The following is a 144,179-nucleotide window of genomic DNA, read 5'->3' on the forward strand; positions in this document are numbered from 1 at the left end:
AGGGACCCAGGGATCTGAATCTTTCAGAGTGAGGTCACTCTAAGGAAGTCTGATCCCACTATCTTGCCACTGTCTGTCTTCACTGACAATGAGGTGGCTAGGTGTCACAGTAGATAGATCACTGGGCCTGGAGTCAGGAAGACATGAGTTCAAATTCAGCCTCGGGCACATACTAGCTATATGACCCAGGCATGTCACTTCATTTCTGTCTGCCTCAGTTTCCTTAACTGTAAAGTGGGGATAATATTAGCATCTACCTCCCAAGGTTGGTTGAGGATAAATGAAATATATATATAAAGCTCTTAGCCCAGTGCCTGATGCTTAATAAATAGTAAATTCATTATTGGCTTAGTCTCAGGCTGAAATCCCTGCTTTGCTACTCTATGACTTTGGTCAGGTCCTTATCTGTAGAGTGATTAGATGGCTTCTGAGGTCCTTTTTAGTGCTAAATCTATGATTCTAAGTTCTTTGCCTGGTGCAGGTTTCCCAAATGGATTGCTGCTGTTCTTCTAAGTGGGATTGCCTGAGGGCACTCTGCTGGACTCCTTCACAGAATCTGAAACATGAAAACTGGAGAATGACCAGAGAGGGTATGGAGCTGTTGGGACTGGGATAAGAGTCACTATAGGCATTACAACTTCTAAAGTGGTTTGCTCAAAACAACCTAGAGATATGTGTCTCTGTTTCCTCATCTATAAAATATGGACAGCAAGACTTGAAGAGCATCTCCCTCACTGGGTGGTGGTGTAGCTCAAATGAAATAATGTCTGTAAAGTGCTTTGTAAACCTCAAAGCACTATGTAAACACCAATTGTTATTGCTATTATTATACTTCTTAATCTTGGAGACAAGGATGAATAGGTTGATGAGAGGACTGGACACTATGCAGTGTGATGATTGTTTTACAAAGCTGCAGGGGTTTAGCCTGCAGAAGACTCTCTTTCTACCCTCCCCATTCCAGATAAGAAAAAAAATGATGTTTGGAAATTTGAAAACTTTCTGCAATCAGAATTATTCATTTTATCTTCTGTTATCCTCTTCATCCCTAGTTTGGTCACAAATGCTTCCCCTGTTTGCAAATTTGAAACTTAAATTCTTCCTTGCTCCTCTAATTTGTTCATGATGTGATCTTTTGTATCTGCCATATATCCATTTGGAACTTATATTGGTTGTTCTATAACAAATGACAAAAGGAACAATTTCCAAGAAAACTGGGAAGATTTGCATGAACTGATGCAGAACAAAGTGGAAAGAACTAAGACGACTATTTTTACAATAATAGCATTTGAGAGGATCAATAGCTTTGAAAGATTTAAGAACTCTGATCGATGCAATGATTAACCAAAATTCCATAATACTCATGATGAAGGATGCTGCCCACCTCCTGACAGAGAGGTGGTGGACTCAAGATATAGAATGAGACATACTCTTTTCGGACATGGCCAAAGGGTAAATTTATTTTGCTTGACTATGCATATTTGTGACAAGGGTTTTGTTTTTCTTCTTTTCCCCTCTCAGTGTGGGGGTGGGGTGGGGAGGAAGGGAGGCAGAGAAGATAAAATGTTCCTCAATTAAAAAACTCTGACATTAAAAATGATATAACTTGTCCAAGTTTATACAACTAAGTGCTGGAGATAGAATCAAACTGCGGCCCTGCCCCATGCTTCATATTCAGATTGTTATTAAAAAATATTTGTTGAGCTCTTGTGTTTGCAGCAGTAGCACCTGATATCATCTGAAAGGTCCAGTTGTCTGGAAGGGGGCAAGCTGGTCTCTCTTGACTTGTCTTTCTAATTTCTCTTAGCCTTGATGACCTGTAAGGAGAAAGAGAAACCCATCCATCTGGTGAGTGTCAAAAGAGCGCCAGATTTTGAAACAGAAGATTGGATTTCTAGTCTGACTCTGCTCCTTTATACCTGAGAGGCCTTCAGCAAGACCTCCAACCTCTCTGGACTTCCATTTCCTTATCTGTAAAACGATGGAGTTGGACTAGTTGACCTCCAAGGTTCCTTCCAAGTCTAAATCTGTAGTCTGAGATACAGTTAGTACTAAGGCCTCCCTTTCCCTTCTCATGTGTTCTTTATAATGTCCCTTCCTTTGCCTGTTTGAGCATCTTACTCTCTTCTGTCGCTCTTCCCTGGTTGGAGGCCTGGCATGATATATTTTGCTATTTAGAATTGATACACATGGAGAGAGGTTTCCTTAAAAGGGATAAGGGGAAGGAGAACAGAGGGAATTGGTACAGCTAATGCTGAGATCTTGAGGGAAGTATTCTTAATTGAATCACTAAAGGTGAGAGGAAGAGAAACAGAGACTCATCCTGTCATAAGCACTGGAGTGGGTCTAGCTGTGCTAGACTCATAGATTTACAGCTGGAATGGATCTTAAATGTCCCATGGAGTAAAGATACAGAAACCTCAGATGCCATCTTGTTTAACTCTCCTGCTTTAGGAGATGAGAAAATTGAGGCCCAAGGAACTTTGGTCTGTTAGTCAGCAAGTGATTATTAGATGTTAGGCACTATGCCAATGAAGAAAGGCAAAAGCATATTCTATCAGGGGAGATGACATGCAAAAAATTGTGCATCTAACATACACAGCATAAATGGAAGGTAATCTCAGAAGGAGGGCCTAGCAGTGTTTTTATGTGTATGGGGGAGGGGAAAGAGTGGAGAGAATGGGAAAAGATTTCTGTGGAAAGTGGGATTTGTGATGAGTTTTGCAAGAAGCCAAGGAAGCCAAGAGGGAGAATATTCCAGGCATGGAGGACAGCCAGTGTAAGGGAACAGAATCAAGAGATGAAATGTTCATGCAAAAAACAGGTCCATGTTGCTGTAGGTGAGAATGTAAGAAAACTGGAAAGGTAGGATGAGCCTAGGTTATAAAGGAATTAAAAACCAAACAGAATTCTGTTGGATCTTAGAGGCAATAGGGAGCCACTGAGGTTTATTGAGTAGGGAGAGCAACAAACTTACATTTTAGGAAAATTGCTTTGCCATTCATGGGACAGATGAATTAGAGCAAGGAGAGACTTGAAGGAGGGAGGCTATTGAAATTATTAGGAGGCTATTGAAGTGGTCCAGGTGAAAGGTGATGAGGGCCTACACCAGGAAGTCAGCTGTGTGAATGGAGAGGAGACATATACTAGAATTGCAGTAAAGCTAGACAAAAACAAGATGTGATAACATATTGGAAATGTAGGCTGAGTGTGAATAAGGAGTCACGTATGACACTGAGGCTGCAAGCCTAGTGCCAGAGAGAATGGTGGTGCCCTCAACAGCAATAGGGAAGATGGGAAGAGGGGAAGGTTTCATGGAAAAGATGATGAGTTCTACTTTGGATATGTTGTTTGAGATGTCTAAGGAATATCCAATTTAAGTTACCAAAGAGGCAATTGGTAAGTTCAAACCTGAGCTCGGGAGAGAGGCTAGGGCTAGATATCTATTTCTACGAATTCTCTGCATAGAGACAAGGCCATTAGATTTGGCAGTCAAGAGGTCATTTTTAACTAGAGAGCCCAATTTCAGTTCTAACTTTTATTGAATGAGCTTATGTTTCTTTCCTGTTTAGAACCATAATAATTTCTAAAAGGATATTATATTAGAGATTTCTGCATAGGGTTATGGGGAATTTTGTTTATTTTTAGTTATAAACTAGAGAGTCAGATTGCAGTATGTTTATCATTGAATGAGAAGAAAGGAAGTGGAGGCAGGGAGTATAGGTGGCTTCCTCAAAGAGTTTAGCTACGAAGAAGAGAGGGGATATAGGACAATAGCTAGTGGAATTAAGTGAACACTTAAAAAAAAAAGATTTGCTTATAGTCACCAGGGAATTGGCTAGGTAGATAGAGATTAAAGACTAGGGACAGAGTAGGAATGATGGAGGGATATTCTTCTCTAGAAGATGAGATGGAATAGCATCATTTGTACAAGTAGAGGTGTTTGCCTTTGGCAAGGAGAAGAGCTACCTCATATGAGACAGGGATGAAAAGGAGATAGTTGAGGTGGGGGGTTGTTTGAGTGATGTGAGATGAAGAGGGGAGAATAGGGAACTTTCAGTGAATGCTCTTAATTTGTTTGGTGAAGTATAAGACAAGGTATTCAGCTGAGAGGGTGTTGTAGCGAAAAATGCCATGGGAGGCTTGAGAAAGGTTGAAAAGTTTTAGCCTAACTGCTGTTGTGAAAAGTACAGTGAAATGATTGGGAAGACTTAAAAAGAATTGCCTTGCTGTAGTGAGGGCCCACTTGAGATTATCTAAAATAAATTTGTAACATGAGTAATTTGTATGCTTTCCTGATTTTCAGCAGCACAGGCAGCAGATGGTGGGTTCCAAGGTTTAGGTCTGGTAAGGCATTAACACTAATAAGGCAAAGGACGATGAACTTACATGTTGACAATAGTGTAGAGTTGGACTGATTCATTAAGGGGTCAAAATAGGAAAGGGAGAAGTACATAGCTAAAGAAGGGATGATGGCTTGGGAAAGAACCGAAGGGTGGAGGGATTGCAGATCATAGAGAGAAAGAAGATCAGGGCTGGGAGTCATAAGGCAGAGGGAGAGATGAAATGAAAAAGATTATGATCAGAAAAAAGGAATTTTGGAGTTCATGAATATGGAAATGGAACATAGCTAGATCGAGAGAATGACCATCTCTGCGTATAATTCAGGTATAGTGGAGAGAAGTCATGGAAATCGATGATATTGATAACTGGAAAGTTAGGGTACTTGATCTATCTATCTATCTATCTATCTATCTATCTATCTATTTATCCCTATCTACCTATCTATCCATCCCCTAGCATGAGGGCAGATGATATAGAGAAATTAACTATGAGCTAGCTAGCTTTCATTAAGGAAAGAAAGACAATATTCTGAGGGTTGGTAGATAACAGTTACTAGAATCATGATCTGGTGATAAATTTGGATTGCAGAGATGGAGAGGTTACTAAATGCTGCTGGTAGGGGAAGAGTCTGGAAGTGGAACTGGGAAGCAAGGAGATTTGTCATTCCTTTCTCATGACCACTGGGTCAGGGGAAATGAGTGAAAGTGCAACCAGTACTGGAAAAGGTAACCAGGGATGTAGCATAAGGGAGGCAGGTGTAAGAAAATGGAAGGAGGGAGAAAGAAAAGTTTAAGATGAAAATTAGTTTCTAATTATGAAACGTACTCCAGAGAGTACAGTGGAAGGAATAGATAGCTCTAGAGTGGGACATAGTGGGGTTAGGTTGAGTGATATGGGAGTCAGGGAGTGGGCAGTTGGGGATAATGAAAGAGGTTTGTACAATGACAGCCAGATATTCTAAATTATTGGAACTGGGAAGAATATGAGGGAGTGGGGGCATATTAGTCATTGAGGAATGAGTCCAGGCACTGTATCACTGACTGGAAAGGGTTCTGTTGAGGGAAGGAGGTGATTATGCTGTTTAATGCCCTCTCTTGAGGTCCAGCTTTGTGGCAGGTCGTGATTTTGTGTTCTGTGAGAGGCCTAGGAGGATGACCTGACAATAGGCAGGAGCGGGAGAAGGTATGGCCTGGGGAGTCTGGTCAGGAGTTAAGAGCTAGCAGCTTAAGGTGGATCTGGTTTTGGAATGTCTTCCTGAGCACTGGAGAAGCCAGAAGTCAGGCTGTGGGTGGTGACTGACGTAGGGCTTGCAGGGAAGTCTCTGGATTGAATAGATGACATGGATAGGGGTTGAAGCAGGCTTCCCTGGGAAAGATCCTGTCAGAGTGATTATCTCAAGGTATTACATAAGTCATAAGTGTCAGAGGCAGGATTTGAACTCAAGTTATCTGTATTGTCAGCATTCTTTCCACTGTAGTATGATGCCTCCCGGCTATCATTCTATAAATGAGGAAACCAAGACCCAGAGAAATCAAATGACTTGCCTGAAGGTCATAACAAGTAGTAAGCAGCACAGCGGGGATTTGAACCCAGGCTTTCGCACTTCAGATCCTATGCTATTTCCGAGTGTCCACAGCATCTATGTGTCTTGTTAGTGTTCCTATTTAATCCCTCTGGGTTCATAGCTCAGTGTCATTGTTAAGTATAGGGATGAAGAACACACAGGAAGAGGTGTGTGTGTGTGGTGTGTGTGTGTGTGTCTGAGAGAGAGAGAGAGAGAGAGAGAGAGAGAGAGAGAGAGAGAGAGAGAGAGAGAGAGAGAGAATGGGGGAGAGAGAGAGAGATTACATCACTGCCCACAACTTTTTGAAAGTGTGAACAAGATTTCACCTACAGTAAATGTCTTACTACAGTAGGATGTGGGACATTCCTAGAATCTGGTGGTGAGGCATTGCTTGGAACAGGACACCACCTGCTGGATAGATTACCTAATAACACCAATTTAGTTTTTCTCCAAAGCAAATACATTTTTTGGCATGTTGGAAAGTGAATGTCCTACCACATAGCTCCTACCTTGATGAAACTATGAGTTACAGATTTCAGTTGCACTTCACCCCAAAAAGAAAACTCAAAGCAGGTGAGCTGAAGTTTGTCTCCTATCTCACAGTTTAGTTTGGCCCATTTGCCAAATGTCACCACTTTGATTTTTCCTGTCTTGTCCTTCACTTCAAAGAATGTACATTTCTCCGACTCGGTTTTCTGCAAAACAAAATCAACATTTCCTCCTGCTTAATACCATCTTTGTGTCATGGCACTGCAGGGTAGGGATGGGAGGGGAAACTTGAATTTGAATATCTATTTACTTGACAGGTACAAACTATGTACAGATTGATAATTTGAGGTATAGAAAGTACGTACAGAATTCAGGTTTGTCCAACTTAAAATACATTTTAGAGATGCTCAGTTCCAAATCCTTCTGCTTATTTAGCCAAATCCACCCCTCAGATCGCTCCACCACTCCCCCCTTCTCTGTCCAGATTTTTTGCCCAGCTACCTAAGTCAACTTTCTCAGGATTTCCTCCAGTTCCCTGACATTTTTCCAAGTCTTCTGGTCACTGAGGCAACAGGTCCCTAATATGTGATATTGTAAACAGTACAGGTCCTATTCTGAGTTAGGCAGAATGTCATTCTAGGTCTAGTTCAAATAAGTCTGTGACTCAGCAACCTATGCTGGTCTTTCTTTCTAACAAGCACTTAATGATGACTTTGTACTATTCTATTCAAACAAACATTTAATGCCTTGTTCAAGTCACTTAACCATTCTGAGCCTGTTTCTTCATCTGGAAAATGATAACAGTCCTAGTTGTTATGAGTTGTTATGAGCATCAAATGAAATAATTTATGTTAGTCAACTCAACTCAATTAGAGGCCTACTATGTGCCAGGCATTATGCTAAGCACTGGGGATATAAAGAAAGGCATTCCAAGCTCTAAAGGAGCTCACAGTCTAATAGGCGAGACAACATGCAAACATTTATGTAGAAAGAAGATGTAGACAAGATAAACTGGAGATAATCAACAGAGCAATGGCACTAGCATTAAGGGGGCTTAGGAAAGGCTTCTTGAAGAAGGGGAGATTTTAGTTGGACATTGAAGGAAGCCAGGGTACCCAGGAGGTAAAGATGAGGGGGGAGAGAATTACAGGCATTGGGGGGCAGCCAGTGAAAATACTCTGAATAGGGAAATGTAGCATGGTGTTGTGTTCAAGAAATAGCATTCGGTATCATTGAATCCCAGAGTATGTGGGTGGGTGGGTGGGTGGTAGAAGGTATTCTAATAAGACTGAAAAGGTGGGAGAGGGCCAGGTTATAAAGGCTTTGAATGCCAAACATAGGATTTTATATCTGATCCTGAAGTTGATAGGAAGCTACTGTGATTTATTGAAAGGGAGGGAGAGGGGGCGACATGGTTGGGCCTGCTTTTTAGGAAGCTCAGTCTGTCACTAGAATGCAGATAGGCTTGAGACAGAGAGACTAACCAGCGGGCTGTTTTAATAATCCAAGTGTGAGGGGATAAGGGCCTGGACCAGGCCAGTGGCAGTGACTGAGGAGAGAAGAGGGAGTATGTGAGAAATGTAGTAAAGGTAGAATTGACAGGACTTAGCAACAGATTGAGTATGGCGAGTAAAGATGGTGGTGCCTTCAAAATGATAGGAAAATTAAGAAGAGAGGAAATAATGAGTTCAGTTTTGGATATGTTGATTTTAAGATGTCTATGGGACATCCATTTTGAGATGTTCAGTAGGCAGTTAGAGGTACAAGACTGGAGGTTGGGAGAGAGTCTATAAAGTGTTTTGTAATCTTTTTAAGCAGAAGTGTCATATATACACAGGGCCCACAAAATGCTCTGTGCAGCCTGAACCAGAATAAATGCCATTGGAAAATATTTAACAAAATATATAAAAATACAATAGAATATAGATAATGTTAACATGTGGTTTTCCAAGTCAGTATGTGGCTGCAGGGATCCTTATGTGTTGTCTAGTGACCCATATTTCTATTTGAGTTTGACACTATTGCCTTAAAACACTGTATAAATGTCAATTAATATTATTATTAGTAATAGTACTTGTAGGTTATTATGCTAAGTGGCAGAAGGAGCTTACAGTCTAGTATGAGGTTGCAACATATACACAGATAACCATAATGCAAAATATGAAATACTTCAAGATTATCCATTAACTCACTTTTTTCCAATCCATAATTCTTTGCCCTTCATTCCTCTTCCTATATTGGAGTTTCTTTGAAGTCTTATTTGTCTGGGCCATGCTTTTTTCAATATAATAACTTTAGTTGCAATCATCAGTACCTAACACTAGCTATGTGGACACGGTTATTTTACACACAGTTATCGGCACTCTGTCTATATCCCAGGAGACAAACAAAATTGAGTATAGGTAGGTGTATTGGGGAAGGGGTACTTTATTGTCTTCCAGCATTTAAGGAAAAACTTTAAAATTAAAACACTTCGAAAGTGAGATGGAATGCCCCTGTAAGTAATGGGTTTAACCTCACTGGAGGTCTTTAAAAAGAAGACCACTTGTTGAGAAAGGAGTGTTTTAGGTAATGGTGGTCTAGACACCCTTTGAGGTCCCTTTTAACTGTAAGATTCTTTGTGACAACTGGAAGTTGTTGGAGATCATAGCAGTATGTAAGAGAATGGAACCTTGGGTGTGAAGACCAACCAACCCAGAAATCAGCCATGTGATTTTTAAAATGTTGCATGCTTTTTATATTTTCCATTTCTATATTTACTGTCTGTAAGATTCAAGGCTTGGATTGCATAATTTCTAAGGTCCTTTTCAGTTCAAAAGTTATCTGGTTCCTAATCATTAAAAAGTCTTCTACTAGCTAGGTCCAAGGAGGTCACTACTTTAAATAGTCCTAGAACCATTGATAATTTGTGCAACTAACTATTGAATCTAGTCTGATTCTGGGATAGAGTCTTTTTATCTGTTTCCTCTTCTAGCTTTTACAGCTAGTGTACACAAAGAGATATTGCCTTAGAGACCACTATTCAAAATGAAATAAAAAAGTCATTTGATATAGATGGGGCTGGGCACACAGATGAAACAATTATCAAAAAAGTGAGAGCTTAGTGAATGAAAGTTGAGTATATTTCCTCCTTTGTCAGCTAGATCACAGTGGGTGGGAATGGTTCTCCTCAGATCACAAAATGATGAGGTTTCCCAATGTATCTCTTTTGTAATAACTTGTACAGAAATTCCTTGGGATAGAAGAGATGCTGAATGTTTGTCTTGCTCATCCCTCTGTACAATCTAGCCAAAGTGGCTTTCTCTTTGTTCTCCTCACATATTGTGCACCCTCTTCCCACCTACCTGCCTTTCTGATGTCTGAATTCCCTCCTCATTTCTGCCTTATAAGACACAACTCAAGTACTACCTTCTACAGGAAACCATTCTTGGTTCCCTGAACTGCCAGTGTCCTTCCTCCCAAACTATCTTGCATTTTATCTACTTTGTAATTTTTTGGTATTCATTCTTTTTATTTTTATTCCCTTTATATGTATACTTGTCTCCCTCAGTGTAAGCTCCTGGTGAAAAGGGATTGTTTCATTTGTTACATTTGTATCCAAGCACCCAGCACAGTACCTGGTACATACCAGGTATTCAATAAATGCTTGCTGATTCATTGATTTAGACCTTTGATCTTAAATCATCTTAAGCAGATGACTAGTCTGTCCTTCAAGGTTTGCTGGGTGTGGGGGCCACACATATACATAGAATATGGGCTCAATGTGTTGGTATACCCAATGCATGCTCTATGTGTACCTATGTTGGGGCACCATGACCTTACCCAAAGTTTACTCAGTTGTCAGTGCCTTGTTTGGGAGTTAAGTATTTTGACTTGAAGTTTTTAGAAAAGCAATTTACCCCCTCTCTATAAAGCAGTGTGAGCTTACCTTATTGATCTCATAGACACCATCCACATAGCTTCCTTGTTTTTGTTTTTTAATCATTTTGATATTTGTCGTTTTACCTGCTCTTCTTTTGATGTTTTTGGGGACTGTGATCTCTTCTTTATTACTCATATCTTGTACTCTGGAGTATCTGTTTATTTCTAGGAAACCTTTGCTCCAAAAACCTTTTGATATCTCAATGACGTTATTTTTGTTGATGTGTTCCTTGACACCCATGTTGAAAACCTTCACCCGGATAAATTCATGCTCATTTGCCACAGTAGCATGAAACATCTCTTTCTTCCCTTCTTTGGTATCGTATTCAAATGTCTCGCCCACTTTGAGCACCTTCACTACGATAGGCGTAGTCTGGGCACAATCTTCTCTTCCAGCTTCTGGTTCTGTTTTCTGAACAGGGTGAAAGACATCAGAGTAAAGACATGAGCTATCAAGTAAGGTTAGAGGGATGGGTCTTACTCACTTTGTTAAATACCAAGAAACCAATGTCCATAGAGTATGAGATAACTGGAATGGGATTAATGTGAAACATGGGAGATTAGGGGATTCTTTACCTTTGGGGAATTCTTTACCTTAGAAGCCAACACTCAGAGGACATTCAGTAAGACGTGTGCATGATAGAGATGACATCATTGTCAGGTAGAGGCTGCAACCAGTTCAAAATATGGACAGAACATGCTATCTAGTTTACTACTCTCTTTCATCCTCTTTTGAGTATGGAGGGCAGAAAAAAGTTTTCTACACTCATCCTCATTCCAGATACTTCCCTTCAATGAGGATTGCCCCTATGTGAATAATGCTCCTTGAAAGAAATAAAGACAAAGCATCAGCCAATGACAGAATTGACATGAGAGGCTGAGGTTGCCTGTTTCTCTCCATCTCATTACAAATGGCAAGACCTTTCAAGTAGGATGGAATGAATTCAGCAATTTAAGTATCTGTGATTTCCTTGGTAAGTATTCCCTTTGCTAACGCAGATCACAATTTCTGTGTCTCAGTAGATAGTCTTAGAAAAGTTCTATGGCAGAAAAATGTTATCACCTGGCACTGAACTTTTCTGAGCTGAATAGTCTGTTCCTTGGATAACAGACACAGACTCCTTTACTGGACCCATACTCCAAGTTTTCCTTCTAGAAAGAACCTGCTAAATTCTGGATTCCCTGATATAGCCTGTGAGAAGCTCCACACCTCACTGAGATGATCTTGAAAGTGAACAGAGTAAGAGATTTGGTATCAGAAGGATGTAGGTTCAAATCCCATCTTTCCAACTATATGGCTATGGGTAACTTAACCTTCTGAGCCTCAGTTTTCTTATCTGTAAAATGGAGTAATAATATTTAAAATCTCCCCTATGGAGTTATGGATTCACTGAGATGAAGTAAATAAATCACTTGAACTTTAAATTGCTATAAATTATAATAATAAATAGAAAATTCCATCATTATTCATGCAGTTCTTCACAATTTGTAAAGGTATTTATGTTCATTATATTGTTTGAAGCACTGGTGTGGTACATTAGTGGATGTTCACAATGTGTACCACGGACAAAACAATTCCTATTGTGTGGCTGATCACTGAACACTTAGAGGGGCATAAGACTACCCTATCTACTATGAGGATCTCATCAAAAACTGAAATAGCTACCTGCTTTTAAAGTGCTTACAAGAAAATAATAGAAATACCTATGTAGAAAATACAATGTATGTAAATCTGCCTTTTCTATTCTTTCTGTAATCAGAGCCACCCCTAGGCCATTGCACTTTGAGACCACTGTCCCAGAAGATTAAGATTGGATCCTCTTCCTTCTTCAGAGATTTGAGCAGTCTTACAAGGGAAGCAATAGGCCAGATAGAAGTGTTATTAATATACTCGTGCTGTCTAGGAATAAATAATACTCATTGGGAAGCCAGGAAGGTTTTAATTATATTTATTCATTCTGAATAAACAGGTACATCCCCTGAATGGAGCATAGGAGAGTACAAGGACTCAGACAAACATCAGTCCTTTTACTGACTCCCAATTCAAATCTCCCACCTGGATCTTCATTGGCCAGATGCAACCCCCTGACTGCCTATGTCATACCCTCCTCAAATGGCTCTTTAAGCATGTGTACAAGCTTCTAAACTTTCACAGGATCAGAGGCAGCCTAGATCACAGCTCTGATTAGAACCAGTCACCTGACTTACATTCTGCTAAAGCTGGGCGCGGGGGTGTGTGGGGCAGGAGATGCTTTCAACTCTGTGGAAGCAAAAACGCTTCCACCATTTCTCACAGAAGGATGACAGTAAGTCCACCCTCTTATGCCAAGGAAAGGCTGAAGCTTCCATAGGTAAAACCATTTCACAAACCTGTCTAACACAAGCCCTAAGACAGCTGTTTCCCTTTCAGAAGACTAGAAGTAAGCTCGCACCCCCTACAGAAGCAGGCCATCAAATAGAGTGGGGAGGTAGGAACAACTCTGGCTCACTCTTTAGAGTAAAAGACACTAGACTCTTCTCCTGAAACTTGCCTTTGATCTGCCTTTTCTCCTAGTGCTCACAATCTGTTTTGACCTAGACCTGAAATAGATCTCTTGTCCTCTAGATAGTTTGCTGACCTGATTCCTTCATCCACTGATCATTTTATAAGAACAAGTCCTTTGTGGAGGGCTGGAGGATGAAGCGCTAAACTCCTAAAGCTTTCCTATAGAGAGGGCTAGACCTGGACTCTCCAGCTAAATCTCCACTTTCCTTCTGCAGCTCAGCTTGCTTTGAACTTCTAAGGACATGAAAGCCCGAAGTCTAGGCTCTCTTGGTTCCTCCACCTCCTTCCAGTGTCCTTTTGCAGTGTTGCCTTCCCCCACTAGATTATAAATTCCTTGAGGGCAGGGTTTGTCTTTCTTTTTATTTGTATTCCCAGCACTTAATATAGTGCCTGGCATTTAATAGGTACTTAATTAAATTGTCTCCAACCTTTCATACTCTTTTAATTCTATTAATTTGGCATTAACCTTTTATCATTCCTCTAGTAGGGTAATGCAATTTTAGTAAAGCATTGAACAAAATCTTTCATGCTGCTCTTATGGAGAAGAGAAAGATAAAGGCAAAAATTTCCTAAGAATAAATGCTATCCCTATGTCAAACCAGCAGTCCCAGTGCTTTCTGTCTCATTAGGGGGCTTTAAACAAAATTTGTGTATACACCAGCACAGGATCACAGACTTAGGTCATTTATACCAACCCATTATTTACAAATAATGAACCTGAGACCCATTTATATGACTTGCCCAAGGTCACACAGACTTGAGGTGTGGATTGGGATAGATCCCAATAGAGAGATAGTGCCAGTAGATGGGGCCTGTAAGATCCCTTTCAAGTCTGAACATCTTGTGATTCTGTGAAGCTAAAATGAACATAGGGGACTGGGCTTGGGGAGGGAAAAAGTATTTATTAAGCGCCTATTATGTGCCAGGCACTGTGCTAAGCACTTTACAAATATCTCATTTGATCCTAACAACAACTCTGGGAGGTAGGTATCATTTTTATCCCCATTTTCATAGTTGAGGAAACTGAGGCAAACAGGTTAAATGACTTGCCCAGAGCCACATAACTCGTAAGTGTCTGAGGCTAGATTTCAACTCAGGTCTTTCTTGACTCCAGGTCCAACATGAAGGGCCCAATATAAGGAGACAATATATCTTGGAGAAAACTTTGACTGGGGTGGGGGGTTACTGTGCTTGGAGAAGTCTGGACCCTCAGGTCTCAGGGTCTTGGAAATCAATGATCTCTCTGTGAATCATGCCCACCAAACATTCCTACTAGGGTAGAAACAGCCAATAGAACCCTAGAGGTTAAAAAGAATCTTCTAGGTTTGCTTTTCCAGTACTTTGTGAGGACCCTCATGGGGTGTGGTGGGGGTGCAGGCGGTGGGGGGTGCTCATTCTGTAGCTCATTCTGTAACTTGAGAACACCCTAAAGCCCTTCTCCTCTTATCTTGAAATACCATAAAAGTATTCCTTAATTTGTACCAAAAGAATTGCTTTTGTTCCCCTTGTCCTTAATCTTTAACCTATGTGCCCCCTGTCCTTAATCTTTAACCACCATAAAAACCTAAAACTACATCATCATTCTGAACATCTACAGCTTTCTATCTAAATAAGCCTAATCTCCCCCAAATATCAGTACCTTTTACTCAGCATTTTTGCTACAGTAAAGGTCCATGTGTTTTCATGTTAATAAAACCCCTGATAACTGAAAGGGAATGCCTAAGTGAATTCTTTCACACTGGAACTACTCTCTCAAATCTGACCTCAACACTACCATTGTCAGGGCAAAGGAAGCAAGATTTCTTACCTTCTACACACATATATGACCAATGTGTTGCTTTGTTTTGCTAGACCATATTTATCTCTTATAAGGGAGGACTCTATTTTGGTGAAGGGGAGAAATGTCAGTGGAAAGAGAGAGTGGTATAAAAAAAGGATGGAAGAGCATTAACAAGACCATTGTTTTAAAAACACAAAGTCAAGCTCCCTGGCCTCTAGTTTGCTGACTCTACTGTTTCCTTAATAATTTGGGGGTATTTACCTCTTCTACTGTTGTAGTAACTTTCCAGTTCTCCTGATAATAGCTTGTTAATCATATCTAGCAGTTCATTCAGTAGCCTGAATACATAGTTCTTTTGAGCCTGGTAAACTATCTGCGGGCTTATTTCGATTTCCTTAAATTTAGAGGTCTTCTCTTCAAAGGAAACCCTTAAGCAAAGACTAGATAAATAACTATTTGTCTTGGGTAGGTTGGAGTGGGGATTGCTTTTCAGGTTGAGGGTGGACCTGCTGGCTGTTAAGGCATTTTCCAACTCTAAAATTCTGTGATTCTGTAATTATTTTCCTTGGCAGAGAAAAGAGGTTAAAGTAAGAATTTAATAGTTTTATCTTCTCTTCTTTGTCAGTTGTCATCATCTCACCTACCCCAAATAGCAGTTATGTCTTTTTTATGAACCTCCTCTTTTCCCCAATATAGCTAAAAAAACAAAAAGCCATTCCTTTTTCTCATCCTTAGGATTCTTCCTGAGTTTTAGCTCATTCTAAATTTTAGTACTCTAGACTCTATTTTCATAAGACTGGGCCATGCTTTTGTAACTTGTGTCTATTACTTGCTTTTGTCATTTCGAACATTTGAAAAAAAATCTGTTCATTAGCGAATTCCCTGCATATTTATATTATTCTCTAGAAAATTTTCCCATTTCATACTCAATTTGATTAAATTCAGTAGATATTTCTTAAGTGGGCAAAGCATTGTGTTATATTTTAAGCCCTGGTCCAAAAATTCAAATAATTTTTCTAATCAAATATCATCACTTTAACCAGTAGTTCATTTCCTAAATTTGCCTTTGTCTTCTGAAGCTCTTGCTCTTGTAGTTGAGTAGAGAGGAATTAATCAGGAGTGCAATGATCAAATTCCTTCCAACTATACCTTCACTTGGCAGCATTGACAAAAGCAACATTTGTGCTGCTAAGGTCTAAAATTTCTTGACCAGACTGAATTTCATCTGGAGATATACAGATTTTTGTAGTTATTTAGTCACTTCAGTCATGTCCGACTCTTCGTGACATAATTTGGGGTTCTCTCAGCAAAGATACCAGAGTGGTTCGCCATTTCCTTCTGTAGCTCATTTTTACAGATGAGGAAACTGATTTGAATTCAGGTCTTCTTGATTTTAGGCCTGGTGCTCTATCCACTGTGCCACCTAGCTGCTGCAGATATACACACACACACACACACTTACATGCACAGATATATTTTTTGTGCACATACATATACACATGTGTGTATGTGAATTTATATTGAATATATACATATGCATGTACATTTGTGTATATGATGTTCATGTGTATTCATGTGTGTCTGTGTTTATCGTGTAGTGGTACACTGTTATTCCTAAGCTTTCCTTGGGCTTCATACTGTCTTTAGGGTTGTTCTAACTGTATTATATTCATAAAATAGGTAAGTTGAAAGGAAGAACTGGCTTACATATGTTGTAGGTAGATTGAAGAGGTCTTCAAAAACAAACATGTTTAGGAATACTGGTCTGGTTTGTCTAAAATCCTTTAGGCAGGACAACGGACGAGGTGATCTCTTGAGTTTCAATAGGGTGTCATAAAAGGGAGGCAGATGCAAAGGGAAAATAGGAAGATCAAGCCTTGGTTAAGGACAGATAGTGTTTGGGATAAGGTGAACATGATGGGAAATGAAGAGTGATGCAATCTTGTATGGACTGTTCTGTGCCCCTAATAGACTCTGAAATGGACTCTCACTAAGAGGGGAAAAACAGCATTAATTATACCTGGGAGGATTCCTGGGATGTCTTAATTTTCTTGCTCTCTGGCATCTTTTCAGTTGTTGCTTTTCTTTTCTAGAAAAAAAAGTTTGTTGTGATTGGGGAGTGATTACCATAAGATCATAGACTTAGACGTGGAAGAGATCTTAGAGGCTGTTGAGTCCAGTTACAGTAATTGAGGAAAGGGAGGTCTCCAGAATGCCACAAAATTATTTCCCATGGACCATCAATTTAAGAGGTCATATGGTTCATCTCTCTGACTTCGGGGGGTTATAGTGTAGGAACTGTTATCATTAGTGAAGAGAAGGAGTTTGGGAACTGATGAGTGATATAGTTGGTCATTACTGTAATATCCTATCATCCCACCCCCTACATCCCTGTCTCCCAATCATTCTTTTGCCTTTAATTTGTAGATTGAGAGCTTACTGAAGAAAAGGCCTCAGTGTGGACTGTGAGAGGAGAATCACAGCAGGGATGACTGCCTTGTCTATTGACTGAAGACCTCCTTATGGTCTGGCTCCTACCTACCCCAGCAATAGGATTCTTCTTTGACTCATTGTTGGGTTTCAGGTCATCTTTCTTCATCACCTGAGGGTTGTCGGCATTTTTGCTATTAGAAGATGTTGTTCTCATTTGAGCCTGTTTGTTTTTTGTCACTGGTTTCTTCTCTTTTTTCTTTTTGTATTTCATCTCAACTGGTTTGAGAACAAGGAAAATGATAAGTTAGCTGGAAGGAGTCCTTCTTGGACAAGTGAATAATTTTCAACATCCTATTCTCTCAAAAGTAATTTTTTTTCTGTGGTGCTTATAGTTACAGAGTAGTCTATAAGCACTATCTCATATTATTCTTATGACACTTTATTAGGCAAGAAAGATATTATTAACCCCATTTTACAGAGGAAGATACCAAGGCTTAAAGAGGCTAACTGACTTGCTTAAGGGTACATAGTAAGTAGCAAAACGGAGTTCCAGGTATTCTGGTGCTCTAGTTCAGTGCTTTTTTTCCATTGCATTATTCTGTCATATGTGTGTATTCATATATATGTATATATTATGTATAAATAGCTAACATTGATAATGCTTCAAGATTTGCAAAGCACTTTACATGTATAATCTCATTTGATCCTGACAACAATCCAGTCAGATTGATGCCATTAACTCCGTTTTACATATAATGAAACAGGCTGAGGGATGTTGAGTGACTTATTCAAGGTCAGAGAGCTAATAAACATCAGACATAGATTTGAACTCAGATCTTTCATGGAAAGTACTCTATCCACTATGCCATTTAGCTCCCTCATGTTCACTGGCCTTCAAATACAGACTCGTCTATAAAACATGCCATATCAATGTGCAACAAGAGCACACAAAAGGGCTGCCAGCAGAACTTCTTTCATCTGCTTTTCTATGGAAAGCAAATTAAAGGGGTTAATGACCTTACTTTAACTAAACAAAGATATTCACTTAGTTCAGGGGGAAAAGTCAGTACCCTGAACTTCAGAGCAAATATAAACAGAAATTACAAACAGAGACAATATAAACATATCAATAGACAGATTTCTGTTTGACAAAATCACAATATACATAGTTACCAGAGAAGCATCAACATCTGGGTTTTTCAAAGCCAGGGAGGCTCTTTCAATCAGCTACCCAGAGTCTCATCACCAATACTCTTTCAATGAGTGTGCCCCCAAAGGCAAAACGCTAACCTCTGAACTTATATACAAGTCTCAGGGTCAAAGGGCATCATAACCATGCCACTCAAAGTGACTCAAATCCACGAGAACCAAGCCTTCCCTAGACGTAAGCAAGTCATCCAAGACTTCTGATTCAGTCAAAGATTCCTTAGTGCTGAGAAGCACTCCAAAATAAAGACAACAAAAAGTCCACTTTGCTTGCCATTCCATTTGAAAGGCAAGATTCGTCAAAGGTACTTGATTACCTCAGTATTCCAAAAGAAAAAACAGTGAAAAGTCCCATTCTGATTACTATCGCACAACCACAACAGCAATAGTTAGTGAAGGAGGTCCTGTGGCAGGGGCTTTGCCTAATGGACCACTCTTTGGATTACCTATTTCCCTCTTGTACCTACATCTCTTACCATATGCATTCAGAGAAGTAGAGGTTTTATTTCTTGGCCCTTGAATTCTCTCCCCTCCGATCCTTTTGCTACCTAGAATGTAAGGACTAGTTCTCCTACCATTTGTCCAGAATTTGCATACATAGGCTAGTTTCTGGTATGGATAATTTCCCAAATTCATAGATCAGAGATAACACTCCTAGAAAGGTCAGCTAGGTGGCACGATGTGTTAGACTTGGAGTCAGGAAGACTTTAACTCAAATCCTGCTCCCGATGTTTCCCATCTGTCTGACCCTTCATAAGTCACTTAACTTCCCCCAGCCTCAGTTTCCTCATCTATAAAAAGGGGATGATTATAATAGCACCTACCTCCTACAGTTGCCGTGAGGATCAGACGAGATCATATATGTAAAGCACTTTGCAAATTTAAAGTGCTATATAGATGCTAGCTATGATAAGATATATTGTCTAATGATACATTATATTAGATTATAACATTATTTGTGATATCTAATATAATAATATATCTATAATTGTATATTATGATATGATTATATAATAAAATATGTAATATAATGCAACAATATAATATAATATAATATAATCCAAGTTCATGTTAATGTCATCATCCTCTTCATCATCATCATGGGACTAGAAGAGAGATGGGGGTTATATGACCCAGGACTATTTGAGGGCTTCATGGAACTTGAGAACAGTAAGAAAAGGAGAGCCAGGGGATGGTCTTATTCAGAGTAAAGATTGCATCAGCTTTTTCTTTCATTCCTAAGTGACTCCCTCCTAAGCTTGCCAATTCTTTCTTTGCCAGCACAGTGTTGTGGAATGAGTCAAAAGACCTGGCTTTGAGTCCACCACAGCTACTTGCTTGCAGTGTGACTTTAAGCAAGTCATTTCCTCCATACAGTCCTGTTTGTTCATCTGAAAAAAAATGATGAAGCTAGACTAAGTAATTTCTAAGATCCAATTCAGATCCCGCACTCTGGAATATTTGGATTTTCTTAGGTTTTGGGAAGAGTGTGCCAGACTCTCAGATGCTCCCATCTCCTGTGTGTAGTTACTGCCATCTTGTGGCCATGTGTGAGAACTTGACACCTTCCTAGTGGCAGCTGCTGAGACTTCAAAAAAGAAATAAAGAATCATAGATGCTGGAGCTAAAAGAGACCTTAAAGAGTCATCAAGCACAGATCTCACGTCTTATAGACAAGGGGGAAATGACTTGATCAAGGTCACAGTAAGTAGCAGAAATGGGACTCAGAAGCAGATCTCCTGACTTTCAGTCCAATTCCACAGGACTATGCTGCCTCTCAGTTTGAAGAGAAGTACAGTCTGAAATGAATCAAGGGCCTACTATCCAATTACCTTCAGCTTTTTGTTTTTGAAGGGTCTGAGCGGCTTCATTAAGGTTCATGTCCTTAAATACTTTAATAATCTTGTTCAGAGCAATCAAAGCACCAAACCTTTCTACCATATAGTCAGATAAGTCAATTAGATCAGCTTGGCTTTCCTTCTTGGTTATCAGATCTCTATTCTTTAGGATGAATTTACATTTTTTAAGCTCTCCAGAATCTAGCTCTTCCAATGCCTTTAGCAATATCTCCCCAAGTGGACTCTTCATTGCATCAGTTGGATTTAGTCTGCAGGAGATAACAAAACATACAAGGTCATATCATCAAGCTATTTCTACTGAAACATCCAACAGGACCCCCTCTTCCACCCTCTCAGATAAAGATAACACCTCATAATTCATGACAAAATTAAGATCATTTGCAGAGACTCCCTCTTCTCTCCTCATCTCATATCACTCAGATACCTTTCCCTCTTTCTTTGCCAAGACCAGTCCCTCTACCTGAACCCTTGTTCCCATCCCCTCTTATCTTCTCCAACAGACTGTCCCTGCTATTATCCATTTTCTTTACCTCTCCTCCCCCTTCTCTCCCCTCCTCTCTTCTGCCCTCCCTCCCCTTCTCCAATTTCTCCCTATCCATAGGCTCCTTCAGAGTGTTTACAAACACAACCATATGTCCTCCAACCTAAAAACAATTTCACTTGATCATATCATCCCTCCTAGCTATCCAATATCCAATATCTTTCCTGTCTTTTTCAACTAAATTTAACAAATCTATCTATACAATGTGCCTTCCCTTCCACTCCCATTATTCTCTCAACAACCCTCTGTTATATGGTTGCTAACTTCATCGGTCAACTGAAAAAAATTCTTTTCAAATTTACCAATGTGCCATTAATCACTAAGTCCAATGGGCTTTTCTTACTCTTTATCATTTTTGACCTCTTTGCAGTATGTGACACTATTGGTCACCTCTCCACTAAGTCCTGATGGCACTGCTCTCTCCTGTCTCTCATCCTATTTATGTGACTGATTCTTCTCAATTTCTTCTTCCAGTTTTTCATCCAAAACACATTCACTAACTGTGGATGTCCTTTAAGGATTTGCTTGTGACCTTTGCTCTTTTAACTCTATATTATCTCATTTGGTGACCTCATCACATCCCATGGGTTCAATTATCATCTCTATGAAGATAATAATGTTTAGGCTTAGATATCCAACCCCAGCCTTTCTCCTCAGTTTCAACCCCATATCACCAACTGCCTTTTGGACATCTGCAACTGCATGTCCCTTAGGAATCTCAGACTCAACATGTCCAACACAGAAATCTTTATTTTTATCTTAAATCCTTCCCTCTGTCAAACTTCCTTATTACCATTGAGGGTATGCAATCTTTCTAGTTACCTAAGCTCTCAAATTCAGTTTTATCCTTAGTACTTGCATCTTACCCCACATACCCAATCTGTTGCCCAATCTTATCCTTTCTACCTTAACATCATGTCTGTATATTTCCTCTTCTCACTCAAATAGTAGGCCTGGTTCAGACCCGTATCACCTATCTCCTGGACCACTGCAATATACTTCTAATTTGTTTCCATATCTCTGTTCTCTCTTCACTTCTTCTTCCACTTAGCTTCCAATATAATTTTACTTAAGCATATATGCCTGTCCATGTCACTCCCTACTCAATAAACTCTGGTGGCTCTTTGATACCCCCAGGATCAAATATTGCCATTTAAAGGTCTTCATAACATGGACCCTTGTCTTCTCATATTTTGGGGCTTTCAACACACTTAATTATTCGGCTTCACTGGCCTACTTATATTGCCTACATATATGTATATTTATGTATATATAATATATTTATCACAAAATTCTGTATCTTATCTCCATGACTTTTCATTGGCTACCCCCTCATACCCAGAATGCTCTCTCTTCTCACTTCTCCCTCTTACTTTCTCTGGCTTCCTTAAAGACTCAGTTCATATCTTGCCTTTTATAGGAAGTTTCTCCTGGTCTCCATAACTGTTAGTCCCTTCTCCTATCTGCCAGCAGCTCTCTACGTACCTTCTATATAATCAGCTATTTTTATATTGTCTTTCTCATTAGAAAATGTGAGGAGCTCCTTGAGGATAGGGACTCTTTTGCCTTACTTTGTTACCCCAACATTTAGCATGAAGCCTGAGGTATGGAAAACACTTGATAAGTGTTTATTGACTAGAAAAAAGAAACACACAGAAATGGAATTTGGAAAGTAAAAAGCATGTATGAAATTCCAGATTTCATTAACAATCAATTGAATGAAAAAGTTAAAAGGTTAAGATATTGCAAGAAGTCAATGCAGCACAAGGAACAAAATAAAAATCCAACATCCATCAAAATCTTTAATATAAAGGGTTAAGAAGCAGGAGAGAGAACTTTAAAAAAGGATGATATAGAAAATATTTGGATATCTATACAACTGCAAGGAGTCCAAAATAACAAAAATGCAAGGTGGATTAAACAAAGAAGACTACATACCATTATTATAATGAATCACAGAATAGTTGTGTCAAGGGAGATGTCCAAGACTCTCACTTCTCAGCAAAATTGAGAGGAAGAGGGGTTGGGGCCTGGTCAATGTTTATAATTATTAGTTCAGAAAGTGGTACATGAATTATTAGTAAAGCATTTTACTAGCTTCTTCTTAGAATTAACACAATCCCATATTTCTTTTTAATTTTATTTTTACTCTAAACTTAATCATCAAAACATTTTCTATACATGAAGAAAAAAACAAAAAGAAAATTCTTTATGAAACCACAAATCTCTGTTTCATACTACTTGATTTATGACAAAGTATATAATAAATCTTGCACTTTATTTTCAAAACTGTCTGGCTTCTTTGTATTCCCTTTTAAATTTCCTTCTTTTGTTATCTGTGCAAAGAAATGTTTCAGTGTCCCTCTTTTTTTGGAGGGGTGGGCACCACAATTTCCCTCTCCCTCATAAAAACTAAGGGAAAGAAATAGAGAGACTTCCTGACTTCCAGGAGCCAAGATAGCAGAGTAAGCAGTAAATCACTCTCACTCTCCCTTATTGACCTCTAAAAACCCCAGAAAATAGTGCCCCAGGAAAAATCCTGGAACAGTGAAGATAACAGAAAGATGGGAAGAAGCAGTCTTTTAGCCTGGGAAACTTGGAAGATCACCAAGAAAGGTCCATTTCATTTGGGTAAAAAGGAGAATACAGCCCAGGACAGGAGGTGTTCTGGCAAGCCAACAACAAGCTATACCTCAGCAAATCAGTGGGAGATCCTGAGCTCCAGGGTGGTGAAGCTGGAAAATGCCAACACCAGGATCCCCAGTGCCTTAGCATAGCCATGGGAACTGGCAGACTCCAGCTCAGAGAATCATCACACACACCTGTGCAGCCCTGGGGCAGGCAGGCTTCTTCCAGTAGCTGAAACCCCTGTGCCTCAGTGCAATGCCAGGCAAGCATCCTTGAGCAGTTAGACCTCCATGTGCTTCAGTGTAGGCCCAGGGAAATGCAGAAGAACCCCACCTGGCACTAGCACATGCCAGACACCACCACTAGGACTCCAGTTCAGCACCAGGTAACCTGCCAGAAACCTACACCACCCAGCTGCCAGAACCTGAGGCCCCAGCACATAAAGCAAGTGACCAGGCCCCTGGTCCCCAGCATAAGAAGCTTGGGACAGTGCTCCCTGTGCTCCAGCAGCAGGGAACGTCAACTTCACAAGCAAGGAAATAGGTAAACAAGACGAGCAAGAGGCAAAAATGAATATTGCCCATTGAGAATTACTATGGCGACAGGGAAGATCAAAACACAAACTGAGAAGTGGACAATGTTGTCTATATACCTACATCTCAAAGGGAAATATGAATTGATCCTAAGCCCAAAAAACCTTCTTGGAAGACCTTGAGAAAGATTTTAAAAGTCAAATGAAAGAGGTAGAAGAAAAATTGGGAAAATAAATGAGAGGTATGCAAGAGAGAGTCAACATCTTGGAAAAGGAAGGACAAAAATTGACTGAAGATAACAACCCCTTAAAAAGTAGAATTGGCCAAATGGAAAAGGAAGTACAAATGCTAACTGAAGAGAACAATTCCTTAAAAATTAGAATTGGTCAAGTGGAAGCTAATGACTTTATGAGACATCAAGAATTAGTTAAACAAAATCAAAAGAATTAAAAAATAGAATACCTCGTTGGAAAAACAACTGACCTGGAAAATAGATCCAGGAGAGATAATTTAAGAATTATTGGTCTACCTGAAAGCTATGATCAAAAAAAGAACCTGGACAGCATCTTTAAAGAAATTATCAGGGAAAACTGTCCTGAGGTCCTAGAACCAAAGGGTTAACTAGTCATTGAAAGAATCCACTGATCACATCCTGAAAGAGATCCCAAAATGAAAACTTCAAGGAATATTGTACCCAAATTCCAGAATTATCAGGTCAAGGAGAAAATATTGCAAGCAGGAAGAAAGAAACAATTTAAAAATAATGGAAACATAGGATTACACGAGATCTATCAGCTTCTAGATTAAAGAATTTGAGGGCTTAGAATATGATATTCCAGAAGGCAAAGGAGCTTGGATTACAACCAAGGATTAACTTCCCAGTAAAACTGAGCATAAACTTTCAAGGGAAGAAATGGACATTCCATAAAAGTAGGGGACTTCCTAACCTTTCTGATGAAATGACCAGAGCTCAACAGAAAATGTGATCTTCAAATCCAAGACTCAAGAGAAGCATAAAAAGGTAAACAAGAAAGGGAAAAAAAAACATATTATTCAATAAGGGAATACTGTTTACATCCCTACATGGGAAGATGATACTTATAACTCTTGAGAACTGTATCTTTATTACAACATCTAGAAGGGAAATATATAGACAGAGAAGGTGGGTTTAAGTTGACTTTGATGTGGTAAAAAATTAAGGGAGTAAAAAAAAAATTGTACTGGGAGAAGAGGAAAGGAAGAGATAGAAAAGGGTGAATTACATCATATGAAGAGGTGCAAAGACCTACTGCAGTAAAAGGAAAGAAAGGAGGGAGGTAAGCATTGTTTGAACCTTACTCATTTACCATATACCAAGGCATAAAACCTCACAATTTAATGAAGAGAGGCAGAAATATCAAATGAATCCTTTTTAGACCATGATGCAATAAAAATTACATGCCATAAAAGGCCATGGGAAGATAAACTAAAAATTAATTGGAAACTAAATAATCTAATCCTAAAGAATGAGTGGGTTAAACAACAAATCATAGAAACAAACAATAACTTCATCCAAGAGAATGACTATGATGAGACAACATACCAACACTTATGGAACACAGCCAAAAGAGTTCTTAGGATAAATTTTATATTTCTCAATGCTTAAATGAATAAAATAGAGAAAGAGGAGATCAGTGAATTGGGCATGCAACTAAAAAAGCTAGAAAATGAACAAATTAAAAATCCCCAATTAAATACCAAATTAGAAAATCTGAAATTCAAAGGAGAGATTAAAAAATTGAAATTATGAAAACTATTGAACTCATAAATAAAATAAGAGGTGTAAAAATGAAAAAATCAATAAAATAAATAAACTTTGGTTAATTTGATTTAAAAAAAGAAAGAAGAAAAAAAAATTACCAGTATCGAAAATGAAAAGAGTGAATTCACCACCAATGAAGAGGAAATTAAAACAATAATTAGGAGCTATTTTCCCAAAATGTATGCCAAAAACATCTGAAAATCTTAGTGAAATGGATGAATATTTACAAAATATAAATTGTCCACATTAACAGAAGAAGAAAAAAATATTTAGGTAACCCCATTTCAGAAAAAAGACACTGAACAAGCTATCAATGAATTCCTTAAGAAAAAATCTCTGGGGCCAGATGGATTTACAAGTGAATTCTGCCAAACATTTAAAAACAATTAATTCCAATACTATAGAAACTATTTGGAGAAATAGGCAAAGAAGGAGTCCTACCAAATTCTTCTGATGATACAAATATGGTACTGATACCTAAACTGGGAAGAGCCAAAACAGAGAAAGAATATTATAGATGAATTTCTCTAATGAATATTGAGGCAAAAATTTTAAATAAAATATCAGTAAAAAGATTACAGCAAATTCTCGTAAGGATAATCTAGTAAGACCAGGTGGGATTTATACCAGGAATGCAGGGTTGGTTCAATATTAGGAAAACTATTAGCATAATTAACTATATCAATCACAATATTAACAGAAATCATGTGATTATCCCAATAGATGCAGGAAAAAGCTTTTGACAAACTACGGCACCCATTTCTATGAAAAAAACACTAGAGAACATAGGAATAAATGGAGTTTTCCTTATAAAGATAAGTAGCATCTACCTAAAACCTTCAGCAAGCATTATATGTAATGGGGATAAGCTAGAAGCATTTCCAATAAGATCAGGGATGAAACAAGGACATCCATTATCACCACTGTTATTCAATACTGTACTAGAAATGTTAGCTTTAGCAATAAGAGAAGAAAAAATTTGAAGGAATTAGAACAGGCAATGAAGAAACAAAGTTATCACTCTTTGCAGATGATATGATGTTATACATAGAGAATCCTAGGGAATCAAATGAAAAACTGCTTGAAATAATAAACAGCTTTAGCAAAGTTGCAGGATATAAGATAAACCCACACAAATCATTGGCGTATCTATATACTACTAACAAAGCCTAACACCAAAAGATAGAAAAGAAATTCTGTTTAAAGTAACTATAGACAATATAAAATATTTGGGAGTCTACCTGCCAAGACAAACCCAGGAACTATATGAACAAAATTACAAAATACCTTTGACACAAATAAATTCAGATCTAAAGAATTGGAAAAATATCAGTTGCTCATGGGTAGGCCAAGCTAATATAATAAAAATGACTTTTCTACCTAAATTAATTTATTATTTCATACCATACCAATCAAACTACCCAAAATTATTTTATAGAACAAGAAAAATAATAACAAAATTCATGTGGAAGAACAAAGGTCCAGAATATCAAGGGAATTAATGAAAGGAAATGCAAAGGAAGTTGGCCCAGTTATACCAGATATAAAACTATATTATAAAGCAGCAATCATCAAAACTAGCTGGTACTGGCTAAGAGAGAGAATGGTGCTTCAGTGGAATAGGTTAGGTACACAACACACAGCAGTCAATGACTATAGTAATCTACTTTTTGAAAAACCCAAAAACTCCAGGTTTTGGGATAAGAATAGACTATTTGACAAAAATTGCTGTGAAAACTGGAAAATAGCATAGCAGAAACTAGGTGTAGACCAACATCTTATACCATATACCAAGATAAAGCAAAAATGGGACATATTTTAGACATAAAGGGGGAATACTATAAACAAATTAGGAGAGAAAGGAATAGTTTACCTGCCAGATCTATGGAGAAGTGAAGAATTTATGACAAAACAAGAGATAGAGAACATGATGAAATGCAAAATGGATAATTTTGATTACATTAAATTAAAAAGTTTTTACACAAGCAAAGCCAATGCAACCAAGATTAGAAGAAAGCAGAAAGCTGGGAAATAATTTTAACAGTCAGTGTCTCTGAAAAGAGCCTCATTTCTACAATATAGAGAGAACTGAGTCAAATTTATAAGAATGCAAGTCATTCCCCAACTGATAAATGCTCAAAGGATATGAACAGGCAGCTTTCAGATGAAGAAATTAAAGCTATCTACAGTCACATGAAAAAATGTTCTAAATCACTATTGATTAGAGAAACATAAATCAAGACACCTCTGAGGTGTCTATTAGAATGGCTAACATGGCAAAACAGGAAAATGATAAATGTTGGAGAGGATGTGGGCAAATTGGAACACTAATGCATTGTTGGTGGAGTTGTGAAGTGATCCAACCATTCTGGAGTGCAACCATTCTGGAGCATAACTTTGAACTATGCCCAAAGGGCTATAAAAGTGTGCATACCCTTTGACCCAGCAATAAAACTTCTAGGTCTGTATCCAAAAGGGATCATAAAAATGGGAAAAGGACCTATATGTATAAAAATATTTATAGCAGCTCTTTCTTTTGTGGCCAAGAATTGGAAATTGAGGGGATGCCCATCAATTGGGGAATGGCTGAACAAGTTGTGGCATATGAATGTAATGGAATACTATTGTTCCATAAGAAACGATGAGCAGGCTGACTTCAGAAAAACCTAGAAAAATTTACATGAACTGATGCTCAGTGAAATGATTAGAACCAGGAGAACACTGCACACAGTAACTGCAACAATGTGTAATGACTAACTTTGATAGACATAACTCTTCTCAACTATGCAATGATCTAAGACAATTCCAAAACACTCATGATGGAAAATGCTATTCACATCCAGAACCTGAATGCAGATTTAAGCATACTATTTTCTCCCCCCACCCATTTATTTTTTGTGGTTTTTCCCTCTAGTTCTAATTCTTCTTTACAACATGACTAATTTGGAAATATGTTTAATATGGTAGTACATGTATAGTCTATATCAGATGCATGCTGTCTTGGGGAGGGGGGAGTGGTAGGGGGAATAGAAAATTTAAAACTCAAAATCTTATGAAAGTGAATGTTGAAAACTAAAAATGAATAAATAAATGTTTAAAAAAGAAGAAAAAGAGAAAAAAAACCTCTTGGTTTTTGAAAGCATCCACACAGCTGTCATGTCCAAAAAAGTATTCCTCTTTCTGCTCTTTGTGTCTGGAACCTGGAGGCTGGTCACATGCTTCATCATAGGTTTATAGAGACATGTTTGGTCATGTGATTGATCAGAGTTTCTAAGTCTTTCAGAGTTGTTTTGTTTATAATGTTTTGTCCTTGTATACATTGTTTTGGTTCTGTTCACTTGATTCTGCATCAGTTCATATTAGCAAGGATTTTCTGAAGAGATTCTCATATCTTTTGTATTTTTTAAGGCACAATACTATTCCAATACATTCATATACCACATTTCGTTCAGGTACTTCCAAATTATCTAAGAAGCAATTTAAATTACTCCCCTTATATTTTAATTCTTTTCTTCTTCTCCCCTAAGGACCAGTAAATTCATTTTTCATACAACTATTGCCTCCCCAGTATAATCCTCCCTCTTAATGACCCACCTTTTACTTTGTTGAGTTTGAAGCATTTCTATACTAACCTATTTGTGTATGTGTATTCAACCCTCTTTTGTTTCAAGATAAGAATGAGTTTCATCTGGTACCCACTCATTCATCTCTTACTCCATAACTGTAAAGTCTTCTCTCACACCCCTACAATGAGAAATAACAAATTCTGCCCCTCCTTTCTTCTTTTTGCACCAATATGTTCTTTTTATCACCCCTTATCTCTCCCCTCTTCAGAACTTTAGAAAAGATCCAACCCACCCCCAGGACTGCCCTTCCCCCTGTTCTTATTTAACTCTCAATAACCATGAACATATTAAGGTTCTGAAGGGACACATTTATTCTCCCTCTGTTAGAATATTTGTACTTAATCATCATACAGCTACTTCCATTTGCTGAAATTTGTCTTTTTAGGCTTCTCTTGACTTTTTAAATTTTTATTTAAAAGTGTCTGCTTAACTTTGATACTTTTATTAGAAAGGCCTGAAAGTCCTCTATTCCATTTAAGATCTATGTTTCTCCCAATAGGCAAAAAACCCTCAGACTTTCAGGCTAAGTTATTTTTAATTATAAGATTGTATTTTCTGCCTTTTAAAATGTGGTATTCCAAGATTTCCTCACATTTATAACAGAAGTTACCAGATCTTGTGTTATCTCAAGTGTGGTTCCTTGATACTTGAGCTGCTTCTTTCTGGATGCTTGCAGAATTTTTCCCCCCACTTTTGGCATAGAAGCTCTAAATTTTGGCTATTACATATTTGGGACTTTTTCCTTTGACCTCTGGTTCTAATAGATCTGGAAAGTTTACACTTATGACTTCTTCAATATAATGTCTATGTTTTTTAAATCATGGTTTTCTGAGAGTCCAATGATTCTTTTTTATGTGTGAAATTATGCAAATATGCATTATTTCCACATTAGCCATATTAAAAGACAGAGCAAAAAATAAAGCAAGAAAATTATACTTCAATTTGTACTCAGAATTCATAATTTCTCTCTGGAGATAAATAGCATTTTTTCATCATGAGTCCCTTGGAATTGTCTGGAATCATTGTATTGATCAGAGTAGTCAAGTCTTTCTCAATTGGCCATCATTACAATTCTTTGCCACCACAAAAAAGAGTTGCTATAAATACTTTTGGAGAAATAATCATTTTCCTTTTCCTTTGATTTCTTTGGGATACAGACCTGGTAGTGGCATTCCTGGATCAAAGAGTATGCACAGTTTTATAGCCCTTTGGACATAGTTCCAGATTGTTCTCCAGAATGTTTGGACAACTTTACCACCAACAGTTAATCAATGTACCAATTTTCCCTTATCCCTCCAGAACTTTTCATTTATATAGGTGTGAAGTACTTCTTCTGAGTTGTTCTACTTTGCATTTCTCTAATCAATAGTGTCTTAAAACATTTTTATATGAATATAGATAGCTTTGATTTCTTCTGCAAACTCCCTGTTCATATCCTTTTTGCATTTATCAATTGGGGAATGACTCTTATTTTTATAATTGGACTTAGTTCCCCATATATTTGAGAAATTAGATCTTTATCAGAGAAACTTGCTGTAAAATTTTTTTATATTACTTCATCATCTATGGTTTTTGTTGTTCTGTCATTTCAGTTGTATCTGATTCTTTGTGACGCTATTTTTGGCATTTTCTTGGCAAAGATACTGGATTGGTTTGTCATGTCCTTCTGAAATTGTCTATGGTACCTTTTATCAAAATGTAGTTTCCCTGATTATCTCTTTTAATTAGGCCTATTTTTGCTTTTGCTTTGTCTGAAAGCATGATTACTATTGCTGCCTTTTTTAATCCAGCTAAAGCCAAATTCATTAAACTCCAGCCCTTTATTTTAACTCTGTGTCTTTCTCTTTCAATTCTGTTGCTCAAATTATATTGTTGGGTTCTGGTTTCAAATACATTTTGCCATCCACTTCCATTTTATGGGTTAGCTCATCCATTCACATTCACAGTTATGATTACAAAATGTATATTTCCTTCCATCCTATTTTGTTCTGTTTATCCTTCTCTCTTCCTATCCAGTTCCTCCTCAAAAGTCTGTTTTGCTTCTGGCCACTACCTCCCTTACTCCACTTTCCCTTTTATCAAGCTTCAGGAATTTTGTGCTACTGTTTTCAGAACTAGTTCTGGTAGTCTGTAAGTTTCTGGTGTTTCCAGGGTTGTTTCATCAAAGGAGAGGAGTGATCACTGCTCTCCTGGCTTGTGTTCTGGTCTTTAACCAATAATAGCCCTTGTTTCCCTATAGCCACAAGTGCTAAAAATCCTCTTGGCCTTGGAACTTTGACTAAGTGGGTCCCTTGCTACTCTAGGGCTGTACATGCTAGTGCTTCTTTTCACTTTTGAACTGCAACCTGGAATTGAATGTGGACAATTCAACAGGGTCTTGTGTCTAGTGCCATCAAAAGGTCTCCTGTAATCTCTGAGCAGTTGTCTTCCTCCTTAATATCTGTGGACTGAGAGCTCCTAAAGATTTTGCTGCCTCTGTTGCAGCTGCCTTGGAGGCTTGCTGCTGGTACTGCTGCAATGCTATTGCTAAGACCTGTGATGCCCTGTGGGCCAAATACCTCTTATTCCCAATGTCATAGACCTCTTCTGCTGACCTAAGTTGTCTTAGGCTGTAAGATTGTCTCACTCCAGCATTTCATGAGCTCTGCCATTTCAGAATTTAATTTGAGGCATTATTTTAAAGTTGTTTGGAGGGGAATGTTGGGAGAGTTTAACTGAGCTGCTGACTTTTCTCTCCTGTCTTGTCTCTGCCCCCTTATACATGGTTTTATAGCCTATTGGGTACAATTCCAAATTGGATTCAGGGAAGATGGTGGAGCAGATGAGAATATTCCAGGCTCTACAAATTTCCTCCAAAGACAGAACATCACTTCAAAGTGATCATGGGGTGGCAAAAATAAAGGAGTAAAGAAGTTGTCCTCCTAAAAGAACTTGAAAGGACCTCAGGAAAGATATAATCTCCAGCAGCTGAGGTTTGGCCTGAGTGAAATGCAAACAACTCCAAGGCTGATACCACTGAATGAATAAACAACAAACCCTGGGGGCAGCTGGGTTGGGAAGCAGCCTAGGCCTTAGGAACTTTCACCTAACAAACTTTTATCTAATGAACAGCATGGGAATCTGATGGCTGAGTATGAGAAGTGGTTTCTGGATGCCAAGCCTAGTGGTGCTGAGCAGACATGATCCCAGCCTGTAACTGTGGGCAAAGAGGAGCAAGCACATGTCTGATGAGTGTGGTACCACAGGAAGCAAGACCATTTTGGGGACAGAGTGGTTGGGGGCCCTATATGTGGCTTAGGAGAGGAGAGGAGTACCCAAGGCCCCCAAACAGAGTTCAGAAAAAAAAAGTAAGAAAGATCTAAGAACTAGAGCACCATTTCCCACAATTCAGGATTAAAACATGATTACAATAATAAGCTGCTAGAATAAAAATAAAAATAAAAATGAGTAAGCAAAAGAGAAAGAACCTAACCATAGATAGCTACTCAGATGTAAAATAAGATCTGGTTTCATATTCAGAGGAAGATAGTGAGGTTGAAAAAAAGGCCACTCCTGCCCTAAAGGACAATGTGAAATGGTAACAAGCCCAAAAAGAGTTCTTGGAAGAACTTAAAAAGACTTTAATAATCAGATAAGAGAAATCAAAGAAAAAATAGGAAAAAATAAAAGCAATCCAAGAAAATCAAGAAAATTTTGAAAAGAAAATCAGTCAATTGGAAAAAGAGATCCAAAATCTTAAGGAAGAAAATGACTCCTTGAAAACTAGAATTGGGCAAAAGGAAGTGAATGACATTGTGAGACACCGAGAAATAATAAAACAAAATCAAAAGGATGAAAAAATATAGAAGAACATATGAAACACCTCATCGGAAAAATTAGATCTGAAAAACAGATTGAGGAGAGACAATGTAAGTATCTTTGGACTATCTGAAAGCTATGATAAAAAAAAAGAATCTTGATATAATATTACAATAAATTGTTAAGGAAAATTATTCTGAAGTTCTAGAATAAGAGGGCAAAGTAGAAGTAGAAAAAAATCCACTGTTCACCACCTGAAAGAGATAGCAGGATAAAAACTTACAGAAGTATCAAAGCCAAATTTCAAAGCTCTCAGGTTAAGGAGAAGCTATTACAAACAACAAGAAAAAAAATACTGTGGTGCTACAATCGGGATTTTACAAGACCTAGCAGCTTCTACTCTAAAAGACCATAGGTCTTGGAACATTATATTTCAAAGAGCTGGGGTTGCAGGCAAAAATAACTTTCCCAGCAAAGTTAAGTATAATCCTGGATGAAAAAAATGGACATTAAATGAACTGAAAGACTTTTAGATATTTGTGACAAAAAAAAACCAGAACTCAATGGAAAATTTGATATATAAAATCCAGAAGAGATACGTGAAAAACATTAAAAACTAGTTATAAGGGACTCATTAATGTCAAAATGTTTACTTCTTGTATGTGAAAATGTTATCAGTATTCTTAAGACTGTCAATATTACCTGGGTAGTTTGAAAGAAAAGTGCTGGACCTGAGCTGAGTATGAAGGGAGTGATTCTAAAAAGCGAATTGGGTAGGAAAAGACAAAAAGAAGCAATTACTTCATACTGATACAGAAGAAGCAGGTGGGGATGGACAGTGGGTAGTGCTGGAACCTTACTCTCATTGGACCTGGGTTATAGAGGGAACTATATATATATATATATATATGTATATATATATATATATATGTGTGTGTGTGTGTGTGTGTGTGTGTGTGTGTGTGTGTATCCAAAAAGTCTTTAAAGGCCTTCTAAACTTAGAAAGACATAAGAGGACAAGGGAACAGGATGAGAGAGTGACTTTTAGAAGGGTCTACAGATTAAGATTTAGGAGGGTAGGGGGAGATATTAAGGGAGGAACTCTTAGAAGGGTGTAGAATAATGAATAGGAGGATAAAGAAAGAATAGAGGAGGTATTCTTTAAAAAGGTGTGGAATAGGGAAGTAGTGGTTAAAAGTAAACTAGATAGGTGGGAAGGGATAGGGCAAAAAGAGAGGCTAAGAAGGACAATAGTGAGGAAAAGTTGCATGGAGGGAAATATACAAATAATAATTATAACTTGTATGTGAATGGGATGAACTCACCCATAAAACTAGAAATGGATAATAAAATCGATTAACAATTAGATTCTAACAATATGCTGCTTGCAAGAAACACATTTAAAAATAAGAGATACGCACAGAGTTAAAATAAAAATCTGAAGTAGAATTTATTATGCTTCAGCAGATGCAAAAATATAAAAACAAAAAACAAAAAAGGAGGAGTGGGAATCATGACCTCAGACAAAATTCAAGCTAAAATAGATTTAATTAAAGGAGATAAACAGGGTAAATACATTTGGATAAAAGGTACCATAGGAAACAAAGCATAATCAATACTAAACCTATATGCACCAAATATTATAGCATCTGAATTTTTAAGAGAAAAATTCAATGAATTATAGGTAGAAATAGATAGTAGTACTATAATAGTAGGGGACTTTCATATTGCACTCTCAGAACTAGATAAATCTAACAAAAAAAATTAGAAAGAAGCAAAGGGAGAGAACAACATTCTAGATAAATTAGATAGGATAGATATCCGGAGAGAACTGAATGGGAATGGAAAGGAATACACCTTGTTCTCAGTGGTTCATGGTGCCTTTACAAAGATTGACCATATATTAAGGCACAAACATTTTATAGTTAGAAGGAGAAAAGCAGAAATATAAAAAAAACATTCTTTTCAGACCACAATATGATAAAATTATATTTAATAAGTGACTATGGGTACAGAGATTAAAAACTAGAGACTAAACAATTTAATATTAAAGAATGAGCGGGTTAAGGAAGAAATTATAAAAAATAATAAATAATTTCATTAAAGAGAATAACAATAATGAGAAAACACATCAAAACCTAAGGGATACAGCAAAAGCAGCAGCAGGAAGAAAATTTATATCTCTAAATGTTTATAAGAATACAATAGAGAAAGAGAAATTAGTTGAAATAATGATTTTATCAAAATAGCAGGATATAAAGAAAATCCACATAAATTACCAGCATTGCTATATATCAGAAACAAAACCCTGCAAGAGGAGATATTAAGAGATATCCCACTTAAAATTACTCTAGACAATATTAAAATACCTAACAAAGCAAACCCATAAACTAGGTGAACAAAATTATATTAAAAATTATGCAAATGAAATCAGATTTCAATAATTATAGAAATATTAAATTATTCATGTGTAGGCAGGTTCAATATAATAAAAATGACAAGTTTACTTAAATTAATCTATATATTCAATGCCATCCCAATTAAATTACTAAAAAATATTTTATTGAGCTAGGAAAAACAATAATGAATTGATTTGGAAGAACAAAAGGTGAAGAATAACAAAGGAACTAATGAAAAACATGTAAAGGAAGGAGGTTTAGGAGTACTATATCTTAAACTACATTGTAAGGCAGTAATTATCAAAACTATCCGGTATTGGCTAAAAAATAGAAATGTAGATCAGTGGAAGAGAGTAGACATACAATTTACAGCAGCAAGTGACAAGAGTAACCTTGTGTATGACAAGTGTAAAGACTTAAGTTTTGCGGATGAGAATTCACTTTTGGGTAAAAAGTATTGGGAAAGAGAAAAGCAGTCTGGCAGAAACTGGACATAGACCAATATATTATGCCATTTACCAAGATAAGGTCAAAATAGATACATGTCCTAGATACAGAGATATTATAAGACAATTTGAAAAACATGGAACATATCACCTATAAGACTTATTGATAGGAAAACACTTTATGAATAAACAAGAGATAGAAAGGGAGGTGAGGAGTAAAATGGATAATTTCAATTACACCAAATTAAAAAACTTTTGTACAAATAAAACAAATGTAGCTAAGATTGTAAAGAAAGCAGAAAATTGGGAGGAAATTTTATAGACAGTTTCTCAGATAAAAGTCATCTCAAATATATAAAGAACTCCATCAAATCTATAAGAATAAGGGTCATTCCGCAATTGGTAAATGGTCAAAGGATATGAACAGTTGTTTTTCAGATGAAGAAATCAAAATAATTTATAGTCACATGAAAAAAATTCTCTACATCATTATTGCTTAGTGAAATACAAGTTAAAACAATCTTGAGATATCACTTTATACCCAACAGATTTGCTAAAATGATAGAAGGGGAAAGTGACAAATGTTGGAGGGGATGTAGAAAAATTGGAACACTAATTCACTGGTGGTGGAGCTGTGAACTGATCTCACCATTTTGTAAAGCAATCTAGATTTATGCCCAAAGAGTTATTAAACCGTCTATACCCTTTGATTCAGCAATTCCACTGCTAGGTCTATTTCCAAAGATTATTAAAGAAAAAGGAAAAAAATAATATATGTTCTAAAATATTTTTAGTAAATTTATTTGTATTAGCAAAGGACTGGAAATTGTGGGGATACTGGTTAATTGGGGAATGAATGAACAAATTGTGGCACATGATCGTGATGGAGTACTATTGTGCTATAAGAAATTATGAACTTGACGATCTTAAAATATGGAAAGACTTGTATGAAATAATTAAAAGCAAAATGAGCATAACCAAGACAATATTATGTACTGTAATAGCAACATTACTTTAAGAACAACTTTCAGAGAACGTCATTCTAATAGTAGCCATCCCTAGGGCAGCAGGGGGAGAGAAGAAAAAAGAGGGAAAAAGTTACACAATAACTTTAATATATATTTAAAAAGTAATAGCAAGTTGTACATAATGGATTTGCATTTTCATGTACCATCATCTTCCCCCCTCCTCAATTCTACTGTCTTATATAAATGCTTGTTGATGTTTCATTTTGCAACTTGAATCCATTATCCCTTTCTCTCTCTTAGGAAATGGGGTAGCATGCTTCATAGCAGTCCCCTGGTATTATGGTTGGTCATTGCACTGATCAGAGCTTCCAAGTCTTGCAAAATTGTCTTTATAATGTTTTAATTGTATAAATTGTTTTCCTTGTTCTTTTCACTTCACTGGGACTTCTCTGGAGCCATGCCTTTGGTCATTTCATATTGTACAACAGTATTCAGTTACCATGAACTGGTAAAAAACTGCTTTAACTGGTACAGCCCAAGCTCCACAGCCTGCATGGAAGCTAAGAATAATAATAATAATAAGAATAATAAATACAAAGACCATGCATTACCACCCTATCCTCTTATGGTTGGCATACTTTAAGTTCTTTATCTCCTTGCCCCTCCCTCCTTACTCCTTATTAGACAATTTGGAGAATACCATCATTTCACTGGTCCCAACTAAATTATCTTCTCCCATGTTTGACGGGATAGTCTTCTATTGGTGTCATACTAGTTGTTTGTCTAAAACTCCAAAAAAACTTGACACTGATGGAAATAAAAAAATTGTTACATTCATTTGCCACCAGCTGCACTCCTTGGATTTGACTCCACCATCATGCTCCCATTCCAGATTTCTTCCCCCCATCTTCCCATTTTCAGCCTCCTTTTTTGTGTTGTCTTCTCCCATTAGATCATACGTTCCTTGAGGGTAGGGACTGTCTTTTTTTTATTTGCATCCCTGGTGCTTAGCACAGTGCCTGATACATAGTAGGCATTTAACATTTATTGTATTTAATTGCAGGGTTCTACATCCAGAATTCTACTATGAGCTGCTCTTGGCTAGGGGCTATTAGGGACATGCACCATGTTCTCTGTTTGGAGGTGTCAAATCTTCCTCTTGTGAATAGTAATAAAGTTTTGTTAATTATTATCTAGGTGTGGTTCTGTTACTCTTCATCCAAATCATCTTGCAGTAAAGTTACATTCACAAACCATTTTCGTAGTCATTCCTCAATTGATGGACACTTCCTTAGTATACAGTTCTTTGTCACTGCAAAACAAGCTGCTATAAATATTTTTGTACACATGGTCCTTTTCCTCTTTACTTGATCCTCTCGGTGTCTTGGTTTGTTCATGTGCTTTAAATATTCAGAGTGCCCAAGCATAGTGAGATTGCTAAAGTAATTGATGTTTATATGGGAACCTGTTCTATTTTGAAAAGTGACACCTCAAAATAATGTCAAGAACAATAGATATAAAATGTGGTATATTTCAGGGAGACAATTTAAATCCTACTGTGGTTCTGTGTACTCTCAAATACATTATTTTCTCTCCTAAATAGAACTAAGTTTGGCTTCTAATTTAAAGAGGGGATCAAACAAAACATTATATTTACTACTTGATGTACATGGATAACATCACCCTACATAGCTCCACCAAAAAGAGAAAAACACATAAAATATCTCCTTCATCTTCTGGGATATTTTCCAAAGGATACCAAAATGTCATTTGAACTCAATTAGTATAGAAATCTTTATTTACGTAAAGGAAGATAGAGATCGAAAGCTTGGACCTTTAATCTTGGGGCCACATTGAACTAATGGAGGAATGTGATACTTACAAACACTTAGGTCTCCTCTAGGCAAGGCCCATCAAGTATAAAGCCAAGAAGTAAGAGAATGTAGCTGAATATGTTAGGTGACTTATTGGGATCCTGACATAAAAACTTTCACAGGATGTTTAATACCTGTACCAAGGGTTCTTGGCCTGGGGTCCATGGACTTTTAAAAATATTTTGATAACTGTGTCTCAATAAAACTTATTTCCTTTATAATCTTATGTATTTTATGTTTTTAAAGTATTATTCTTAGAAGTCCATAGGTTTCATTAGACTATCACAGGGGTTTATGGCACAAAGAATCCTTGACCTAGGCAATACCAATTTTTACGTATACTTTTGGAACTGTAAAAATGGACAATAGGGGGGTGGAGCCAAGATGGCAGCTGGAAAGCAGGGACTAGTGTGAGCTCTGGGCCGAGTCCCTCCAAAAACCTATAAAAAATGGCTCTGAACCAATTCTAGAACTGCGGAATCCACAAAACAGCAGAGGGAAGCAGGGCTCCAGCCCAGGACAGCCTGGATGGACTCTGCGTGAAGTCTATCCCACACGGAGCTGAGAGCTGGGAGCTGGGAGCTGGGAGCGGAGCTGAGCAGAGCCCAGCCTGAGGGGCATGGAACAACCAGACCAGGAGCTGGGCGGAATGTGCCCTACAAACCTGAATCAGTGAGCTGCGGCAGTTACCAGACTTCTCAACCCACAAACACCAAAGACAGCAGAGAAGGTTAGTGGGAAAAGCTGCGTGAGTGGAAGGAGTTCGTGGTTTGGCTTCCAGCCCGGGGGGCAGCGGAGGTGGGGCAGCTACAGCTGTTGTTGCTTCCAGCCCCAGGCCCACCTGGTGGGAGGAATTAAGTGGCGGATCAGAGCAGGAGTGCACAGTCTGCTGAAGATCTAAGCCCAGTCCAGGTTGGGGGATCTTGGGGAAGGAGTAGTGCTGGTGTGATAGAGCTGGCACCTCCCCCCCCAAACGTGGAACATAGAACTCATTAGTCTACAAGCAGTCATACCCCACTGAAAACTCAAGGGTCAAGTTAGTTGGTTGGGAATATGGCCAGGCAGCGAAAACGCACCCAGATTCAGTCTCAGACTTTGCATTCTTTCTTTGCTGACAAAGAAGACCAAAACATACAGCCTAAAGAAGTCAATAAAGTGCAAGAGCCTACACCAAAAGCCTCCAAGAAAAACATGAACTGGTCCCAGGCCATGGATGAGCTCAAAAAGGATTTGGAAAAGCAAGTTAGAGAAGTAGAGGAAAAATTGGGAAGAGAAATAAGAAGGATGCGAGAAAACCATGAAAAACAAGTCAATGACATGCTAAAGAAGACCCCCCAAAATACCGAAAAATACACTGAAGAAAACAACACCTTAAAAAACAGACTAACTCAAATGGCAAAAGAGCTCCAAAAAGCCAATGAGGAGAAGAATGCCTTGAAAGGCAGAATTAGCCAAATGGAAAAGGAGGTCCAAAAGACCACTGAAGAAAATACTACTTTAAAAATTAGATTGGAGCAAGTGGAAGCTAGTGATTTTATGAGAAATCAAGATATTATAAAACAGAACCAAAGGAATAAAAAAATGGAAGACAATGTGAAATATCTCATTGGAAAAACCACTGACCTGGAAAATAGATCCAGGACAGATAATTTAAAAATTATTGGACTACCTGAAAGCCATGATCAAAAAAAGAGCCTAGATATCATCTTTCAAGAAATTATCAAGAAGAACTGGCCTGATATTCTAGAGCCACAGGGTAAAATAGAAATTGAAAGAATCCATCGATCGCCTCCTCAAATAGATCCCAAAATGAAATCTCCTAGGAATATTGTTGCCAAATTCAAGAGCTCCCAGATCAAGAAGAAAATACTGCAAGCAGCCAGAAAGAAACAATTTGAGTATTGTGGAAACCCAATCAGAATAACCCAAGATCTGGCAGTTTCTACATTAAGAGATTGAAGGGCTTGGAATACGATATTCTGCAGGTCAATGGAGCTAGGATTAAAACCAAGAATCACCTACCCAGCAAAACTGAGTATCCTGCTCCAAGGCAAAATATGGATTTTCAATAAAATAGAGGACTTTCTAGCTTTCTCAGTGAAAAGACCAGAGCTGAATAGAAAATTTGACTTTCAAACACAAGAATCAAGAGAAGCATGAAAAGGTAATCAAGAAACAGAAATTGCAAGGGACTTACTAAAGTTGAACTGTTTTGTTTACATTCCTACATGGAAAGATGACATGGATGATTCATGAGACCTCAGTATTAAGGTAGCTGAAGGGAATATGCATATATATATGTTTATGTATATATATATATATATGTGTGAATGTGTATGTATGTATTTATCTATATGTACATATATGTGTTTATATATGTGTGTGTGTATATATATATATATGTAAAAGAGAGAGAGCAGACACAGGGTGAGTTGAAGATGAAGGGAAGATATCTAAAAGAAATAAAATCAAATTAAGGGATGAGAGAGGAACATACTGAGAGAGGGAGATAGGGAGAGATAGAATGGGGTGGATTATCTCGCATAAAGGTGGCAAGAGGAAGCAGTTCTGTGGGAGGAGGGGAGAGGGCAGGTGAGGGAGGAATGAGTGAACCTTGCTCTCATCAGATTTGGCCTGAGGAGGGAGTACCATACATACTCAATTGGGTATCTTACCCCACAGGAAAGAAGAGGGAGGAAGATAAAAAATAGGGGCGGGGGGATGATGGAGGGGAGAGCAGATGGGGGTGGAGGTAATCAAAAACAAACACTTTCGAAAGGGGACAGGGTCAAGGGAGAAAATTCAATAAAGGGGGATGGGTTGGGAAGGAGCAAAATATAGTTAGTCTTTCACAACATGAGTATTGTGGAAGGGTTATACATAATGATACACATGTGGCCTATGTTGAATTGCTTGACTTCCTAGGGAGGGTGGGTGGGAAGGGAAGAGGGGAGACAATTTGGAACTCAAATTTTTAAAACAGATGTTCAAAAATAAAAAAAAAAGTTTTTGCATGCAACTAGAAAATAAGATACACAGGCAATGGGGTGTAGAAATTGATCTTGCTCTACAAGAAAGGAAGGGAAAAGGGGATGGGAGGGGAGTGGGATGATAGAGGGGAGTGCTGAATGGGGAACAGGACAACCAGAATATATGCCATCTTGGAGTGTGGGGGAGCATAGAAATGGGGAGAAAATTTGTAATTCAAACTCTTGTGAAAATCAATGCTGAAAACTAAATATGTTAAATAAATAAATTTTAAAAAATGGACAATAATGTAGTTGGAAAAGTATCAAGAAAAGAGCTGCTTTAAATATTCATGAGACACTGGGCTTATTACTCTAAGGCAACTATAGAAAGGGTAATGCTTCTTCTCTGCACCCCCCCCCCAAAGGAGAAAGAGAATTGATAGAGATGAATAAATGATTAATAGGTCATAAACTTACAGAAATCTTTTGGAATTAGCAGATGTCACTTCAGTGAGTAATAATAAAAGCTAATGATAAGTACATTAACTGGTTTGTTGAATGTAAATGAAAATAGTTTTCCTCCCAAAGGAACCTATGAAAAGGCTAGGATTCAGTAGTGGAATCAAAATGCCCTTCATAGGCAGCATCCACATGAACTCAGTCAACATTATGTCAATCGAAAAGTAGTATGGGGTCGGGGGAGAGCTGAGGGTAGAAAGATTTGTTGGAATGGAGGGATTTATGATGGCAATTTGCCTCCAGAAATTATAGAAGCGTTCAGGAGGCTAGAATGCAGAATATCAGGAATTGGTAGGAATGGTAGGAACCAGTAGAAACTGTAACACATAGGCCACAAAAATTTAACAACTATCAAATACTTAACAGCATATGAACTAGTGGCTCAAATTATACATTAAGAGCTTGATATCTTTGGTGTACTAATATGATAAATTGCCATACTATAAATACAGACTTCAAAATATCCCACTAAACTACATTGGTAATGAAACATCATTCCAAACTAAACTATTGCCCACAATTCCCCAGATGCAACATTGACTCTTAATAGTTACAGAAAAGCATTTTTAATAGTTCTCTATCAAATACTAGATGATCAGGCTACGTGGAATGCAAAGCTTCAAAATATACTGACCTAACTGAGGAAATTCAAATTATGAGGGGATAGCTTAAGGTAAAGGCCATTCTGTCTGTTACTGGAATTGTCCTAAGAATGTTTTCTATACTAGCAAGGAGATTGCAGCTATATATCACAAAGATCATATACTATAACCAGATGGGATTTGTACTAGGAATGCAGGGTTGGTTCAGTATTAGGAAAACTATCAGCATAACTGACTACATCAATAACTAAAGCAACAAAAATCAGATGGTTTTCTCAATAGATGCAAAAAAGCCTCTGACAAAATACAGTGTCCATTTCTACTAAAATAGTAGAAAGCATAGGAATAAAATGGAACTTTTCTTAAAATAATAAATAATATATGTCTAAAACCAAAAAAGCAAGCATTATCTCTAATGGGAATAAATTTGAAGCTTTCCCAGTAAGATCAGGATGGAAGCAAGGATGTCCATTATGAAATCTATTATTCAACATCGTTCTAAGAATACTAACTATAGCAATAAGACAAGAAAAAGAAATTGAAGGAATAAAAATAGGTAATGAGGAAACAAAACTGTCACTCTTTGCAGATGATATAATGGTATATTATAGAGAACCCTAGAAAATCAATTAAAAATATTTGAAACAATTAACAACTTTAGCAAAGTTGCAGGATATAAAATAAACCCATATAAATTATCAGCACTTCTATATATTACCAACAAAACACAACAGGAAGAGATAGAGAAATTCCATTTAAAATAACTGAAGACCATATAAAATTTTTGGGAGTCTACCCGCCAAGACAAACCAAGGGACCATAATGAACACAATTACAAAATACTTTTCACACAAATACAAATCTAAACAACTGTAGAAATATTAATTTCTTGTGGGTAAGCTGGGCCAATATAATAAAAAGTGATAATTCTACCTGAGTTAATTTGCCAATGCAGTGTTGTGCAAATCAAACTATCAAAGGTAGAAAGAATAATAGAACTCATCTGGAAGAACAAAAGGTCAAAAGTGTCAATGGAATCAATGGAAAAAATTGTGGAGGAAAGCAGCCTAACAGTACCAGATTTCAAACTATATTACAAAGTGGTAATCATCAAAACAACTAAGCACAGCCTAAGATATAGAGTGCTAGATCAGTAGAAACACTTAGGTACATATTATACAGTAGTAAATGATCATAGTAATCTAGTATTTGATAAGCTGAAAGATCCAAGCTCTTGGGGCAAGAACTCACTATTTAAAAAAAGAATTGCTGAGAGATGAGGACTTTATCAGAGAAACTTACTGTTATTCCATTCCCTCCTCAGCCTGTTTCCAGCTTTCTAATTTTGGAGGCATTGGTTTTATTTGTGCAAAACCTTTTTAATTTCATGAAATCAAAATAATCTAATTTCACTTTCCATGATCCTCTCTATCTCTTGTCTGGTCATAAGCTCTTATCTTATCCATAGCTCTGCTAGTAAAATTCTCCATCATCCCCTAATATGTTTATGACATCACCCTTTATGTATATATAAATCATGTACCATGATTCATTTATGGTGCGAAATGTCCATCTGTCCCTATTTCTGCCTAACTAGAGGAACAAAAGACCACTAATGTCAAAGGTAAATAATGAAAAACATTGGAAGGAAGAGGACCTAGCAGTACCAGACCTCAAGCTATTCTCTAAAGCAGTAATCAAAATAATTTGATACCAGATAAACAATAGAAAAATAGAAAATGGAACAAATGTAAAGAAATGAAACCTAGAAGCAAGCAAATATAGTAATATGTTGTTTGATAAGCTAACAATCCTAGCTACTGGGGTAAAGACTCCCTATTTGACAAAAACTTCTGGGAAAACTTTAATATAATGAGATCCAAATTAATTTTATACCACCTCTTTACACCACAGAGCACAAAAAGATTCAAGTGTTTATATGACAACTATGAAAAGTCATAAAAAATACAGGACAAAGAAAGGACATAACTTGCACAACTATGGCTAGGAGAAAAATTCTTCCCTAAATAAGGGATAGAGATTATCCTAAAAGGAAAAATAATTTTAATTGAATGAAATTGAAAAGCTTCTGAACAAGAAAAATAAATGCAATTAGAATCAGAAGGGAACAATTAGTTTGGGGAAAATATCTTCACAGCAAATTTCTCTGGTAGAGATTTAATACTTAAGATACAGGCCAATCTGCAATAATAGAACATATATGTTACCCCAAAGCATCATACTATGCAAAATCATGTAATGAAAAACACAGAGCTTAGGTGTAAAATGGGGTTGGGGTAAGAGTACTCAAAATTTTTTTCAGTGACATTTTTAAAAAGCCTAAAAAAACTGATGGCATAATTTTATACAAGTCAAATGTTAAGAAGTACATAAATACTAAAATAAATAGTGGTCATCTACAGCCTTAGGCTTTTTCTTGGCCTGTGTCTAGGACTGGAGGAACAAGTTGGGCAGGTCTGAATTCCTGGCCTCTGCCCTGAGGCCCTAGTGGAAGGAAGTTGTGGTACATTTGGGGGTGGCACAACTATTTCTTCAGTAGTTCTTCTCACAACTACTACTTCAGTAGAAGAGATACAATCAATATGGCCCCTACCTTGACCAAGACCAGATGCTTGCTTGTGGAAATGATTTTCTGACACTCACTTCCACAAGCAGCTTGTAAGTTATTGTGAAGTGGTGCAGTGAAATTTCTGTTATGCTCAAAATGTTCCCTAATATATCAATCACATTGGAATAAATTTGCATTTTCATAACACGTGTTAGAGCCGAACTAATTATATATAAAGAATCTATACAAGTAAATATGTATTTATACAAATATATGAACAAATTTACATATATGTATGTACATATATGCATGCATACATAGACATATAGGCTTCTTCCACCTGTTTGTACCCCCCATGTGCCTCTTGGGGTTGCACTTTAGGTCACCTCAAATTCTGATTCTTCAGAGATCATGGTATTCCATGATTTTTAATTTTGTGGTATCAAGGAGAATATTGGTTTTAAAAAGATGGACTTCTGAAAGATCAATTAGCCTGGTATTACTGAGAGTCGCATAAACTTTTCCAAATGGTTTTAGTCCTGGTCTTCCCCTTCTTTTCTTTCTGAACACAGTTAATTGTCTATCTAGTAGTTCCTTTCTTAGGAAAACACACACACACATTTACCCTATAATTGTAATCAATAAATAAACATTTATTATGCCAGGTACTGTGCCAAGGGATGGGCATATAGCTACGTATTATAAACAGAGTAATATGGTTTTTTAATCAATTTTCCCCAACACATATGGCTACAGTGACCTCTTTTGCGTAACTAAGGAGCTTATCAAGGAGGATCTCTAGTGTTCAGGAGCTCTGAGAGATAAGAACAGTGTCTCATTTGATGGATTATGATGCAAAGAAAAGGTATCAGACATGGGACCCCAATAATCTTTAGTGTCGCCCCAATCAGAATAAGATGTAATTGGGAAATATTTAACAAAATAAATACAAATACAATTCAGCATAGATAACATCACATTTGAAAACTAAGTCAATATGCGGCCCTCAGGAATTTTTATACATTTGTCCCATTGACATACATCAGGGCTTGGGGTAGAGGACCCCCACGAATGTGAAAAATAATGAATAACTCCAGATCCCACCCTAAACCTTTATTTTTAATATCTGATCATATTTATTTAAAACAAAAACAAGTAAAACAACATAGTATACCCTTATTAAAAAAGTTGCAGTTTGTACGTGAAAGAGATTACTATCTTCTATGCTATGTGGAGTCTTTGCAGTCTCCATGAAGTCACTATGAAGCAACTGCTTCATAGATTTCTTTCTCCTATGAAGAGCACAAGATACAGAGATCATTGTGGGAGAAAATTAAGTGACTATGTCCGGATGGCAGAAAGACAAAAAGGCATCTCCAAAGAGAGTGTGTAGCCCATGGTTCTTTAATGCACTGAAACTTCTTTTTAAAAAAATAACTATATTAAATTTATGTATGTATAATTATAGTAGGTAAATTATAAAATAGATTAATAATATGCAGTATTTATGCATTTATAGCTTACTAATTTTTTTCAAGTTTTCTTTACATATGGACTTTGCCTGAGATTCTCCAAGGGATGCTGCAAATCTCCAAAAATTCCCATCTAATTATTGATGATTAACCCCCAAATAACCAAAACCATGAGTATGAAACCCATGAATGTTGAAGAATGACCATATACTGATTAATGATCCCCATTTCTATTTGAGATGGACACTACTGATGAAAAGGATGCTAGATTTGGAATCAGAGGACCCAGGTTAAAATCCTGACTGTCACTTTACTCTCTGTGTGACCATAGGAATGTCATTTGACTTCTCTAGGCCACAGTTTCTTGATATGTAAAATGAGGCAGTTGGATCAGAGGACTTCTAAGGTCACTTGAATCCTATATCTAGTATCCTTTCTTGTAGTTCAGTGGTTTCAATCATGTCTGACTCTTTGTGACCCCATTTGGGATTTCCCTGGCAAAGATGCTGCAGTGGTTTGCCATTTCGTTCTCCAGCTCATTTTACAAATGAGGAAACTGAGGCAAATAGAGTTAAGTGACTTACCCAGGGTCACACAGCTAGTAAGTATCTAAGGACAGATTTGAACTCAGGAAGATGAGTCTTCCTGAGTGCAGGCCCAGCACTCTGTCCACTGCACCACCTGACTGTCCATATTTATGATCCTATAATCTCACAATTAAAAAGTAATGGAACCAAGACTTAAACCCAGGTGTTCTGATCCTCAAACCTGTACTCCTTCCATCATACATCTTGCCTCTTCTTGTCATATCTAGTCCATCATATTGTGGTGAAGAAGATACTTTGTGAATGTAAAGCACTAAACAAATAGGTGATACTGTTATTATTCGACTTTGTATCCCCTTCATTTGAAGGCATCAAGCAAACTATCATTTATTAAATGCCTACTATATGCCAGGCACTGTGTTAAGTGCTGAAGGCATGAAGAAAGGCAAAAATAGTCCCTGTCCTCAAGGAGCTTATAGTATAATAGGGAAGAACACATGCAAACAACTATGTTGTTTGATACAGACAAGATAAATCTGAAAAAACCAACAGAGGGAAAGCACTAAGATTAAGGCAGATTAGGAATTTCTTCTTGCAGAAGGGGGAGTTTTAGTTAGGGTTCAAAGAAAATCTGTAAAGCCACAAGGTGAACATGAATAAAGAGAGAGTTCCAGGAACTGCAGAGAGCCAGTGAAAATGCCCAGAGACAGGAGATGGTATATTGTGTGTAAAGAGCATTAAGGAAGCCAGGGTTAATGGATCTCAGACTACATTTTGGAGGAACAAGGTACAAGAAGACTAGAAAGGTAAGAGGGGGCCAGGTTATAAAGAGTTTTAAACTCCAAACAGAAGCTTTTATATTTCATCCTAGAGGTGATAGGAAACCAATGGAGTTTATTGAATGGGGACAGAGGTGACATGGTTGGACCTATGCTTTAGGAAGATCAATTCCCTAGATGACTGGAGGATAGATTGGAGTGGGGAAAGACTAGTGGCAGAAACACTAGTGAGCAGACTATTACTGTAATAATAGTCCAAGTATGAGGTGATGATGAACTGGACTAGCTTTCCAACTATCAGAGGAAAGAAAGGAGCATAAATATGAGACATTTACAATGGATACCACAGTTTGTATCACATAATAGGTGCTTAATCAATGCTAGTTGACTGATGTAGAAGAGCCATGCCTTGAACAGATTGAAAATGGGGAGGGAGACACACACGCACAAGGTGGGAGGGAGAGAGGGAGAGAGGGAAAGAGGGAGAGAGAGAGGGGTAAAAGTGGCAGGTAAGTTGCATGCTTCCTTGACTGGGAGAATGGTGGTGCCTTGGACAGTAACAGAAAATGGCACACATGGTACTTGATAAATGTTTGTTGAATGAATAAATATGTTAAGGTTGTTAAACACTGAAATTAGTAGTTAAAGGTATGAAATGTCTTTCTCATGAGGTCTTTAAACTTACTGAGTATCTATTATGTACCCTCATGGGGGATAACAAAAAAGTATAAGAAATAGTACTTTCCCTCATAGAGAGGATCTTTTGAGACAAGGATCCCCCATCCTGACAAAAAGCTATTTCTTGGTAGATAGGAGATGGGAAATATGAAATTAGATCCTGGAAACATAAAATTGACTCATCACTGGAAGGGTTTTTGCGAAGTTATTGTCTGCATCCCTTACCCCAAAATAAGGCTGTAATGCCTGAGCTAGGCCAGATCAATAAAGTTCTTTGTTATTATTTTAAGCATCTCCGAAAAGGTGATTGTTCAACTGTACTCCATGACCTTTTACTGATATGTAGAATCAAGAGGATGTGGTCTATGGTGTGTACTAGAAATGTCACCCTAGGCAAGTAATTTACCTTCTCTGGGCATCAGTTTTGTTATCTGTAAAATAGGGTTTATTAAATTTGCACCATCAGCATTACAGGACTATAGTAATGAAGACATGTTATAAACCACAGAAATGAAAATTGTTTTATCATCTTCATCTAGAAACTGTGACAAGTGGGCAGGGCAGACAATATGAAGTGGAAGAAGGTGGCAGCAGGGTTTACTTCACCAGGAATGCAGAAGAGAGGAATTTCTAGCCCACAGTCAGGGTACAAACCCAAACTACTATAGAGTATAGAGTTATTTACTCTAAGCTTCCTAGCCTCAGTTGCTGACCCAATGTCTCCTCTTTCTGAAAGTCATTTAGATAAGGGCTAATTGAGGTAGATTTAGAAATAAAAGACACCTCAGAGGTCATCTAATCCAATCTATTATAGCTGGAGAAACAGAAATCCAGGGAGAATAGGAAGCCCTACATGCTCCCTCACCTAGAGATCTGTTTATTTCATGATTAACATAAGAGAAATGTGAAATGTGAAATTGGAGGCCACAGAGCAGGAATTTCTTCTTTTTTATATGTTTTATTTTATTTTTAAATTAACAAGCCTTTATTTTCTCTCCCCCCATTAAAAAAAAGTAAAACAAAACTCTTATATCAAACAACTATTCATCGCCAGGCAAGGCAAATTCCCACATTGTCTATGTCCAAAAAAAAAAGTATATTTCATTCTGCACCTTGAATCCATTACCTTGCTGTGATGAACTGGGTAGCATGCTTTATTATTAGTTCTCTTAAATCACGGTTGGTCATTGCATTGATCAGAGATATTAATTATTTGAAAGTTTTTGTCCATCAGATTGGCAGAGATTACAAAAAAGAAAAATGACATTTTTGACATGTTGGAGAGGGTGCTGGGAAACTGTGCCCCTAAATCACTGAACTAAACATGGCCTTTGACCCACCAATACATTTACTAGGTTAATACTTCAAAGAGGTGAAAGTAAAAGGACCCATTCGTATGAAAATAGTTTTAACAGTTCTTTTTGTATTGTCAAAAAAGTAGGAGCCAAGAGGTTGCCCATCCATGGGGAATGGTTGAACAGATTATTGTATATGTGTATAATGGAATACTCTTGCTTGCAAGAAATTACAAAAGGGATGGGTTCTGTGAAACCTGGGAAGACTTGTATCAACTGACACAGTGAAATGAGGCAAACCAAGAGAACAATATATAATAACTATGACATTGTAAAGCCAAGTGGGAAAATTTAAGCTGATAGTGCTTTGAAAAAAATATTTATTTTATTTGTAGTTTATGGGATAAAAAAAGCATTTCCATAACATAGCAGAACAACAAAAACAAATGACGATTGTACAAGAAACTGCAAATCCATTGTGTACAACTTGCTACTCCTTTTAAAGATATAATAAAATCATAATGTAAATTTTTTTCCCCTTCTCTCCCTATCCCCTGTCCTAGAGATAGGCACCATTAGATACAAATATGTATATATGTGTACAATCATTATATACATACTTCCATTTATCAGTTCCTTCTCTGGATGAAGATAAAGCCTTCTTTCATATATCCTTTGCTATACATTTTGGTATTTATAATAATAAAAATTAATTAGTCTCTCAAAGTTGTCCTTAAAACAATATTGCTGTTACTGTATACAGTGTTCTTTTGATTCTTCTCATTTTGCTCTTCATTATTTCATGTAATTCTTTCCATACTTTTCTAAGATCACTGAGCCAATCATTTCTTTTTTTAAAATTTTTTTAATTTTTAGTTTACAACATTCAGTTCTACATAATTTTGAGTTCCAGATTTTCTTCCCCCCCTTCCCTCTCCCTCCCCAAGATGGCACGGAATCCCATGTAACTTCCAAGTATAACTTTGCATTGAACTAATTTACACATTAGTCAAGTTATGGAAAAGAATTATGACCAATGGAATGAATCATGAAAAAGAAGAAACAGAACCAAAAAAAAAAACCACAACCCAAAAACAAAAAAAAAAGAGAGAAAAAAAGGGGGTGGGGTGGGGAAAGGCAAGCATGAAGTGTGCCTCAATCTGCATTCATACTTTATAGTTCTTTCTCTGGATGTAGATAGCATTCTTCATCATGAGTCCTTTGGAGTTGTCTTTGCACCTTGTTTTGCTGAGAAGAGCAAAGTCTATCAGGGTTAGTCCTCATAGAATCCATATATCTGTGGTTGTGTATAATGTTCTCCTGGTTCTGCTCCACTCAGCATTATGTCGTGTAGATTTTTCCAGGTTGTTATGAAGTCCATATCATCCCCATTTCTTATAGTACAATAGTATTACATTACCTTCATATACCACAGCTTGTTCAGCCATTCCCCAATTGATGGGCATCCTTTTGATTTCCAATTCTTAGCTACCACAAAAAGAGCTGCTACAAATATTTTTGTACATATGGGTGCTTTTCCCAATTGTGTGATCTTTTTGGGATACAACCCTAGAAGTGGTATTGCTGGGTCAAAGGGTATGAACATTTTTACAGCCCTTTGGGCATAGTTCCAAATTGCTCTCCAAAATGGCTGGATCAGTTCACAACTCCACCAGCAATGTAACAATGTTCCAATTTTCCCACATCCTCTCCAGCATTTATCATTTTCCTGTTTTATTATTTTAGCCAATCTGACAGGAGAGATGTGATATCTAAGAGTTGTTTTGATTTGCATTTCTCTAATCAGTAGTGATTTCGAGCATTTTTTCATATGCCTAGAGATATCTTTAATTTCTTCCTCTGAAAACTGCCTGTTTGACCATTTCTCAATTGGGGAATGACTTGTATTCCCATATATTTGGCTCAGTTCCCAGTATATTTTAGAAATGAGGCCTTTATCAGCAACACTAGTTGTAAAGATTTTCTCCCAATTTTCTGCATCCCTCCTAATTTTTGTTGCATTGGCTTTTTTTTGTACAAAAACATTTCAATTTAACATAATCAAAATCATCCATTTCGCATTTTGTAATGCTCGCTATCTCTTGTTGGGTCATGAATTCTTTTCTTTCCCATAAATCTGATAGGTAAACTATTCCTTGTTCTCCCAAATTGCTTATCGTATCAGCCTTTATTCCTAAATCATGAACCCATTTTGACTTTATTTTGGTATATGGTGTAAGATATGGTTCTATGCCCAGTTTCTGCCCTACCATTTTCCAATTTTCCCAGCAGTTTTTGTGAAATAGTGAATTCTTAGCCCAGAAGCTGACCTCTTCGGGTTTATCAAAGAGTAGATTGCTATAGTCGTTGACTTCTCCATCTTGTGTACCTATCCTATTCCACTGATCCACAACTCTGTTTCTTAGCCAGTACCAGGTAGTTTTGATGACTGCTGCTCTATAGTACATTTTCATATCTGGTATGGCTAGGCCACCTTCTCCAGCATTTCTTTTCATTAATACCCTAGATATCCTAGACTCTTGTTGTTCCAGATGAATTTTGTTATTATTTTATCCAGCTCTTTAAAATAATTTTTGGTAGTTCAATTGGTATGGCACTGAATAGATAGATTAATTTAGGTAAAATTGTCATTTTTATTATATTGGCTTGGCCTAACCATGAGCAACTGATATTTTTCCATTTATTTAGATCTGACTTTATTCGCATGAAAAGGGTTTCATAATTATGTTCATATTGGCCCTGGGTTTGTCTTGGCAGATAGACTCCCAAATATTTTATAGTGTTTACAGTAACTTTGAATAGAATTTCTCTTTCTATCTCTTGCTGTTGGGCTTTGTTACTAATGTATAGGAATGCTAAGTATTTATTTGGGTTCATTTTATATCCTGCAACTTTGCTAAAGTTGTTTATTATTTCAAGTAGTTTTTTATGCCCTAGTATATGGTCAATTTTTGAGTATGTGGCATATACCACTGAGAAGAAAGTATATTCCTTTTTATCCCCATTCAGTTTTCTCCAGAGGCCTATCATATTTGCCTTTTCTAAAATTCTGTTTACCTCCTTAACTTCTTTCTTATTTATTTTGAGGTTAGATTTATCAAGTTCAGAAAGGGGGAGGTTGAGGTCTCCCAATATTATAGTTTTGCTGTCTATTTCTTCCTGTAACTCCCTTAACCTCTCCTCTAAGAATTTGTATGCCATACCGCTTGGTGCATATATGTTAAACAATGATATCGCTTCATTGTTTATGGTGCCTTTTAGCGATTTGTAGTGTCCTTCCTTATCTCTTTTAATTAAATCTATCTTTACTTTTGCTTCGTCTGAGATTAGGATTGCTACACCTGCTTTTTTTACTTTAGCTGAGGCACAATATATTTTACTCCAGCCTTTTACCTTTACCCTGTGTGTATCCCCCTGTTTCAAATGTGTTTCTTGTAAACAGCATATTGTAGGATTATGGTTTTTAATCCATTTTGCTATCTGCTTCTGTTTTATGGGAGAGCTCATCCAATTCACATTCACGGTTACGATTTCTATCTGTGTCTTTTTCTCCATCCTATTTCCCCCTATCTATGCTTTTATTTCTCCCTTTTCTCTTCCATTCCTCAACAAAGTTTTGCTTTTGACTGCCGCCTTCCTCAGTTTACCCTCCGTCTTTATTCCCCTCCCTTATCTTACCGTTTCCTACTTTCCCCTCCTACTTCCTGCAGGACAAGTTAGATTTCTGTACTTATCAGGGTATGTTTTTCCCTTCTTGAACCAGATCAGATGACAGTAAAGCTCAAATACTGCTCTACTCCCTCCCTGCTTTCCCTCTACTGAAATGTGTTTTTGTGTCTCTTCATTTGGTGTAATTGACCCTTTTCTACTACCTCCTTACCTCTTCTCTCATAGCCCTCCATTTACATCTCTTAATTATGTTTTTTATCCTTATATCAGTTATTTTATACAGGCATTCACAGTGTATGTGTATCCCTTTCAATTGTCATAATAGCTGTACTATTCTCAAGATTGACATATATATGCATATATAAAACATACATAAGAAGATATAATCCTATATAAAGATGCAAATAATTTGCCCTTATCAATTAATAAGGTTTGTGGGGGTTTTTCCCCCTATTTACCTTTTTATGTCTTTCTTGAGTCTTTTATTTGGAGATCAAATTTTCCACTGAATTCTGGCCTTTTCATCAGGAAGGTCTGGAATTCCCTTATTTTGTTGAATGTCCATCTCCTTGCCTGAAAAACTATGCTTAGTTTTGCTGGGTAGTTGATCCTTGGTTGTAGTCCCAGCTCCTTTGCCCTTCAGAATATCATATTCCAATTTCTCCTGTCTTTTAGTGTAGAAGCTGAGAGATCCTGCGTGATCCTGACTGTAGTTCCACAATATTTGAATTGTTTCTTTTTGGCTGCTTGCAGTGTTTTCTCCTTGACTTTGTAATTCTGAAATTTGGCTATAATATTTCTTGGTGTTTTCAGTTTGGGATCTCTTTCAGGGGGTGATCGGTGAATTCTTTCAATGACTATTTTGCACTCTAGTTCTAGGACCTCTGGGCAGTTATCTTTGATAATTTCTTCGAAGATACTGTCAAGGCTCTTTTTTCATTGTGGATTTCTGGTAGACCAATAACTCTTAAATTGTCTCTCCTGGATCTATTTTCCATGTCAGTTGTTTTGCCAATCAGATATTTCACATTTTTTCTATTTTTTCATTCTTCACATTTTGTTTTACTACTTCTTGATGCCTCATTGATTCATTAGCTTCCACTTGCTCAACTCTAACTTTTAATAAGTTACTGTCTTCATTTTGCTTTTGAGTCTCCTTTTCCAATTGGCTGATTTTACCTCTCAGGGTGTCATTTGCTCTCTTTAGATTCTGAATCTCTGTAGCCATTTCACCAATCTTATTCTTTAGGGACCTGATTTCATCAGTGGATTTTTTCCCATATTTTCTTTTACCTCCCTAATTTGATTTTTAAAATCCTCCTTTAGCTCTTCCAGCAGTGCTTTTTGGGCTGGAGACCAGTTCACATTACCTTTTGAGGTATCAGATATATCTATAGTGTCATTGCTGTCCTCTTTCAAATTGGTATTTTGATCATGCCTGTCTCCATAAAAAGAATCAATGGTCCTCGGTTTTTTTGTGTTCTTCATGTTGGTTAGCCTTTTCCTGGCTTCACAATAAATTTCTGCTTTTGGGGCTCAGGGCTCTCTGTCCCAGCTTTCTTTTTCTGGGGATTGTGAGTCTAGTTGTTGGCTTTGTGAATTATAGCCTTCAGTTTCCTGAGGTGTGGGGCAGGGGTCTGACTGCCTGATGTCTCTTCCCCTAGGGTTGCTTCCCAGCACTGTTGCTCTTCAGCAATAGCCTTAGCTCTTTGTTGTTTGAGCTGGTGTCTGGCACTTCCCCTGGGAGAGCAAGAGTACATCTGGGCTCCTGGTGTTGACCCCTGCTGGCTCTGCCCCTCTGGGACTCTGGAAGTCCTACTACTTGGCCACTGAAGCCCCACTTCCATCTCCTCTATTCCAGCGTTCTTTTTTCCGAGAAGTTCTCTGGGTGAGGGGGGAGGGATTAGAGCTATTTACCTGGCCATTATGTCTCCCGGAAGTTCAAGAAGACCCATTTCATACCTTTGGGCTGCAAGCCTCAGGAGCTGATATCTCACAGCTGGTGGCGTTGCGCTGCCTCTCGTTGCTTCCACAGACTGCTGTCCTGTGTTGGGAGGCCTGGGGATCTCCATCAGTTTCGGGAGCCCAGCTGTCTCCCAGCCTGTCTCCCACATGGGTTTCCCAGGCGGCCGCTTCCGCTTTGGTGCTGTCTGGAGCAGCTCCGCACAGCGAGTGCTCTCCAAGCCTACAGATTCGTTCCTTCTGCCTTTCAGACTCTCCTGGCTTGGAAATTTGCTCCACTCAGACTGCTCACGGTTTCCAACTCTCTCAAAACTGCTCAAATTCACTTTTTCATAGGAATCTGACAGAACTTGTGAGAAAGCTCTGGTAAGATGCTGTTTTCATGTGGCCATCTTGGCTCCACCTCCCCCCATTATTTCTTATAGCAAAATAGTATTCCACCACAATCATATACCAAAACTTTTTTAGCCATTCCCCAATTGATGGGCTTGAAATTTCCTGTTCTTTGTCACCACAAAGACAGCTTATATAAATATTTTAGAATGTATAGGCTCTTTTTCTTTTTCTTTAATCATCTTTGGAAATAGACATAGTAGTGGTATTGCTGGATTGAAGGGTATATACAGTTTAATAACTCTTTGGGCATAATTCCAGATTGCTCTCCAAAATGGCTGGATCAATGAATTAGTGTCCCAGTTTTTCCACATCACCTCCAACATTTGTCACTTTCCCCTTCAATCATTTTAGCCAGTCTTATAGGTATAAAATTATTATCGTCAAGGTTGTTAAAATTTGTATTTCACTAATCAATAATGACATAGAACATTTTTATAAGACTAAAAGTTGTTTTGATTTATTCATCTGAAAACTGCCTGTTCATATCCTTTGACCATTTATCAATTGGGGAATGACTTGTATTCTTATAGATTTGATAGAATTCTTTATGTATGTGAGATATGAGACCTTCGTCTGAGAAATTGTCTATAAAATCCCACCCCCCCCCCAATTTTCTGCTTTCCTTGTGATCCTGGCCAATTTTGTTTTATTTGTACAAAACCTTTTTAATTTAATGTAATTGAAATTATCCATTTTACACCTCACACTCCTCTCTATTTCTTGTTTATTCATAAATTGTTCACTTCTTCATAAGTCTGATAGGTAATATGTTCCATGTTCTTGACATTTTCTTGTAATATCTCTCTTTATATGTAGGTTGTGGATCTATTTTGATCTTATCTTGGTAAATGGCGCAAGATACTGGGCTCTTTTTAGCTTTCCCAACAATTTTTACCCAAAAAAGAATTCTCGTCCCCAAAACTTAAATGTTTATGCTTGTCAAACACAAGTTTACTTTGCTGCCCCACTGATCTACCTTTCTATTTCTTAACCAGTACCAGACAGTTTTGATAATTACTCACATAATGTAGTTTAAGATCTGGTCTGGCTAAATGTCCTTCCTTTGCATTTTTTTCATTAATTCCTTTGTTATTCTTTACCTCTTGTTCTTCCAAATGAATTCACTATTATTTTTTCCTAGCTCAATAAAATATTTTTTGGTAATCTAATCAGAATGGCATTTAATATGTAGATTAATTTAGGTAAAATTGTCATTTTTATTGTATTGGCCCTGCCTACCATGAACAATTAATATTTCTCCAATTATTTAAATCTGATTTTATTTATTTAAATTTTAATATAGTTTTGTTCATATAGTTTCTAGGTTTGCTTTGATAGGTATTTTAATACTGTCTAGAATTATTTTAAATGGATTATCTCTTATTGTCTCTTCTTACAGGGCTTTGTTTCTGATGTATAGGAATACTGGTGATTTATGTGGATTTACTTTATATACTGCTATTTTGTTAAAATCATCAATTGTTTCAACTAACTTTTTAGTTGAGTCTTTGGGATTTTTCAAGTATATTATAACATCATCTACAAAAAGAGATAGTTTGATTACTTCATTCCCTATTCTGATTCCTTCTGTTTCTTTTTCTTCTCTTATTGCTATTGCTAGGATTTCTAAAACAGTATTGAATAATATTGGTGACAGTGGGCATCTTTTTTCATAACTGACCTTTTATGAAGGCTTCTAACTTATCTCTATTACAAATAATGCTTGCTGATGATTTTAGTAAATTTTTTTTATCAATTTAAAAAAATCTATTCTTATATTTTCAAATATTTTTAATAGAAATGAGTGTTGTATTTTATCAAAAGCTTTTTCTGTATCTATTGATAGAATCATGATTTTTGTTACTTTTATTATTGATATAATAAATTATATTGATAGTTTTCTTATGTTAATCATCCCTGCATACCCGGTATAAAATTCACTTGGTCATAATGTATAATCTTCATAACACTGATAATGCTTCTAGGAAAAAACCAGGAGACAGAAAAAGTTCAAATAGTGCCAAGTTCAGTCAGGCTCAGCGATGAAGGAGAAGTTTCCAGAGGAAAAAAGTCAAAGGCAAAACAAAGAATACCAAAGTTATATACATCCTGTCACATTGAGTGACTAGTCACTTTTGTTTGAACTCTAGGTGATCTGGTTCATCCTCAGATGTCTCTTTTCCGGATAAAACCCTTTCTTTGTATCCCAGCCGTTCCCAAGCTTCTACACACCCTTTCTTGGAGACTGTTATCAAGAATGGAAAATGTTGCCCTTACCTTGATGACATCTCTGTAGATTCAGGCTATGAGCAGAATGTATGCCTGTATTTTTACTTCTATTGTAAACAGTGCGACAGCTTGGTGAATGATACAGCCGTAGATACTCAACCCAAGGCGCCAAATGATGTTATCAGAAGCTGGGCGGGAAAGAGAAAATATTACAAGGGGGAGGAGGCACCCAGGCAGCAAGTGAAAACATATCGGGAGCTGAGAAAGCCTGAAACTAGGTGTTGAGGAAGACGCCTTGTGGGAAGAGACCTGAGTGGGAGGAAGAGACTTGGGAGGAAGTGGGAAACGTGTGTGTGTGTGTGTGTGTGTGTGTGTGTGTGTGTGTGTGTGTGTGTGTTGCAGGAGAGGAATGGCAGAACAAACCCTGACAAGAGCAGAAAGTCCCAAACCTAAACAGATACCTGGCCAGGAAGAGAGAGATAGATAAACTAGAAGAGTTAACGACTGAGCAAGATCGGGGCTGGGAGTGGTAAAGAACAGAATAAAAGGAACCAATACCTGTAACTGACTTCCCCTCCGCTCCTCCTTGTTTCAGTCAGATGCAACCTCTGGGCAGAGCTCTGCTAGGCTCTGGATCTAAGGCGGGAGCTAGAAGAAGCTGTCCTTCCTGTGTAAATGCAACGCTTTCAGTTTCATTTCTTTCGTGACCCTCTCTCCCGTTCCTTCCTGTGAAAGATGAGACTACTGCACTGTTCTCCCCACTGTAGTGTCTGAGCTCTCCTTAGACCTTGGCTAAGATTTGAAGTAATAAGTAGGAGCCACGTTTAAGACTCCGAGCTAAGTCAGTTGCCTAACCCTTCAGAAGATGTGCAGAGAGAACGGCAGTGATTTTTGCTACTTACTCATTGTGGTAACAGGATTCCTGATCCTGAGGTGACTTGGCTACCATGTAGCCCATGGGTCTGGAGAGTGCTTTGGGATAGGGGCTTCTTTTCCTTTAAAAGAAAGGCAAAAGGTGGGTGAGAATTAGGGGCTAATCTGGGTAGGGACTGATCATGGAATCATACAATGTTAGACCTTAGAAGTCATCAATTAATGTGACTTACCCAAAGTTACATAGTCAATTTGTGGCAGAGCCAGAATTAAACTAATTTTTCTAACTCCTAGTGCTATGTTTTATTTTTTTCTTCATTGAAGTTATGTGCCTGACAGTTTTACATGTAATATTTACATATAAAATAACTTTAAGTGCTTTTCTCCAATTTAAAAATCCAAATAGCTTTAACAAGCACTCAATATTTGAAAAAAAATTACAGATTTACAAAGGGTATATAGTAAATCTCCATTCTAATGTCACACACTTGAAACATTTAAAGAGGATAAAATAATAATACCAACACATTCATATAGCTCCATATGATTTAAGTCTTCCAACAAACAAGGGAAGTCTGTGCTATTGTTATCTCCAGTTTATAGATGAGGAAATTGAGGTAGAGAGAAGCTAAGTCACTTGCCCAGAATCACATAGTTAGGTGTCTGAGGCCAGATTTGAACTTGGGCCTTAGTGACTCCAGGTCCAATACAATTTGTAGCAGCTCTTTTCCCCGAGTAACTACACGGGGATATATTAGGGGCAACATGTACTTGTAGTCAGGTGGGTTGAGCTGATAAGGAAGGAAAAGGGAGCAAGCCAAGCTTCACAGTGAGAATATACTGCAAGAACTTAAGAAGCTGGGAAAAAAATGACCTAGAGTGCTGTAGAAGATGGCTTGTTTAAGGGGAAAATGGGAATGATGGGATCCAGCAGAAGCTTGTTTCTGTGGCAGGATATGCCCTTGAGCTGAGCTCTGCCACTTCCCAAATGATGAAGAAGCAATAAGGAGTGATCACCTTCTGTACAGCCCAACTGATGAGCTAGCCTCTCTGGGAAGCAGTCAAAAGGCCAGGATTAGAGGATGTTTGCTGGCTGAGGAATACAACAAAACGGTTTTCCAAATGATTTGGTACTTGCTAAAAAATAGATTGTTTAGTGGAAAAGATTAGGTACACAATGTCACAGAAACAAAGGAACCTAGTAATTCCAGTATTCAATAAATACAAAGACCCCAGCTACTGGGATAAAAACTCATTGATTAAAAACTACTTGGGAAATTGGACAACAATATAGAAGAAATTAAGCCAACATCTCACACCTCATGCTAAAATTAGTTCCAATTGGATATGTACTGTAGATACAAAAGGTCCTATTATAAATTAGAGAAACAAAGAAGAAATTCCTTCCTTCCTTCCTTCCTTCCTCCCTCCTTCTCTTTCTGTCTCTGTCTCTCTGTGTCTCTGTGTCTCTGTCTGTCTGTCTGTCTGTCTCTCTCTCTCTCTCTCTCTCTCTCTCTCTCTCTCTCTTTCTCTCTCTGTCTGTCTCTCCTGATGGGTGAGAAGAGGCAAGAAGAAAAAAATGCTTGATAATTAAAAAATTTTTTTTAAAGAATATCAGTCAGGGAGCCAAGATGGTGGATGGAGGGCAGGGACTCTCTTGGGTTTTCCCACAAATTCATCCAAACTCTTATAGAAAATGCCTCTGAACAAGTTCTGGAGCTGCAGAACCCATGAGGTGGCAGAGGGAGACAAATCTTCAGCCCAAGAGTCTATAGCACCACGCTGGGAGTGGAGCACAACCTGGTGTGGGAGGTGCCAGGACCAACTAGATCTGGAGTGGGTGGAGCAGGCCCTAGGGCCCTGAATTCCTGAGCTGTGGTGGTTATCTTTGGATGTGAATAGTGTGGGAATTTGTTTGCTTTGACTATGGATATTCGTTGCAAAGGTTTTGGTTGTTTTATTTCCAGTGGAATGAGTGGGGGATGGGGGGAAAATTACAGGACAGAAGAAAAATAAATGCTTGTTAATTTAAAGAAATAATATAAATAACACAAAGTTAAAACAAAAAAGAAGCAGATGGTCACATTCATGTTGTAATGTCTTAGGAAGATCTCCATCATGTTCTAGATATATGCTTTAGGACAAAGCAGATTCATACATATGCCAGCTTACGTACACACCTGACACCAGTTGTTTTGCTAGCCTATGCTAGTGCTGATTAAGTCTCTTGTTGCCCTGTTCCCACAAGCACAGTTGTCAGATTAATCCACAGACCTTAAAGACAATGAAAGTATGTTTTCCTTGGGCCTATGTTCCAATGACCCATTAAAAACTATCTCAGCCACAAAAAAGTGGTAGCTGAATGTGATTCTCACCCAAGGGTTGGGTAGGGAGGGATGGGGAAGTTGGACTAAGGTGTGACTATGAGAAATGTATTTGAAATCCTATTCAGGACAAGAATATATTCTACCAGGTTTTTAGTTATTGCTCCTAATAGCAACTAACAGTAGTCCTTTTAAGACCTGGAAGGGATTTTAGAGATCACCTAGTCCAATTCCTTCATTTTGTATGAGGTAATTGACAAGTAAACAAGCTTCAGTTTAGGTCACAGAACTTTGCCACTATGTACATATAGTAACTGAGACTTGGCAGGACACTGCCACACATGACCAGGATTATGAACAAGACGGAGTAAAATTGAACTCTGGTTGTTGTTCAGTCCTTTCAGTTGTTTCTGACTCCTTGTGATCCCACTTTGGGGTTTTCTTTGCAAGGATACTGGAGTGGTTTACCATTTCCATGAGGAAACTGAACAGGATTAAGTGACTTGTCCAGGATCACACAGCTAGTAAGTGTCTGAGGCCAGATTTGAACTCAGTGCTCTATGCACTGTGCCACCTACCTGCCCCCCAATAGAACTAGATACATGTAATAACTATGATAGCATGGCATAATGAATAGAGAGCTGGACCTGGAGTTAGGAAAAAAAGAGCAGCTGAAGTCCTTCCTATGCACATATTGACTGTGGGATCCTGGGAAAATGACAACCTTTTAGTGCCTCAGAGAGTACCCTCAAACTAAGCTACAGAGCAGGTGCCAATATGCATTAGTAGAGAAGGTTTCCTCATCTGCAAGCTCCCTATGTCAACAAAATGAGGAAAATGAATGATTTCAAAGAGATGTGGAAAGATTGGTATGAACCGATGCATAGCCAATTAAGTAGAACCAGAAGAACTGTAATACCAGTGGTATAAAAAGGAACAATTTAAAACTTTTATAAACTTTTATAAACTAATGAAACCAGTAAAACACTTTATACAGTGACAATAACAGTCTGAAGACAAAAAACTTTGAAAGCAGTAAGAACTTGATAAACACAATGACTACTCATAATTCCAGATAACCAGTAATGAAGAATATCATCCATCTCCTGACAAAGAGGTGATGGAATTAGGGTGCAGGATGAGACATGTATGTGTATATGAGATACATATACATATGTGTATATCATATATGATATATGTATGTATATACATGTATATGCATACACACATACATGCATGCATATATATGTACACATGATGAGGGGAATTAATTTTGCTTGACTGAATATTTGTTAGGTTTTTGAATCAATTTTTATTTTATTTTCATTTCCAAATTGTCTCCCTCCCATTTCCCCTCCCCCAACCATTGAGAATGCAAGAAAAACAAAATTCCTTACAAATATAGTCAAGAAAAAAAATTGTGTATTAGTCACACCACCTCCTCTTGCCCAAAGCTTCAATATCACCCCTGAGTCCATCAGTGTGAATTCAGTCTATATTTCTATCTGGAAATGGATAGTATGCTCCTTCACAAGTCTTTTGCAATTGTGGTTGGCCATTATGTTGATCCAAGTTCCTAAGTCTTTTAAATTTGTTTGCCATTACAGCATTGTTTTAATTACTAAAAAAAAAAATTATTCTCATGGTTTTGTCCATGTCACTTTTCATAGTCTTCCCAGATTGCTCTGAAACTATCCTTTCATTATTTCTTGCTGCACAATAAATAGTATTCTGTCACTCTCATACACTGTACTTTATTCAGCCATTGTCAATTAATGGGTACCTCCTCAGTTTCCGTTTCTTTGCCACCACAAAAAGAGTTATTATAAATACTTTTGTACATATAAGTCTTTCCTTTTTTCTTTGATCTCTTTGTGATATATATCTAAGAATTTTTCTGGGTCAAAGGGTATGCACAGTTCATTAGCTTTTTGGGCATGGTTCCAAATTGCTACTAGAATGGCTGGACTAGTTCACAGCTCCACCAAGAATACATTAATTTATCTATTTTTCGACAGCTGCACCAGCTTTTGTTATTTTCTCTTTTTTTTTGACAACTTTGCCAATCTGATCTGTGAGGTGGTATCTTAGAATTATTTTAATTTACAATTCTCTAATTAGTGATTTAGAGCATTTTTATGTAACTATTGATAGCTTGTATTTCTTCCTCTGCAAACTGCCTATTCACATCCTTTGTCCATTTATCAACTGAGGAATAGCTCTTATTCTTATAAATTTGACTCACAGTTCTCTACATATCTAAGAAATGAGATTTAGCCTTCAAACTAACTGCAAAGATTCCCCCTTTCTTCTCTCCCCCCATTTTATGACTATGCTTATTTGTTACAAGGAATTTCTTTATCTTTTCTCTCTCCTCCCATTCCCCCACTGAGGAGTGGGGTGGATGGGATAGAAAAAAGAAGGAATTTGTTAGTTAAAAATACTTGAAAAAAACTGAGAGGTTGGGAGATGGCTATTGGTGTGGAAATTTGCAAGCACTTTCAGATAAGGTCACTGTCTTATTAATTTTGCTTAATTATTTTACTTTATTGCAAGAGAACTCTTCATAAGGTGGGAGTAACCTAGAAATGTTTGTAATGTAAAAATAAAATGCCAGTGAAATTTAAATTAAAAAGAAGAAACCATAGGTCCAGTCCCTATACTCTATCATATTATATTTGTCACATATTTCTAGAGAGACAGGGGTAGATATAGATTGTGGCCCAGGGCTTTAGAGAAGGGTGTAAAGAGCCAGAGAGTTTGAGAAAAAAGAACCCCACCTATCTTTTCAGGGCTAAGCTCCCCCAATATTGGTTGTGTGGGTCCAAAGCTGAAAAGGACTGATTAGTGGAAGAGTGAGAGATTGAGTGCCCCCCAGACCACCTGAGCTCAGTGACAATTCTATGTTGGCCCATTTTTTTGAGAGGCGGTTGTTAAATATTTACCAGTATATAATTGGTGTTCTGTATGAAATTAATTTCAAAGATTATTGTCTTATTACACCCCCTTCACCCTAGATTATAACTTTAATAAGAAAAATTTAGAAAATTATTTCTCTGCAGTGGGCTATGAATGATAGACCACCATATTGCATGAATAACAAACTAGGAAGCCTGAACATAGATGAACAATTTAGTACTATAGTCAAATTAAACTCCCAACAAAGTTAATCTGGCATATATTTGATGATATGCCTAATTGCTATTGTTCTACATGGTAATTAGGTATAAATGAGAAGCAGTTCATGTAAATGACTGTAATTAGAAGAACTTTTATGCAGCCAAAGCAAATGGTTACATTTTTTCTCTTCAGTTTTCCAGTGTCTAAAAATGGCAACGATGCAGATTGTTTTCTTTGATACCATGTGGTTTATTTCTCATCTGCATTATATGGACACTATAATCAGTAAACGATAAAACTATTGGATTCTACCCTCTCCCCGAACACTTACTCTCCTTCCTTTCCTTATAATCACAAGTATCTTTTAGAGAATTTATTGCATATCTTTTCTACCCATCCCTCATATAGAAGAACCAGCCCGTTATGACTTGTTGCTTTAGGTGTGACTGTAACACTAGCATCCTCTTAGTTCTGGTCTGTTGTTGGTATGAGATAAGGCACTCACAAGTCACTGAACACTTAACAAAGGAGGATGCTTATTTTGCCCTAATAGTAAGAACATACAGCAAAGATGCAGTCATACTTAGCTTCTCTGGAGTGCCCTCACCTCCATATCTCTATTGTGAAATGTATCTGGTCAATATCATGTGGTCCCAAGAACTCACCAAGTCTGAGAGTCCTCCTACTATGGCAGGTCCTTTTGCATGGGGGAGAAAACTGCATCAGGAATGTCAGGGAATCTGCATAAGGAGAATTGTAAGATCTGGGGTGTGTGGACCACTCTGATGGTAGGAGTTGGAGTGAGGTCCTCACAAAAGGAAGATGGAATGTGGAGGAGTAAAACATGGGGGACCAACCAAGGATATAGGTCTGTGATATGGTAGGGTGGGCTCCAAGTTCCAGAATTGTGGCTGGGAGAATCTGGTTACATTCAAACTCCCAACAAAGTTAATCTGGCATATTCACTTCAATGCAACTCTATTTGACAAACTTATAAGTGCACAAAATATTATGGCTATAAAAATTAAAAGTGGAAGTTTCTTCTTCCCAGGAGTTTAATGTTAAATAAAAGATTAAGATACCTCACTAATACTTCCCCCCTACCATATCCTGGTTATAGACCAGGGGAACTTCGTAGATAATTGGGTCAAGTAACCCTAAAATTGCAGTCCTTCTTAGTTCTCTTGACCTTGAAGTGCCTCAGTAACTGCAATCTAGGAGCAAATGCTAGATAGGTAAGAAAACTCATGTAGCTATATCTCAAAATATAAATATGGTCATTGTGTGAGTCTCCCATTGGAGGAGCATACCATGACAATCTACCACATCTTAAAACTAGGTCCTCAGTTGCAATAACATAGTCTCACGGTCTTAAGTGTAAACGGCATGTCCATAATACTTCTGAACATTACCCCTATTCTACTCACATGTATTCTTCCCTAGTCCTGTGCCAGTGCAGTTTACCCACTGCTTACCCCTGTTGAAAAATTTCTCAGTATGGCTTCTTTGATGGCCCAGGTTGAATCTCACCTACCATCAGGACCACATGAGTGGAGGTCAAATAAACCTTTGACTGAATGGTCAAAGAGGTGGCACAGTGGATAGAGTGCCAGCCTTTGAGTCAGGAGAACCTGAGTTCAAATCCTGCCTCATACACTCACTAGCTGTGTAACCCTGGACAAGTCACTTAATCTTGCTTGCCTCAGTTTTCTCATCTCTAAAATGAGCTGGAGAAGGAAATGGCAAACCACTCCAGTATCTTTGCCAAGAAAACCACAAAATGGGCTCATAAAGACTTGGACATGACTGAATAACAACAACAGATGTTACACATAAGCTATCATCTTTCTTCTTTCAGGGCAGCTAGGTGGCGCATTGGATAGAGTCCCAGTCCTGAAGTCAGGAAGATAGTTCAAATCTGATTTCAGACACTTACTGCTGTGTGACCCTGGGCAAGTCACTTAACCCTGTTTACCCCAGTTTCCTCATCCATAACATGAACTGGAGAAGAAAATGCCAAGCCACTCCATTATATTTGCCAAGAAAACTCCAAATGTGGTCACAAAGGGTCAGATAGAACTGAGACTACTGAACAACAATAACAACAGCAAGGAAGACTGGTTGGTGGTAGCAGCTTCAGCTTCTTAGGGTGCAGATTAGATATTTATAACTCAGGATCATTTAGAATACACAGTCAATCAATGACATTTCATAGAAGAAAGGAAATGCGGGGTGGGGTGGGGTTGTTCAAGCCTTAGGTTTATAGGAGTTCAAAAATTTACATTAAAAATTCAGGTTTGTTCCAGAAAATATATTGCTCCATGGTCAATCTTGATACAATTTCCTACGTTGGCAGCAAATCTCTAAGAGGGTGGAGATTAGTTTCTTTCAGGAAATATTTTTTTTTTCTGTTCTTAGTCACATCAGAACATCCCATGTTGGCAGGAAGTCTCTGAGATGGCAAAGGTGTTTTTAAAATAGATTTCATCTTGCTTATCATCCTCCTCCACAGCCCATTCTACTCTCTCCTTTGTCACCCCACCTCTATTGTCAGTAAACTCCTTTACAACCTCAAAACTTTTCAGCCTTCATTTTGACAACTTCCTTGACAATGCAAACTTATTTAATGAAAGTTTAGATTTTCTCCATGGACAAGATATTCCTTTACAGATTTCTCCATTAGTAGCCTCTTTTCCTACTCCCCTAACTCCCTGGGTTGTCAAGGGAGGAGAGCATCTTGCTTCTCAACTTCCAAGCCATCTTGTTCTACCACCCCTCATTTACTTTTCTCCTTTTGAAGTTCATTTATTCCATTTATACCACTCTCTTCACACCCTTTCACCATCACTACTGATGTCCAAAGCTGTTTCTCTATTTTTTTCAATGGATTTGGTTCCTAGTTTACGGTATTCCCTTCTAAGCCATTCCATAATCACCTTCAGAGACATCAGTATTCATGTTGACAAACCTTTTGACAACCTGGCTATACAATTCATCAGTAGTCTCAACTCTAATGATCTCATTTTCTACTCCATATCAGTCATGCACTGATGCAGTTATACTTCAGATCATGCTATTATTTCTCTAACTGCCTCTAGGATCTGGAATTTCCAAATTCTACTCTCAGACCACAACCATCTATCTTTCTGCCTCCCCCTGTCTCTCACTTACACTGAATGTACTCTTAAGTTTTTTCAATGTACCTTGACCTTTGGTCCTTTGACCTAGCCATATTTTCCTGATTCATCTCCTTCACATTGGCTTCATTTCCCTTTCTCTTTTCTACCATTGCTGCCATAACCCTCACCCTTAACAATATGTGACCTAGCTTCACATCTCCCTGAAAAAACTGAAGTCATTTGGCATGAATTGTCTAAGTTCCCCTCTTCTATTCCTTAAAACCTTTTCAGTATCACTAACCTAGCTCCCCACCTACCCTTCAGTCAAGAAGAGATCTTTATTCATCATAAAAGCTAATCCTTCAGCCTTTACCCTTATCCCATTCCTTATGGCCTACTTCAGGATCTTATTTGAGCAATCATTCCTTTTTTCTAATGCATCTGCAAACTCTCTGTCACTGTTGGCTCCTTCTCTGCCTACAAAAAAAGTTCACAAAAACAAAAGAAAGTAAACTTTCCCTTAACTCTTCCAACTTATCTAGCCACCATCCCATTTCTCTCCTTAATAAGTTTGACTTCAATTTTTGGAAATATTATAGAACAGATCATTAAAGAGATGTGTAGTGAATTCCCTAAAAGGAAAATAGTAATTACAGAGAACCAGATTGGCTTCGTCAAAATTAGGTCACAAAAGACGCACAACATTTCCTTTTTTGGAAAGATTATTAACCTTGTAGATGTGGTGTGACAAATTCAGACTATATCATCTCCCTATCACAGGAAATTATACCTCTCTTAATGCAGCCCAGGATTCAATCAGTGTTTTTGGCTACCATATCACACTGAGTATGTAGCCTATCAAAACCCTCACAACTTTTTTTTTTCAGAACATCTCCTCATCCCTGCCTCCTACGTATTATATTGTGAGGCTGATTTTTTGAGCCCGAGTGTAAAACTTTACTTTTGTCTGTATTGAATTTGGTCTAATTAGATTTAGTCAATGCTCTAGCCCAGGGTTTGCATGTGTGAGTGTGTGCATGTGTGTGTGTGTATAATGGACACTTTTAGCTGTCTCATGAAGCTTATGGATCCTTTCTCAAAATAATGATTTTAAATGCATAAAATAAAATGCACAGAATTACAAAGGAAAGCAGTTATATTGAAATACAGTTGTAAAAAAAATCATGAATCCCTAGGTAAGAATTCATGAAAGTCTATCAAAGGGTAGCTAGGTAGCATGTGAATTGAGCATAGAAGGAGAGGAGATCTGGAGAGAGGAAAATCTGAGTTCAGATTTGGTCTCACATACTAGCTGTGTTACCTTGGGGAAGTCACAATCTGTTTGCCTCAGTTTCCTCATTTGTAAATTGGGGATAATAATAGTACTTACCTTACAGGGATGTTGTGAGGATCAAATGAGATAATAATTTTGAAGCAGGTTAGCACAGAACCTGACCAGAGTAGGTGCTATATAAATGTTGTTATAATAATAATAATAATAATTCTTATTATCCTTCTGGATCCTGACTCCTTTATCTGCTATGTTAGCTATTCCTCCCAGCTTGATGTCACTTGCAAATCTGATGAACTATCATCTCTGCCTTTATCCAAGTCATTGATTACAATGTTAAGAATCAGAGAGCTAAGCACAGATCCCTGGGGGCACCCTGCTGAAGACATCCCACCATGCTGAAATTGAACCATTAAGTTCATTTTGAGTCCTGACATCCAACCAGTTCTGAATCTATCTAATTATATTATTGTCTGATCCATATTGCTCAGCAAGAAGAGCACAAAATACTTTTATCAAAAGCTTTGCTAAAAATCAAGGGAAAACTCTATCCTCTCATCTATGTGTTTAATAATCCTGTCAAAAAAGGAAATTAGGTTAGTCTGGCATGACCTGTTCTTGATTAATCCATGCTGGTTCTCTGCAATTACAACATCCTCTTTAAAATGTTCACCAAATGTCATTTAATGGCAGCTGAGGCCTGGTGGTAAAGACCAGAAAGTCAGAAGCAAAATTGATGGAGGAGGGGGAGATAATATGTACATATGTAAATAAAAATAGAATAATACAAAATGAATATAAGGTAGTTTGGGGAGAGTGTATTATCCCCATCCATTGGGAAATTTAATTTTTTAACAGTATATTTGGATCAGTAATTGTGTAGTGGAAAAGGGAAGGAGGGGAAGAGGACTAGAAGTTAGAAGACATAGATTCTTCTTCTAACTTTGCCAGTAGTTAGCTGAATGGCTTTGGGTGAATCATTAAACCCACATCTTAGAGCCTTGGTTTCCTCCTCTGTAAAGTGAGATGTTTAGATTAGATGACTTATAATTCAATAAGCACTCTAAGGTTCCTTTCATCTCTAACTATCGTGTTCTAAAATTTGATGAATCTATGAACTATATGTCTTATCACTTTTCAGACTGGTAGCACCCTGAAATCAAACATGACATCACCTCCCTCAGGATTTCCCTCCAATACCCAGAACAAGCTTTATTTTCTATATCCATGAGGACTTCAAGGACAAGCTTTTTTCTTCTATATCTATGAGGACTTAAAGAGTCATAAAAATCATACAATGAATACAGAATGTTCCAGCTGGGATGGCCTTTGGACACCATCTAGTCTTGGCTCCATATGGTTATCAGTACATATGCGCCTTTCCTTCTATTCTACTTCCTTTTTGATAAATTGGTTGTCCCAAAGTACTAAATGTTACTTACTGAGTATTTGCTCTTCCTCCCTTTCCCCCCAGTGCTTGGCTTAAGAAGACCTGAGTTCAAATCCAACCTCAAACACTGGCTGTGTGACCCCAGGCAAATCACTTAATATCTGCATGCATCAATTTCTTCATCTGTAAAATGGGAATAATAATAGCCCCTACCTCCTAAGGTTGCAGGGAGGATCACATGAGATAATATTCATAGAGTGATTAGCGCAGTACCTGGTACATGGTAGGCACTTAAATGTTTGTTTCCTTCCTCCCCTCTTCTCCATATAGTCATCCCCATCCTCATAGTAAGCATAACCAAGTAGAATGGGTATCGGAAGAATGAGGACAGACAAATCCAAGGTATCCTGAAAGTCTGAGCCTTGGCTGGTTTCTGAAATAACTATTCCAGAATGCTCAACCTTCAATTTTTTTTTCTTTTCTTAATCTTTTGAGTGACAGACAGGCACATGAGGACAAGTCACTCAATCTCTCTATGTCTTAGCTTCTCCATCTATAAAATAAAGAGTTGAACTAGATTGCCAATATAAAAGCCCCTTTTGTTCTGAAGTGTGATGGCACAATCTAAATCTTTGATCCTTGATACTAATGGCTTAGGCCAATGCCTGAAGGTTTTTTTTAAAGGTGGGGGTGAGGATATTTTGTGAGCTTTAAACTATATGGATTAAAGTGTGTGTGTGTGTGTGTGTGTGTGTGTGTGTGTGTTTACTTTAAAAAGAAACACTCAGACATAGCAAACAAGCAACAATATATCTTAATCTTCCTTCCTTCCTTTCCTCTTTTCTTATCTTTTTTCTTTTTCTTTCTTTCTTTCTTCCCTTCCTTCTATTCCTTATTCTTCTATATTATTTTTAGTCAATGTCTATAAAATTCTTACAGCTGCATTCATGAATATAAGTCCTCCCTTATTTCTTTGTATACTGAGTATTTATCATTTTTATAGCAACAGAGTATTCCACTATATGGATATACTATAATCTATTGAGTCATTCTCTAACTTGTGGGACACATGGATTTTTTCTTTTGCAAATAGAACAGTTATGGATATTTTTATGCTGATTAGTTTTTCCACTTTTACCACATTTTTTGGTGTGGAATTCTACGTTGGAATCACTGGGTAAAAAGGCGTGAATTTATAAATCATTTCATATTGTATTTTTTATCTTTTTGAAATTCCATACTTTATTATTTAATATTTTTTAGTTTTCAGCATTGATTTCCACAAGATTTGAGTTACAAATTTTCTCCCCATTTCTACCCTCCACCTACTCCAAGATGGCATATATTCTGATTGCCCCTTTTCCCAGTCAGCCCTCCCTTCTTTCACCCCTCCCTTCTGTCACCCCCCCCCATCCATTTTCCCCTTACTTTCTTGTAGGGGAAGATGGATTTCTATGCCCCATTGCCTGTATATCTCATTTCCCAGTAGCATGCAAAAACAACATTTTTTTGAGCATCTTCTTTTAAAACTTTGAGTTCCAAATTTGCTCCCCTCTTCCCTCCCCACTCATTCTCCCTAAGAAGGCAAGCAACTCAACATAGGCGACACTTGTGTCATTATGCAAAACACTCCAATAAATACTCATGTTGTGAAAGACTAACTATATTTCCCTCCATCCTATCCTGTCCCCCTTTATTCAATTTTCTCCCTCGACCCTGTCCCTTTTCAAAAGTGTTTGTTTTTGGTTACTTCTTCCCCCATCTGCCCTCCCTTCTATCATCCTCCTTTCTTATCCCCTTCCCCCTACTTTCATGTTAGGTAAGATAGCCAATTGACTGTTTATGTTATTCCCTTCGCAAGTCAAATCCAATGAGAGCAAGATTCACTTATTCCCCCTAACCTGCCCCTCTTCCCTTCCAATGAGCAGCTTTTTATTGCCACTTTTATGTGAGAAAATTTACCCCATTCTATCTCTCCCTTTCTCTTTTTCCCAATATATTCCTCTCTCATCTCCTAATTTTATTTTATTTTTTTAGATATCATCCCTTCATATTGAACTCACCCTGTGACTTCTGCCTACATATATGTATATCCCCTTAAACTATCCAAATACTGAGAAAGGTCTCATGAATTACACATATATTTCCATCTATGAATGTAAATAAAAGAGTTCCACTTCAGTGAGTCCCTTATGATTTCTCTTTCTTGTTTACCTTTTCATGCTTCTCTGGATTGTTGTGTTTGAAAGTCAAATTTTCAATTCAGCTCTGGTCTTTTCACTGAGAAAGCTTGAAAGTCCTCTATTTTATTGAAAATCCATATTTTGCCTTGGAGCATGATAATCAGTTTTGCTGGGTAGCTGATTCTTGGTTTTAATTCTAGCTCCTTTGACCTCTGGAATATCATATTCCAAGCCCTTTGATCCCTTAATGTAGAAGCTGCTAGATCTTGTATTATCCTGATTGTGTTTCTACAATACTCAAATTGTTTCTTTCTGGCTGCTTGCAGTATTTTCTCCTTGATCTGGGAGCTTTGGAATTTGGCAACAATATTCCTAGGAGTTTTCTTTTTGGGATCTTTTTTCAGGAGGCAATCGGTAGATTCTTCCAATTTCTATTTTACCCCCTGGTTCTAGAATATCAGGGCAATTTTCCTTGATAATTTCCTTAAAGATGGTATCTAGGCTCTTTTTTTGACCATGGCTTTCAGGTAGTCCAATAATTTCTAAATTATCTCTTCTGGATCTATTTTCCAGGTCAGTGGTTTTTCCAATGAGATATTTCACACTGTCTTCCATTTTTCCCATTCCTTTGGTTCTGTTTTATAGTATCTTGATTTCTTATAAAGTCACTAGCTTCCACTTGCTCCAATCTAATTTTGAAGGTAGAGTTTTCTTCAGTGGTCTTTTGGACCTCCTTTTCCATTTGGTGAATTCTGCCTTTCAAGGCATTCTTCTCCTCATTGGCTTTTTGGAGCTCTTTTGCCATTTGAATTAGCCTTTTTTAAGGTGTTATTTTCTTCATTATTTTTTGGGTCTCTTTTAGCTAGTTATTGACTTGTTTTTCATGGTTTTCTTGCATCACTCTCATTTCTATTCCCAATTTTTCCTCTACTTCTCTAACTTGCTTTTCTAAATCCTTTTTGAGCTCTTGCATGGCCTGAGACCAGTTCATGTTTTTCTTGGAGGCTTTTGGTGTAGGCTCTTTGACTTTGTTGACTTCTTCTCGCTGTATGTTTTGGTCTTCTTTGTCACCAAAAAAAGATTCACAAGTTTGAGTTTGAATCTGAGACCATTTTTGCTGCCTTTTCATGTTCCTAGCCAACTACTTGACCTGTGAGCTTTTTGTCAGGGTATGACTGCTTGTAGAGTAGAGAGTACTTTGTTCCAAGCTTGAGGGGCTGCACTGTTGTTTTCAGAGCTATTTCTACACAGCAAACTGCCACACCAGAGCTCCTCCTCCCCCAAGAACTGCTAGACTGGACCGCGACTGAGATCCAAGCAGACCCTGCAATCCCACTCTGATCCGCAGCTTAATTCTTCCCACCAAGTGGGCCTGGGGCCAGAAGCAACTGCAGGTGGACTCTTGGTGCATCCCCAGTGCTTCACCACTTCCATGCTCTCAGTTCTAGGGCCAATGGTGCACTCCTTTCATTCCAATCTAGAAGTTTTTCCACTAACCTTCTCTGTTGTCTTTGGTGTTAGTGGGTTGAGAAGTCTGGTAGCTGCCACAGTTCAATGATTCAGGCCCCTACAGCCTGTTCTGCCTGACTGCCAGGTTGGTTGGTCCTGGCATGACCCATGCTGGGCTGTGCTCTGATCTGCTCCCAGCTCTGTATGATAGACCCTTCCCAGTGATCATCCAGGCTTTCCTGGGCTGGAGCTCTGCTTCCCTCTGCTATTTTGTGGGTTCTGCAGCTCTAGAATTTGTTCAGAGACAGTTTTTACAGGTGTTTAGAGGGACCTGGGGGAGAGCTTAAGCAAGTCCCTGCTTTCCAGTCACCATCTTGGCTCTGCCCATATTGTATTATTGCTTTTCAAAATGTTTACATTGGTCTGCAGACCCTCCAAAATCTGTCAGGGTGCTTCTTTCTTCATAGCCCTTCAATACTATAGTTTATTACTTTGCCAGTTGTTTTTGCTATTCCAGTATATATGTGGTGATATCTTAAGATTATTTTAATTTGCATTTCTCTGATTATTGGGAAGTTTGAGATATTTTCCTGTCTTTTAACAGCCAATATTCTTTTCTTTATGAATTGTTTATGCCCTTTGACTACTGATCCACTGGAGACTATATCATTAATTTTACATATGTCATTCCCTTATACATTCTGATTGACTTTCAAGAAAGAAGAGACAAGAAAGAGAAAACAGAAACAAAAAAAAAGAAAGAGAGAGTGAGAAAAAATAGTATGCTTCAGTCTGTATTCAGACTCCATAATTCTTTCTCTGGAAGTGGATAAAATTTCCATCATGAGTCTTTTGGAATTGGCTTGGATTTTTGTATTACCAAGAAGAGTTAAGTCTATCAAAGTTGGTCATCGCGCAATGTTGTTGTTACTGTGTATAATGTTCTCTAGGTTCTGCTCATTTCATTCAGCATAAGTTCATGTAAATCTTTCCAGGTTTTTCTGAAGTCTGCCTTCTCATCATTTCTTATGGAACAATAATATTCCATTTCGTTCATATAACACAACTTGTTCAGCCCTTCTCCATTTGTTGGGCATTCCCTCAATTTCCAATTCTTAGATACCAAAAACAGCTACTATAAATATTTTTGTACATGTGAGTCCTTTCCCCATTTTTATGACATCTTTAGGATACAGATCTAAAAATGGTATTGCTGGGTTAAAGGATTTGCACAGTTTTATAGCCCTTTGGACATAGTTCAAAGTTGCTTTCCAGAATGGTTGGATCAGTTCACAACTCCACCAATGCAGTGTTATAATTTTCCCACATCTTCTCAAACATTTATCATTTTCCTGTTTTGTCATGTTAGCCAATCTGATAGGTGTGAGGTGATACCTCAGAGTTGTCTTAGTTTGCATTTCTCTAATCTATAGTGATTTAGAGCATTTTTTCATGTGACCATAGATAGCTTTGATTTCTTTATATGAAAACTGCCTACTCATATTGACTTGTATCCTTATAAATTTGAGTCAATTCTGTCTATATTTTAGAAATGAGATCTTTATCAGAGACACTGGCTGTGAAAGCTTTCTGCTTCCCTTGTAATCTTGGTTGCATTGGCTTTGTTTGTTAAAAAAACTTTTTAATTTAATGTAATCAAAATTATTCATTTTGCTTTTCATAATGTTCTCTATGTCTTGTTTCATCATAAATTCTTCTATTCTCCATAGATCTGATAGGTAAACTATTCTTTACTCTCCCAATTTGCTTATAGTCTTACCCTTTCTGTCTAAATCATGTAGAATCATTTTGACCTTATCTTGTTATATGGTGTAAGATGTTGGTCTATGCCCAGTTTCTTCCATACCATTTTCCAGTTTTCCCAACAGTTTTTATTAAATATTAAGTTCTTATCTCAGAAGTTGGAGTCTTTGAGTTCATCAAACAGTAGATTACTATAGTCATTGACGACTATGTCTTATGCACCTGACTTATTCTACTGAACCACCACTCTTTTTCTTAGCCAATATCAAGTAGTTTTGATGATTGCTGCTTTATAATATATTTCAAATCTGGTACATCTAGTCCACCTTCCCTGGCATTTATTTTCATTATTTCCTTAGATATTCTGAACCTTTTCTTCTTCCAGATGATTTTTTTAAATTGTTTCTAACTTTATAAAATAATTTTTGGTAGTTTGATTGGAATGACACTAAATAAGTAAATTAATTTAGGTAGAATTGTCATTTTTTATTATATTAGCTCAGCCTACCCATAGGCAATAGATAAGGGAACCTTCAATATAATTCCTCAGTCAGTACTCTTGAGAAATTAATACCATGAGCCAATATGTTTCAATTTCATTTAGCCTAAGGCTTTTCTAGAGACCTCCCCTCTCCCCCAAGTCTGTCAGGAATTTGTTGCTTGGAAGTTCTGTGGTCTGGGGCAGCTAGGTGGTGCAGTGAGTAGAGCAGGGGCCCTGGAGTCAGGAGGACCTGAGTTCAGGTTCTGCCTCAGACACTTGACAAGCTTACTAGCTGTGTGACCCTGGGAAAGTCACTTAACCCCAGTTGCTCCACCTTCCCTGCTCCAAAAAAAGTTCTATGGTCCCAAGTCTGATTTTAATCCTAAGATCAAAAAGGAAAAGGTCAGACACTAGTTGGATGTGTAGCAGAGGTCATAATTTTAATGAGTTCCTCATTTTTCATGAGAATACAGGGTATGGACCTTTATCAAAAGGATACACCTTCCATGGAGATAATCCCTCATTGAGAGATACATACCCATAATTTTTTGCTTCACGGACACTCATCTGATTGAACCCCAGGTACTGGAGCTGCTTTTTAATGATCAGATTGGAGTACCAAGATAACAGATTCTTGTCAGAGGAGGCATCCCTATAAGAGAGATCTATGTACCAACCCATCCTGGAGTGGGGCAGACAAAGGGGACCCATTTCATATGCTTTCTCTCTCTTGGACTTCGAGAACAAAGTGCATCCTCCCTCCCTGCAACCACCAGAAGGAGCAAATCATTGCTCCTATAAGATGTAAGAGAAGTACATGGCAATGAGAGATCTGTGGTTGCTCTGAGAGGGAAGTCTGGTCCTGAACCAAAAGTTTCTATGTGAATGAGGAGGGAGAAGAGTTGACTCATGGGTAACCTCAAATACAAGAATCCCTGAGTTCAAGTGCAGCACCAGCCAGGGATGTGAAGAAGAAAAGCAGCTGTTAAATTTTCAGTGTGAGCATTTACAATTCAGAAATTAGCAAAAACCTAAAAATCATTGATTGTATAGACTTAAGAAAGTGGTGGGGACAATTATAATAGTTCAGATTAAACTTAAAAGTGTGACCAGTCTCTCTGTTTCTATCTATTATCTCTCTCTCTCTCTCTCTCTCTCTCTCTCTCTCTCTCTCTCTGTCTCTCTCTCTCTCTCTCTCTCTGTCTCTGTCTCTCTCTGTCTCTCCCTCTCTCTCTGTGTATATATATATGTATGTATATGTATACACACACACACACACACACACACACACACATACTTTCCTGGAGAATTGGTTGTTTACACTTACCAGCATATCCCTAGCACCAGCTTCCTAGAGGAAATTTTCCTTAACACCATATTTCTCAAGGGGACAGAGTATGGCCAACAGGAGGATCCTGCAGCTAGACCACTATGGTTATGCCACGAGGGGTCAGCAGAGCTGAGCATTGCCATTCATCCGTGATACTGCTGAGTTGCTCTGATGATACATGTCCAAGGTGAATAGAAAAATGTTGCGCAGTCTTTAACCTTCCTGGGAGTCTAAACAATGGGCTCTTTGATCATGTTATGTTCCCTGGATTTGTTCATATGCAACCGTGATTTGCAATTTATGAATCTTCTGTGATAGAAGTGATAAAAAGCTCCCCCTTACCTGATAACCATGTTATCTACTCTGTACCTTTGTGAAAGGAGACACTGTTACCCATATATAGGGAAATCCTAGACATTCTTCAGCTTTGTAATATATATTTTACTGAAATTTTACTCTGGGGGTGAAAGCATAAAGAAAGAAAAGTGCTGACTATTCTGAGATTAGATCCCTAGGATTGAACCCAGTTCATGTGATCCAAGGACCTTGTTTCAAGCTGGTGTTGGGGGATGAGTTCCTACAACAGTCTTGAGAGTTCCGTTAAGGTCATAAAATTTACAGTGGGCCATTGTGCATAGTTTAGAGAGCTGGAAGCAAAGTACCTTGATAGACAGAAGGAGATGAAAGGAATTTTCTGCTAAAGCTTCTCTAAATTTCCCAAGCAGAGCCCCACCCTGAGGTGTGGGGGAAGATAGTAATGGGCAAAACCTGTTCTTAGAGATTCCCAAAGGCCTAAGCCATGCCAATTCAACACTTTTTTTTTAACAATAATAATTTAAATTTTTAATGAGAATAATTTTTAACTATGCTTTAGAAATATTTCACTAAAATACCTTTACTGAATTATATTTCAAGGACTACATTCTGTTCTAATGCTTTACTTTTGTAAAATTGAGAAGGTTAAGAGCAAAATGAAGTTAAGTAATGATGTTATCCAATTTAATTTAATTCATTTTTCACAGTTTGGATTTATTGAATATTTACAAATTAAGGTTTATACAGAATGCAAAATGTCTTTTGACCATTTGCCATTAAAAATACTTAATTCTTTTTTCATACTCATTATTTATTTATTTATTTAATATTTAGTTTTCAGCATTGATTTTCACAAGAGTTTGAATTACAAATTTTCTCCCCATTTCTACCCTCCCCCCCACTCAAAGAAGCATATATTCTGATTGCCCTGCTCCCCAGTCAGCCCTCCCTTCTGTCACCCCACTGCCCCCATTCACTTTTCCCTTACTTTCTTGTAGGGCAAGATAGATTTCTATGCCCCATTGCCTGTATATCTTATTTCCTATTTGCATGAAAAACCTTTTTTTTTGGAACATCTGCTTTTAAAACTTTGAGTTCCAAATTCTCTTCCCTCTTCCCTCCCCACCCACACTCCTTGAGAGGGCAAGCAATTCAACAAAAGCCACACTTGTATCATTATGCAAAACCCTTCCACAATACTCATTTTGTGAAAGACTAACTGTATTTTGCTCCTTCCTATCCCCCTTTATTCGATTTTCTCCCTTGACACTGTCCCTTTTCAAAAGTATTTGCTTTTGGTTACCTCCTTCCCCTATCTGCCCTCCCTCCTATCGTCCCTCCTTTTTTATCTCCTTCCTCCTTCTTTCCTGTGGGGTAAGATACCCAACCGAGTGTGTATATTATTCCCTCCTCAGGTCAAATCCGATGAGAGCAAGATTCACTCATTCCCCCTCACCTGCCCCCTCTTCCCTTCCAATGAACTGCTTTTTATTGCCACGTTTATGTGAGATAATTTACCGCATTCTATCTCTCCCTTTCTCCCTCTCTCAATATATTACTCTCTCATCCGTTAACTTGATTTTATTTTTTTAGATATCATCCCTTCATATTCAACTCACCCTGTGCCATCTGTCTACATATATATATATATATATATATATACATATATATATACATATATGTATGTATATATGTATGTATGTATGTATGTATATTCCCTTCAGCTACCCTAATACTGAGGTCTCATGAATTATATACATAATCTTTCTTTGTAGGAATGTAAACAAAACAGTTCAACTTTAGTAAATCCCTTATGATTTCTCTTTCTTGTTTGCTTTTTCATGCTCCTCTTGATTCTCGTGTTTGAAAAGTCAGATTTTCTATTCAGCTCTGGTCTTTTCACTGAGAAAGCTTGAAAGTCCTCTATTTTATTAAAAATCCATATTTTGCCTTGGAGCATGATACTCAGTTTTGCTGAGTAGCTGATTCCTGGTTTTAATCCTAGCTCCATTGACCTTCAGAATATCATATTCCAAGCCCTTCTATCCTTTAAAGTAGAAGCTGCTAGATCTTGTATTATCCTGATTGTGTTTCCACAATACTCAATTCTTTTTCTTTCTGGCTGCTTGCAGTATTTTCTTCTTGATCTGGGAGCTCTGGAATTTGGCAACAATATTCCTAGGAGTTTTCTTTTTGGGATATTTTTCAGGAGGTGATTGGTGGATTCTTTCAATTTCTATTTTACCCTCTGGCTCTAGAACATCAGGGCAGTTCTCCTTGATAATTTCTTGAAAGATGATATCCAGGCTCTTTTTTTTGATCAAGGCTTTCAGGTAGTCCAATAATTTTTAAATTATCTCTCCTGGATCTATTTTCCAGGTCAGTGGTTTTTCCAATGAGATATTTCACACTGTCTTCCATTTTTTTCTTTCCTTTGGTTCCGTTTTATAGTATCTTGATTTCTCATAAAGTCACTAGCTCCACTTGCTCCAATCTAATTTTTAAGGTTGTATTTTCTTCAATGGTCTTTTGGACCACCTTTTCCATTTGGTTAATTCTGTCTTTCAAGGCATTCTTTTCCTCATTGGCTTTTTGGAGCTCTTTTGCCATTTGAGTTAGTCTATTTTTGAACATGTTATTTTCTTCTGTATCTTCTGGCTGTATGTTTTGGTCTTCTTTGTCACCAAAGAAAGATTCCAAAGTCTGAGTCTGAATCTGAGTCCATTTTTGCTGCCTGTTCATGTTACCAGCCGACTACTTGACCCTTGAGCTTTTTGTCAGGGTATGACTGCTTGTAGAGTAGAGAGTATTTTGTCCCAAGCTTGAGGGGCTGAGCTGTTGTTTTCAGAGTTATTTCTATACAGCAAGCTCTGCCACACCAGTGTTCCTCCTCTCCCAAGAACCACCAACCCTGACTGGACTCAGATATGGGTATGCTCTGCACTCTCACTTGGATCTGCCACTTAATTCCTCCTGCCAGGTGGGCCTAGTCCAGAAGCAACTGCAGCTGTAGTTCTGTCCTCAGAGCTGGACCACCTCAGATGTCCCCAGGGTGGTGGCCAAACTCCTTTCACTCTGTTCCCACAGTTTCTCCCACTAACCTTCTCTGTCATCTTTGGTGTTAGTGGGTTGAGAAATCTGGTAACTGCCACAGCTCACTGATTCAGGGCACTAGGGCCTGTTCCGCCTGGCTCCCAGTCTGGTTGGTCGGGGCGTGTCCTATGCTGGGCTCTGCTCCACTCAGCTCCCAGCTCCATGTGATAGACCTTACCCAGTGACCATCCAGGTTGTCCTGGCCTGGACCCCTGCTTCCCTCAGCTATTTTGTGGGTTCTGCAGTTCTAGAATTTGTTCTGAGCCATTTTTATAGGTGTTTGGAGGGTCCTGGGGGAGAGCTTTAGGCACATCCCTGCTTTCTAGCTGCCATCTTGGCTCTGCCTCCCAAAATAGTTAATTCCTTCACTATTACTATTTGGGGTCATAGAAATATGCTGGAGTGCTACAAATAGAATGTTTCTAGACACTGTGATTTGTATCAAGATACGGTACTTGTCTATTAGGAATTAAATGAAATAAGAAAGAAAACTGCATCCTGCTAAAAGGTACAACAGACATTTTAAAAATACGTTTTAAAGATGCTGTGTTATGTGTTGGGGTGAAAAGACAAAAAGGAGAGTCCTTACTCTCAAAAAAATTACATTATTCTTAATAGGAGAGAGCACGTACAAATGTAAAATTTAAGCAATTTTATTTTATTTTTTTTTCTGGAATAAATGCATAACAAAATAAACAATGTAGAACACAATAAAAGAACTAGAACAGAAATCAGCTCCTACTGGACCTTTTGGTCTTACCCTAAATTTGATTTATGTGGCACTCAAAGAGTTGAAAAGAGTCTTGTCACCACAGTTCCACATAGCTCTTCGGTAGTTTAATTTGAACTAATATGGCCTCTGGTTGGCTGACCTTTGGTTTTTCATTAATGTTAGTGCACAGTCATAAAATAATCTGCCTCTAACTTGAGGTAACATTGCCGGGGTGGGGGTGGCATTTTGAGAATGTGATGCTGTCAGCCCTACACAAAGAGGAGGAAATCCAAGGTAATTTGAGGAAAAGAAAGAGCATTAACAGTTGGGAAAGTCAAAGAGGGCCATGTGCAGATGCAGAAAGATGAGAGATGTGGTATCAAGTTCAAGGAACCACTGGTATCCTAGACTAATGTCATAATATGTATTAGTAGTGATAATACAAAACAAGGTTTCAAAGAAAATTGGATCTAGATGGTGGAAAGCCTTGAATGCCAAGCTAAAAAGTTTGATTTTTGTTTGTTTGCTTGTTTGTTTTTCCTAAAGAGTCACTGAGCCTTGACCAGACCTGTGCCTTAGGAGGGTTATTTTAGCAACTGTTAGGCGGTTGTTTTAGAGGAGAAAGACACAAATAAAATAATAGAATAAGTGTTAGAAGAAAACTCAGTGCTCATTTAGCTCAACTTCTTTTAGTTGTTTTTCAGTCCTGTCTGACTCTTCCTGATTCCATATGGGGTTTCCTTGGAAAATGTACTGGAGTGGTTTGCCATTTCCTTCTGTGATAGATGATTTATTAGATCTCTATTTTATTGGACTCCTATTTCATTCCAATCAGTATTAGTCAGTTAGATATAATTCCATAGAGGTACAGGAGTGGGGAACCCTGTGGCCTGGAGGTCACATATGGACTCAAGCGTGCCCTCTGACTGAATCCAAACTTTGCAGAACATGTGGCCCTCTAAATCTAAACTTGACAGAGCAAATCCTTTTTTTGTTTGTTGCATTTTGTTTTGTGAAGTTTGGGTTCAGTCAAAAGGATCCACTTGAGGACCTTGAGGGCCACATGTGGCCTCCAGGCTGCAGGTTCCCCACCCCTGAGGTAACCGTTACAAATTCTGATAGTAGACCTCAGAGTGTGAATTATAGATTGTACCTTCACTTGATTAATCATAGTAAACTAACTAAAGGGCCTCTACGCTTATTTTTCCTTTTTATGGTGACCAAGCTCAGCATGGTGGAGGTGACTCAATTACATGGAAAGCCTCCCCAGGTATTTTTGTTGACCCTCTGTCCCTTCTCATCCCTCTGTTGCCCAACATGGGAAGATGATCATGACCACATTTTCAATCAGTGACCCTGGTTGCTGGCCTGTGTCCTGCCTTTCTATTAACCCATGGGTGTGATCATCAGCTCAGTATGTCTTCCTGAAAGGTCAAGATAGGTCTGTTAAGGTCTGCTTACTAGCCTATTTGTCAACCAATGTGATTCTATATTTTATGTAGACCCTCTTATAAGGTCAAGGGCAAAGTCTATCAACTAATGATATCTGCATTTTTGGTTTGCTTCATTTGTATTGTCCAGGTATCAAGCATTATAAAACTAGGCCTTGAAGGAAGGGGACATCTCAGAGGATAATCTGAGGTTCACTTCATTAGAGGAGGCCATGGACATTTTAATAAAGTGCCATTGGCTCAAAGCTCTGCTTCAGTGGTTCAGTGGTTGTTTTGCTTTGCTTTTTTTTTTCTTGCAGATTGAACAATTTTGAAAATCCCCACACTTCTGCAGTGGATCCATTTTGTCAGGCAATCAAGGGTTAAGTGGCTAGCCCGAGGTCACATAGCTAGGAAGTGTCTGAGGCTGGATTTGAACTTATTTGAGCTTCCTGACCCTTGGTCTTTCCACTGAGCCACTAGCTGTCTCTACAATCCAACTTCTACCTGCAGCATAAATTCTCTCTGCATTCCCAACAAGTGATCATCCCATCTCTGCTTAAGTACCTTCAGTAACAGTAACAAACCTAAATTTGTACTCTCACAACCTACCCACCCCCTATAACTGCAGTAAGAAGAGAATAATAAGAAGTTGGAAATGAAAGAGGTTATCTCAACCATCTTCACCACTGCCATTATCACCATTAAGACTTTACTAAGCATCTACACACATATTTGAATTTGTACTCTTTGAAGTTATAATTATGTAAAATATGTTCATTGGTTCTAACCCAATGGAAATATGGAGTATGATTTAGAATGATGCTACCACTTCAGGGGAGTCATTACTCATACTAATTAGGACCTGGTTGTCCAGAGCTCCATAGACCCAGTTCCTTTCCCCAGGGAAGTTGAAGGTCTCAGTCTGAAATATTTACCCTGACCCAGACAGACACAGGCTGACAACAGAATGAAAACAGTACTGCGAGGAAGTCAAAATTTAGAGTCAAATAATTGTGTCATGAACATGTTAAGGATGGACTCATCATAAAGGAGGATATCAAAGGTAATATGTGGCCAGAGGGCCACGAGCAAGACAGATCATTGGATCAAAAGAGATTTGACTTACTGTGTTTTGCTCCAGAAGGCAACATTATTGGAAATGGATAAAATTTGTAAAGAAACAAGTTTTAGCTTAATGTAAGGAGAACTTCTTACCATTGGAATTATCCAAACACACAACACACACACACACACACACACACACACACACACACACACACAACACCATGCCTTGGAAAGTAATGAGCTCATTATCATGTTGTATTGGTAATTAACACTTATTCAATTAAGTGCCCTTGAAGAGTTTGGCCTTTGTTTCATTGATTAAATTAGGAGTACTTGATGACCTCCTTGCCTCAAGGAAAAGCCTAATTTACATGGGTTTGAGTGACATGTTTGTGACATCAGAGGCTTTTAGACTACATGGATTTAAGTTGCATTTTTGTGATGCTTTTAGGTCATGTGGGTGAGTCGCATGTGTGACTCATGTTTGACCCTGAACAAGATATATAAACCCAGAGGTTGGCATTCTCCCTTGGGGCTCTGAGCCATAGGAGGAGTGGGGCTCTGGGCCAGCCATTGTTATGAGCTCCCCAGCTCCTGAACTGAGATGTTGATGGTTTCTTGGTAACTATGAATTGTATTTGGTCTGTTTATAATACACGTTTGTAATTTGTTGGTATTTGCTCTGAAGTTCAGGGTGCTGACTTTTCTCCCTGAGCTAAGTGAATTATATTTGTACGTTGGTTTGAAATAAGATTGTTAACCCCATAATGCTACTTTCCTTAGTAAAGCAGATCAAAAGAACTTGTGCTGGCAGCACCTTTGTTGCTGGGCTTGTGTTGGTCTTTCACCCCCACAGCAGCTGTTAGCTGAATTGTTGCAACACATGGAAGGTGTTCAAGGAGAGGCTGAATGACCACTTCCCAGTAAACAGTGGCTCAAACTTTTTGATCTTAGGAACCTTTTGCATGCTTAAACATTACTGAGGACTCCAAAGAGAATCTGTGTATGTTGATTATGTCTATTGGTATTTAACATATTAGAAATTAGAGTATCTTAGTATAATTATGAAAACATTTTTGATCTCATAGATTTCCTGGAAAAAGTCCAAGGAATGTCCAATGATCCCTGGACTTTATTTTTGATGTTGTAGAGTGATATGTTCAGGTACAAGTTGGATCAGATGGCTTCAGGGGACCCTTTTGCCTCTGAAATTCTGACATTTATTATGCAAGGTACTGAGCAGAGTATGGGGCAACTAGGTTGCACAATGGATAGCACAAGGCCTAGAGTCAGGAGGACTCCTCATCCTGAGCTCAAATCTGGCCTGAGACACTGACTAGTTATGTGACCCTGAAGCTTTTTGCTTCAGTTTCCTCATCTGTGAAATGAACTGAAGAAGGAGATGTCAAAACTATTCCAGTATCTTTGCCAAGAAAACTCCAAATGGGGTTATGAAGAGTCAGACACAACTGAACAACAAGAAAAGCAGGGGATACAAATTCAATATGTTGTCTTCTAGTCACAGATGATCAGGGAGTAGGGGTTTCTATGATCACATTTGCACAAAGATTTTTTAAATGACAGCTCATACCCTCAGCACATTCTTGGCACATAGTAAGCACTTAATAAATGCTTTGTGACTTGACTCAAAGAGCTTTCATTCTACTAGAAAGGAGGGAGGGAGAGGTATAATTTAAACAGATAAATACAGGGTTTCCCAAAAGCGTTAATCTAACTTTAAGCTTTACTAAGACTTTCTAGACATTCTATACAATAAAAGTTAGGGTGTAATGAGGGCAGAGCAGAAATCTCAACATAGTGACCAAGTGAAATAGACAGGAGACAGATAAGTCTGGGAACAGCTTAGCTACAACTGTGTTTTGAATTGAATTGCACTGAACCGAATTGAGTTGAAAAGACTCAGAGGAAAGTGTCTAGTACATTGGTCATATCTCCTGGGAAAAAACTCATATGAAAGGATATGAGCAAGCTCATTGAGCACAAGGGCTGTTTGATTGTATTTCTTCGTATCCCCCCCACCCCACGCCCCAGTGCCTAGCACTGTGCCTTTGTTGAAACTAATGGAGTCAAACTAAGCTGAATTGATTTGGGGCAAGACATCCTGAGACTTGTTTTTCTAGGCTCCTTATCTCACAGAAAGGTTATGATAGTAATAATGATAGCTAATAATATGGCAGCTAGATGGCTGAATGGATAGAGCATTGGGCCTGGAGTCAGGGAGACCTGAGCTCAAATACGGCCTCAGACAGTTACTAGCTGTGTGACCGTCAGCAAGTCACTTAACCTGTGTCTGCTTTAATCCACTGGAGAAAGAAACGGTGCACCACTCCAGTATCTTTTCCAAGAAAAGTCCATAGACAGTATGGTACATAGGGTCACAAAGAATCAGACGTAACTAAACAACAAGCCCATAGCACTTACTGCATGTCAGGGACCGTGCTAAGTATTTTATAATTATTATCTATTTGATCCTCACTACAATCCAGGGAATTAGGTGCTATTATTATCCCAGTTTTATAAATGCCACAACTGAGACAAACAGGGATTAAGTGACTCAGCCAGGGTCACACAGCTATTACATTTCTGATGCCGGGTTTGAACTCAGATCTTCCTGACTCCAGGAACTCTAATAGTGCAAGTAAAGACTTTGATCATTGTAAGGCACAAAGTCATATAAATATAAGATCTCTCAGTGGGGGTGGGAGGAGGGGAGGGGAGGGAGAGAAACTAGATTTCATATTCATTAAAAAAAACAAAACTAAATTTAAAATAAATAAGTGCAAATTGTCACTGTTCATCTGTGTAGATAGACAGTGTTCTCTAGAAGGGTTCTTTTAGGGTCAGAGTGTATCATGACTCTTCGAGAGCCCCACTCCCCCCCATTTAGTCAACTCTTTTTTTTTTTTCTAATCTCCTTAGAGTGCCTAACATAGGACACAACCAGTGTAAGATAAGATAAGTAAAGGAGTTAATGAGACAATAACAGTAAAGTGCTTAACCCAGTTCCTGGTACATAGTAAGTGTGATATACATACACTTTATAATTATTATCATATCTGTATGTATATAATATTATATTATATTCTCAACCCTTGTGACCTCGTAAAAGTCAGTTCTGGGACTCAGTTTCTTCATCTGTAAAATAAGGGGGTTGGACATAATGATCTCTAAGGTGCCATCCATCTCTAAAATCCTAGGGTCTTCATTACAATATGATCCCTCCCAATCCTCCCAGGGCTGCCCACTAGAGCTAACTCAGGCTATGCAAGGTTGATACAATTTCCTCATGAGGCTACCCAAAGGAGAAAGAGAGTGGGACAAAGAGTCTGAAGATTTAAGTTCCAGTCACAGCTTTGCCATTCAATAGCTATGAGACATTAGGCAAGTTACTTCCTGTCTCTGGGTAGAAGTTTCTTCTTCTGTAAAATGATGCGATAATGCCTAGAATGCATTAACTCCCAGTGTTGTAACAGGCTTGAAGGAGACGATGCATGTGAGAGCGCTTTGGAAACAATAAAAAGCTTTACAAATGTAGTTTACTGTCATGGCTCTTGTTGTGGTTCTTATATCTGGAGCCTGCCTCTGTCAGCAGGCTGGACACTTCCCAAGGTCCAGGACTATGACTCCTCTGCATCTCCAAACACAAGGGGTATAAACATAGCCGGTGGGTAATAGATTAATTTCTTGACTGGCTGACTCTTACAAGTCAATGACTCTATCCAGGCAATCCTATGACAAGCCAATTGAATAAATATTCCCAACAATTCCCCTAGGTTAGGTTAGCACCTGAAGAACATTCAGCACCCCTTAAGCACTGTCCAAAGCCTATGGGTGACCCTCTTCACAGCCTCCTTTACTTCCTTGTTGCGCAGGGTATAGATGATGGGGTTGAGGAATGGGGTGAACAAAGTATATATCAGGGCAATGAGCTTGTCTGAGCCTTCTGCCCGGCCCCCAGGGGGCACTACATAAACAGCAAAGGCTGAGCCATAGAATAAGGCCACCACCGTTATGTGGGAGGAACAGGTAGAGAAAGCCTTAGCCCTGCTGGCAGCTGTTGGCAACCTCAACACAGTCCTCAGGATGCCCCCATACAGCAGTAGGATCAAGATAAAGTTACACCCATTAGCCACGCCAATCACAGCCCCCTGGACACGTGAATGCCAGGCAGTGTCCACATATGCCAACCTCATGAGCGGTGCAAGGTCACAGAAGTAATGAGCAATCTCCATCCAGCAGAAGGGCAGGGAGGCAGTGAAGCAGGTGAGCACCAGTGCCACAGAAAAGCCAGCTACCCAAGAGGCAGCAGCTAGCCAGACACGCACTCGACCACCCATGAGACTGTGGTAGTGGAGAGGGCGACAAATGGCAAAGTAGCGATCAAGGGCCATGACACCCAGAAGGTAGCACTCCGTCAGACCCAGTGAGTGGAAGATGTACAACTGAGTGAAGCAGACAGTAGGAAAGATAGGTGAGGGCCCATGAAGCACAGTACACAAGAGTGTGGGCACTGTGGTGCTGATGTACCAGACTTCTAGGAAGGACAGAGTGCTGATAAAGAAATACATGGGAGTGCCCAGCACAGAGTCAGCCTGGACTAGGATGATGATGAACAGGTTACCTGCCAAGGTGAGGAGGTAGATGGACAGGACACCCAGCAAAACAAGAGGTTGCAGGGACTGAGCTGGAGTGAAGCCAACCAGGACAAAATTCTGGACCCAGGTTTGGTTAGCACAATTCATGGTTTCCAGGGCTGGGGTTAAGAGGAGGGGGAAGGGGAGGTCACAAAGTTAAGTGGTTTAGTGGAAAGGGCACTGGGTTTGAGGTGAAAGACTCTCAGACCCAGACTTGCTATTTACAAACTATGGGACCATGGCCAAGTCACTTCATTTCTTTGAGGTTCATTTCCCCTTTTTCTGTTTCAATATATCTAATCAAAAGATCAGTTATTTCATCAGGTATTTTTTCCCCACCAATGCACATTTTGGCTCTTCTATGCCTTAAGAAATAGTATGATGAATTTCTACAGCAAAAATAAACAAATAAAAAAGTGTAAATAAATGAATGGGTAGATAAATGAATTTCTACTGCTCTTTCCTCTGGTGATGAAGACACAAACTTAGTCTGGGCATTTTGTAGTTAAAAGACACAATCTGTCCATACTCTAATCCTTTAGCACTTGTTAAAACTTTCCAGGCTTTGTGCTCTACTGATACGGACTTCTGGAACTGAGTCATCCTACACTCTGAGGAGTAGGACTTTTACAGTAGTTTATAAAAATCCTAATCTTAAGTATGCTAAGTGTTCTTTAAACCAGTTAGAAATAGGAAGAGCTTTTGTTTTATGCAGTCCTTGACAAAGTACTTTCTGGGAAACAGCCTTGAAGATCATAGGGAAATTATTCCTATCTCCATTTGGTGAAGAAGGAAATTAAGGCTCATGGATTCTGGGAAGTGACTTGTCCAAAGTCACAGAGCTAGTAAGTGTTAAGAGTCAGAACTTGAAACCACACTTTCTGGTACCAAGTCCAATGAGTTTTCCACTTCATGACAGCTGTCTCCCTAGGTCATCCAGGTGGGATTCCAGGCTCTTGGGCCAAAGTCCCTGCCCAACCCATTCCTTACCACTAAAAGGTATTCAAAACTCATCAGCTTCACACATGCACACACACACACACACAGACACACACAATACACACATAACCACATAAACACATGCTTGCACGTAAACACACACACAGGTACCCACACATGTATGCAAGCACACACTATCCCTGATCCCTGGATCCCCTAAGTTCTTACAAAAAATATCCTGTTGTTTTCTGAGAGGAGTACCTTCCTCACTGTCAGGACTCCCTTGTCCATCACCTTTTCACAGACAGGAAGGCTCTATCATGAAGCTGCCCTTTGGGACTCAGTGACTGAATTGAAAGATCTTTGAGAAAAAAGAGATGTGAAGGGAGAGGGAGATGGGGACCCTAAGAGTCATATACCTCCAAACCCAGGATGTGGAACCATAATAGGGGACTAAAAGGGAAGGTGACAGAGAGATGGATACTCACTAATTAAGGAGTTAAAAAAAAAGAAATCTATAGAAGGAAAATTTGTGAAGGCTTGCTAGAGGGATAGCACAATTTAATAAAATTTGTATTGTCTTGTATCCTGGTCTTGCTTCTGTAATTAATTAGCTATGTGATCTTGGGCAAATCATTTCCTCTTGGTGGACTTCAGCTTCTTTGTCAGAAAAATGATATTTGACTCTGATGCTCTTTAAGGACCCTTCCAAAACAAATTGATGAGCTCTAACATCCTGTCCAGTTCAAACATGCTACATTTTCAGGAGGGAAGAGTTACTGATGAAGAGGATGATTGGGGGTGGGGGGTTTTAGAACTGGCACCTTTACAATTCTAGTTTCATCTCCTTAGACTTGGAATCTGTGAATAATGATAGTTGACATTTATGTCACAATGTGTAAAGCACTTTACTTAAGTTATCTTATATAATCTTCTCTCACCATGATTCCACCAGTTATGTAGGACAGGTATTATCAATCCCATTGTACAGGTGAGGAAACTTAAGTTCCAATAGTTTAAATAATTTGCCCAGGGTCACACAGCACTGGTGGGATTCTAGCCAGCATTTGTTCCACTATATTGTTGTTATCTGATCAAACAAGAAATTCCCCACCACTGTTGCCAGTCTTTACTACCACCATTACCCTTCCCATATGTCTTCCTGTCTTTCTTCCTCTCCCATATCTGAAGATCTGAAGACACTATGTAAGAGATCTCCCACATCTGGGACATTCTACACTCACCTCCAGCCTCCCAGTAGCTCCAGTTTCAGCACTCCCTATGTGTCTTGGACATTCCAAGAATCACAAAGCTTCTTCTCACTCCCAGGACCTCCCTCCTTCTCAATGATACCAACCCTATAGAAGCCACTGTGTATGTTGTTTCTCAAGGGTAGGGATCTCACCCCTTGGGAGATGGAAAAACTTTGCTGATCTCACTCTCCAGCTGATTCATCAGCTTTGGGACATTTGATCAAGGCCCTTAGGTACCAATTCTAGATATGCTCCTCTATATCCTAAGGCTGTAGAATCCATTGACTTAATTTAGTTGAGACGCTAGCCCTGGTCCCATGTTCTGAGTGTCAAATCGTATTTCAGAGAAGGGAGAATCCAAATTATTACACCTACAACATCAGAAATGGGGGAGGTTTGTCTTACCTCCTTTCCTATTGCTACATCTTCTCTTCGCTGTTCAAGAGTCCTTTTCTATGTCTAACTTAAATCTCAACTGTACAGAAAGCCCTAATTTCTCTTGTGCTATCTTCAAGCAAAGATCTTTTCTCCCCTCTAATTAATAAAGGTATCATTATAATTTAGGTATCATTATAATTTTAAAGCACTTCATATTCATTATCTAATCCTCTCAGCTGCTTGGAACTCCACCCTCTGCCTCAAAGGCTTTGCTCTAAGTCTGTTTCATACTGACATAATATCTCTTACTTTTTATCAAGACAAATCAAGAAGCATTTAAGATGCCACTATATAGTAGGCACTGTGCTCAATGCTAGGAATACAAATTAAGGTAAAAAATAGTCCCTACTCTCAAGGGCAGCTATATGGTACAGTGGATAGAGTGTTGGGCCTGGAGTAAGGAAGATGTAAATTCAAATCCAGCCTCAGGCACTTAGTAGCTTTGTGACTCTGGGCAAGTCACTTAACCCCATTTGCCTCAGTTTCCTCATTTGTTAAATGAGCTGGAGAAGGAAATGTCAAACCATTCCAGTATCTAAGTTAAGACAACCCCCAAAGGGGTCATGAAGTGTCAGACATGACTGAAAATGACTAAACAACAACTCTCAAGGAACTCACAGTCTAATGGGAGTAAAAAAATGCAAACAATAATGTAAAAACATACACAGAATAGATTGGAGATTATCGCAGAGGGAAGACATTAAGATTGTGGAGGCCTGAAAAGAGCTTTTGGTATCTCTGCATGTATCCTTTGCACCTCTCAGACCTCTCTCCTCTATTTCTAGACATTCTAAATTAATCAGCCAATGATTTATTTGCTACTACTCAAAAGATTCCTAGACACCTCTCTTCTCCAGGAAACCTTTCCAGATGTTTCCAAAAGAAAGTAGCATTTCTAACCCTAGCCTGTGGCATCAGGCATGTCCTGCCTCGAGCTTCCCATCCTACCCTAACTATATATTATGCTATATTCATGCTATATACCTATTGGTCATGATTAATTCTCTCAGAAACATGTAATATAGATTATTAAATCTTTTTTATTTCAATAAAACTCTACAAATTGCTTGAAGCACTATGTTTAGAACTGACACGCTCCATTTCACTTGTATCTCATAATCTTCATCATGATTCCTAAGATTTTTAGACATTTCTATTACCCTAAGGAAATTTGAGGAATACAATTTGATAATCTTTAATATTCTGTTTCTTTGAAATAAATGCTGAAATTAGTTTTAATTATGAAATTAACATGTTTCTCTCTTTGAAGCATGCAAAGAGCAATTAAATTCAATTTATCAAAATTTAAAAATCTATTGTATGCATATAGCAAGAACTAGATATTTTTATAACTTTCAAATTGCAGTATAATTTACTGCCTTGGTCACCCTATGCACTATATATAATTTTGCCAGTCAGTCAACAAGCATTTATTAGGTACCTTGTGTATGCCAGGCACTTGCTAAGTGCTAGGGATACAAAGAGAGATAAAAGACAATCCATAGTCTCAAGAAAGTCACAATCTAATTGGCACGATGTCATGCAAACAAGTATCTACAAACAAGATACATGCAGAGTATGTGAGAATTAATCACCAGAGCTAAGGAATCAGAATTAAGGTGTTAAGAAAATGCTTCCTGTAGAAGATGACATTTTAGCTGGGAGTTGAAGGAGGCCAGGGAAACCAGGAGGGGGAGAAGGAGAGAGAGAGCATTTCACACATGGCAGATAGCAAGGGCAAATGCTCAGAGTGAGGAAATGAGTTTCTTATTCAAGTAATAACAAGGAGGCTATTTTCACTGGGTCACAGAGCACATGTGTGCAGAGGAAGGAAGTGGAATGTTAGGCATAAGAAGCCTGGAAAAGTTACTAAATTGATGATTTTTTCTTTGATCCTGAAAGTAACAGTGAGTAGAATGGATGGTTTGGGGTAGAGAGAGACTTGAGTCAGGGAGACCAACCAGGAGGCTATTATAATAGTCTAGGCACGAGGTGATGGGGGCTTACACCAGAGTCATACAAAGAAGAGATGTTACAAAGATCCAAAGGACAGAATTTGACAACCAATTGGATAAAGAGGATGAGAGAAACTGAAGAGTAAAAGGTGATATCAGCATTGGGAGGCTGGACGACTTAGATGATGGTGGTACCCTCAATAGCAACAGGGAAATTGGGAAGAGAGGAGGGTTTAGGTGAAAAGTTAAGTCCTGAACTTAAGATTTCTACAAAACAATCCATTTGAGATGTCTATTGAGCAATTGGAGATGTGACACTGGAAGTAAACAGAGAGGTTGGGACAGTTTAAGTAGATTTGAGATTCATTGGCATAGAACTGAAAATTGAATCCTTGTGAGCTGAAGAGGTCACCAAATGAAATCCTATAGAGAGAGAAGAGAAGAGGTCCAGTTCAGAGCCCCGTGGGGCACTTACAGGTATTGCCTATGATCTTGTGAAAATGGAACACAATTTCAAAGAATAATTTATCCCCATGAAAGAAGTATTGCCATTGTATTGAAGTACTGTGTGCAAACCCCAGAGAAGGGAGAAAGAGGAACATAAGAGCTGATCTTGATCATCTCCTCCCTTTTCAAGCATTTGCAAGGATGTATTTGATTTGGAATCTGAAAGTCAGGGGAGGTTGCAATTAACAGAAATAGAGATAATAATATTCTATTTGTCAAGGGCATAGGTAGAAGCAAAACTGTTTAGCTGGAGCATAGAGGAAATGAAGAGGAGTAGAAGGCTGAAAAAGTAGGTGAGAACCACATTTCAGAGGAGTTTGAGTTTCAAGGCTACAGTAAGAATTAGAATCAGAGAAGGAAATTAGACTATTCAGCAGCCAATGTGTTTAAGTAAAAAAGTGTGGTGATTTATGGAGATTAATTCTGGAAATGGTGTAAAAGAGGAAATGAATGGAAAATAGACTAGAGGTAGACAACACATAGTAATACACTACAAGAATCGTGATTAATGGATCAAGACAAACTTAGAAAGAGCTTTCAAGTGTTGAATCCCAGTGTTTGGGTCTTGATCCCATGCATTTAACATTTTTATCAATCACATGAATGGCAAATGTGCAGATGACATAAAACTGGGCAGAAAAGCTTACACATTATATGACAGTGTCACTTTTCAAAATGGATCTTGACAGTCTCAAATAAAATTTGTCAATGACATAAACCTGAAAGAGTTTGCTAACACTGGATGAAAAAATATCAGGACCAAGCAAGATGGCAATCTGCTAGAACATTGGGCTATATTTAATAAGATGAAATTTAATATAGAGCAATGTAAAGTTTATAATGAGGTTAAATAATTGCTTTATATGTACAATGTGAGAGAGGCAGGTTTACGTACCAGTTCATCTGACAAAAAGTCTGGTTGTTTTGGTGAACCATAAGTTCAATATGAGCCTCCATTAGATGGGTAACTTCTATTGGCAGGGACTGTCTCTTGACTTTCTTTGTATCACCAGAGGTTAGCACAGTACCTGGTACATAGGAGGTGTATTATATATGCTTATTGATCGATATGGCAACTAAAAACATCTTTAGCTGGATTAAGAGCTAGAGGCACAGCTTCGAGACAATAAGGAGGTGATAGGTCTTCATGCATACATTGTTTTGCAGCATTGTGTTCCATTATAAGCATCACAGCTTTAGAAGGATATTAATAAGCTATAGAGAGTCCAAAGGAATATAACCAGAAAGGCCCCAAGTCCAAGTTATGTGATAATAAGATAAAAAAAATGAGGATGATTAGCCTGAAGAATAGAAGACTCCGGGGGTACATAATAGCTGTCTTTACATACTTAAAGAAATATCATGTCCTAGAGGGTTTAGACTTTTTCTATTTGGATTCTGCAGGCAGAATCACTTATTGATTGAGGAAAAAATTCCCAAAAGCTAGAGCTGTCCAAACATAAAATGGACTGACTTAGTAGGTGGTGGGTTGTCTTTGATTGGATGGCAGAGACTGGATGGTCACATGTAAAGCATTGTTTTAATGGGGATTTTTTTTCAGAAATGGATTGGACTAGATGGCCTTTCAGATTTTTTCGAACTTTAAAGTTCAGTGATTAGGTGAGTGTTGGGATCTAGTATAATAAAATTAAATTTCATGGGAATAAATGTAAAGTCCTAACTCATTTAAATTATCACTCATCACCGCCCTCCACAGGGGGTGGGAATGGAAAAGAGGATAGAGACAGCCTTATGGTAGAAGAATTTCTGGCTCAAGCCTCTTGCTGCCACTGTGATAAATGAAATACTGAGATTGGAATAACAAAAACAAAAGACCAAAAAGCCAAAAAAACCCCCTTAAATTCTGCTTCAAACTTCTTGCCACTACTGCGATAAGAAGAGAACACTGTCCCACTGTCCCCCTCTATTTTGAGCTTCCAGACATTGCTTTGTAAAACAAAGTTCACAATACCTGCAGAATCAAGGCTGGAAAAGAAGTCACCCCTTCTGTTTTGACAAGCTGGAAGGTGTCCTTATTTTCCCTCTTCTCCTTTTGCTTTCTATAAAATTATATTTTTCTTTGCTGCTTATGCATTCATTCACATTCTACATGACATTGCTAGAGCTGATGCCCTGAGCTCTCTGGCTCTATTTTTGTATTTGGAGATCAAATTTTCCATTGAGTTCTGGCCTTTTCATCAGGAAGGTCTGGAATTCCCTTATTTCATTGAATGTCCATCGCCTTGCCTGGAAAATTATGCTTAGTTTTGCTGGGTAGTTGATCCTTGGTTGTAGTCCCAGCTCCTTTGCCCTTCGGAATATCACATTCCAATTTCTCCTGTCTTTTAATGTGGAAGCTGCGAGATCCTGCGTAATCCTGACTGTAGTTCCACGATATTTGAATTGCTTCTTTTTGGCTGCTTGCAGTATTTTCTCCTTGAGTTTATTGCTCTGAAATTTGGCTATAATATTTCTTGGTGTTTTCAGTTTGGGATCTCTTTCAGGGAGTGATCGGTGAATTCTTTCAATGACTGTTTTGCCCTCTGGTTCTAGGACCTCTGGGCAGTTGTCTTTGATAATTTCTTCGAAGATACTGTCAAGGCTCTTTTTTTCATCGTGGATTTCCGGTAGAGCAATAACTCTCAAATTGTCTCTCCTGGATCTATTTTCCAGGTCAGTTGTTTTGCCAATCAGATATTTCACATTTTTTTTCTATTTTTTCATTCTTTAAGTTTTGTTTTATTACTTCTTGATGCCTCATAGATTCATTAGCTTCCACTTGCTCAAGTCTAATTTTGAATGAGTTAGTGTTTACATTTTGCTTTTGAGTCTCCATTTCCAATTGGTTGATTTTGCCTCTCAGGGTGTCCTTTTCTCTCTCTAGATTTTCAATCTTCGTATCCTTTTCTCCAATCTTATTCTTTAGGGACTTGATTTCATCAGTAAATTTTTTTTCCATTTTTTCCATATTTTCTTTTAGCTCCCTAATTTGGTTTTTAAAATCCTCCTTTAGCTCTTCCAGCAGTGCTTTTTGGGCTGGAGACCAGTTCATATTAGCTTTTGAGATATCTGATGTATCTACCGTGTCATTGCTATCCTCTTCTATGTTGATATTTTGATCCTGCCTGTCTCCATAAAAAGAATCTATTGTCCTCGATTTTTTTGTGTTCTTCTTCATGTTGGTTTGCCTTTTGCTGGCTCTACAACTAATTTCTATCTGTGGGTCTCAGGGCTTTCTGTCCCAGCTTTCTAATTCTGGTGGTTGTGAGTCTAGAATTATAACCTTCAGTTTCCTGAGGTGTGGGGAAGGGGTCTGGCTCCCTGGCGTCTCACTCCCTGTGGGTGCTCTCCAGCACTTGCTTTTCAGCAATGGTCTCAGGTGTTTGTTGTTTGAGCTGATGTCTGGCACTTCCCCTGGGGGAGCAAGGTTAGGTCTGGGCTCCTGGCGTTGACCCCTGCTGACTCTGCCCCTCTGGGACTAATGAGCTTCTAGTATTTGTCCTGTGAGGCCCCACTACTTTCTCCTCTGTTTCAGTTCTCTTTTTTTTTTTCCCCGAGGAATTCTCTGGGTGAGGGGGGGAGGGATTAGAGAGCCTTTTACCTGGCCATTGAGTTTTCCGGAAGTTCAAGAAGCCGAGTTCCTGGGTTTTGCAAGTGTCAGGAGTGGGTGTTTTCACGGCCGGTGGCGTTGCGCTGCCTCTCATCGCTTCCACAGACTGCCGTCCTGTGTTGGGAGTCCTGGGGATCTCTGCCGGTTTCGGGCGCCCAGCTTTCTCCCATCCTGTCTCCCACGTGGATTTCTCGGCCAGCCGCTTCCGCCTTGGTCTGGAGCAGCTCTGAACCGAGCACTCTCCGAGCCTGCAGGTTCGTTCCTCCGGCCTTTCAGACTCTCCCGGCTCGGAAATTTGCCCCACGCAGACTGCTCGCGGTTTCTGACTCTCTCAACTCTGCTCAAATTCACTTTTTTATAGGAATCTGACAGACCTTGTGAGAGAGCTCCAGTAAGACGCTGCCTTCACGCAGCCATCTTGGCTCCGCCCCCCGGCTCTATTTTTGTTACATAGGTGAACCTGCAGTCTGAACAAAATAAAACCCTTGAGCTCACTATCACTACTCATTGTTTTGGTTATTGTCAGAAGCACCTAATCAATATTGGATATTCCTTTTCCCCTCAACTTCTTATTTCATGTGCAAAACTGGATCAAGATCCAAGGCCACTATAGTAATTTAGGAAGGGAAGAGAATTAGAGAATTCTAGAAAAAACATAAGGAAAAAGCCCTCTTCTTTAGGGCTAGTTATTTAATTGTACAATTGTCTTATGACACAGACATTGAAAGAAATGTTTTTTCCCATTTTGCAGATAAGGAAAATGAGGTTTGTATGGTGGGGGAGGAGCCACCAAACACTAAATTTAGAACAACATGCTGGGGTGGGAGTTGAAAGGTATCTATCTCAGTGGCCATCTGGTTCGATCCATCAGTGAAAGAAATCATCACAATAACATACCAAACAAGTAGTCATCTAGAGTCTGCGTGAAGACAGAAAGGAAATCAACCACTCTGAAGGAACAACCAAAATTGTTGGGAAGTTTTGTTTTTTTTCCCCGACATCAATCATAAACTGATCTCTTTGTGACTCCCACAGCTTGCTTCTGCTTCTGCTTTTATACATCAGAAAGAAAGTCTAACCTCAAACTACATGATAGCTTTCCAAATGCTTGAAGATAGCCATTATATCATGTGATCCCAAAGCCTTCTCCAGGCTAACCCTTTCCAATTTCTTCAAATGAGCCTCACATGACATAAACTCTGAACACTCCCTATCTTTGCCATCTTCTGAACACTCACTTCTACCGTATCAATATCCTTCTTAAGCCTTGGGTCATAAAACTGAACATAATATTTCAAATGATATCTAATGAGGACAGGAGTACATTGGAATTATCACCTCACTAGGGGCTAGGCTTTTCAGTGCAGCCAAGGAAGCTGCATGGAGTTCAACTAATTGACTGGAAAAGCAGTTTCTTCATTGGCAAAGACAACAAGAAGGATGACTAGGAGTTGTTTGGACACTGAAGAAATGAAATGAGGTTCATGCCTGTGTGGCAGTCACACGTAATACATTATGTTCTGATGAGGCTTGAGTAACAACCCCAGAAGAGATTATAACAGTAACTGTGTTTTGAATCCTGTTTTAAGTCCCTTTCAATGTACACAGTGAATCTTTTGTGCCCCTTACCATTTTTTTGAATATAAGGAATATCAGTACTTTACCCAATTCATAAATACCTTTCTTTTCCCTCCTTTTGTGGGAAGCTCTAGAAATGAGTCAAGGTCTAACTCATATTTTTCCCCCTGAGACACCATGTTTCATGAGCCAGAGAATATGAAAAAAGGAAGTCTGGCCTCCCTCTCATTAGAGGACTTTGCAGGACTGAAACAGGTCCAGACCATACGGCAGGGTCCTGGTGGAAAAGGATGTTAAGTATGGCACCCTTGGTTGGTTGTTGTCTTTCATCTTCAAAGAGGACCAAAATGACATCACTATCTCGGGGTCAAGGTACAGTGTCTCTGACTGTGGTTGATTAGATCAATATGAGCTCAGAAGACTTTACCACACCTAGCCCATATGAACATTTGGAGTGAGGATGTCTCTAGATTTGTACTTCTTATGTTTCTTTTGAGCTACTGCAATTCTGCTTTGCTCATAGAGCACAGCACCCTCTTTGATGTGGACATGCCATGTCTCACAATCAATTCCAAAGGTCTTCAAACATACCTTGAGAGTGTCCTTGTATTGCTTCTTCTGACCTCCATGTGAGTGCTTGCCTTGTGTGAGTTCTCTGTAAAAATATTCTTTTAGGCAAACATGTTTAACATTTGAAAAAAGTGGCCAGTCCTTTGGAGTTTTGCTCTTTGCAGTAGAGTTTGAATTTAGGCAGTTCAGCTTGACAAAGTATCTCAATGTCCAATGCCTTGTCTTGCCAGGTAATCTTAAGGATCTTCCTAATACAATTGAAATGGAAGTGGTTCAGTTTCCTGGCATGGCGCTGGTAGACTCTCCAAGTTTCACAGGAATACAACAATGAGGTCAACCCAATGGCGCTGTTGACCTTCAGTTTGGTAGGTGCCTAATACCTCTTCTCTCCCACATTTTTCTTGGGAGCCTCCCAAACACTGATCTCTGGCAATAGGAGCATCAACCTCATCGTGTGTACATCCCCAGAAAGTATACTGCCAAGGGAAGTGAATTTATTCACAGCATTCAAAATTTTTCCATTTGCTATAACCTATGATTCCATGTATGGACAGTGCCAAGCTGGTGAAGAACCTCTGTTTTTTTGGTGTTAATTGTCAGGCCAAAATTAGCACAAGTGGTGGAGAATCAGTACATACTCTCTTGCATCTCAGCCTTGGGGGCTGCATTGAATGCACAATAATCTGAGAAGAAAAAGTGGTCCACCAACTCTCTCTCTACTTTAGTCCTGGTTTGTAGCCTTTTCAAGTTAAATCGTTTATCATCAGTGAGGTAGCTGACCTTGATGCCATTTTCATCCTCACTGAAAGCATATCTGACAACATTGATGAAAACATTATGGTAAAAAATATGGGAACATACACAAAGCCCTGCACTCCATCCGTGACTGGAAAGTCCAAAAGCATCGTCCATTTTTCAGAACCCATGCAAGGATACTGTTGTGGAACCACAATACAGTAGTAATGAACTTCTCTGTGCAACCAAATTTTGCCATGATCTGCCACAAGCCCTCATGACTGACAGTATCAAAGACCTCAGTCAGTCTGATGAATGTTGTATATATACCTCTGTTCTGCTACTGGCATTCCTCCTGGAGGACCATATCAATCATTCTTCAGCCATACTAGCTCTCAGGTACATGGCCATCTTCCAGGTGAAGAATCAACCTATTAAGGAGAACTCTGGTAAGAACCTTGACAGCAATGACTAAGAGGGAGAGATCCCTCCTTCCCTGTGATTGTCACAGAACAACCTATTTTCTTTTCCTTTATAGAGATGTAGAGTGGAAGCATTCTTTTCTTTTTAATTTATCAATTTATTTTTAGTTTTCAACATTAACTTACATAAGATTTTGAGTTCCAAATTTTCTCCCCATTTCTCCCCTACCCCTACCCCAAGACAGTGTGCATTTGATTACCCTTTCTCCTAATCTGCTTTCCCTTCTATCACCCCACCCCCTTCTCTTATCCCTTTCCCTTCTGTTTTCCTGTGGGAAAAGATAGATTTCTATACACCAATGCCTGTACATCTTATTTCCCAGCTGCATGTAAAAACAATTTTTAACATTCATTTTTAAAACTTTTAGTTCCACATTCTCTCCCTCCCTCCCCACCCACATTCACTGAGAAGGCAAACAATTTGATAGAGGTTATACATGTGTATTCATGCAAAACACTTCCATAACAGTTATGTTGTGAAAGACTAACTATATTTCCCTCCATCCTATCCCACTTCCCATTTATTCTATTCTCTCCTTTGACTCTGTCCCTCTTCAAAAGTGTTTGCTTCTAATTAACCCCTCCTTCCATTTGCCCTCAATTCTGTCATCTTCATCCCCCTCCATTATCCCCTTCCCTCCAACTTTCCTGTAGGGTAAGATAGATTTATATACTCAATTGAATGTGGATACTATTCCCTCCTTAAACCAAATCCAATGAGAGTAAGGTTCACTCATTCCTTCACACCTTCCCTCTCTTCCCTTCCATTGTAAAACCTTTTTCTCACCTCTTTTATGTGAGATAATTTACCCAATTCTCCCTTTCTCCCTTTCCAAGTACATTCCTCTCTCATCCCTTAATATGTATTATTCCTTCATATTCAACTCACACTATTCTCTCTCTCTCTCTCTCTCTCTCTCTCTCTCTCTCTCTGTGTATACACACACACACACACATATACATATATACATACACACACACATATATACATATGTGTGTGTATATTCCCTCCAACTACCCTAATACTGAGAAAGGTCTCATGACTTACAAATATTATCTTTTCATGTAGGAATGTCAACAGTTCAACTTTAATAAGTCCATTATGATTTCTCTTTCCTGTTTACCTTTTCATGCTTCTTTTGAATCTTGTATTTGAAAGTCAAATTTTCTGTTCAGCCCTGGTCTTTTCATTAAGAATGCTTGAAAGTCCTCTATTTCTTTGAATATCCATTTTTTCCCTGAAGGATTATTCTCAGTTTTTGCTGGGTAGGTGATTCTTTGTTTTAATCCTAGCTCCTTTGACTTCCAGAATATTGTATCCCAAGCCCTCAGATCCCTTAATGTAGAAGGTGCTAAATTTTGCGTTATCCTGATTGTGTTTCCACAATATTTGAATTGTTTTTGGCTATTTGCAATATTTTCTCCTTGACCTGGGAACTCTGGAATTTGACTACAATATTCCTAAGAGTTTTCCTTTTGGAATCTCTTTCAGGAGGTGTTTGGTGGATTCTTTCACAATCTATTTTCTCCTCTGGTTCCAGAATATCAGGGAAGTTTCCATTGATAATTTCTTGAAAGATGATGTCTAGGTTCTTTTCTTGATTATGGATTTCAGATAGCCCTATAATTTTAAAATTCTCTCTCTTGGATCTGTTTTCCAGGTAAGTTGTTTTTCCAATGGGATGTTTCACATTGTCTTATATTTGGTCATTCTTTTGGTTTTGTTTTATAACTTCTTGATTTCTCATAGTCATTAGCTTCCATTTGCTCCATTCTAATTTTTAAGGAACTATTTTTTTTTCAGTGAGCTTTTGGACTTCCTTTTGCATTTGGCTAATTCTGCTTTTTAAGCCATTCTTCTCATTGGCTTTTTGGAATTTTTTTGCCATTTGGGTTAGTCCATTTTTAAGGTGTTATTTTCTTCAGAATTTTTTTAGTCTCTTTTAGCAAGCTGTTTTCATGATTTTTCTTGCATCACTCTCATTTCTATTCCCAATTTTTCCTCTACTTCTCTTACTTGATTTGCAAAATCCTTTTTGAGCTCTTCCATGACCTGCAACCAATTAATATTTTTCTTGGAGGCTTTGGATGTAGGTGCTTTGACTTTGTTGTCTTTTTCTGATTGTAAGTTTAGATCTTCCTTGTCACCAAAGTAAGATTCTTTAGTCTGATTTTTTCTGCTATATGTTTATTTTCCCAGCCAATTACTTGACTTTTTAGCTTTTTGTTAAGGTAGGTCTCTCCTTCCAGTAGAGGGTATAATGTACCAAGCTTCAAGGGTTTTGTGCAGTTGTTTTCAGAAGTATTTCTAGGGGCCCCTAAATTTTCCATTCTTCCAAGGTTGTGTGATGAAAGGAGAGGTGTTTACTACTCTCCTGGTCTGTACTATGGTCTGTGAGTGACCACAAGCACTCTTTTCTCCCTTGGAACTGTGAGAAAGATTCCCTCTCCACCTCCACCACAAGCTCCACTATGCCAACACTCCTCTTCACCCCAGGACCACCACCCAGGACTGTGGCCCAGATTGAAGCATGAGAAAAGCAAGAGAATCCTACCTCAATGCCAGCAAAGAGATCCTTGAAATCCACCTCAGATAAGCCACTGGATCCTCCCACCATCTGTGGGCCAAAAGCTCTGAAAGCAGCCACTGCCACTGCTGCCACCACCTTGGTGCCAGGGCCGGACCTTGCTCTTATCTCATCTGGGTCCAACAGACCTTCCCTACTGACCTTTTAAGTTGTCTTTGGTGTTTGTGGGTTGAAAAGTCTTGAAACCACCACAGCTGCCAGTGACACAGTCCCCTGAGACCTGCTCTGGCCCATCTGTATAGGTGCAGCTCATGCTGGACTACTTTCTTCTCTCAGACTGGTGGAACAGATCTTTCCTGTCAACCTTCCAGGTTGTCTTGGGCTGGAAATTAGTTTCACTCTGTCATTTTGTGGGTTCTGCTGCTCTAGAATTTGTTTAGAACCATTTTTACAGGTACTTGAGGGGTTTGGGGGGAAAGCTCAAGCAAGTTACTGCTTTTACTCTGCCATCTTGTCTCCACTCCTCCAGTAGAAGCATTCTTGAACTCCTGCAGGATAACTATTTCTCACCATATTAGCCAGAAGATTTCATTCAGTTTATATGAGCAATGGACCCCCTGCCTTGTAAATCTCAGCTGAAATAGAGTCAATACCAGGCACTTTGCCAAATAAGAGGAGCCTAATGACATTCAAAACCTCCTCTTCAGATTGAAGTTCAGCTAGAGAGGGATTGACATCATTGTGAGGCATATAGTCAATGGCTTCAGCATTGCCTGATGATGGTCTGTAAAGAGCACTATGTGCAACCAAGACTAGAAAGGAAGCAGAAAGCTGGAAAACAATTTTTACAGCCAGTGTCTCTAATAAAGGCCTCATCTCTAAAATATATGGAGAACTGAGTTGAATTTATAAGAATACAACTCATTCCCCAACTAATAATAGGCAGTTTTCAGAGGAAGAAATTAAAGTTACCTATAGTCATAGGAAAAAATGCTCCAAATCACTATTAATTAGAGAAATGCAAATCAAATGTCACCTAGAATTACAAGCTTGATCTCTTTTGGCACATTGATGATGAATGTCTCCAGGTCTTCATAAATGTTTTCTTTGACCTCGTCAAGATTTGTCATGGTGGGAGGATATGCACTGATGATGGTGGTATGGTGCTTTCCTGAAAGTGGCAATCACTCTGTTATGAACCTGTCATTTACTCCTTCCAGGAGGTATACAAACTTATTGACTAGATTAGTTTTAATTGAAAAACCTATGGCAGCTTCACAGTGTTCTCCATCATTGTAGCCACTCCAGAAAAATGTGTATCCAGCTCCAACTTTGGTAAGCTGGCCTTTATTTGCCAGTCTTGTTTGATTCAGGGCAACTAATTTAATGCCATACATGTTGAGTTCTCTCACAAAAGAGCTGTTCATCTTTCAAGTCTCCTGAATTTCTTGTGCATGCACAAATTCCATGTGCTAGTGGTGAATGGAATTGTTTTCACTAGCCCCTAGCCCCTTGGGTCCAGCTGTGCTTCCTTCAGTGTCAGACCTATATGCAGTATTGTATAGCATCCCCCACCCTTTCTCCAAGGGCTACTTGCTTCAACTTATAGATTTGTAGCTTTGATCACTGAGGGGATGACTACTCTCATAAGTTCCAGGTGTGTAGTATGTGGGTCTGTACTCCTAATACTACTGTATATGAGTTTCCACTGATGAGCTCCCCTTAACACTCAGTCAATAGACACAATTACCTCAAAACAAAGCCATCTATTGTCATAGCAACCAGTAGATATATAGAGATTGAAGTTGAGGGAGAGTGTCGGGGACAGAATCGAAGTTGTTCTGTACTGGAGAATATGAGAGATTGTGGAATCAATGACACATATAGAGAGGTTGGCCTTGTCAGGAAGGGGCCAACTCATTGTCAGAGACCAGAAAAAAGAAATGAATGAGGATGATGTAAAAGAAATTTGAGATAAAGGGAAGGAAACAAGGAGTTTACATTGAATAAACTCATTTTTCTCTGTAAAGTAAAAATAAATTTTTTCAGTTGAGAGAGCGGGAAAGGAGGAAGTGTGAGAGACTTAAGGAGAGAAGAGAAGGTTTGTGGGAAAAAAATTTTTTGTAGGGAGTGAGAAAGGGAATCAGTTGGGGAGGAATAAAGGCATCATCTTGTTACCAGTGAGGGTTCAGTTGAAGTTGCATAATCTGAATTTATAAGATACTCTGTCAGGACAGTTGAATGACTTTTTTCTTCTTTTTTCTACAATGGGGATGGCAGGAGTAGTCCAGGTTAAGGATTTCCATGGGATGAATGGGGATAAGCTAAAAAAATCAAGGGGTTAGGGAGTAGAGGTTAGGGTAGGGAGGGAAGTGAAATCAGGACAGAGTACTGAGTGAGCTAGATTTGTTTTGGGGGACTGTGTAAGGCATATGGAAAGACTGAATTACAACAGGTTATGGTCTGATAGAGGAGTGATATGGTCTCATAGAGGTCATAGTTTTTAATTAAGGAAAGGGAGTATTTGTCAGTAATCATGAGATCCAGTGTGTAACCATTCTTATGTATGGTCATGGTAGAGTAGAGGAGTAGGCCATATGATTTAAAAAGAATAAAAAGAAGATAGAATTGTAAAAAAAGTAGCTGTATAATATTCCTTCCATATAGCTTGGGGGCACTCTCCCACAAATATTGACAGCATCTGTAGGAAGAGAGTGAGCAAAAAACTGAGGTTGATGGTAATGAGTCATATATGTAGAGAACGCATCTGGCTAAGACAAATGACAACTTCAGTACTAGAGGAACTCAATATCCTATCTCTTTCTAAGGACTTCTCTCTCTGAAGCTCAACTTCCCATTGTTAGGGTTGTTCTCTGCTGAATACAGGTTGGCTCCCCTCCCTACAGTAAGAGGTAATGATCCTTAGCACTGCTTCCTCCCACAAGTAACCACCTTTCAGTGTCCATGTCTGGCTGGGGAGTTTCTGTCTCTGCCCTTTGCTAGATGCTTAGTAACTCTGACACAAATTATCTCTGATTAACTAAGGACAGTAGCTCTACTGCCAAGAGCCATGGCCAATGAAAATGGAGATTAGGGGAAGACAAGTGAAGCTATGGGACTGATGGAACTATTTTGGGTGTGAATGGATAGATACTGTTCCGTGCAATGGCATGATCATGGTTTGAGAGCTCCTCACAAGAATCAGCCTTTTTAATGATACCCATTTTGTCTGATCCCATTTCCAGGCACTGGTTCCTAGGAGTATGAGGGGAGGAAGTAAGCTCAGCCAGTACAATAAATTGGATAAATATAGTCTGAACTTTAAAGACAGTTCTGTCATTTCTCAGTTTCTCTTGCTCTCATGTATATTGAGTTTAGACTCTAAAGCAGCACAAACCTGAATCCTAGGTCCATATGGACACTTGGGAACACACTATACTCATCACAACAAAGCCACAGTGGAAGAAAATCCAATGGTAATAACACTGTACACATGATTTTTTAGCTGCCATGGGTTTAAATATTACTCTTTTTGAATTATGCCCAAATCTATATATCCAGCCCTAATCTTTCACATAAATTTTATTTTTATCACTGCTGGCTAGATATCTCAATATTTGGTCAAAACAGACCTTATTATATTTGCCTCCAAACCTATCACTCCTTTGAACTTCCCCATCTCTACCAATGAAATTACCATTCATCCTGGACTCCTCTCTCCCCCAACCCTATAAGCATAAGCACTCAGTTGCCAAGTCTTTTCAATCCTATTTACTAGACAACTTTCCCATTCCTCCCCTCCTCTCCATTCACAATCTCTGCCTTTGTTTAGGCCCTCATCATCATCACCTACAGAATTTCATCATTCTCCTTAATAGTCTTTTTCCATTTAGTTTCTTCCCTCTCCAAGCCATCCTTTACACACTGCTGAATTATTATTTTTTGAACACAGATCTGACTATGTCCCTAAAAAATTTAGTGGATCCCTCTTGCCTTTAAGATAAAATACAAACTCCTCAGCTTAACATTTAAAGCTTTCCATGATCTGGTCCCAACCGACCACTCCTTACTCATTTGATACTACTCATTGGTTTGTAGATTAAGACTTGGAATAGATCATCAAGGCCAACTCCCTTATTTTAAATATGAGGAAACTCAGGCCCAGAAGTTCAACTATTTGTCCAAGTACTACGTAGGTAGTACTTGGCAGATCTAGTATTCTAACCCTGGTCCTTTGACTACAAATGACCTACCATCTCCACTGTACCACATTGTATCTTTCACACATTCTCCATTCTAGTCAAACTGGCCTGCTAGCATTTCCCTGTACATAATATTCTATCTTCTACGTCTGGGCCATTCCTTAAATGATGTCTCATGTCTGGAATAAATTCTCTCATTAATACCGCTTAAAACCCCTAGTTTCCTTCAAAATTTAGCTCAGACACCAGTTCCTATGGAAAGTTTTTCTTAATTTTCTCAATTATTTGCACTTTATTCTCCCTTGACATTATTTTGTATTACTTTGTATGCCTTTATATTGTAAGTACAATGCATATAATAAGGTTACTCCCTCCACCCCCATTGGCTCAACCTCATGATTTGACATATTCCAGAAGTCTAACCAGTAGGTATCACCTGTGGAGGGCAAAGTTTGACTGAAAAGGACTTTCTCTCCTCCCTTCTGGAAAATGAGGTAATTGATTCCTCCCAGACTATGTCTATCTCCTTCAATGGAGTTCAGCTTTAAGTATTGCCTTCCCTCTGATCATGCTCCTTTCCTCCCCATTCCTCTCTCTGGAGACTCTTTCCTCAAGCACTAATATTCTTTTCTGCCATCCTCGATTTCTAGGATGAACTCCTTTAGCCCAAGGCAAAGGAAAACTAGACCTTTACAAAGTTCATATGATTACTCAACTACAGCTTTTAAGCCTCCAATCTAACATGAAACTTTGGCTATATGGATAGAGAAGAACTTCTTAAGTCCTGAATATGATGCTGTATATTTTTAGTTAATCACTGGCTACCACTATTTCCCTCTTGGAAACAACTTAAGTATAGAAAATGAAGTATATGACATTCATGAAGATCATAGGCTTTATGTAAGGAAAAAGAAAAGCAAGACAAAGAAAATTTTAAATAGATAGCAAGAATATATCATACATGCATACATACACATACGTGACTTGTTAGAATACACAGGCAAAGTGAGAGGGGGAAAGCTGAAGAAAGAAAAACCTTTCAGGGTTCTTAAACAGATGATCATTTGATAGAATCAGCCTGAATTCTTCATTTCCTAAAGTACAACATTGGCTATGAGATAAAACTTCCATGTTCATTCTAAAGTCTCAGGACACCCACAATCAAGATTCTGAAGAGATCCAATGGCTATCCTTGCTTCTTCGGCCATCTGCCTCTTTCTTTCTGTCTATATCTCTGTCTGTCTTTTTCCCTTGCTTTCTCTATCTTTTGCTCTCTTCCTCTTTTCCTTACCCTTTTTCTCCCTAAGCTTCTCCTCCTCCATCTCTCTCTCTCTCTCTCTCTCTCTCTCTCTCTCTCTCTCTCTCTCTCTCTCTCTCCCTCTCTCTCTCTCATTCCATTTGTCCCAATGGGAGGGCATATGTATTTCTTGCATCCTTTTTGTGTGTACTACCAATGTTTTATATTTCTACATGATTAAACACCTTTATAGAATTTGTTTAAAGAGTGTGGTGTTATATTTCTCTTGCTTGAGATCTAGACCTGCCCTAATTGTTTTGGTGATAAAAGAGATGATTTCAGGGAAGACGTTCACTTGCCTCACCACTTAGATGTTCTTCTAAGGGTGAGAAATATGTTGGCGAGTCACAGATATTCTAGATTGGGGCAATTCTTCTTCTGGGTTCTCTATGACCAAGCAACTCTTGAAGCAGGAGGACTACTGTGGGGGGTGAGCTGGTAGATACTACACTTGAAAGAGGGAAAACATAGGGATTAGAAATAGAGAATTTTACTTTAAATGACAGCAGAAGAATTTTCAGCCCAGCTCAGCTTGGCTTCTGAGATGCAAAGGGAATTTAAAGAAATTAACAGTCTCCTACAAGAGGCATTCCAATTTAGAGTTGATTAGGCTTAGATAAAAGTCCAAGTTGTGATACTTCAGATTGTTGACCCAAATAAGACAATCAACTATGCAAAGAGACAGCTGGTGAGAAAAAATTAATGATTCCCACCCCCTCCTTTCACCCCGACAACCTTCTGGAGAAAGCACCAGGGCCAGCAAAACTGAACCCAGGCAGAGTTAGCTGAATTACTTCTTGGCTCATAAAATTTCTGAGCAATCTCCCCTGAAGCAAAGAATGCTTTAAATTTTTTTCTGGAGCAAGGTTTAATCTATATGTATGTTTGTGGAACTGTCTGTACGATTTCTCTTTTTAAATAGATGCCTTCAGTTAATGGTCTGAGAAAGGTCCTTTGTCTTCTTAGGTGAAAAGTAGCACATACATGTTAACATATATATGCATATCTGTATGTGTATATGTACATATATGTATTAAACAAAAAGGTGGTTCCATTAAAAAAATCTACTTCGAATTTGTTCTTTCTTCCAGACAAGTATTTCCTTATGAGCAGCCTGACTACCTAATAAATTTTACCATGAAGTATATTCCTGTAACTCCTAAAGATTTAGAACTAACCTTTGGCTAACAGCCTGAACCTTTCTGGAGTTCTAACTGTAACTAGTGTCATTCAATTGCAAGGAATACAAAGGGAACTCTCTGACCCCCAAGAGTGGATCTCTTTAAGGTAATTTTTAGTTTTAGGATCTAAAAGTAAAGATTCTAATTTTCACATTGACTTCAGGGACTAAGAAGGGACTTTTTTGCTGCTGGAATGAACCAATATGGAAACTCCAAGTAGGTAGATGGCTTTCCAATTCTTTTTTGTAGAGTTTCCCAATGTTATACCAAAATGTATGGGACTGAAGCTACAGCAGTCATAGAAGGAAAGTGTATATTTCTAAATACTTATATTAACAACGTAGAAAAAGAACATATCGATGAAATGAGCATACGATTGAAAAGACTAGAAAATAAACAATTGTAATGATAACTGCTGCAGAGACTGGAGTATTGTATCCTCTCCTTCTCCACTAAAGAGTCCATTTGTTCTGGACCCATGTATATGGTCTAGAGTAGGTTTATTCCTAGGGGAGCCTGACCATTTTGAAGAAGGGATAGACTCTTTTTCTCACACTCTTTGATTTACTATATACCCCCCACCTCAGTGTTTCAGGGAAAATGAAAAGCTTAGGTTTGGGATCATGTCAAGAGTCTCTCTAAAGGGTGGAGGGAGAGAGAGGAGGAGAGAGAGAGAGAGGGGGAGAGAGAGAGAGAAATACATTGAAAATCAGGGATAGGTATGTATTTCCTACACACACAAGAAATGCTAAACAAGAAAGATTCTCACATGCTAATGCCAACAGAAAGACTTAAGACAGAGTTCAGTAAATTATAAATATGTTTATAATCAGTGTACATTGACAGAAACTTAGACAAGCTGTAGTATACAATGAGATTGAGACAAGCATGGAACATGAAGTTTGTAGGACTGCTGAATAGCTACTGCTATATTTCACCTCAGCTCTGAGTTGTCCAAACAATACCCTCTAGGTAAATGTCTTTAGCAATCAAGGCCAGGGCTTAAGCTCATCCTGTTTTTGGTGGTCATGTTCTGTAATTCAGAAACTTCCCTTGCTAAGTCAACCATGACCACTAGACTCAGACTCTACTGCCCACTTGAACTCACAAGGCTGCCTGCAAGGCTGGAAACACACATCTTAGGACCACTGTTCAGTCCCCTGCCTTCTTTCAAGTCAGCTAAAATCTCATCTTCTGTGAGAAACTTTTTATTGTCTTCCCTAATGCTACTACCTTCCCTTTATTGCTTATCTCCATTTTATCCTGTGTAACATTTACTGTTTGTACATAGATGATTTCAGATTCTCTCCCATTAAACTGTGAACTCCTTGACAGCAGGTGCTTAATAAGTGCTGATTGACTGACTGACTCATCAGCCAGAAAGACACATGGTAGAGAGGCAGTCCCAAGCTCAAGCTCACCTAGCTGCACCCCTACTTTAGGTACCACATGGCCAATATCCACTATTCTGCTGTGGTGAGGGGGAAAGGGTGTCAATCCCACCTCCCACTCTTTACAAGAGAAACTAGGGTAGCCCTAATATGATCTGCAACCAGAAGAGAAGAGAATCCCTAAGGACCATCAAGTTGGCAGGGAGGGAGGGAGGAGGAGGAGGAGGAGGAGGAGGAGGAGGAGGAGGAGGAGAGAGAGAGAGAGAGAGAGAGAGAGAGAGAGAGAGAGAGAGAGAGAGAGAGAGAGAGAGAGAGAGAGAGAGAATAGTTTTGCTTCTTTAAAAAAGTGACTAGAAATGATTCCCCTTCAGAGCACAAGGGAGACATTTAATGATTCTCAAGCTCTATCTGACAGATGATGGACTCCTGAAGTGAAGTTGGGAAGTTAGCAGGGTTCATGCTGGGACTCCAAAATTGTATATATTTGTATAAAGAATTTGATACCAACCACTAGAATTTTGTGCTATAGTAATTTGGTATTATATTTGACATTTCAGGTTCAATTAATTTAAAATAATAGACTATATGTAATTGAGGAATATCAAAATTGTAATTAGATAGAAATTGGGTTTAATAATTAGAAATACTATATTATATCCCAATGTGTTCATTTGGTAATATTAGTAGTATTATTGATTCTGGGAGTAGATGATAATTCATGAATAATGGTATCCCAGGTTGAAGCTAAGTCATTAGTAATAATTATTGTATTTTGTGTTTTTTTGTGTGTAATATAACTAATATAGTATGCATAACTGGAAGATATATGCATGGGGGTATTTTATCAATGTAGATAATTTGGATATGCATTCAGCTAGACAACTTTTATAGAATTTTAATGGTATTAGTGATAACTGGAATGTTATTTATAAGGATATGTTGGGATCCTCTTTGAGAAACTGTGTGCTATGTGATAGGTTGATTAATTGAGGCAATATTGGAGGTTTGAAGTAACTGACTTTAATTGATACACACCCTAGATAAACTACTGGCTCTTCCTATTACAGTCTTGGAAAAATCGGACTTTTGGTTAATAAGGATAGATTGTAAATGAAAAGAAGTATAAGAAGTGGGTTTGGGCATGTATTAAGACCATGGAAGGGGATGGACCCACTTTATTGTTTTAGTAGTTGAGCAATAACACTGCATCTTACAATGCTATTGTTTTATTCTTGGTTGATATAAATTTGTTCCATAGAATATTAATGTAGAGAAATAAATAATTAATGCCATAAAAAGAAAGAGTATAATAGTATAATATTCATGCAGATAGTTTGTATGTCTCACAGTAATTATAAATAGCAGAAGTTATTGTGTAGGGGGAACCTAATGGAACTTATTAGAAATCTGAAGGTGTTTGTAGTCAGTGATATAAATACTCCTTTCAACCTAATTATGACTGCACATCTTAATGTGACTACTGTCCTTGGCTGCCTAGGGAGTCCATCCAACACACTGGGTGTTTTTCAAGATTTCTTGATATTATGTGTATAACAATGGATCACTCAGGGTATTCATAAGTTTTCCCTTGGTCTTGCTACATTACAAGCTCATTTTTTTCCTTTTCTCATACGTTTTTTTCCCCGTTTGTTTATAATAGTGTTTTCCCCTTGTTTCTATATATTCCCTAAAAGACAAAATTTTTCCTATTCATGTAGTGGGCATTTGATGAAATAGCAGTCTCACAACACCAAAGAATTGTCAACAGGCTACTTCTTGATTGCACATATATGATGTACTGGAGCCATAACAATGGTTCTGAGTAATGTATCCAACACAGGTGAATTAAAAGTGCAATGGAAACATTACTCTAGTATCTTCAGGAAGGTAATACCTGGCCTTTTCTGAAGATTTTCATTATTGTCCTCCCTGAAAAGGCAGCAGCCCCTAATTAGCTAACCACAAGCTTGTCTACTATATATAACGGATAGAATGAAGATCTAGTGAGTTCATGAACTGACAGTTCTAGGTTCCAACTTTAACTTTAATAATTGAATCATAATTAAAGGAAATGAGAATCACAAGTAAATCCCACAACTGAACTTAGAATAATAATAGGTGGGTGTGGAGCCAAGATGGCAGCTGAAAAGCAGGGATGTGCCTAAAGCTCTCCCCAAGGACCCTCCAAATGCCTATAAAAATGGCTCTGAATGAATTCTTGAACTGCAGAACCCACAAAATAGCAGAGGGAAGCAGGGATCCAGCCCAGGACAGCCTGGATGGTCACTGCGTAAGGTCTATCACATGGAGCTGGGAGCTGAGTGGAGCAGACCCCAGCGTGGGCCACACCCAGACCAACCAGAATGGGAGCCAGGCAGAACAGGCCCTAGTGTTCTGAATCAGTGAGCTGTGGCAGTTACCAGACTTCTCAACCGACAAGCACCAAAGACAACAGAGAGGGTTAGTGGGAAAAAACTGTGGGGACAGAGTGAAATGAGTTCATGGTTTGGTCACCACCCTGGAGGCAGTGGAGGTGGTGCAGCTCTGAGGACAGAACTACAGCTGCAGTTGCTTCCAGTCCCAGGCCCACCTGGTAGGAGGAATTAAGTGGTGGATCTGAGTGGGAGTGCAGAGCCTGCTCAGATCTGAATGTCTGGGTTGGCAGTTCTTGGGGGAGGAGGAACACTGGTGTGGCAGAGCTTGCTGTGTGGAAAAAGCTCTGAAAACAACAGCACAGGCCCTCAAGCTTGGGACAAGGTACTCTATACTCTACAAGCAGTCATACCCTGATGAAAAACTCAAGGGTCAAGTAGTTGACTGGGAACATGAATAGGCAGCAAAAACAGAATCAGATTCAGACTCAGACTTTGGAATCTTTCTTTGGTGACAAAGAAGACCAAAATGTACAGCCAGAAGAAGTCAACAAAGTCAAAGAGCCTACATCAAAAGCCTCCAAGAAAAACATGAACTGATCTCAGGACATGGAAGAGCTCAAAAAGGATTTGGAAAAGCAAGTTAGAGAAGTAGAGGAAAAATTGGGGAGAGAAATGAGAGTGATGTGGGAAAACCATGAAAAACATATATACAGACAGAGGGCACAGGGTGAGTTGAATATGAAGGGATGGTATCTAAAAAAATAAAATAAAATTAAGAGATGAGAGAGGAATATATTGAGAGAGGGAGAAAGGGAGAGACAGAATGGGGTAAATTTTCTCTAATAAAAGTGGCAAGAAAAAGCAGTTCTATATGAAGGGAAGAGGGGGCAGGTGAGGGGGAATGAGTGAATCTTGCTCTCATCGGATTTGACCTGAGGAGGGAATAACATACACATTCAACATACAGGAAAGAAGGAGGAAGGAGACAAAAAAGGGGGGACAATGGAAGGGAAAACAGATAGGGGGAGGAGGCAATCAAAAACAAACACTTTTGAAAGGGGACAGGGTCAAGGGAGAAAATTGAATAAAGGGGGATAGGATAGGAAGGAGCAAAATATAGTTAATCTTTCACAACATGAGTATTGTGGAAGAGTTTTACATAATGATACACATGTGGCCTATGTTGAATTGCTTGCCTTCTTAGGGAGGGTGGGTGGGGAGGGAAGAGGGGAGAGAATTTAGAACTCAAATTTTTAAAAGCAGATGTTAAAAAAAGTTTTTGCATGCAACTAGGAAATAAGATATGCAGGCAATGGGGCATAGAAATCTATCTTGCCCTACAGGAAAGTAAGGGAAAAGGGGATGGGTGGGAGTGGGGGACTGAAGGGAGGGCTTACTGGGGAACGGGGCAATCAGAATATATGCCATCTTGGAGTGGGGGGGAGGGTAGAAATGGGGAGAAAATTTGTAATTCAAACTCTTGTGAAAATCAATGCTGAAAACTAAAAACATTAAATAAATAAATAATCTTTTTTTAAAAAAAGATTTACATGAACTGATGCAAAGTGAACTGAGCAGAACCAGGAGGATGTTGTATACAGTAACAGCAATATTGTATGATGATGAATTGTAAATGCTTTAGCTATTCTCAGCATTACAATGATCCAAGGAAATTCTGAAGGACTTATGATGAAAAATGGTATCCATCTCCAGAGACAGAACTGACAGAATCTAAATGCAGATTGAAACAAACTTTTTCTTTACTTTCCTTATTTTTCTTGTTTTTTTCCCCCTGTTTCCTGTCACAACATGACTAACATGGAAATATGTTTTGTATGACTGCACATATATAACCCAAGTCAAGTTGCTTGCCTTCTCAATGAGGGGGTCAGGGGAAAGAGGGTAAGTATTTGGAACTCAAAAAATTTTAAAAATGAATGTTTAAAATTGTTTTTACATGGAATTGGGGAATAAGAGGCATTCTCCTCTTGATAAATGGTAAAAGGATAGGAATAAGCAGTTTTCAGAGGAAGAAATCAAAGCTATCAAGAATCATGTGAAAAATGCTTCATATCACTAAGGATCAGAGAAATGCAAAATAAAACAACTCTTCAGTACCACCTCAAAAAAAAGAATAATAATAGGTAACCTATATATAGTACTTACTGTGTGTTAGGCTCTGTGCTAAGCACTTTGAAATTTCTATTTCATTGATTTTTCCAATAACTCTGAGAGATATTTTTATCCCCATGTTACAATTGAGAAAACTGAGGCAAACAAAGATTAAGTAACTTGCCCAGGATCATACAGCTAGTAGGTATCTAAGGTCACATTTGAACTCAAGACTTCCTCCTGACTCTAGGCCCAGCACTCTACTCATTGCACCACCTAGTTGTTCCCAAAGAAGACAAGCCATGTAACAATGGCCCCTCAGTTGAAAAACTGCCCCCTTTATGGCTTTGGCCCATCAGCCTGCTCCCAGTGAAAGACAATAGATGAGAAGCATGTCAAGGAAAGAATGGAGAAAATTTAAATAATAATTCACTCATTTTCCTTATCTATTTCTTCAAGCCAAAGGAAGAAATACCCCTTTTGAAATTTGTGTCTCTTCTAGAGACTTATGGAGCAAAAAGAAATACCCCCTGGCTAACAAAAACATAGCCCTAAGGATAAAGAGATGCTCCTGACTAGGCACAATTAAAAAAACTGCCATCCTAACTAGCCATCACCTTCATATTGTGGATATTCCAGACCTAGAAACTCAAGAGATCATTCACATTTGGAGGGGATTATTGATGCCAGCTATGAGGGAGAGATTAATGTGATTCTTTAAGATATGGGATATCTCCATCTGAGTGTTAGGGAGTAGGAAGATTCTCTAAAATGACACCCTGAGATAGGGCTGAAGGGTGAGTGAGGATGTGGAGGTATGTGAGATAGATACTTTTAATAACCCAGATGACTAATGTGACATTTGGATAAGTATTGAAAATTCTTGCTTTGATCCACTCACCAGGTTATACCCAATGGATTTTGGAGATAGCCAGCAGATAAACATCACAATTGAGTATGTGACTTGAAAGATGGCCACTCTCAACATAAAGAATGATAATCTTTGGGAGACTGATTGGGCAACCCAGGCTGAACAGCCAGATGCCAGAAGGTTTGGGTTATCTGGAAATTCAATTATTTCATGGCTACCACATTCTAACCAAGCTTTTCATAGTCAGCTGGATAGGCTGTGCAAAGGAAAGGAGTCTTTCAAGATAATATAAGCATAACTTGGCAGTGGGGATGGGGCATTGATGCTAGTTTGGGTGTCTATCCCCAAGCAGAGTGCTGTTTGGTTAAGAATGGGGGGAGGAAGTAAAGGGATGTATAGCAAGGTCCTACTAAACTGGGTCAAGTACTTGGGACAGCATCTCTCACAAGAAGACTGGGCCTCTTAGTGCCAGAACACCCAGGTATACCTCCAGGAATTTACCTCTATCCAGTAAAAAGACCAAATGTAACACAGACTCCCCATTTCCTCTAGGATCTAGATAATTTTTGGTTTGTTGTAATTCAGTCATTTTAGTTTCATCTGACTCTTCCTGACCCCATTTGGGTTTTTCTTGGTAAAGATACTGGAGGGATTTGCCATGTCCTTTTCCAACTCATTTTACAGATCAGGAAACTGAGGCAAACTGGGTTAAGTGACTTGCTCAGGGTCACACAGTTAGGAAACATGAGTCCAGATTTGAACTCAGGAAGATGAGTCTTCCTGTCTCAAGGTGTAGCACTCTCTCCACTGTGTCATCTACCATTTTGGTACTAGACACAATTTTATAGAAACATTGGTTGTAAAAATAAATACCTAACCATCCTCCAGATGCCTTAGAGGTAGAAAAGAGATCACTATGATTTCCATATTGGAGGGCAAGAATGAGACCTGAAGCATAGTTCTGTATTAGCCATCTACTTGCTATGTATCTTGTATATATCTGCTTCTATGCATATTGTCTCCACCATTCAAATGTAAGCTTCTTGAGGCCAAGGATTGTTTTTGCCTTTCTTGGTATCCCTAGTTAAACTTAGCACAATCTGGCACATAATAAGTACTTAATAAGTGGTTTTTTAAAATTATATATATATTTTTAGTTTACAACAGACAGTTCTACACAATTTTGAGTTCCAGATTTTCTCCACTCCCTCCTCCCCTCCCCAAGATGGCATGGAATCTCATATAACTACCATGTATAACTTCCCATTGAATTAATTTATACACTAGTCAAGTTGTGGAGAAGAATTATGACCAATGGAATGAATTATGAGAAAGAAGAAACAGAACCAAAAAAAAAACAAACCCAAAAACAAAAGAGAAGAAAAAAGGGGAGCATGTAGTATGCCTCAATCTGCATTCAAACTTCACAGTTCTTTCTCTGGATGTAGACAGCATTCTCCATCGTGAGTCCCTTGGAGTTGTCCTTGCACCTTGTGTTGCTGAGAAGAGCGAAGTCTGTCAGGGTTGGTCCTCACGGAATCTATATATCTGTGGTTCTGTACAATGTTCTCCTGGCTCTGCTCTGCTCACTCAGCATTATGCCGTGTAGGTTTTTCCAGGTTGTTACGAAGTCCAGATCATCCCCATTTCTTATGGCACAATAGTATTCCATTACCTTCATATACGACAGCTTGTTCAGCCATTCCCCAATTGATGGGCATCCCTTTGATTTCCAATTCTTGACTACCACAAAAAGAGCCTCTATAAATATCTTTGTACATATGGGTCCCTTTCCCTCTTGTGTGATTTCTTTGGGACACAACCCTAGAAGTGGTATTGCTGAGTCAAAGGGTATGAACATTCCTATGGCTCTTTGGGCATAGTTCCAAATTACTCTCCAAAATGGCTGGATCAGCTCACAACTCCACCAGCAATGTAACAATGTTCCAATTTTCCCACATCCTCTCCAGCATTTATCATCCCCCTGCTTTGTTATTATAGCCAATCTTACAGGAGAGATGTGGTATCTAAGAGTTGTTTTGATTTGCATTTCTCTAATCAGTAGTGATTCAGAGCATTTTTTCATATGCCTATAGATAGCTTTAATTTCTTCCTCTGAAACTGCCTGTTCATATCCTTCTACCATTTCTCAATTGGGGAATGGCTTGTATTCCTATATATTTGGCTCAGTTCCCTGTATATTTTAGAAATGAGGCCTTTATGAGAGATACTAGTTGCAAAGATTTTCTCCCAATTTTCTGCTTCCCTCCTAATTTTTATTGCATTGGCTTTTTTTTGTACAAAAACATTTCAATTTAACATAATCAAAATTATCCATTTTGCATTTTGTCATGCTCTCTATCTCTTGTTGGGTCATGAATTCTTTTCTTTTCCATAAATCTGATAGGTAAACTATTCCTTCCTCTCCCAAATTACTTATAGTATCAGCTTTTACTCCTAAATCATGAGCCCATTTTGACTTTATTCTGGTATATGGTGTAAGATATTGGTCTACGCCCAGTTTCTGTCCTACCATTTTCCAATTTTCCCAACAGTTTTTGTGAAATAGTGAATTCTTAGCCCAGAAGCAGGCCTCTTTGGGTTTCTCAAAGACTAGATTGCTATAGTCGTTGACTTCTCCATCTTGTGTGCCTATCCTATTCCACTGATCCACACCACTGTTTCTTAGCCAGTACCAAGTAGATTGATGACTGCTGCTCTGTAGTACAGTTTAACATCTGGTATGGCTAGGTCACCTTCTCTAGCATTTCTTTTCATTAATACCTTAGATATTCTAGACCTCTTGTTTTTCCAGATGAATTTTGTTATTATTTTGTCTAGCTCAGTAAAATAATTTTTTGGTAGTTCGATTGGTATGGCACTGAGTAGATAGATTAATTTAGGTAAAATTGTCATTTTTATTATATTAGCTCGGCCTAACCATGAGCAACTGATATTTTTCCACTTATTTAGATCTGACTTTATTCGCATGAAAAGTGTGTCGTAGTTATGTTCATATAGGTCCTGGGTTTGTCTTGGCAAATAGAGTCCCAAATATTTTATAGTGTCTACAGTAACTTTGAATGGAATTTCTCTTTCTATCTCTTGCTGTTGGGCTTTGCCAGTAATGTATAGGAATGCTGAGGATTTATGTGGGTTTATTTCATATCCTGCAACTTTGCTAAAGTTGTTTATTATTTCAAGTAGTTTTTTACTTGATTCACTAGGATTCACTAAATAAATCATCATATCATCTGCAAAAAGTGATAATTTAGTTTCTTCTTTTCCTATTCTAATTCCTTCAATTTCTTTTTCTTCTCTTATTGCTACAACTAACGTTTCTAGTACCAAATTGAATAATAGGGGTGATAATGGACATCCTTGTTTCACCCCTGATCTTATTGGGAATGCATCTAGCTTATCCCCATTACAAATAATGTTTGTTCATGGTTTTAGGTAGAAGCTATTTATATTTTTAAGGAAGTTTCCATTTATTCCTATGCTTTCTAGTGTTTTTAATAGGAATGGGTCTTGTACTTTGTCAAAGGCTTTTTCTGCATCTATTGAGATGATCATATGGTTTCTGCTAGTTTTGTTGTTGATATGGTCAGTTACGCTAATAATTTTCCCAATATTGAACCAGCCTTGCATTCCTGGAATAAATCCTACCTGGTCATAGTGTATTATTCTCATGATGAGTTGCTGCAATCTTTTTGCTAATATTTCATTTAAAATTTTTGCTTCAATATTCATTAGAGAAATTGGTCTATAATTTTCTTTCTCTGTTTTGACTCTACCTGGTTTGGGTATTAGTACCATATTTGTGTCATAAAAAGAATTTGGTAGGACTCATTCTTCACCTATTTTCCCAAATAGTCTACAAAGTATTGGAATTAGTTGTTCTTTAAATGTTTGATAGAATTCACATGTAAAGCCATCTGGCCCTGCAGATTTTTTCCTAGGGAGTTCATTGATGGCATGCTCAATTTCTTTTTCTGAGATGGGGTTAGTTAGATATTTTACTTCCTTTTCTGTTAGTCTGGGCAGTTTATGTTTTTGTAGATATTCATCCATATCTCTAAGGTTGTCAAATTTATGGGCATACAGTTGGGCAAAATAATTCCTAATTATTGTTTTGATTTCTTCTTCATTAGAGGTGACCTCACCCTTTTCATTTTTGATACTGGTAATTTGATTTTCTTCTTTCTCTTTTTTCATCAAATTGGCCAAAGGTTTATCAATTTTATTGGTTTTTTCGTAACACCACCTCTTTATTTTGTTTATTAATTCAATAGTTTTCTTGGTTTCAATTTTATTAATCTCTCCTTTGATTTTCAGTATTTCTAATTTGGTATTTAATTGGGGGTTTTCAATTTGCTCTTTTTCTAGCTTTTTCAGCTGTATGCCCATATCATTGATCTCCTTTGTTTTTATTTTATTCATGTAAGCATTTAGGGATATAAAACTTCCCCTAAGAACTGCTTTTGCTGCATCCCATAAGTTTTGGTATGTTGTTTCATTATTGTCATTCTCTTGAATGAAGTTATTAATTGTTTCTCTGATTTGTTCTTTGGCCCACTCATTCTTTAGAATTAGATTATTTAGTTTCCAATTCATTTTTTAGCTTATTTTTCCATGTTTCTTTGTTACAAATAATTCTTATTGCATCATGATCTGAAAAGTGTGCTGTGAATACTTCTGCCTTTCTGCACTGGATTGTGAGGTTTTTATGCCCTAGTACATGGTCGATTTTTGAGTATGTGCCATGTACCGCTGAGAAGAAAGTATATTCCTTTTTTTATCCCCATTCAGTTTTCTCCAGAGGTCTATCATACCTGCCTTTTCTAAAATTCTGTTTACCTCCTTAACTTTTTTGTAATTTATTTTGAGGTTAGATTTATCAAGTTCAGAAAAGGGGAGGTTGAGGTCTCCCAATATTGTAGTTTTGCTGTCTATTTCTTCCAGTAACTCCCTTAACCTCTCCTCTAAGAATTTGTATGCCTTACCACTTGGTGCATATATGTTAAGCAATGATATTGCTTCATTGTTTATGGTGCCATTTAGCAGGATATAATGTCCTTCCTAATCGCTTTTAATTAAATCTATCTTTACTTTTGCTTCGTCTGAGATTAGGATTGCTACACCTGCTTTTTTTTTTTTTTACTTTAGCTGAGGCACAATATATTTTACTCCAGCCTTTTACCTTTACGCTGTGTGTATCCCCCTGTTTCAAATGTGTTTCTTGTAAACAGCATATTGTAGGATTATGGTTTTTAATCCGTTCTGCTGTCTGCTTCTGTTTTATGAGAGTGTTCATCCCCTTCACGTTGAGAGTTATGAGTTCTATCTGTGTCTTTTTCTCCATCCTATTTCCCCCTGTTTATGCTTTTATTTCTCCCTTTCCCCTTCTCCTCCTCAACAAAGTTTTGCTTTTGACCTCTGCCTTCCTCAGTTTACCCTCCCTCTTTATTCCCCTCCCTTATCTTACCATTTCCCACTTGCTACTTCTCCCCTCCCTTCTGATCACCCCCCTTCCTTTTTCCCCCCTTCCCCTCCTACTTCCTGTAGGACAAGTTAGATTTCTAAACTTATCGGGGTATGTTATTCCCTTCTTGAAACAGATGAGATGACAGTAAAGCTCAAATACTGCTTTTCTCCCTCCCTTCTTTCCCTCTACTATAATATGTTTTTGTGCCACTTCATTTGGTGTAATTTACCCTTTTCTACTACCCCCTTACCTCTTCTCTCATAGCCCTCCCTTTATATCTCTTACTTATATTTTTTATCTTTGCATCAGTTAATTTATACAGGCATTCACAATCTATGTATATCCCTTTCAATTGTCATAATAGCTGTACCATTCTCAAGACTGACATATATATGTACATGTATAAAACATAAATAATATGATATAATCCCACATAGAGATGCAAACAACCTGCCCTTATTGGTTAATAAGGTTTGTGGGGTTTTTCCCCCTGGTTACCTTTTTATGTCTCTCTTGAGTTTTGTATTTGGAGATCAGATTTCCCATTGAGTTCTGGCCTTTTCATCGGGAAGGTCTGGAATTCCCTTATTTCATTGAATGTCCATCACCTTCCCTGAAAAATTATGCTTAGTTTTGCTGGGTAGTTGATCCTTGGTTGTAGTCCCAGCTCCTTTGCCTTTCAGAATATCATATTCCAATTTCTCTTGTCTTTTAATGTGGAAGCTGAGAGATCCTGTGTGATCCTGACTGTGGTTCCACGATATGTGAATTTCTTCTTTTTGGCTGCTTGCAGTATTTTCTCCTTGAGTTTATAGTTCTGAAATTTGGCTATAATATTTCTTGGTGTTTTCAGTTTGGGATCTCTTTCAGTGGGTGATCGGTGACTTCTTTCAATGACTATTTTGCCCTCTGTTTCTAGGACCTCTGGGCAGTTGTCTTTGATAATTTCTTCGAAGATACTGTTAAGGATCCTTTTTTTATCGTGGATTTCCGGTAGACCAATAACTCTTAAATTGTCTCTCCTGGATCTATTTTCCATGTCAGTTGTTTTCCCAATCATATATTTCACATTTTTTTTTCTATTTTTTCATTCTTAAGGTTTTGCTTTACTACTTCTTGATGCCTCAGAAATTCATTAACTTCCACTTGCTCAACTCTAATTTTTAATGAGTTAGTGTTTTCATTTTGCTTTTGAGTCTCCTTTTCCAACTGGTTGATTTTACCTCTCAAGGTGTCATTTTCTCTCTTTAGATTCTCTATCTCCATAGTCATTTCACCAATCTTATTCTTTAGGGACTTGATTTCATCTTCTTTTAGCTCCCTAATTTGGTTTTTAACATCTTCCTTTAGCTCTTTTAGCAATGCTTTTAGGGCTGGAGACCAGTTCACATTACCTTTTCAGGTATCAGACATGTCTATAGTGTCATTGCTGTCCTCTTCCATATTGGTATTTTGATCCTGCCTGTCTCCATAAAAAGAATCTATTGTCCTCGGTTTTTTTGTGTTCTTCTTCATATTTGTTGGTTTGCCTTTTCCTGGCTTTATAACAAATATCTGCCTTTGGGGCTCAGGGCTCTCTGTCCCAGCTTTCTTACTCTGGGAGTTGTGAGTCTAGAATTACAGCCTTCAGTTTCCTGAGGTGTGGGGGAGGGGTCTAGCTCCCTGACTTCTCACTCCCTATGGGTGTTCACCAGCACTGTTGCTTTTCAGCAATGGTCCCAGCTGTTTGAGCTGTTGTCTGGCACTTCCCCTGGGGGAGCACGATTACGTCTGGGCTCCTGGTGTTGACCCCTGCCAGCTCTGCCCTTCTGGGACTAATGAACTTCTACTATTTGACCACTGAAGCCCCACTTCTTTCTCCTCTGTTGCAGCTTTCATTTTTCTTTTTCCTTTTTTTTTCCCTGAGGAATTCTCTGGGTGAGGGGGGGAGGGATTAGAGCCGTTTACCTGGCCATTATGTCTCCCGGAAGCCGCGTTTCATTTCCTTCCTTCCTGTAAGCCTCAGGAGTAGGTGTTTTCCTGGCTGGTGGCATTGCGCTGCCTCTCCTCGCTTCCACAGACTGCCGTCCTGGGTTGGGAGGCCTGGGGATCTCCGCTGGTTTCCGGCGCCCAGCTTTCTCCCAACCTGTCTCTCACGTGGATTTCCCGGCCGGCTGCTTCCGCTTTGGTCTGGAGCAGCTCCACAGCTGAGCACTCTTTGAGTCTACAGATTCCTGCCTTCGGCCTTTCAGACTCTCCCAGCTCGGAAATTTGCCCCACGCAGACTGCTTGTGGTTTCTGACTCTCTCAAATCTGCTCAAATTCACTTTTTTATAGGAATCTGACAAAACTTGTGAGAGATCTCCGGTAAGGTGCTGCCTTCAGGTGGCCATCTTGGCTCCGCCTCCTTAATAAGTGTTTTGTGATTGATTTACTCACCCAGAAGGAAACTGGGTAGCATGATGAATTGTGTCTCAATATATATGACAGGTTGCTCCTTCTGAGCAGTACATTGGAGGTGGGTGCCCCAAAAAGTGACCTCCATCAGGTTGGCAGGAAGGTAAAGAAAGATTTGGTACCTCTGTTGGAATCTCCTAAGTGAAGAGATAGGAATCCATTTTATCTCTGGTTCCCTATGTCTTTGGCTCGTACTCCTCACTCCACCTCTACATCCCTTTGAAAGAATCTCATTTGAGTTCACAACCCAGGTTGTCTATATGACTGGGTGTCTTGGCATCATTTGACCCTTCTCTGTATCATATTACATGGATCCCTTTTCCCAGGATTACATCATCACTTACCTACAGACCAAGTGAAACAGATCCTCTAGCTGGTGGCAGAAACGGAGGATCTTGACTAAAGAAATTGGACTTCTATTATAACATTTCTCGGAATTCTTGGTCCTATTGGGGATACTTCCTGGGCTGTGCCCAAAACAGTGATTTTGCTTATGCCCCATGTGCTCATGCCATGTGCCTTTGTTCCAGATCTTGTTAGGTATCCCTCTATTAATGTGGTTCTATGTTTTTTTGTGAGAGGGTGCTGCTTTTTTATGAACCAATGCATTATACCTGAAAGAAGACTCAGTGCTGTACCTATGTATACCATCAGTAATGGAGTGACACGATGCAGTTGAAACAGACTGTATCCGCTCCCCTATGGGGGGATAGGTGGACAGGTAGACAAAAAAGTTAGAATCCTGATAGTTCCATGAGTACAATAATACTTCTCTATCACATATACCCCAACTTAAAAGGAGTTCTACCATCTCCTTTTGGTATTCTTATCTAGTTTACCCTGACTGGTCTATATCTACATCTACATCTACATCTATATCTATATCTATATCTATATCTATATCTATATCTATATCTATATCTATATCTATATCTATCTATCTATGTGTGTGTATGTATGTGTGTATATATGTATGTGTGTGTGTATATGTATATGTATGTATATATAAGTATACGTATACATACATATATACATACTTACATATATACATACATACATACATACATACATACATACATACATATATATATATATATATATATATATATATATATATACACGTATATATATATATATATATTCAGGAGGGACCTAGGATCTGTTGCTTTTGAAAAATGTTCCAGCTCACTTTGTCCTCCTAAACTTAAAACTCTTAGCCTCTGCCACCACCAAAACCTAATCTACACCTGAATAAAATGCTATTTCCTACAAAAAGCATAGTAGCTCCCCTTTATATTATGAAATATACAACTAGTAAGTGTCCTATAGTGCTACAGTGTTTTGTTTTTGAAATATCCACACAGCAAAAAGTGTTTACTTTGTTGGATGAACCAAATCAATTCTCTCAAAAATAACAGATGCTTTAAAAAAGCTATTCTTCAAGAAATTTAGAGCAAGCCACCTGGAACCATCTGAATGCATATGACCAGAGTGGAAACCAGCTTGTATCTAATACTTATGTGTGACACCAGTTCACATATTGGTGACCTCTGTGAAAACTGGTGCAGAATTTCAGAAAATTCTTTATTGGTTTTGAAACCTATTTTTTTTGTAAAAATGAGGTTGTTTTGAAAATAACTTGTCATTGTTGAATTAAAAAAAGAAAGTTATTGACAGAAATAGCTTTTATGAGACAGCAAAATAATAGGATGGACAATGATGTTAATTGATTCATGTATTCTTTGTATATTTTTTGTGTGTATATGAATGGTTTGTATGTTAATAACCCCCTCAGCTGATATTAAGGAGTATGAGGTTGTGCTTCTAATCCTTGAGATCTAAAATTGAAGTTTATATAATTGAATTTATTTAATCAGAGAACAGCTTCTGAGGATTTTTGAACTTCATTCTTGGATGCTAAAACCCAGAGAACCACAAACCATGGAGTTGGAAGGGATCTCCAGAAAAATCTGTGTATGAACAGGAATAACTGTAGCACCTCCGCTATCAAATGAACATACGATTTCTGTCTGAAAGCCCTCTGAGAGCCATGGAATCTTAGGACTGAAAGGGACCTCAAAGGTCCTCTTGTACAGGCTCACACCCAATGTGGAATATTCTTTACAGCATTTCAGAGTCCATATAGTTTACTTCAAGTATGATATGGATTATTTATCCCTAACATGCTTTTCTATTACAATTTATTTTTTCTACCAAATTAACCTCCACACAGGTTGCTGTATATGCCTGTAAAACAATCTCCATTGAGTCATAGAACAAAAGAATTTTAGAGTTGGAAGATACTTCAGCAATTATCTAGTTAAACCTCATTTGGCCAAGAATTTCATCTAATAATAATAGCTAACATTTATATAATGTTTACTATGTTACTTTATAATTACTATCTCATTTGATACCAAATGTGGAGATTTGGTACTATTATAATTCCCATTTTACAAGTAAATAAAACCAGAGTAAGTGATTTGCCTATAATCACAATCTGGATTTGAACTCAGGTCTACCTGAATCCAGGTCCAGACCGCTATCACCTGTGCCACCTAGCAGTCCCAACACTCCCTCTAGTAGGTTAGCCTCTACTTAAAAACTTCCAGTTTCAGGAAACTCACCATCTTATAAAGTACTCCATTCTATGGCTGGATAGCTCTTCCCTCTACTGAACCAAGCTCTTCTTCCAATGGCTCTAGTTCTCCTCTATGAGTTGTATAAAATAGACTTTCTATATGATAACCCCTAAAATATTTGAAAATAGTCATGCTCCTTCTCACATACACACAGGTTAAACATCCCCAGGTCCTTCAACTGTTAATTTTCTGTCATCGTTACAAGTGACCTCATTCCCCTATACTTGTCCAAATAAATTTTAGAACCCAAGTTCAGGACAGCATTCTCTCTGACGAGGCTCATCCCTTTCCTCCTTTCTAACCCTATTCCATGCATTAACAAACCTTTCCAGGCACTCCTTCCATCAGCCAATCAATAAAACATTCATCAAGCACCTACTATGTGCCAAATACTGAGCTAAGTGCTGGGGATATGCATACTAATTAAAAAAAAGACAATATTTGTCTTCTAAGAGGACAGCACATGAAAAGAGGTCAAAGAATGGTAGAAGGAGATTCTGGAGTTCATAGCTTAGTTCTCCAATCAACTTGTTTGATTGAGGTTTATCAAGAGATGTTACGGTCTTCCATTTGTCTGAGTGAGCAGAGGAGAAATAATGCAAACTCCCATCCCAGAGATCCATAATTGACAACACTGAATTTAACAATGATCACAGTAAGGCCCGGAACTTACAGGATCTTAAAAAAAACAAATAAAATAAAAGAAACTTAACAAGTACAATGGAGAGAAATAACTGACTTGGCAACCATTCCAGTGAAAAACCTTGGGGAAGGAACTTAACTATAAACTCAATCAGAAACAATAGGGTAACAAGGCCTCCAAGAAAGTTAATAACATTTTCTATGTACAAGACTTTACGGTAGGCCCTGGAGACATTCAAAGATAACTACGAAGTGTTCCTTGCCCTAGACTTATGGCTTATAAAGAGAAATAACACACACACAAATATAATACAAAGTAGCTAATATACATGTATATTTATATATATATGATATATATCTTTAGCTATTTTTCTATATCTGCTATACATTATACACATACAATGCATATATATACACATATGTATCATATATAATTTGTGGATAGATACACACATGTGCATATATGTATATGTGTATATATATCCATCCATCCATCTATCCATCCATCCATACATACATGCATATAACCAAAACAAGGAGATGCAATGAGAGTTCAAAGGAACAAGAGAATTTCCATCTCATAGGGAAATCAAAGGAAGGCTTTGTGGAGGAAATGGCATAATGTCATTTGAGCTGCATTTTGAAAGTAAAGATGACTAGGCAGAGGGACTTCTAGGCACATATAATTTTGGGAGTCATATTTTCCCTCTCTGCATTACTTACTATAGGAAATTACTCAGTGCCTCTAGCCTACTTTCTCTATATTTCTATTTTCTGAACTCCTCCTCTTACTTCAAGGTTCTGCTCAGTAGCTACTTCCTCTCGAAACCTTCCCCAATTCCTCCAGCGGAAAGTAAGTTCTCCTGCCTCAACCCTGACATAGCCCTGGGCCTGAATCTCTCCTTTGACAATATAATAGTCTGTCTTTATCAAGTTATTTGTGAAATGTCATTATACTGTAAGTTTCTCTGAAGGGACTGTTAACTTTTCATTGTAATCTCAGCACCCAACACAAGTTCTTGTATGCAGCTAGTTAAAGTTTACTGAATTGAATGAGATTTAATTGAACAGAAGTGGGAAAGCTTAGATTTTTTAGGGATGGTCAGACTGGCTAGGGCATAGACCAACACTATGTGAGGAAGGATGAGTGTGAAACAACCCTGGAGAGGTAGTCAGGAGCTAAACTGTGAATGGTCTTGAATGTTGGGCAAAGGACTTTGGAATTTATTTCATATGCAATAATGAATCATCTCTAGAGGTTTTGAGTAGAGCAATGATCAAGGCAGATAGGAATGGGCAAAGACTGGAGTCACAAAGAATTGTTAAGAAGCAGTTGTAATTATGTAGATAAGATTTGAGAAGGGTTTGAACTACAGAGGCTATAGTGGGAATGAATACAAGCAATCTTCAAGGAGAGGCTAGGTTATCACCTCTCAGGGGTGTTGTAGTGAGTATTAGATGAAATGGCCTCTGAGGTTCCTTCAAGGCTATGATTCTAGAATTCTAGGATCCAGGGAAAACTGAGGCCTGAGCTAGAGCTGCAGACAAAGCAGGAGCCTAGGGCTTCTGTCTGCTGCTTCAGCCAGTAGCAAATCAGCAGCTGAAGGACCAGCATAAGAATGATTTTGGCTAACACCTATCTCTGTCACCCACAGTCAGCCCAGGGATGTGAAGGCCAGGTCCCCATAGAGTCACAGTAAACCCTGCTCAGTCAGGAAAGCCCTCCTGGCAACCTCTCTGCAAACTTTCCTCTGTGGCTGCCTCCAGAGAAGTAGAGAAAGTTGCTAATGAGCCTGCTAACGAGCATCAAAACATACTCAGTAATTGGAGTTGGTAGGGGAGTGGGGAGAGGGAAGCCTGGGAAAAGTCTCAGGAGGAGGTCTTTGCCTTCATAATGAAGCATGAACTCAACTCTGTTAATTGCCAACAATGTCTCTGCAGGGACCTTCTTGAGCAGGGGGCTGAGGGAGGGAACTTTGGGGAGGCTCTGATCTCCTCCAAGATGCCTCCCCCAATTAGTACTAATTGGCAAGGCAAACCTGGAGGCAATAGAAGTTGATGGGAGATGTGGAGGGTGGAGACCCTCTGGTCTCGTCTCCCCGGGGTGCCTCATGCACTCAGCCTCTTCCTAGTGTCCATGTTGAATAGGGAGTCTAGGAGAGGCACAAATGTGAATTTTTAATCCAGGGTTCATTAATTGAGTATGGTGTGGTGTAAAGAGCTCTGAACTTAGAGCCAGATGATGTGGTACCAACTCCAGCTATGCTCCACTATTTGGCCAAGCCTTGGTTAAAGGCAGGCTGGTGATTGACACATTTGATTCTTGCACTAAGTTTTATAAAACCCTCCCAGGGAAAGCATCATAAAAGGTCACTCAGGAAAGCCAGTTGTAAAGTATCCTTGAATTATTATTACTTTTTAAAATTTAGTTAAGTGGGAAGGGAGACAAAGAGCCCAGGGCACTGGCCTCCAGGACCCACTTCACCACAGGATGAGGGGTGGGAACCGAAAGCCTGGGGTGTAGCAAGGAGCCAGGAAGAAGCACACCAGCTCTAGGTTCCTGTTTTAACTAATTACTCTTCATTGTTAGGCGTGAAGTTCAGTTGTCCCTATGCCTGCTAAAGGAACATAAGCACAGTTAGAGGCTCTAAATTCCAACACCCTAGACAAAGCTCAAGTTGTCCTGCCTTAGTTATGGCTCTGAAGTAAGGGTTTCCACAGGCATGGCATTGCACCTAGGTCAGAGCTTTGCAGATGGTGGGGAGTTTTTAAAAAAGTGATCCATCATTCCCCCAAACAGAGAAAGAAGAAAGCCTTTCCTGGTGCCCCTGAGTGCTATTGCCCTCCCTTGGTAAACTGCTTTCATTTTTTTTTTGCTTCATATACACGTATATATACGTACACATATATTTATGTGTGTGTGTGTGTGTGTGTTGTATAAATATGTTAAATTCTTGAGAGACGGAACTCACCTTTACCTTTGTGTCTCCATGACCTAGCCTTGTTCCTGGCATATAATAGACCTGTAATAGATGTTTATTGATCGACTAATTATCATTTTCTATTTCTGAGGGAATCTGGAATTCAATAAGCGTGGAGATGCCAGAATAAGCAAGGGGAGTTTAGTAAGGTAGAGTGAACTGAGGGCTGGAGTTGGAATCAGACTAGGGTTTGAATTCTACCTCTACCACTTAGTGGCTAGTTACTATTGTCCCATCTCTTCCAAGCAGTAGTCTTCTCTCACAAAGGTAGCTAGGTTGTACAGTTGATAGAGTGCAGGAAAACATGAGTCCAAATCCATCTTCAGACACTTAATCACTGTGTGACCCTTGGCAAGTCAGTTAACCTCTGCTTACCTAAGTTTCTTCAACTGCAAAATGGGGATGATAATAATATATAACTTGAGGGGTTGTTGTGATGATCAAATGAGATATTATTTGCAAAAATTGCTAGCTGAGCATAGTGCCTAGCACATAGTAGGCATTGTATAAATGCTTATTCCCTTTCCGTCATCACTCTTATTATTTCATTGGTCATTTTCTTTCTCTCAATATAGCTTTTTAAAAATTTTCTTTTGTTAGGCTGGACTTTCCTTATCAAACTCAGCTCATACTAATCTGCAGCACTCTTGACATTTTTATATAGTACCCTGCCATGCTTTAGCATGTTAACTGTCCTTGTTTCCATCTTCTGTACATATTTTGTAATCTAAGCAGGTCAGTGAGTTCCTTGTCTCGCCACAATAATCTCAAACAATCATTATTTCTCCTCTTCATTGAAGTTATTTCCCTTTGTATTTTTAGAATTTCACTTGTGAGGACTTCCCAGCCCTCCTTACTGTCTACCCCTATGGAATGCTTATCTGTGGGATCTTATATAACCTTCCTCTGCACCTTCAGAAATCTGCTGTGCAAAAATCTAGGGTGTGTGTCAGTCTATGTCCAGATTTCCTTTCCTCCTCAATTATGTTCAGGGAAGAAGTAATCATTTCATTCTAAAGATTGTCATCACTTCTAATCTAACAAATAGTTCCTTCTTATTAATATAAATCACATGCCGGATAGAATTCTCCTTTCTTGCCTTCTCCACATTTTGAAGGAAGAAATCCTTAAGGTGAACCAATTAGTTATTAACCTCTCTGCTTTTGGCAGAGTTCCAGCAGAAATCTGTATATCCAGGGGCAGCTACATGGCATGGTGAATAGAGCACTGCCCTGGAGTCAGGAGGACCTGAGTTCAAATTTTGTCTCAGACACTTGATATTCTTACTACCTTGGACAAGTCACTTAACCCCAATTGCCTTGCCTTCCCCCCTCAAGAAAAGAAATCTGTATATCCAATCCATGCCTCTGTGTCAAGATAGTGATTTCTTTCTTGAACTCCTCATCTATTTCTTCTTTCTGCCTAAGTGGTCTGTAGTATAGTCCAATAACAAAAGCACTTTGGTTCCTCCCTACATTGATCTTCAGCCAAATGTTCTCTGTCCTGCTTTCTACTCTTAAAAATTTACCTCCTGGGGTTAAGAAACATAGATTAAGGGACAGTGAAGCATTATGTAGTGTCATGGAAAGAAAGTGGCTTTGTTTTTTTGAAAGACAATGCAGTATATTAACAAGAAGGCTAGATCTGAAATTTAGAGAGACCTGTGATTAAATCCTGCCACCAACCCCAGCCGTGTGAGTATAGAGAAGTCTTTCAGCCTTTTTGATCCTCATCGGAAAAATTGATATAATAATATTGGTAGTCCTTACATTACTGGGTTGTTGTATCAAAGAATATGATGTGGGTGAAATATTTTGCCAATCTTAAAATGCTATGTAATAATGATGACAATGATAATGATATGAGGACCTGGACAAAAGCAGTGACACAAGAAATAGGAGAGGTAGATGTGAGAGACATTATGAAGGAAGAAGGGACAAGAAGGGTGTAAGGAAGACAGCAACATGGATATGGCTGCAAGAATCAAAGCAAAGGTGGCTATTGCTGAAGTTTCAAAGAGAAAAACCTTGTGTGTTGCTGGACAAGGTGTGACTGTGATCTTGGACGACACCAGAGCTAAAAATATGAGAAGTATCCCTTAGATGTATTTTGGCTCAAAAACAAGTGATAACACTCCATGTCAGGAAGAGAAGCTCTGGCAGACAAACACAACTCCAGGAGAGAACTCAGCAGCAGCAATTCTGCAGAGAAGCAGCAGCCAGGAATTGCAATTGTGAAGTGGAGATATCCATGAAGTATTGTAGATTATTGAGAGAATGAGCAATGAATCCATGAAATAACGAAAGGATTATCTTTTGTCTAGGGAGTGTTCTCCCTCCCAACAGGAACATAAGAATCTATGGGAGATTGGGACATTTTGCGTCTACTGCTCGTCACTCAAGGAAGATAATTTGACCTTATGAGTATCTCTGAGATTTGGTAGATGAAGCTGTGGCTACAATTTTGGATCAGTATAACTGCTTTTTTTTCCTTTGCATTTATACTTTATTGACAAGGGACCTGAGAAGTAAACAAAAATAGAGATATAAGACAAAAGGGACATAAAAATGATGCTTTGCACAAGCATGGACACAAATTGGAACATATAAAATTTTCAAATATAACATTAAAAAGAAGTAGAATATGTAAAAGGTGGAGGTAGAATTATATATGAAGAAATCAAGAAAACAGAGGGGAAAGCAGGATGGAGAGCATGTGGGTAAACATCAATAGAGGAAGGAAACAGTAGTTTTGCCATTGGATTATACTACAGACTACATTTTGGGTAGGGGAAATTTTTCTTGTTTTTGTATTGCTATTCTGTCTTAATTACCTGACTTTTAGTCGAATTCATGTCCCATTTAATCTGCTCTGGTATAGAGATATGTTTTTCTGTTTTTTTTCCTGCTTTAATTATATTACTTTTTTAAAAAGAAAAATGTTTCTTTTATTTGAATTAATGTGTCATTTAGGTTGCTCTGGCACAACAATATATTGTTAGGAGGGTGGCTGTGAATTTGAACAGATGTTTATTTAAAAGAATACATTGAACTTGGGAAGTAGTGAGGATCCTCTAGCCATGTGGGGTCCTGTAGAAAATGCATGCTAGACCAAGCAGGGAAAAGAAGTCAGGTTTAAATCCAAAGTCCTGAGCATAAATAAGTGGAAAAATATTAGCAAAAATTGGGAGGGAGAGGAGAGAAGGGAAGGATTGGTTATAGAGGAAATATGAATGATTCACCTAGCCGTATTGAATGTTTCTAAAACTGTTAGAGGTACAATCAGTACCTTTACTATCGCCCTCTCCTCCTTTCCCTTTTACCCTTTGCTCTCCCTGTGTGATAGCAAATATCCAAGTGGGATACTGAGTGGGAGAAAATTACAATTGTGGAACTGAAGATCAGGACAGAAATCAAGGATGTAAAAGGTTGATTTGAGAGTAAATTTATGCAAAAGGAATAGTTAAAGATAGATGAGGTGACCAAAGAAGAGAGGTTATGTAACGGAGAACACGAAAGTATGGGGTGGTCCTATAAATAGAGTGTCAGAAGTATTGAAGTTCAGAATAAGCCAATGTTGACAAGGAAAGCCAATGACAAAAAAGATTTTGGTTTATTTGTTTTAGGTTTATATTGGAAAGGAGACAACTATCAAATAAGAGAAAGGACTTCTGCTCAAGGTGGCTTGGACAATAACTGCTTCCGAAGAGGAAGTAGATCTACTAAGCTTATGTTTGTCTCTTCCAAGAAGAGACAGCTGAAGACCTAGAGGGCCACATGTGACCTCAAGGCCACAGGTTTCCTGCCCCTGTGATGGGCTAATCTCATTTCCTTTTTTACTGGGTTAGGAGGTTTGAAATTGAGAGGATGCTTTCAATTTAGTTCACCTCAATTTGATAAAATCTCTCACCCTCTCTTGAGGAAAGAATAGAAATATGTGGGCTAGGCAATGGTACTGTCCTGCTGCTATCTTATCCTGGAACTTTTTGCAGCCTCCTAACCCTGGAATATCCATCTACTCTGAAGCCTTCTCACTTTGATTCATCCTTCTCTCAAGCTGAACTTGTTCCCCACCCCCACCCCTCACATCCACCCCAAGAGACAGCTATGTGGCATAGAAGTGAGAAGGCAGGGTCTACTACAGCCTTAGGCACTAACTAGCTGTGTAATTCTGGGCAAGTCACAACTTGTGTCTGCTTCGGTTTCCTCACTTACAAAATGCGGTTAGTAACAGCACTCACCTCCCATGTATTTTATGAGAATCAAATGAGATAATTTTTGAAATGCTTGTTTCTGTCCTTCCTAAACTGGAAAATATGGGACATAAATGGTAATAGATCATAATATAAGTGAGAGAGTTCCTAGGTTCCTTTGATGAATTCAAGTTTTTGGGCCAAGACCTACTGCCCAACAACCGAAACAGCTGTAGTAGATGAGAGAGTTGAGGTGCTCTGAGACCTTTGAAGGACTGTGAAAAGTGGGAGAATCTCTGTAGAGCTAAAGAAATGCAAATATTTCAGTTTTTTAAAAGAGAAAAGAGAACGGGGTCTAGAGGCTATAAACCAATGAGCTCGGCTTTGATATAGACAAAATTATAGAATATATTATTAAAGGCATGGTTAATGAAAACATAGAAAAGGAAATAGTTATCCCAAAGAGTCAGCACAATTTCATCAGAAACGTAATATGCCCTTAATAAAAGGATTTCTTCTGTGAAGTCTAGATTCAGTCAAAAGACTGCAGTTGAGGACCTAGAGGGCCACATGTGGCCTCAAGGCTGCAGGTTTCCCACCCCTGTGCCAGACTAACCTCACTTCCTTTTTGACTGGGTGACAAGGTTTGAGATTGGAGGAATGCTTTCCATTTAGCTCATCTCGATTTGATAAAATCTTTCATACTACTCTTGAGGAAGGGATAGAAATATGTGGGCTAGACAATGATACCATCATGCTTCTGCTGCCATTTTATCCTGGAACTTTTTGCAGCATCCTAACCCTGGAATATCCATCTACCTTGAAGCCTTCTCATCCTGAAATATCCTTCTCTGAAGCCAGCCCTTACCCCCTCCCCTCCAATCTCCCATTGGTGAACTCTTTTCGAGACCTCCATTTTTGGAAGGGTCTCAGGCCAGCCAGACTTGATTTTTCTCCCAGTTTTCCTTCTTACTTTCTGAACTTCTACAGCGTGTGCTTTGGTACCCACCCCACCCCAACTTTTCAGCTCCCTTTTGTGTATTGTCTTTCTTAATTAGAGTGTAAGCTCCTTGAGGGCAGGGACCATATTTCTTTTTGCTTGTATTGATTGTACTCCCAGCACTTAGCATTATGCCTGGCACACAGTAAGCACTTAATGAATGCTTATTGCCTTGCCAATAGTCATCCAGATTTGGAACTAGTTGAATAGTCCAAGTGAAAGAATTGTTGTTGATGTTTCACTTGTGACTAAATTATCTCAAAGGGTTCATTGTGCTCTAAATCTATAGTACTATGATCCTACTATTGATTTGAATATTGTTCTGAGAGCAAAAGCATGAGACAGGGTAGGGGCATAAGACTGGTGGCAAAGCAGATGGCAATATGGCTCTGAATCAGAAGGCCCTGGTTTGCAGTGCTTGGAGTTGGCAAGATATCTGGAGTTTTCTGAATTTTCATTAGACACCAATTGGATTAGATCAGCCCCAGGGTAGACGATTGACTTTGAAGCAGAATACATTAATTCCTCACACACAGGCCCTACCTTGGGGAGGAGAGATGATCTTGGAAGGTATGGTTTTTCACAGTCTCTATTCCTGGTGAAGAGACAGAGGCTGGGGCAGAATCTGTCACTCAGTCAACAAGCTTTTATTCAGTGCATACTATGCTGTGCGTAAAACTATGGAGATGCAAAGAAAAATAAAAAAAAAATCTCTGCCCTCAAGGAGTTTCTCTTCTAATAAGAAAGAGCAGATATATAAATCAGAATATACAAGATAAATACAGAGTAGATGGAAGATAACTTGAGAGGATGGCATTAGCCTTACATATAAGCCTTTAATAAATAATTGCTAAGTTTAATTTAATTAATCCTCACACAACATTTTTGGTTAACTAGATAATGCAAGTATCTTCTATTACACTTACCTGTGTCTCCTCTGATTAGACTGAAAGCTTTATGAGATCAAGGACCTCATAGCTATTTCAGCACTTAGCACAGTGCACAGCACACAGTAGGTAATTAATGCTTATTGAACTGAATTAAACTGAGTATAATATTACTACTACTACTACCACCACCACCACCACCACTACCACCACCACCACCACCGCTACTACTACTATTACTACTACTACTACTACTACTACTAGTAGCTATAATGGATAGTGAGGGGGAACAGTGATTTACAAACCTGAACTTGGAGTTAGAAAGACCTGAGTTTGAATCTTGTCTCAGACATTTACTAACTGTGTAATATTAAGGAAGTCACTTAGATTTTCTCAGCCTGCAATGTCTTCATCTGTAAAATGGAGATAATAGTAGCACCCACTTCACAGAGTTGTTGTGAATATCAAATGAGATTGTTTATGTAAAGTGCTTTATAAACCTTAAAGCCTATATAAGTGCTAGTTATCATTAGCTGGCTATTATAAATGTGTGTTGTAATTATTCTTTACCTATCTCCTATCATTGAACTTCCCTGTTCAGGGGAAACTGGGGCAGGAGGAGTGTTGTCAGGTTGAAGGGCAGAAGTGACCCAGGCTCCAGCAGGAGCAGATGTGAAGGTCAGAAAATGGGCTTTGAGAGAAGTTTGCTTTCTAGGGGTTGAAGAAAGAGGTTGGTGAAAGATTTTGGATGTGAATGAGGAAGAAAACTGAAGTCAAGGACTAGAGGACTTGGCCCCCATATGACAATAGCAGCAGTAGCAGCAGTGCTGTTGTTCAGTAGTGGCCAACTTTTTGTGACCTTATTTGGGGTATTCTTGGCAAAGATACTGGACTGTTTGCCATTTCCTTTTTACAGGACATTATACAGGTGAGGAAATTGAGGCAGATTAAGTGACTTACCTAGGGTCACACAGCCATTGAGTGTCTGAGGCCAGATTTGAACTCAGGAATTGAGTCTTCCTGACTCCAAGTCCAACACTCTATCCAAAGCACCACTTAGCTGCCCAGTAGCAGCAGTATTGATAAGAAATAGCCCTTCTATCAAAGCTGTTGTCAATGACATGCAGGAGGACTATTGGCTATGGTATGAATGGAATACATGAGACAACCTCAAGTTCTTTCACTTCCTATTGACCTTGGAAGAGACTTCCTAAAAGAGGAGAAGCCACATATCCCAGATGAAGGAAAAGAATGAGAAAGGGTTACACTCAGAACCCAGTTCATCTCTTTTCCATAAATAACAGGGGAAAGGAATGGTGTGTGGCTCCCCTGCCACAGAAACCAAGAGGTAGCACAGGAAGCCAGATAGACAGTAGAAACAAAGTGTTGATTAGATAAGAGAAGATTTAGTAAGGCAGACCAGAAATAAGTAGGACAAGTAAAAAGAAGATAGCTACCTTGGGCAGTGTCCTACAGGGAGAAAGAAAATAGAAAGATTCTATGAAGTGGACTATGGAAGTTTAATCAATATCCATCAACAAGTCTCACCTGATCTCTCTCCTGCTCCATTTCTTTCCTGCTGAACCATAGGATTACATTCCTTTTTCTTTAGTCAGTCTTCTACATATGTTCCTAGCTTTGCTTCCACAGTGACATTCCCCTAGCAGGAGGATGGGCATACCCATCCAAAATCTGTGCTTGACTTGGTAGGAGCATGGGCAAAGCTAGGCCAACATGCTTATTCCATTCCATTCCTATGGATTTGAAGATATGCTGACCCAATAGGGTCCATTGAGTTTAAAAAGTACGGAGGGGTACTCCAGCTTTGTGATGACCTGTAGAGGCTCTGTGTAATACTTAGTAAATGATTGAATCGGTATATGAGGGCAAACATGGGGACAGAGTCAAATTGAGATAATGTGGTACAGTAGATAGAAAGCTAACCTCAGAGCCAGGAAAATCTGGGTTCTAGTTCTGCTTCAGACACATATTGACAGTTTGACTCAAGGAAATTGACTTAATCTCTTAGGTAACTTGCTATGGCTACATTACTGAGAAAATGCTGATGGTGCATTGGTAGAGGGAATTTTCTCACCAAGGAATTACCTATACCAGTGAAATCAGAGGTCCAGTCCCTGTTCCACAGGAATTACTGAATTGTAAGAAATGATGAATATGAATAACACAGAGAAACATGCAAAGACATAGTAACTAACATGAACTGAAGTAAACAGAAATGGGAAAATAATATACATAATGACTATAACATCATGAATGTCAAGAACAATAGCAACAAAAAATTGAAAGTGAATATTGTGCAATTGAAGAAGAGACATACGAATACATCTCCCTTCCTTTTTTTTGCAGAAGAGAGGATTCTAGGTGTGTAACTAGGTGTGGGCTTGCAAGATATTAGTTTTGCTGCCATTTTTTTCCTCTTTTAAAAAAATCTTTTTTTTAAAGAATAGTTCCTTAAGAGAGTAAGTAGGAAGAGATATAATGAGAAATATGTGATATAAAAATAAAAGATAGCAATGCAATTTAAAAAAATAGGCTTTTGGGCTTGAGAGCAGTTCATATTCTCTCTTGAGGTTTCAGATGTGGGTATATTAACAATGTTGCCCTCTTCTCAATTTGTGGTTTTATCTTTCCTGTCACCCTAGTAAGAATCTATGGTCATTCTCCACTTCTGCCTTTTGCTTTTGATGTTTGCCTATTTCCTGGCTTTTAGTGTTAAACTCTCCTGCTGGAGCCCAGGGGGCACTGACCCAAGCTTCTTGATCCAGGGACTAGGGACCTGGTCACTGGTTTTGTGTTCTGGGGATTCAGGTGCTGGCAGCTAGATGCTGTAGCGGTCTGGCAGCTTACCTAATGCTAAGCTGGGGTCAATAACACTGAAGCTCTCTGGGTAGAAGTGGGTCTGGTCCTTGGAGGACAGCTGTTTTGAAGCACCAGAAGGTTTGACTTCTGGAGGAAGCCTGCCTGTCTGGAATTGTGCTTCCTGGAGTTGTTCTGAAGCTCTGGGGGGTTTGGTTGCTGGAATATACTGGTTCCCCTGCCTGTGCCAAGGCACTGAGGGGTCCTGGTGTTGTCACTTGCCAGCTCTACCACCCTGAGGCTCAGGATCTTCCACTGGATTCCTGGGGTGGGACTTACTGCTGGCTTGCTGGAATGTCTCTTTGTCCTGTACTGCTCCCCTTCCACCAAAGTAAGAGAGACCTTTCCTGTTAACCCCCAAACTTCCCTGGGTTAAAAGACCGTTGCAACACATCTTTCTGCTGAGTCAGCTGTTCTAGGGTCTTTTCCTGGGGTGATATTTTATGGGTTTTTAGAGGTCAATAAGGGATAATCAGAGCTACTTACTTCTTGCTCTGCCATCTTTCTCCCAGAAGTTCTCCTTCTTCATTCTTAAAGAGCTCTTGCTAATTTTTTAACATTCCATTGCTATAAAAAAGAGCTTTGATAACATCTTTCAAGAAATCATCAGGGGGCAGAGCCAAGATGGTGGCTGGAAAGCAGAGACTTGCTTGAGCTCTCCCCCAGGTCCCTCCAAACACCTATAAAAATGGCTCTGAACAAATTCTAGAACTGCAGAACCCACAAAACAGAAGAGGGAAGCAGGGTTCCAGCCCAGGACAGCCTGGATGGTCACAGGGTAAGGTCTATCTCATGGAGCTGGGAGTGGAGCGGAGCAGAGCCCAGCATGAGCCGCGCCTGGACCAACCAGACTGGGAGCACAGGCCCTAGCACCCTGAATTAGTGAGCTGCAGCAGCTACCAGACTTCTCAACCCACAAACACCAAACACAACAGAGAAGGTTAGTGGGAAAAGCTGCTGGGGCATAGTGAAAGGAGTTTGTGGTTCAGCCACCACTCCGGGGGCAGTGGAGGTGATGCAGCTCTGAGGCTGCTTATAGAGACACAGCTGTAGCTGCTTCTGGCCCCAGGTCCACCTGGTGGGAGGAATTAAGTGGGAGATCTGAGCAGGAGGGCAAAGTCAGCTTAGATGTGAGACCTGTCCGGGTTGGTGGTTCTTGGGGAAGGAGTAATACTGGTGCAGCAGAGCTTGCTGTGTAGAAATAGCTCTGAAAACAGCAGCACAGCCCCTCGGGCTTGGGACAAAGTACTCTATACTCTACAAGCAGTCATACCCTGACGAAAAATTCAAGGGTCAAGTTAGTTGTCTGGGAACACAGCCAGGCAGCGAAAATGGACTCAGATTCAGACTCAGACTTTGGAATCTTTCTTTGGTGACAAAGAAGACCAAAACACACAGACAGAAGAAGTCAACAAAGTCAAAGAGCCTACATCAAAAGCCTCCAAGAAAAACATGAACTGGTGTTAGGCCATGGAAGAGCTCAAAAAGGATTTAGAAAAGAAAGTTAGAGAAGTAGAAGAAAAATTGGGAAGAGAAACGAGAATGATGCAAGAAAACCATGAAAAACAAGTTAATGACTTGCTAAAGGAGACCCAAAAAATACTGAAGAAAATAACACCTTAAAAATAGACTAACTCAAATGGCAAAAGAGCTCCAAAAAGCCAATGAGGAGAAGAATGCCTTGAAAGGCAGAATTAGCCAAATGGAAAAGGAGGTCCAAAAGACCACTGAAGAAAATACCAACTTAAAAATTAGATTGGAACAAGTGGAAGCTAATGACTTTATGAGAAATCCAGATATTATAAAACAGAACCAAAGGAATGAAAAAATGGAAGACAATGTGAAATATCTCATTGGAAAAACCACTGACCTGGAAAATAGATCCAGGAGAGATAATTTAAAAATTATTGGACTACCTGAAAGCCATGATAAAAAAAGAGCCTAGATATCATCTTTCAAGAAATTATCAAGGAGAACTGCCCTGATATTCTAGAGCCCAAGGGTAAAATAGAAATTGAAAGAATCCACCAATCGCCTCCTGAAAAAGATCCCCAAAAGAAAATTCCTAGGAATATTGTGGCCAAATTCCAGAGCTCCCAGATCAAGGAAAAAGTACTGCAAGCAGCCAGAAAGAAACAATTCAAGTATTGCAGAAACACAATCAGAATAATACAAGATCTAGCAGCTTCTACATTAAGGGATGTAAGGGCTTAGAATATGATATTCCAGAGGTCATGGAGCTAGGATTAAAACCAAGAATCACCTAGCCAGCAAAACTGAGTATCATCCTCCAAGGCAAAATATGGATTTTCAATAAAATAGAGGACTTTCAAGCTTTCTCAGTGAAAAGACCAGAGCTGTATAGAAAATTTGACTTTCAAACACAAGAATCAAGAAAAGCATGAAAAGGGAAACAAGAAAGAGAAATCATAAGGGACTCACTAAAGTTGAATGGTTTTGTTTACATTCCTGCATGGAAAGATGATGTGTATAATTCATGAGACCTCAGTATTAGGGTAGCTGATGGGAATATACATACATATATATATAGACAGAGGGAACAGAATAAGTTGAATACGAAGGGATGATATCTTAAAAAAATAAAATAAAATTAAGGGATGGGAGAGGAATATATTGAAAGAGGGAGAAAGGGAGAGATAGAATGGGGTAAATTATGTCACATAAAAGTGGCAAGAAAAAGCAGTTCTGTAGGAAGGGATGAGGGGGCAGGTGAGGGGGAATGAATGAATCTTGCTCTCATCGGATTTGACCTGAGGAGGGAATAACATACACACTCAATTGGGTATCTTACCCCACAGGAAAGAAGGAGGAAAGGGATAAAAAGGGGGGAAAATATAAGGGAGGGCAGATAGGGAGAGGAGGCAATCAAAAACAAACACTTTCAAAAAGGGACACGGTCAAGGGAGAAAATTGAATAAAGGGGATAAGATAGGAAGGAGCAAAATGTAGTTAGGCTTTCACAATATGAGTATTGTGGAAGGGTTTTACATAATGATACACATGTGGTCTATGTTGAATTGCTGGCCTTCTTAAGGAGGGTGGGTGGGGAGGGAAGAGGGGAGAGAATTTTTAACTCAAAGTTTTAAAAACAGATGTTCAAAAAAAGTTTTTGCATGAAACTAGGAAATAAGATATACAGGCAATGGGGCATAGAAATCTATTTTACCCTACATGAAAGTAAGGGAAAAGGGGATGGGGGGCAGTGGGGTGACAGAAGGGAGGGCTGACTGGGGAATGGGGCAATCAGAATATGTGCCATCTTCGAGGGAGGGAGTGTAGAAATGGGGAGAAAATTTGTAATTCAAAGTCTTGTGAAAATCAATGCTGAAAAGTAAAAAAAAATAAATGGGATAAATTAAAAATATAAAAAATAAAAAAATAACTGTAGACATTATGAAATATTTGGATATCTACCTGCCAAAATAAATCCAGTACCTATATATACACAATTGATAAAACACTTTTCACACAAATAAAGACAGATCTAAATACTTGCAAAAACATCAGTTGGTCATGGTTAGGCTGACCTAATATAATAAAAATGACAATTCTGCCTAAAGTAATTTACTTATTCAGTGCTATACCAATCGAACTACCAAAACATATTTTATAGAGCTAGAAAAAACAATCACAAAATTCATCTGGAAGAACAAAGGTCTAGAATATCAAGGGAATCAATGAAAAGAAATGCAAGAGAAGGTGGCCTAGCTGTACCGGATCTTAAATTGTATTATAAAGCAGCAATCAAATCTACTTGATACTGACTCAGGAATAGTGTGGTACATCAGTGGAATAGGTTAGGTACACAAAACACAATGGTCAATGACTGTTGCCATCTACTGTTTGATTAACATAAAGTGTCTAGCTTCTGGGATAAGAACTCATTATCTAACAAAAACTGCTAGGAAAACTGGAAAACAGTATGGCAGAAACTA

The 144,179-nt window shown here is 38.5% G+C and overlaps 2 protein-coding genes across 3 annotated transcripts; both read right to left on the reverse strand.

Annotated features, from left to right (window-relative positions):
• Nucleotides 1-1,519: 1,519 nt before the first annotated feature.
• Nucleotides 1,520-59,130, reverse strand: LOC118847888 (gamma-interferon-inducible protein 16-like). Of its 2 annotated transcripts, XM_036756568.1 has the most exons (8): nucleotides 59,016-59,130; nucleotides 58,506-58,645; nucleotides 20,112-20,386; nucleotides 17,183-17,349; nucleotides 16,661-16,729; nucleotides 10,323-10,727; nucleotides 6,415-6,600; nucleotides 1,520-1,814 (listed from the first exon to the last, which is right to left on the reverse strand). In XM_036756568.1, the coding sequence occupies exons 2-8, from the start codon at nucleotides 58,514-58,516 to the stop codon at nucleotides 1,791-1,793; spliced, it is 1,137 nt and encodes a 378-aa protein (XP_036612463.1). In that variant the 5' UTR covers nucleotides 58,517-58,645; nucleotides 59,016-59,130; the 3' UTR covers nucleotides 1,520-1,790. The 2 variants fall into 2 exon arrangements, with proteins under 2 accessions (XP_036612463.1, XP_036612464.1); XM_036756569.1 differs by lacking the exon at nucleotides 16,661-16,729 and having other exon boundaries at nucleotides 59,016-59,071.
• A 29,087-nt stretch (nucleotides 59,131-88,217) lies between these two features.
• LOC118846876 (olfactory receptor 6N1-like) lies at nucleotides 88,218-89,162 on the reverse strand. Its single transcript, XM_036755563.1, has one exon. The coding sequence runs from the start codon at nucleotides 89,160-89,162 to the stop codon at nucleotides 88,218-88,220; it is 945 nt and encodes a 314-aa protein (XP_036611458.1).
• Nucleotides 89,163-144,179: the final 55,017 nt, after the last annotated feature.

The sequence above is a fragment of the Trichosurus vulpecula genome, chromosome 4 (assembly GCF_011100635.1).
Source record: "Trichosurus vulpecula isolate mTriVul1 chromosome 4, mTriVul1.pri, whole genome shotgun sequence".
Lineage (NCBI taxonomy): Eukaryota > Metazoa > Chordata > Mammalia > Diprotodontia > Phalangeridae > Trichosurus > Trichosurus vulpecula.

Excerpts from the sequence above, each read along its gene's own strand:
- LOC118846876 (XM_036755563.1), bottom strand. The coding sequence starts at position 89,162 with ATGAATTGTGCTAACCAAACCTGGGTCCAGAATTTTGTCCTGGTTGGC.
- LOC118847888 (XM_036756568.1), bottom strand. Across the intron at positions 16,730-17,182 it reads AGAAGAATCCTATTGCTGGG|AAAAGAAAAGCAACAACTGA; the intron begins GTAGGTAGGAGC and ends TTTTTTTTCTAG. Across the intron at positions 1,815-6,414 it reads TAACTCATAGTTTCATCAAG|GTCATCAAGGCTAAGAGAAA; the intron begins GTAGGAGCTATG and ends TTCTCCTTACAG.